At 47.3% G+C, this 118,712-nt stretch overlaps 7 protein-coding genes across 8 annotated transcripts; 3 read left to right on the plus strand and 4 right to left on the minus strand.

The window, feature by feature from the left end:
* Positions 1-22,851: 22,851 nt before the first annotated feature.
* LOC136459677 (regulatory protein viviparous-1-like) lies at positions 22,852-27,396 on the minus strand. Of its 2 annotated transcripts, none has more exons than XM_066459518.1 (6): positions 25,807-27,396; positions 25,498-25,590; positions 25,126-25,223; positions 23,832-23,878; positions 23,655-23,731; positions 22,852-23,386 (listed from the first exon to the last, which is right to left on the minus strand). In XM_066459518.1, exons 1-6 carry the CDS (start codon positions 27,355-27,357, stop codon positions 23,156-23,158), a joined length of 2,097 nt encoding a protein of 698 aa, XP_066315615.1. In that variant the 5' UTR covers positions 27,358-27,396; the 3' UTR covers positions 22,852-23,155. The 2 variants fall into 2 exon arrangements, with proteins under 2 accessions (XP_066315615.1, XP_066315614.1); XM_066459517.1 differs by having other exon boundaries at positions 25,126-25,226.
* Positions 27,397-32,061: 4,665 nt separating this feature from the next.
* On the minus strand, positions 32,062-45,807 carry LOC136457009 (mitochondrial import inner membrane translocase subunit PAM16 like 2-like). The gene is made up of 4 exons (XM_066457049.1): positions 45,569-45,807; positions 45,366-45,453; positions 32,727-32,857; positions 32,062-32,581 (listed from the first exon to the last, which is right to left on the minus strand). The coding sequence occupies exons 1-4, from the start codon at positions 45,569-45,571 to the stop codon at positions 32,462-32,464; spliced, it is 342 nt and encodes a 113-aa protein (XP_066313146.1). The 5' UTR covers positions 45,572-45,807; the 3' UTR covers positions 32,062-32,461.
* On the plus strand, positions 45,570-81,460 carry LOC136461262 (uncharacterized). Its single transcript, XM_066460629.1, has 6 exons — positions 45,570-45,731; positions 45,830-45,889; positions 80,104-80,352; positions 80,828-81,096; positions 81,185-81,257; positions 81,341-81,460. Exons 1-6 carry the CDS (start codon positions 45,570-45,572, stop codon positions 81,458-81,460), a joined length of 933 nt encoding a protein of 310 aa, XP_066316726.1.
* Positions 81,461-90,723: 9,263 nt separating this feature from the next.
* Positions 90,724-97,956, plus strand: LOC136457010 (protein BLISTER-like). Its single transcript, XM_066457050.1, has 13 exons — positions 90,724-91,057; positions 91,469-92,108; positions 92,212-92,762; positions 93,452-93,571; positions 94,118-94,183; positions 94,895-95,005; positions 95,615-95,691; positions 95,998-96,065; positions 96,249-96,365; positions 96,463-96,644; positions 96,769-96,837; positions 97,041-97,196; positions 97,554-97,956. The coding sequence occupies exons 1-13, from the start codon at positions 90,983-90,985 to the stop codon at positions 97,629-97,631; spliced, it is 2,310 nt and encodes a 769-aa protein (XP_066313147.1). The 5' UTR covers positions 90,724-90,982; the 3' UTR covers positions 97,632-97,956.
* Positions 97,957-98,170: 214 nt separating this feature from the next.
* On the minus strand, positions 98,171-109,049 carry LOC136457011 (protein arginine methyltransferase NDUFAF7 homolog, mitochondrial-like). The gene is made up of 13 exons (XM_066457051.1): positions 108,561-109,049; positions 108,366-108,477; positions 107,952-108,034; positions 107,803-107,868; positions 107,558-107,658; positions 107,252-107,370; positions 107,134-107,174; positions 106,590-106,678; positions 105,707-105,887; positions 105,494-105,610; positions 105,237-105,281; positions 98,689-98,820; positions 98,171-98,582 (listed from the first exon to the last, which is right to left on the minus strand). Exons 1-13 carry the CDS (start codon positions 108,897-108,899, stop codon positions 98,433-98,435), a joined length of 1,575 nt encoding a protein of 524 aa, XP_066313148.1. The 5' UTR covers positions 108,900-109,049; the 3' UTR covers positions 98,171-98,432.
* On the minus strand, positions 103,430-104,674 carry LOC136457309 (uncharacterized; the record flags this gene model as incomplete). Its single annotated transcript, XM_066457353.1, has 1 exon — positions 103,430-104,674. A coding segment is annotated over exon 1 (1,245 nt), but the record flags the coding sequence as incomplete, so codon positions are not given.
* On the plus strand, positions 108,957-110,377 carry LOC136457012 (uncharacterized). Its single transcript, XM_066457052.1, has one exon. The coding sequence runs from the start codon at positions 108,957-108,959 to the stop codon at positions 109,983-109,985; it is 1,029 nt and encodes a 342-aa protein (XP_066313149.1). The 3' UTR covers positions 109,986-110,377.
* The last annotated feature ends 8,335 nt before the right edge of the window (positions 110,378-118,712 follow it).

Here is a 118,712-nt window from a genome sequence, read left to right on the forward strand (position 1 = left end):
GCTGGTGGTTTTTTGTCCATGAAATTAAATTGCAGGTACCATGTAATGTTTACAAGTTGCATCTATTTTGTAATTAGACTACGTGTTTTAAAGAAAAATTAGATTGTGTTAGAATGGCAACTGTAGTGTAAATCTGATAATAAGGTGCTGAACTAGTTTTATCTAGTCAACTGTTGGATTCTGATCTAAGAAACTACATCATCTGATTTTCAAAAAGGTATACATGTTAGAACACCAAGAATATACATATTTGGCTTGTTGTCTCGGGCTCACCAAGATGCTGCCTTGGCACTCTAGCAGGTGCAGCTGCACCTCTGATCAAAAGCTTGGGCTGTTAGTATTTTTTTTGGAACAGTTGACATGCTTTTCTAAAATGTCTTGCATAATTGTTATCAATGTCATTGGATTTTCTATTAACTATTGGATAACTTAAGATTGCTTGTTGTTTTATTTATCTTAAAGGTCTTGTTTTAGATTTGGCTGGTTTCTAGGCGTAGTCTAATTAATATCCTATTTACTGCTCTTGTTGATCACTAATAAAATAGTCTGCTGATATAAAAAAAAAACTTGCATAGTCAAAATTGCAGATTTTGATCAATCTCCTCTATTGAGTACCATCACCACTTTTTTTTGTTAATTATCCAATTTATTAGACATGTTGATGACCAAACCAAACTAAATAAAAGATGAAGTATCATTTTCATCTTGGGGTTGCATATTTCCTGTCTTTGATTTGTCACTGGCTGAAGGAAGGACTGAAAGTGATAATCTCTATGACAGATGCCTCAAAATATCCAATTTGTATTTTTTTAACTATTGATGATTCCTCATGCATGAATAAGGTGTCGAGGTGTAACACTATTCAATTTTTGATATAGCTCAAGCACAACACTTTTGAGTCTCCACTCAACAGTGGTTGCTGGTTTCTTTTTTCTTCTGAATAACTAATCTGTATTTGTCGTCCCATCTTCGCATCTAAATTTGCAGCTTGTGTATCGTACCTTTGATGATGTCCCCATTTATAGAATCTCTGATTAGTAGTGCAATCAGATCAGTACCAGCATAAGCATCACCTGCTGTGCTTTCGTTGTCTACTCCTACGTCATGATTGTCATCATTAGCTGAACCTTCACTTATACCTTCCCTTTCATTAAACCCTTTAACAAGCAAAGGTTTCTAAACCTCAGATTGCATTCTGTACACCATGTATCGACATCTAGCACGTGGACACAACTATTTCTACTTTCGACGTGCCAGCAAATGTGATTTCAATAAATTTCTGGAATTTGTTTTGCCACTCAACTTAAGACCTACCAATGCGCATCCACTATCATCTTGAGACATTATTATGCTTCCAAATAAAGTTGGACAACCAAAGTGAAATAAATGACAGCTGGTTGTCCTAGTTTGCATGATGATCGGATCAAACAGACATACATAAGTACAATTCTTTGTGTATATATCAATTTTATTAATGACAATATTGCTTCCATCCACACTGGTAGTTCATCATCAGAGCATCAAAGCATATACCGGTGATGATTAGATGAAAAGTCACTTGTTTCTAGACAGCCCCCGCTGCATCACTTGCGTCGCCTCCTAAATGCAAATATCAATCGACTAGACTAGCAAAAGAAGCAAATATCAATTGCCGATTAAACTGTAGAGACATGATCAAAAGTATCAAACAGTTGATGACTTGAACTTGCTACGTACTAATAGTGCATGTCGACAAGAGCCACATTAGTGATGACGCTATGTTAGCTTCTCTTGCCGGAGAGCTTTTGTTGCGGATGATAGGCGTCGTGTGCGTTGGCATTTCCACGTTCCTTGCTAGGGCACCAACGTCAGGAGTTGGGGGGGCACAGCAGCGATAGAGGATCACATATGACATCGGTAGAAGCCCATGAAATATAGGTGTTTACGGCATATTACAATGACACTAGTATTTTATAGCAACCAAACCGATATGTGGCAATAGCAACATACTATTGTCCCCCTATAGATATTTAGTTACAAGTAAACAGCTACCTATTGCAATGATCGTGATAAATATTACAACCAACAAAAACTATGGCAATAGCAACCAACTATTACAACGTCTTAGAAATTTAGTTGCAATAAAGAGCTATCTATTGCAATGGTTCTGAGAAATATTACAACCAATAAAATTTGTGGCAATAACAACAAACTATTACATCACCTTAGAAATTTAGTTGCAATATACAGTCTACCTATTGCAATGGTCATGAGAAATATTACAACCCAACAACACTATGGCAATAATTTCAAGCAATAACAACACTGTTCTATTTGGTTACAAAAGCACCAGAAAGTTGCAACGCCAATCAATACTAATGCAACTAAATGTCATCATGGCAATATTATTAACCAATAGCAACACTTTTCAAAAAAGGGTTGTTATAGGTCTCACCTCTTACAACGCCGAACGTAAAAATTACAGTGAAGTATTTTTGTGGCAACACGGTCCCTCTATTACCACCTTTTTGGACAAATACTGCAAAATGCACCCCTATTACAACACAATTTGTGGTGATGCAAATGGCGTCAAGTGGCTATAGGGTCGAAATCTAGTAGTGTGGCCACCCGCTTGCCGGATCCGGCCGTTGCTAGCCAGATCCAGTCGCCTGCACCTAGATCCGCTGAACCCGCAACCCAATCCGCCGCCGCCGCGCCATGGGGGAGAGGGAGCCTTCCTCGCACCTAGAGAAGCCAGAGGGGAGCCATGACCCGCGCCTGGAGAAGCCGGAGGGGAGCCTTGCCCGTGCCTGGAGAAGCCGCACCGTCCAGCCACCAAGACCGATGCATCCTCCTAGAGAAACCGCTGCACCGCGTGAGGGGGGCCGCGACGCCCGTGCGCCCTTGCCTGCAAGATCGCGATGCCGACGTCCATGCGAGGCCGCGCAGGCCGCGCCACCCACGTCTGAGAGGGAGAGGGAGACTGTAACACCTCTGGTGTTACAAGCTCACTAAGCACTAAAATTATGACCTGAGAAAAAGATCTATAAGTATGGTGAGTTAGTTTAATCCAATGTGATAATGAGAATTCTAACAAAAATATAATACGACTTGTATATAGTACTTAAATAAATTGGAAGTGTAAGTTTAATAGGTTAAAACGCAACTCTTGTTTTGGTGAATAAAAGTTGTTCAATAGTATATCTGAATAGATCAAAGATCGAATTTCGTTAAGACGACAAACGTTTGAATTTATGTTTAAAAGTATCATTCTTGGCGAGTTATATTGAACTAACTAGTTAAGTAGTTCTTAGATATTTTGTTTCTACAAGTTAATATGACCTCTGGACTAGTGTAGGAAATGCCTAGTGGTTGAACTTAATTAGGTTTAGGCATATTAAAAATTTCAGCGAAAGCGCTAGTAGATGTTAGTTCAAACCAAAACCTTCAATTTTCTAAGTTTAGAAAGGTAGTAGACAATACCATTTTGGTAATTAAATTCTAGCTAAAATACCTAAACACTAGCTTCATGTAATTGTACAGTTGATTGCGTCAAGGTGAGTACTTGAGTATGGTATAGGTTGTAGTCACGATGGGGGTCACGTTATGCTCATAAAAAATTGCCCAAATTCCGTAGAACGCGCTGTAACCATGTCGTTAGCACTCCGTTCGTGGACTGGGGTTTAGGGCGACGAACTCATCTTGGCATGCTTGTGTCCTTTCCCCTAGTCATTCGTTGGTCACGCCAATTGCTTCGCTGGATAGCTGGTGGTGTGAACCTTAGGTTTGTATAGTCGGTTTAGCCTTAGTCGAGCTTTTAAACAGTTTTTTGTATGTTTTAAATAGCATGCACGTCACCGTTTTCTGTTTTCCGGCTTGTGTTCGCGGCCACCGCGCCTGCCGTGGCATTGGCCGGTCTCGGCCGACTGCGACCCGGCCGACTGCCGCTGCTTGCCTTTGCCGCGTGCCGCTGTTGCCTCGCTGCTGCATTGCTGAGCGCGCGCGCAGTCGCACTGAGCCATTGTGCCTGCGTCGTGTCGTGTCTCGTTGCGCCGTTGAAAGGATCAAGATGCCCAAGAGGGGGGGTGAATTGGGCTAATTCTAAATTTTCTTGCAATAATCAAATCATATGGATAGCCCAATTAACCCCTTGTGCCTAGAAAAGTGTTTATATTAAACTAATGCACAACAACCTCGCAACCTATGTTCCAAACTTACTCTAGCAAGCAATTCTATGAATGTAAAACAAGTATTGAATTGCTCAAAGTAAATACTCAAAGTAAGTGCTCAAAGTAAATAGAGAGAGAAAGAAACGCGGCGATATTTTGCCGAGGTATCGGAGAGTCGCCACTCCCCACTAGTCCTCGTTGGAGCACCCGCGCAAGGGTGTAGCTCCCCCTTGATCCGCGCAAGGATCAAGTGCTCTCTACGGGTTGATTCTTCGACACTCCGTCGCGGCGAATCACCCAAAACCGCTCACAACTTGAGTTGGGTCACCCACAAGCTCCGCCGGGTGATCACCAAGCTCCCAATCACCACCAAGCCGTCTAGGTGATGGCGATCACCAAGAGTAACAAGCACGAACTCTCACTTGACCACGCGAAGCCTAATGAGAAGGTGGATGCACACTTGTCTACTCTTGATTCACTAATGAGGTTTCACTCTTGGATTCTCAAATCACAAACACCTCACTAGGACCTTGCTCTTCTTGGCACTCACAAACGTGTTTCTCAGCTGTTGGAATGAGCAAAAGTGACTCCACTCACGAGTGGAGCAACTATTTATAAGGCAGCCTGAAAAACGAACCGTTATGAGCTTCTGCGGGGTGACCGGACGCTCCGATCGTTTTGACCGGACGCTCCGGTCAGTTCAAACCGCGCAACAGTTTTTACGTGATGACCGGACGCTGTCAGGGTCCGGTCAGTACCGACCGGATGCGTCCGGTCGCTCTTGGATGCTTACTGTAAACGACCGGACGCTGGATACTCAGGGTCCGGTCACCACTGACCGGACGCGTCCGGTCGCACTTTCTCAAGTCTGGACCCTTACTGGAGTCGACCGGACGCTGGTCCTCAGCGTCCGGTCACACGACCTTCCAGCATCCGGTCACTCCAGACTTGTTCTCCTCAGTCAAATAAACTGACCGGACCCTGCGGCCAGCGTCCGGTCGCACCGGAGCCAGCGTCCGGTCAGTATTTGACCCTCCATTCACTTCCAACTTTCGATCATATATGAATGATGTTTGCTCCAAAGGATCTTAGGCATTCATAGGAGCTACCTAGAGCTAGTTTTAACAAGTGTGCACCACACCTAACTCACTAGCCTCAACTAGGTCAAGCTACCCGTCCATACCCCCCTTCATAGTACGGCCAAAGGAAAAACAAAGTCCTAAACTACTCTAAGTGTCTCTCCAACTTCAATTGACACTTAGAACTAGTTATCCTTAACCTTGTCGTCGATCATTTGAAAACCAAAACGATTTCCATCGTAGGGGCATGACAACGTCAATAGCCCAATCGATCTCCATTACCATGACCTAACTTAATTGCCTCTGCAAAACACACGTTAGTCATAGTAATCTTGTATTGTCATTAATCACCGAAATCCACTTAGGGGCCTAGATGCTTTCAATCTCCCCCTTTTTGGTGATTGATGACAATACCACCTCGAGTATGTTAAAGAGTGAGGTTTTTGAAGGGCTTGGTTCATATAAGCTTTTGTCGATAAGAACAAAAGAGTTAGGCAAGCTTATATGACCCAAGCCAACACAGTGTACTCAAAGGATATGAATTAAGCATGAGTACAAGTAACAAAGCTCATTTGCTTCGAAGTATAAACGCGGAAGCAAAAGCAAATGAGCATAACACAAGTGATATGACATATAGATACTCCAAAGTAGAAATCACACATGTCAAATATCACAATTACGTAGATAGCACTATCACATATATATAATAGTATGCATGAAAGTAAACACACGAATGCATAAGTAATAGCGTATCACACAAATTAAACTCCAAATGTATATAATAAGCTAATACTATATAACTAGCTCCCCCTAAATGTAGCTCCCCCTGAGACTACATACTCGAACACCCTCTCCCCCTTTGGCGTCAAACACCAAAACCTAGGGCGGGGCTGCAGCGGATGAGCCGGGCGCTGAAGAACGTGGGGCAAGCTGGAACTGGGCACCATCATCATCTGACCCTGAGCTCTGAACATACTGACCCTCTGTGGCAGGAAGTGTCACTAAAGCGGTCTGGGTCTGAGCTGGGGCTGGGGCTACCTATGAAGCCGCAAGTATGTCTGTCGTAGGATCAGACGAGGTGACAGACGAGGGGAGCCTCTGAGTAGTCACTGCGACTGGAGCTGCTGTAGACGGACCGGCGGTATGCATATGAGGCGGAGTAGGCATGCCGGTCAACTCGCTGAAAGATGCTCCAAGACTCCTGGAGACTGACGTCTCAGACACGAATAGCGAGGAAGAATGCTCTAGTGTGAAGCCCGTCTGAAATGGAGTGAACTATGGGGCTACCACGGGTGAGGCTAACCACTGGGACACCTGTATAGGAGGTGAAGCAAACTGAGCTGGAGGCTGTCCCTAACTCTGGAGCCCACTGGGTTGTACTGCTGGAGTCGTCGAAGTGGTAGGAGGCTGTGCAAGCTGGGGTGAAGGCTGTGGCAGTGGGACCCCAATGGCTGTCACTACATGCTGCATGAATCCCATGAGCTGCTACTGCATAAGTAACTGCTGGTGCTGAAGGAGCTGCTGCTGCCGCTGGAACTCGTCCTGACGAGCCTAAAACTATGCGAAGTTGGCAGCTGTCTCCTGTGCCTGTCGTGTCTGATCCTACTGCATCCGCTCAAGAATAGCAATGAGAGCGGGGTCTGTCTGCGGAGCTGGTGGAGCAGAACTGGAGCTACCGGCCTCTGCATCGTGTCTGCGTGGCGGCATCTGAGGTATAGGCTGGTAGTCGTCGTCAGAGCTGTCACTGTACTTGCTCACCTCTTATTGTGCCTCTAGCTCCTCCTCCTCAGTGGCTGTAATCCCTCTGATGATCTCATCCTACTGAGCTACGGACTCTGGCACATCAGGACGATGGCTAGGCTGTCTAGGTGCTTGAGGAGTGGTGTGTCTGATCCTCTGTGACAGGTTGTAAGCTGGGAACTCTGTGGTGGCACCTGTATACTCATCCATCATACCAGGGGGCTTATCAAGCACTACTCTGCGGATAAGAAAAGTGATCCAGTGCGCATAAGGAAGCTACCTGCGACCCTTGAATCCCTCAGCTATAGTGTCCTCCATCTCTGAAAGAAGGAGGTCCCAGATATCAAATACTGTCTGCTACATCAGGGCATTAAGAAGCCAGAGCTGTAAGCGAGTCAGACCCTCTCTATATCCCAACCTGGGAAGCAGTGTCCTCCTGTTAATGGCCTCTAGCACTCTCGCTGTAGGAGTCAAGTCACTGGGGTTCCTCCTCGACCCCTCTCCAAAAGGCTCCTTGAAGCAATGTCGCACTAAATCTGTAGGAGGCACCAACCCTCCATGAGGACACCTAGGAGGCTCCTGCTGTCTATAACAGACCTCATGCATCTTGACAGGCTGCTCCTATAACCTCAGTATCTCTCTGACCCTGCCACTCGTCACTTTGTAGTCTTTGCCTCTGAAAGCAAAGTGAATAAACCTGTGATGTGGATCGATGAAGAGTGAGGCATAAAACTGACGAACCCAAGAAGGTACATATATCCCCGTCCGTCCAATCAAATCTGTCAGTCCTGGCAAATATGACAAGTATGGCCGAATGCTCTCTCTGGCTACTGCCACAATAGACTCTATCTGACAGACTCTCTGAGATCTGAACACTGCCCCACTGTTGAGATAAGCATTGTAGAAATCCTCCTACAGTGGCGTGTAGAAACCCTCAGCTGCTCTCTCATCCCTCCTTGGAGGAAACCAAACCTCAAACTCAACAAATCGTAGCTACTGAACCTGTCTGGCGGTGGCGGCCCTCAAGTCGAGGTGAACCACTGGAGGCGGACCCTGAGGTCTGGGCAGAGGATGTGAACCTCTGCGCTGTGTAACTGGCCTCGGTGGAACTGTAGCACTGGTACGACTCGAGCGACGTAGCTGAGGTGCCGGCTCAGTCTCCTGACCCTCCTGAGTCTCCTGGGCTGGCTAAGGCTCTGCTGGTGGGGGCTGCTGCTGTGCTGACAGACCCTCCTCAATGGCAACCCGTCGTCCTACAAACGTAGCAGTCCCAGCTGGACTACCGTGACGACGCTCAACATCCTCAATCGCAGCTCTTAGTGCTGGTGAAACCGGCTGATCTGCAATGACAACTCCGCTGCGGGCACCACCTCTCTTGGCACGCTCTGTAGCCTCTGCAACAGCTGCTGCTCTTGCTGTCTCTGCGTTAGGGTACTTCCACTTCTTGGATGTCACCTGCTTGGTTGACTTGCCCTTCGATCCGGCTGGCTGGCGAGGCGGGGGCCTCCGATCATCATCACCTGGGCCACCACCAACATTCTTGGTGCGGACCATCTGAACTGACAAGATGGTGAATTGACGCTGATGAGGATCAACAGACAAACTGAACCTCTCGAGGCTTGGCCTCGATCCTTACTCACGAGCTTGGCTCCGAGTTGACTGCCAACGGCCACAAGAACCACAACGGAACCGACTCGCTGCACGATAGAGTAGATGGATATACAAATAAATACAATATGTCTAATAGATGTGAAACCCTAATAGAGAAAGCAATGCAGATGCGAACTTGAATTGAATGGCTTTCTACCTGACGATCCGCGAACCGAGAAAAGATGAGATGTCGCGCGGGGAACTCGGAACCGGCTAGGGTTAGGTCAAGCAGCCTGAATGCAATGGGGAATCAATGACTGCAACTTGATCTAGGTCACAACAGATCGAGATTGAAAAATTTGGTCTTACCAATGATGTAGGAGGTAGGACTAGGGCACGACGATTCTTGATGACCCTGGAAGACCGGAGGCATGGTGGCACGCGGGGAGTCACGGCAGCGCGGCGAGCTCTGGTGGCGCGTAGCTGGCGAGGGGGCTGGGCGAGCGCGGGCAAGGGAGGTGCGGGCCGTGCTGGCGTGGGGGCGCGCGGGGAGGCTCGGGCGTAGTGGGACGGCGCGATGAGGCAGGAGCACGGTGGTGTGCTTGGCTGCGGTGGCAAGATGGCGGCGGCGCAGACTAGGGCTCGGAGGCAAGGTCGCGACGGGATCCAAAAAAAAAATTATGCGGTGGTACGGTTAAGTAGTCCCCCAAACGCGATAGAAAAGGAAACGGAAAAGAGTCCTGAAAACGCGCGAGATCCACTGACCGGACGCTCCGGTGGTAGCGACCGGACGCTACCACCCAGCGTCCGGTCGATTCCAGAGAGGTCCAAATCCTCTGGAATCGGGACCGGACACGTCCGGTGGTCCATGACCGGACGCAGGCAGGGTCCAGTCAGTACAGCATGGTCTTCCTTCGATCGACCGGACGCTGAACCCTTCCTGACCAGACGCACAGACGCAGCGTCCGGTCACTCTTTCACCAGTAGTTCACCTCCTGTGAACTGACCGGACGCTGGACAGCAGCATCCGGTGCAGCGTCCGGTGCACCTTTTCCAGCAAATCTTCAAACTTCCTTCGCGCTACCTGTTCCCAATCAAGTCCCAACTTGAATAAGATCCAAATAAACACCAATTGGGACTGATGTGAGTGACCTCTCTCAAACCCTCATATTTTTCAAAATATTTTGCCTTAGGCTATAATTCTTTTTAAGAAAATAGGCAACAAGAGGGCAAATGGAACAAAACGACAAAGACAACATTCATGCATATGTAATACTTGTAAGTAAATCTAGTTGCTTGTCAAGTTTGATCCAAGGTTAAGCTTCTTCACACGCTTTTCGGCGGTTATCTTAACCATGTTAGACAAGCCCTATGTGCATTGCCACAAATTAAACATGTTGTATATTACAATGAATGCAAGGGACAACACAAGCTCGATTTTAAGTGAAGTTACCAAAATCAAGTACATTGAGCCCATTCCGCAATCTATAAAATGTAGCCTCATCTAGCGGTTTTGTGAAGATATCCGCTAATTGATCTTCGGATCTTACACCTTCTAGTGATATATCATTTTTAGCCACATGATCTCTTAGAAAGTGATGGTGGATATCTATATGCTTTGGTGCGAGAGTGTTGAACCGGATTATTTGCAAGTTTTACCGCACTTTCATTGTCGTACAAAAGAGGTACTTTCTCTAGAACTACTCCATAGTCTAGCAGAGTTTGTTTTATGTATAATATTTGTGCGCAACAAGCACCCGCGGCAATGTATTCCGCTTCGGCGGTGGACAAAGCCACACTATTTTGTTTCTTGGAGGACCAAGACACAAGTGATCTACCAAGCAAATGGCACCCTCCGGATGTGCTTTTTCTTATCAACTTTGCATCTGGCATAATCCAAATCGGAATAGCCAATTAATTCAAATAAAGCTCCTTTGGGATACCAAAGACCAATGCTTGGTGTGTGCTTAAGATACCTAAGGATTCTTTTTATGGCAATTAAATGTTTTTCCTTAGGACTAGCTTGAAATCTAGCACACATACACACACTAAACATGATGTCGGGCCTAGATGCGGTTAAATATAACAAGCTACCAATCATAGAACGGTAGAGAGTTTGATCAACCGGGTTACCTCCCTCATCTAGATCGAGATGTCCATTTGTAGGCATTGGTGTCTTGATTGGCTTACATTCATCCATCTTGAATCTCTTGAGAAGATCTTTTGTGTATTTCTCTTGAGAGATGAAGATGCCTTCTTTCATTTGCTTGACTTAAAAACCAAGAAAGAATGTAAGCTCACCAATCATTGACATCTCGAACTCCTTCGACATCAATTCACCAAATTCTTTGCATGAGTCTTCATTTGATGATCCAAAGATGATATCATCAACATATACTTGACAAATGAAGATATGCCCATCAAGCTTCTTGGTGAATAGTGTGGTGTCAACCTTCCTAATGGTGAAGCCCTTCTCAATGAGGAAGTCCCGAAGGCGCTCATACCAAGCTCTTGGGGCTTGCTTAAGCCCATATAATGCCTTGGACAACCTATAAACATGATTAGGATATCTAGGGTCTTCAAACCCGGGAGGTTGATCAACATAGACTAGTTCATTTATAAAGCCATTTAAAAAAGCACTTTTTACATCCATTTGATATAGTTTCATTTCATGATGTGATGCATATGCAAGAAGGATACGGATGGCTTCTAATCTTGCAACCGGTGCAAAGGTCTCTCCAAAATCTAAACCTTCAACTTGAGAGAACCCCTTTGCAACTAGTCTTGCCTTGTTCCTCACAACAACACCTTGATCATCTTGCTTGTTGTGGAACACCCACTTCGTTCCAATGACTCTTGCACCTTTTGGTCGCTCTTCAAGATTCCAAACTTCATTGCGAGTGAAGTTGTTCAACTCTTCATGCATGGCATTGATCCAATCCGGATCTTTAAGAGCTTCTTCTACCTTGGTAGGCTCATAGCAAGAGACAAAAGAGTGATGAGCAATAAATGAAGTAAGTTTTTGAGATCGAGTCATTACACCCTTTGATGGACTCCCTATGATGAGATCTTGTGGATGATCTTGTAGGAGAGGTGTGTTTCTTCTATTGACCACTTGAGGAGGAGGTTGTGGAGCATCAACATCTTGTGCTTGTACCACCATTTGCTCATGAGAGATATGAGTATCTTCATTTTCCACCCTCCCATTTTTTCACCATCTTGTGATACATTTGATGAAGAAGGTTGGTTAATGACTTGTACATCATCTTCATCATCTTTTGGCTTGATGTCTCCCACCGGAATGTTCTTCATAGCCTCCCTCAATGGTTCATCACCTACATCATCAAGATTCTCATGTGCTCCTTGGGAGCCGTTAGATTCATCAAATTCCACATCATATGTTTCTTCAACCAAGCCGGTGGCATGATTAAATACTCTATATGCTTTGGACTTCAATGAGTAACCAACAAGAAAACCTATATCACAACGTCTTTGAAACTTCCCTAGGTGTTGCCGCTTCTTGTAGATGTAGCACTTGCAACCAAACACCCTAAAGAAGGAGACGTCCGGCTTCTTCCCATTGAGCAACTCATACGGTGTCTTGATAAGGAACTTTTGAAGAAATAGGCGGTTGGATGCATAACATGCGGTGTTGATTGCTTCCGCCCATAAAGCTTCGGGGGTGTTGTACTCATCTAGCATTGTCCTTGCAAGAGTGATCAAAGTCCGGTTCTTCCTCTCAACTACACCATTTTGTTGAGGAGTATAGGTTGCGGAGACTTCATGTTTGATTCCAACTTCATCACAATAAGCTTCTATATTTGTGTTGTCAAATTCTTTGCCATTGTCACTTCTTATCTTCTTGAGCTTCACTTCAAATTCATTTTGAGCTCTCTTGGCAAACTTCTTGAAACAAGATGCAACTTCGGATTTGTCATGAAGGAAGAACACCCATGTATACCTTGAATAGTCATCCACAATCAAAAGACAATAGAGATTTCCTCCCAAACTCTTGTATGTTGTTGGTCCAAATAAATCCATGTGTAGGAGTTCTAGCACTCTTGTGGTTGACATGAAAGCTTTGGTTGGATGAGTGTTTGCAACTTGCTTGCCGGCTTGACATGCACTACAAAGCTTGTCCTTCTCAAACTTCACATCCTTCAACCCTCTCACCAAATCATTCTTCATAAGCTTCTTGAGTGAGCTCATCCCAACATGAGCAAGTCTTCTATGCCATAGCCACCCAAGTGTTGTTTTGGTGAATAGGCAAGTCTTCAAGTTTGCATCTTCGGAGGTGAAGTCAACTAGATATAAATTGTTGTATCTAAATCCATTGAATATCACTTGTTTGTCATCTACTTTGGATACAACAACTTCCTTCTCGGTGAATAAGCATTAGAAGCCAAGATCACACAATTGCCCAACGGATAGCAAGTTGAAACTCAATGAGGCAACATAGAGCACATTGGAGATGGAATGATCATTTGATATTGCCACTTTGCCCAATCCTTTAACCTTGCCCTTTGAATTATCTCCAAATGTTATTTTCTCTTGTCCATCTACCTCTTCATCTAGTGAGGTGAACATACGAGGATCACCTGTCATATGTTGAGTGCAACCACTATCAATAACCTAATGACTTCCACCGGTCTTGTAGTTCACCTACACACAAGAGATTCAAGCTTTAGGGATCCAAACTTGTTGAGGGCCCTTCACCTTCTCAACAAGTGACTTAGCCACCCAAATCTTCTTAGGCCTACTCTTGTTGGGGGGTCCTAAGAACATGACTTTCATCTTTCCACTAGAATCTTTTCTAAGCATGTAGTGAGCATTGAAAACAAAGGGTCTAGCATGCTTAGGCAAGGGTTGTGGTGGTGGAGTTTGACACTCATGAGCAAAGTGGCCTTCTTGTCCACACTCAAAACATCTCTTTGGCTTTAGCTTTGGCTTTGATTGTTGGTGTTGAGCTTGAGCCTTCTTCTTCTCTACACTTGCCATATAACCAATGCCACTTCTATCCATCTTCATGATGGTATTCATGAGTAGCTCACTTTGGAGATGCTTGCCTCTAGCAAACTTGCTCAATCCCACCTTGAGATGCTCTTTCTCCATCTTGAGCTTCTTGTTCTCTTCCTTGAGAATATCATTGTTCTTCTCTTCCTTGAGTTTCTTGTTTTCTTCTTTGAGCTTCTCATTCTCAAGGATCAACTCTTTGTCATGATCAAGAGTTTCTAGCACAATGGTGTTGTGACTTTTCATCTCTTCAAGATCTTTCATGAGCTTTTCATGGTCACTCTTGAGCTTAACATACTCATCATAGTCATTGCACTCAACCACTTGCTTGCCTTTGCTACTAGATCCATGCTCAATGCTCTCATCAATTAAATCATCACATGAGGTAGCTATATCAATCTTAACAATATGGTTAGTAGCAACATGTGGCTCATTTGGTAAGAATTCTTGTGCAATAACAAGGGTATCATAATTGATCTTTAGAGTTGTATATTCATCTTTTAGCTTGTTGTGACTAATGATAAGCTCATTGTGCACCCACTCAAGTTTGTCATGTTTATCTTTAAGCTCTTTCTTAGAAGATTTGAGCTCCTTGAGTTTGGATGATATAGAATCATTTGTTTCTTTGAGCTCATCATTAGCCTTTTCTAATGTATCACACTTAGCTAAGAGTGAATCATTTTTAGCATCAAGTTTTTCATTTATAGCTCTACTCTTTCTAATGATCTTAGTGTATTTTCTTAATATTTTGATAAGATCATCATATGTGGGTGAATCATCATCGCTATCACTATCATCATCACTAGCTTGCTCATCATCACTACTATCATCACTCTTAGTTACCTTGCGTTCACCCTTGGCCATAAGGCATAGGTGTGTAGAGGATGATGGCGATGGTGGCGGTGAGGATGCAAGATCAATAGCAATAGCGGCCACCTTCTCATTGTCACTCTTATCATCGGATGATCCACTTGATGAATCAATGTCCGTGAGCCAATCACCGACAATATAGGCATTGCCACTCTTCTTCTTCTTGTAGAAGTCTCTCTTTTTGCCATCTCTCTTCTTGTATGGCTTGTTCTTTTTCTTTTCATCTTCATCACTTGAATCATCTTTCTTGCCCTTGTTCTTGAACTTGTCTTTCTTGGGCTTTGTGCATTGATGAGCTAGGTGGCCAAGTTCGCCACAATTGTAGCAATCCATCTTGGAGATTGGCTTTCTTCTTGAGCTAGTGAAGAACTTCTTCTTCTTGCCATCAAACTTGATGCCACTCTTGTTTAGCTTCTTTAGCATCTTGGCGGTCTTTTTCACCATGAGAGCAAGACTTTCTTCATCATCTTCATCACTTGAGCTCTCATACTCAAGTCTTGCCTTGCCCTTATCTTGGCTAGCTTTGAATGCCAAGTCCTTCTCTTTCTTCTTTGTAGAGGATGAGCCATCTTGTGGCGTGATGTGCATGTACATCTCATGAGCATTGATCTTTCCCAAGATTTATGTCGATGTAGCGGCAGAAAGATCACCTTGATGTAGCACGGTCACAATGTGCCCATATTTGTCAATGGGGAGGACACTCAAGATCTTTCTCACAACGTCGGATGGTGACATTTGAGTAAGTCCAAGTCCATTGACTTCCTCTACAAGAACATTTAAACGAGAATACATTTCATTAGCACTTTCTTTGGGAAGCATCTCAAAAGAATTTAGCTTTTTAATCACAAGATGATAGCGTTCCTCACGCTCACTCTTGGTTCCCTCATGGAGCGCACAAACATCCGACCATAGTGCATGGGCGTCTTTGTGGTTCCTTACACGATTGAACACATCTTTGCAAAGGCCTCTAAAGATGGTGTTGCGAGCCTTTGCATTCCATTTTTCATAGTTTACTTCATCGCCTTGAAGTTGTGCGGCATTCTTAGGTGTTGGGAACCCTTGAGAGGCGGCTCTAAGAATTCCAACATCTAGAGCTTCTAGGTAAGCCTCCATGCGAATTTTCCAATATGGAAAATCATCCCCCTCGAAGATAGGAGGAGGTCCATCCCCGTGAGACATCTTGCTCTAAGCGGTTAGGCTTAAAAACATGAGCACGAGGCTCTGATACCAATTGAAAGGATCAAGATGCCCAAGAGGGGGGGGGGGGGTGAATTGGGCTAATTCTAAATTTTCTTGCAATAATCAAATCCTACGGATAGCCCAATTAACCCCTTGTGCCTAGAAAAGTGTTTATATCAAACTAATGCACAACAACCTCGCAACCTATGTTCCAAACTTACTCTAGCAAGCAATTCTATGAATGTAAAACAAGTATTGAATTGCTCAAAGTAAATACTCAAAGTAAGTGCTCAAAGTAAATAGAGAGAGAAAGAAATGCGGCGATGTTTTGTCGAGGTATCGGAGAGTCGCCACTCCCCACTAGTCCTTGTTGGAGCACCCGCGCAAGGGTGTAGCTCCCCCTTGATCCGCGCAAGGATCAAGTGCTCTCTACGGGTTGATTCTTCGACACTCTGTCGCGGCGAATCACCCAAAACCGCTCACAACTTGAGTTGGGTCACCCACAAGCTCCGCCGGGTGATCACCAAGCTCCCAATCACCACCAAGCCATCTAGGTGATGGCGATCACCAAGAGTAACAAGCACGAACTCTCACTTGACCACGCGAAGCCTAATGAGAAGATGGATGCACACTTGTCTACTCTTGATTCACTAATAAGGTTTCACTCTTGGATTCTCAAATCACAAACACCTCACTAGGACCTTGCTCTTCTTGGCACTCACAAACGTGTTTCTCAGCTGTTGGAATGAGCAAAAGTGACTCCACTCACGAGTGGAGCAACTATTCATAAGGCAGCCTGAAAAACGAACCGTTATGAGCTTCTGCGGGGTGACCGGACGCTCCGATCGTTTTGACTGGATGCTCCGGTCAGTTCAAACCGCGCAACAGTTTTTACGTGATGACCGAACGCTGTCAGGGTCCGGTCAGTACCGACCAGACGCGTCTGGTCGCTCTTGGATGCTTACTGTAAACGACCGGACGCTGGATACTCAGGGTCCGGTCACCACTGACCGGACGCGTCCGGTCGCACTTTCTCAAGTCTAGACCCTTACTGGAGTCGACCGGACGCTGGTCCTCAGCGTCCGGTCACACGACCTTCCAGCGTCCGGTCACTCCAGACTTGTTCTCCTCAGTCAAATAAACTGACCGGACCCTGCGGCCAGCGTCCGGTCGCACCGGAGCCAGCGCCCGGTCAGTATTTGACCCTCCATTCACTTCCAACTTTCGATCATATGTGAATGATGTTTGCTCCAAAGGATCTTAGGCATTCATAGGAGCTACCTAGAGCTAGTTTTAACAAGTGTGCACCACACCTAACTCACTAGCCTCAACTAGGTCAAGCTACCCGTCCATACCCCCCTTCATAGTACGGCCAAAGGAAAAACAAAGTCCTAAACTACTATAAGTGTCTCTCCAACTTCAATTGACACTTAGAACTAGTTATCCTTAACCTTGTCGTCCATCCTTTGAAAACCAAAACGATTTCCATCGTAGGGGCATGACAACCTCAATAGCCCAATCGATCTCCATTACCATGACCTAACTTAATTGCCTCTGTAAAACACACATTAGTCATAGTAATCTTGTATTGTCATTAATCACCGAAATCCACTTAGGGGCCTAGATGCTTTCAGCCGTGCTCAGCCGATGCCATGTAAACATGCCACACTTATGCATGTCATGACACTGCACACTATGTGCGGCTGCTGCACGTTGAGTTGCTACGCCCGCGCTGTTGCTGTCTCGCGATGGCGCTCGTCTTGGCCGCACGCACCGTGTCCGATCAGTGAGTAAAGGCACCCACTGCTGGCCCCACCTCTGCGCGATGGGCTCAGTCACCATCCCTCGTCCCTCTTGACCTTTTCGACTGACCGCTACCAACGAGTCATGTCCCACGTGCGTCGTCGTCGATGGAAGCGATGAGCCGGCGCGGGGCCCAGCCACAACAGTCCCTGTTTCGCCGTGCACAGTGCGCTGTAGTTTAATTGCTTGCACCTACAAGTAGCCAGACTAGTCAGCTAGCTCCCTACTCCGAATTAGAGCCAATCTTGTGCCATTGACCGCCAATTTGGCGCTTCCCTCGCCATCGGCCTTGAGCGCCGCCGCGGCCGGAGATTTGGGGGTAAAGCCCAAACCCATAGGTAAAGGATCAATTGATGGCGCTTCTGAGCTTGTCTTGACCCCCTTGGGCTGGTGCTCATCTTCTTTTGGCCAGGGCGCTTGTCGACGGTGTGGTGACGCATCGTGTTTGCCTCAGAGCGACGCCACCATGCTCGCGCGCGCATGGCTAGGTCATCTTGGCCCTCCTCAGCCTCAACCGCCACCACAACGCGGACCGTGGTGAGCCCCTGCTGCTTCCCCACTGCCTCTACCTCTCCGTTAGTATCCTAGGTCGCCGGCGCGCTCGTGCCACCATGATGGGTGGCTCAGCAGCGCAGACTGAGCTTGTAGGAATTATTGTGATAAATGGGTAATAATGTTGGATCTAAAATTTTTATAGTAGATTCCTAACAATATTAGGTATTCACTGTAATTTTTATAGCCCCATAGGTATTCACCATAAATGAGCTCTAGTGCATAAATATATATTTAATCAATCAAATGTCAAAAATAATTGGGGCTTTGTAGAACAAAAACAATTCCGGGAACATGCCTTACTTGACGACGTGGATACATAGACTAGCGCGTTAGAGCTATCTCGTTAGCTTGGGAGGCGTGATCGGATTTCTAAGAATTTTGGCCATCGTTGATTATTTACATGTATGCATTTGTATCAATACATATCATAATAGGAACGGCGGTGGATCGATGGTATCAATTGGAGTAGCTGAAAAGATGGTGCCAGAGATCATGTCATGAAGATGGAATGCTAACTTTTGGTTATATTTTACCCAGGCAAGACCCGGTGCATAACCCCTATTATTCTGCACTTTAATTTATGCTTGTGCATTAAGTTTTAAGGAGTTGAATGAAACCCACTTGCATATATATCTTTATCCTATAAGTCTTACTAGTATGATAGGATCGTATAGATTGCTATGCTATAGGACTTCGGTAGAAATCGAGTGATTGTCTATCACTCGCGAGAGATAGGAAAGATATTATTATTGCTATTATATTATTATCACCTGGAAAATATATATGGATGATAATTGGAGACCGGACGGAATGATACTTTGGATTTGGACTTGGTTTGGCATTAGAGCGAGACTCAGATTGCATTTGTTCCGCCTATGTCGGTTAAGGACCGGCTGTTGCATTAGGTTCTAGGCAGGTCACAGACTTATTATCCTGAACACATACTTGTGTATGGACGCAGGAAGACTCATTGCTCTCTTGTCATGGGTTCCGGCTCTTTCCGGACCGACTGATTGGAGACAGAGATGGTAGAGGTCTAAGCACCGCACTGAGTCCGGGACTCAGGAGCATGGACTTGGAGTTCAAGTTTGGATGGGGACCTAGACCCCGTGATAAGAGGGTAGTGGGTTGGTTTTGCTTGTGCCTGGGGGTACAAGCGGGGCGTGTGTTTCAGGGTATCCAGCTAGGCATATTGATTCGCGAATCGCCAGGTGATCCGGTACGACTTGTCTACAATCTGGCACCATAGTAAGAACTGGAAGATGAAAGATGGTAAAATAATTCTGATTGCTTACCACCTGCTTGAAAGTAGCACAGGTGCTTACATAGAATGGTTAGATAATGAACTAATGATGACTGCTAATAAAATTGAATATAAGGACGCACGTTAGTAATGCTCCTGCAGATGCAATAAATCCACAAGCCAGATAGCCTTGCATACCCTTAGAGTCTTTTCTTTTCTCCTGACGGGTAAGTCTTGTTGAGTACAATTGAGTACTCAGGATTTTATTTCCCCCTGTTGCAGGTGACAGGCGGATGTTAGAGCTAACCCTTGTGTGTGGATTCCTTCTGGTGGGCTCAGTGAGAATTCCTTTACGCTGCGATCATAGTTTTTGGCCCCATTCGGCTGACAGAATTTTAGCTGAAACTGACTGAAAAACATTGTTCTGGCTGAATTGTTGTGAGAGAAAAATACTGTTCCGGCTGAAAAAAGAAGCCGAACAAGCCGAATATGGGGTAAGCCGAACGGGGCCTTTATTTATAACTCTCGCTAAATATTTTATAAATAGAAGTTTTATAATATGTTGTCATAGCATATATATATATATATATATATATATATATATATATATATATATATATATGTTTATATTCCACTGTTAAATTAAATTGTTCATAACTCTTATAACATGGTTATATTCTGCTGTTATAATCCGTAAGTATTATACTATGATGCTGCATGGAAAGTGATGTGAGGAATGATTTAAGAATGTTGTAAGCTTTATTCTCTCATTTGTGATCCTGATAGAAAAATATGGATTTTCGGGTTCTCCTTTAGGGTGTGCTCGACGGAACTGCGTAATTTAGTGTCTTCCCTTGAGTTCTTAGTGTCTAATGGAAGACAAGTACTCCTGGGAGGCATTAGATTAGGCGGTTCTGCCACAGAGACCACCGGCTCAGAGTGGGAGAGGGAGAGTGGGAGAGGGAGAGGAGCGGCTCGGAGAGGGAGAGGCGCGCGCTCGGGGAGGAGAGGGCGCCGCATCCTATCGGGCTTCGGGAGAGGGAGCTGGGAGAGGAGTGGGAGATGAGGGAGGAAACCCTAACTCGTGATTTTATACTTGGTCGCGCCTACGGGCCTGGTCTGGGCCGTCTGGGCCTCGGCCTTTTTTCCGAGACATGCCTTATAAGTGGCCCACCTCAAAAAATGGGGGTATTTTTTGAGGTGGGTCACTTATAAGGCACGCCTCGATTTTTAACTGCCTTCGTAAATCGATTTTGCGAGACGGTTGATTGTAACCGCATCGGTTAATAAAAAGCGACTGCCTCGCTTAATCCCAGGCATTAATCAAGGCGGTTGAAATTCCTGCCCGCCTCCGAGGCCCATTCCAAAACGCGTCGCAAAAGATTTTTTTGTAGTAGTGTTAATGTACTCTTATTTTTTAGAGGTCATTTTATGTCTTATTGTTCATCTTTTGTACCCGCCTTTGTTAGATACATCAGATGTGATACTCGTTTGAGTGTCTTTATCAAAAAGAAAACATACAACACGTTATTATCTCGAGGGATAAAACTTTATTGTTTTTCCCAATGGAAGAATAAATAGGTTGTGATTAAAAAAATGGCTCTCGGATTTGTGCGGGACCTTGCTAGGGGGGGTGTTTGGAACTGCTCCATGAACTCTACTCTACAAACTCCACCGTGGAGCAGCTCTATGAAAAACCTGGAGTTTGTGGAACACCCATGTTCTCACAACTCCACCTTTTTTTCCTAGAGCAAAGTTGCGTGGAGCTAAACCTGTTTGACTGAAAAACGTGAAGCGAAACTGAAAAACATGAAGTGGAACAGTCCGAAACACTCCCGTACTAGTAGGAAGCAATAGTTGTCTAGTGAGCGTACACATCCTTTGTTGGCGCGAGCACACTGCACGTCACCAGTCCCAGAGCGAGAGCAAGCTCACCGAACAGATCGCATCATCATTGCCTTACCCTTTACGAACACACATGACACATCATCACACATGACATACTTTTCTCTTGTTATTTAACATTTCTCAAAAGAAAAATGAGAAGCAAACAAACAGAAAAGTGAAAGAAACCCGAGCAAATTAAAGAACACACGGACCACGTATACTATTGGCCCATCACATTTATTGGCAGGTCGTCCAATGCCCGGAGAACTGATGGTCACAACAAAAACCATCATGGAAGAAATTAAAACACGGCAAACAACACACAAGCCCACCACAGATGAATATATAAAAATTCGTTCCATCAGTCTGCTGCTATCATCGATCCCAGGATCTATCAGCCGTCGTAATCGTAAGTCCAAGGTAGCTAGCTGATCGAGCGCGGCGGCACATGGCGGCCGGAGAGAGCTCCGTCGACCGTCGGCACAGGGGCTGCTGGTGCGGCAGCGGCACCAGTAGTAGTTTAACATTATCGTCCCCCGGCGAAACCGAGCGCGCCATCACGTCATGTTTCCACGCCAGCGCCCGCGCCGCACATGGCGACGAACGGACAGCCTGGCGCGCGCGGCTGCTGCGGGTATGCTATGGATGGATCCACTCCACCCGTCGGGCCCGATCGATCACCGCAACGGCGGCGGCGTCGCGAAAGCGTGCGCCGGCGTGAACAAATAGTCTCGGCCATGCCCCGTCGTGGCGTCGTCCATTGTCCTGTCCAGATGAGGAATCTAGGGGTGCATCAGGAATCAACCAGCAGGTTAGGTGTTGTGCGTGATGCGGATGCATGCAGCATGTGTGGTGTGGCCTTCCTTTTCTGTTCATTATATAATATATAAAAAAATTCAGAAAAGAAGAACCACTACCATGACAATATATATACACATGCAGCATGTTTGTCGTTTGTGTTTAATCTCCCTTATTACTACAACTGTATCTCGATTCATCAGCACATGTGGAATAGCCGGCGCGTGCATCAGTTCAGGTAACAGCGTTCGTCTTCTACGGGTTTTGTCTTCGTCCTCACGTCTTCTTTCTCCTCTATTCATCTTCCACCCCCCCCCCCCCCCCCCCCCTGCCCCGCCAGCCTCCTCCGCCTCTTCTTCCTCCTATATTCATGTTCCCTAACTACCCCTTTCCCTGCTAGCCTCCTCTAGCTCCTAGGCAGCCAGCAAGCACGCCAGCAACCTCACTGTCCTCGCCGACTCAACCCCGCCCTTCACTAACATTGTGCTCAGTCGCCCCCGAAGACAACCCATCCCACGTCCTCCACCGCCCGGCCGACGGCGCTGTCGCCGCGCCTCACCGCCCTCAAACTGCCCTCGCCGCCAGGCCAGCCACTGCCCCATACATCCCTCTAGGTTCGGAGGACATTGGAGATTTCTCTAAAACCTAACCCTAGGCCCGTCTACCCCACCGCCAACCGAGATTTCCCCAAAGCTCAAAACCTAACCCTAGACCGGTCTACCCTACCATCAACTGTCATGCATTGGTACAGTTAAGGCGCACGAGCGTTGGTACAGTTAAGGCGCACGCGTGTGTCAAATAAGAATTTGGCAACAACCATGCTTTGCTTTGTTAAAAATAACAAATTTAGAAAAGCCATGCATGCTTGCAAACCCAATATCATGATGCACGCATCCAGGTAATTACCGTACCAGCATGCAGGTTCAAGCTTTTGCTGCTATCTTGTTGTTAGCCGAATGGCACGACGACGACACCAATGACTGAGATCAGGTATGTCCATGCATGTACATGACTAGCTAATTAACGACGCCACGACACAGGTCCAACAAACCAAACCATGCACACAATTCAGCGTCACACAGCAGGTGCGGGTCTACTACTCGATTTAATATCATCACCTAGCACACTACATGCTTAATTAACACACGACGGGGGTGACCATCATCATCAGGTCAGCTGTTTCGAGCTAGCTAGCTAATAACTTTGAGATGGATCAATGGCTGAGTGAGCGAGAGAAGGCTGCTGTTCTTTCAGATGCTCACGGCCATCTGGCTCATGGCGGCGGTTCCCTGCTGCCGAGCCCGCTGCACGCCTTGCGGAGATCTCTCCTTGCATGCGCCACTGACCCCATCGACGCCGGCATCTTCAGGAACACTGGCTTTCTCTGGACCTGCTGGACACATCAGCTTATGCTTGCCCGCCGCGCTGGAACCACTGCCTTGCTCTTGCGCCGGCGGCCTTACCTTCACGCCCCGTATCAACTGTGGATACGTACAACAGAAACGGTTTCAGGGGTTATGAGTTGCTGCTGCGGAAACCCAAGTGCACAAGAAGATCAAAGATGCCAATGTACACTTGAGATTAATATCTACATACAAACAGTGGCATGCAAAACAATTGTGTTGAATTGCCGTGCAGCTTTCAAGGACATCGACCAAGACACTTAACCAATGCATAATTTACAGGCATATGTATATGGATCTAAAACGAACATATATAGCAAGGAAATAGACAGGAAGAGGACATTACATATTTTCCCGACTTGACATCGGAGTAGATCACTATGAAATCTCCCTCCTGAAGCTCATTGGAACGAACAAATTCTCCTGCAAGTTGAGAAAAACAGAAAAATGTTTAGATCAGACCATGACAAAGAAAAGATGTCAAAATCGGATGGATAGAAATCATAACGTAAGATCCTCTCACCTGTGTTCTCTAACAGATACATTCTGCTCTTGTTGTTGGGCCAAAACCTACGTGCATGCAATAAGGGGCTGATGAGGCACTGACATTGCACTAGCAACGTCGATACTCATATAAACAATAAATTTAATTTGCACTTTCAGAACAAAATATCACCAGATCATATACAAATACAAAAAAGAAAGCTACCTATTTTGCATAGAGCTTCCCGTATTGGAACAGTTTTTTTTTTCAAAACTCGGTAAGAGAATTGCTGAGGAACTTTGATGGCGTTTGGTTCGATGAAATGTAACGCAATCTGTTTATTTGGGGGACTGGATAGCGATGCAGACGTTTGGTTCAATTTTGTCCGTTATGCAATACCGCAATACCACGTGATCAGATATCGTCCTATTCATCGGTGATACCGCTCGTCTCCGACCCTTATTGCGCTGCCGCCGTCTCTCCCTATTACAGTTACACTGTGTTACCGTTACGACACCGAACTAATCAAAGTCAGCAATCATCAACGATCCCACCAACTAAACCCACGTGAGCTGATTTCATTTGCGATTACGTTACACGAGGATGAACCAAACACCACGTTTATTAGTAGGGGAAAACCAAATCAGAAAAACGAGCCACACAAAGACAAGAAAAGCACGAGACAAGAAAGAAGAAAAAAAGGGAGGAAGGAGGGAAATAGAACAAACACAACTACGGCTGCTGCTAAAGATTTGCAACCGGCTGCCAAAACTTGCAGCTTAAGGACGGCCACCTAAAGGAAGTAACAACTGCCTTGAAAATAACTCGAGCTAACAGCAAGTAGTTTTTTTTTTTTTTTTTGAGGGAAGCTACCACAAGTAGTTATTAGCAAGCTGGAGGAAGAGGCCATTTTCAGAACAAATATCACCTGATGGCGCTGAGCATACGTAGAATATTTTAGTGCTGAAACAACAGAGATTAATTAGCAAGTTGGAGAGAAGAGACATGTTTATTGCGTGCAGAATTCCGTGTAGACGAGTGCATGCCACTATTTGCTCGTGGGATTCTCATCAGTATATTCATATGACCCACTTGCCCAATTGGGAAAGAAAGGGACCGTGCCACAGTGATGCCGTACTCATGCCATTTACTATTTCTGGCCCAGTAGTGGTACTACCTTTATATCTCTCTGCCCCCAATAAACCAAGAAGAAGCAGTTTTCAATCAATCAAACAAAGGAAAGGGAGAAGAAACAGATTCGAGGGAAACAACCAACAAATGGATTTATCAATGCTCGGCTATCCCAAATAATCCCTAGCCTAATGACACTCACCTGTACCGCATGTTCCATACGCGCGATGTTCCAATGTCCTCCATGGGGATGGAGATGCCATCCCTCGTCGTGAGCTCTGGCAGGTGAACCTCCGCTTCCTTCTGAATAGTCCAAAGAAGACAAAGACGATTTTTAGGAGAGATGCCAAACAATAGCCAACGCGATTTGAAGAACAGATTCAACGCAAGCAGTTTGCAAGCTTTGATGCATAGATCTATGATCTATCCATGGCCGATTTTAGTTCAAGAACAGAAGTGCCCAAGTGGATGCGGCAGCCGGCAGGCATGAATGAACTGCGCATCTAGCTAGATTTATATGTGCAAGTGGGGGGCTAGATATGATGCAGATCATGAAGGGCGTCGTCTGTCTCACTTTGGGGAGCACGATGCGGCCGAGGCTCCCGACGTCGCTCTGCTTCAGCACCTTCTGCAGCAGGAACCGCAGGTTCTTGTCCGCCTTGACACCCTGCAATCCCACACACATGTTCATCAGATCCATGCGCGAACACCACAGGAACACGCATCGAATCCGAACGCGAGCATACGGCGCACGCACGTTTCATGCGTGCTCGATTGCTCGACGACAGCGATGTGCGTCTATCTATTATTACGAGCAAACAGAAGACAGATTGGTATAGATCTCGTGCTAGCTAGCGATGTACCGAGCTCTGCATGCATGCACCTGCCGCTTATCTGAAGCTGCTGCCAGGCGCTGGGGACTGTCGTCCTGCCGAGCACCAGACGCCGCCAGTGGCGCGGCCACCGCTTCCAGGGAGGGAGGCACCTGCTGCACCGGCGCCCTTGAGGAATTGGACTTGATGGAGAGCGGGTTCTGGACCTGCTGCTGGCTGCTCGGCGACCAGAATCCCCAGCCACCGGCTGAGGGCGTGACCGGCGTGGAGTGGGCCGACCGAGGGGACGGCTCCTGCGGGTGGACGGAGCCCTGGATCTGTCCCAGGTTCAGCTGCTGGTTGCGCTGCTGCTGCAGGCAGGACAGGCGCCGCTGTCTTGCCATGCGCTTCTTGCGGGCCTCCTTGGTCGCTGAGGCCTCCACGCCTGCCATGCGCTGGGGAGCCATGGTGGGGTGGCCACCGGCGGCGGCGGCGTACTGCCCGCCAAATCCGGGGGAGAACGGCTGCGGCATAGGGTAAGAGCCCGCGGAAGCCCCAGTTGGTGGGAACGGCACGTACTGCTGCGGCCAGGCCATGTTTGCGCCGTCGGCGCCGTGCATGTCGCCCACCGTCGGCGGGGAGAACGGCTGACTGACCACGCTGCTCGTGCTGGAGCTCTGGTGGAAAGGGTATTGTTGGCCTGCCGCGCTCGGGTACACCGCGTCGCTGCCGTACGCAGGCGGCGTGAACGGCTGCTGCTGGTAGGGCATCCAGGATGTGCCGCCGCCTGCGGCCATGTCCTGTCCGCCCGCGGGGAACTCGTATCCTGCGTTGGCGCCCGGGCTGGGGAGCTGGCCGTGCAGGCCCGCCGCCTCCTCCATCACGTCGCGAGGGCGCTTCCTCTGGAGGTGGTGGTTCTGCACCCAGGTGAGGATGAGCTTGAGCAGCTGCATGGTGCCCTGGCGCCCGCCGCCGAGCCGGGCGGCGGCGGCCTCGATGGTGGAGCGTCGTAGGCGGATCCCGCGGAGATCCTCGGCCGAGATGTTTTCACGGTTGCTCGTGAGCCACTCCATGAAGAACCGCGGCAGCTCCTCCCCCGCCGCCGACGCATCCATGCAGGCCTCCTCTCCGCCTGTGGTCCCTTCCGGAACGACTTTCTCTTCAGGTCTGCCGTCGCCCACCGGATGCGGTGGCGCGGACATGGCGTCCTCTAGCATCATGCTAACCTCTGGGAACGGCTCGGAGTCCCACGGCATGGAGAGCGACGCGAAGTCGAGGAGCTGGTCGATTTCATCGAGCGCTTCAACCCCTTCCCCGGCCGAAGCAGGCTCGGAGGGCTCGCCGGCGGCGCCATCGGCGCCGCCGCCGCCGCCGCCAGCTTCTCCTGTCGTGTTGGTGTAGGCGCTGGAGGAGTTGGACGAGGACGACGACGAGAAGGTGGCGCTGGATGGCGACGAGAGGCAAGGGAAGTCCGGGAGGGAAGGGAACGTGTCTTCAGCGAACATGAAGTCATCCGCCGCCTCCCCTCCGATCTCCTCCGCCGGGGCCTCCCCCATGTTGCCGCCGTGCTCCGGCGGGTTCTCTTGGGAGTGCGGTGGCGACGAGCCGGCGGAGGCGTCCATGCAGAGGGACACGACGACAAAAGAAGGAGAGAGACGGTGTCTGTGTCTGCCGCCGCCTCTCGGTGTAGGTGTGGAGGTGGGTGCGGTTACTGAGACGAACAGGGCAAGCAGGAGGTGGAGGGGGGAAGAAGAGAGAGGAGGGAACCGAGATGCGGCTGCGTGGCACACGTGGCGGCCTCCGGGGGCTGTGGGGAGCGCTCCACCGCCCACGCCAGCCTCTCCTCGGCCACCCTACTCCTCACCCCGGGCTCGCACCCAATACCTCTCTTGGAGACGTGGGGCCGGAGAGGAACGGGCCCACTTGTCATCGAGGTATCACAAACCGTTACGAGTGAGGTTTCTCTGTGCACGCTCTCGGTCTATGGCAGTGGGCCGAGCGATGCTGTCCCAGCTGTCAGTGTCCTGTGTTTTCAGCTCAGGTATCTGGGGCAAAGACTTCGCCGCGTTCTAATTTGACTGCTCCTGAAACGGAAACGAGAGCGCCCATGTCTGGCTCGTCAATGAGCGTGGGGCCCGCGAGCCAGTGCTTGGAAAAACCGTGTGCGCGTAGCTGTTTCGGCCCCGTAGGATGTCCGTGTCGCCGGCGCGCCGACTGAGGCCCGAGTGTTGGGACGATTTCTGACCGTTCGATGCAGACTCCACGTGATCCCACGGACGGAAGCTCCGGTGGGTACCGCAGCCTTGTCTACGACGGAGAGGAGTTTCTCTACGCGCACGCGTATAGCCTACACGGTGGGCGGTACTTCGGAGACTCGAGGTGGCCACGACGACGTGGAATCCTTCTATTGGTTGCAGCCTTCTCCCTTCGGTGTGTAGTATGAGAGGCATGGAGCCAGTTCATCGGCAGCCATTTTCCGGCTGCAATCTGCTGGGAACTTTGCGTGTGGATGGATCGAGGACTGGACTAGGAATTCCTTTGAAAACTCCTCGGGTTTTCTTAGCTCGGCTGACATAAATAATCTGCAGTCCTCCTCTTACTTCATCTTTGGCTCTTTGTACTTATGTTATTTTAGCATTTTCCCACCTGCAGAGGCTAATCGTAACTGTGCTGACAAAAAGATGACGGCCGTCTTAAATATGGCGTTGACTGAGGACCAGATTTTCGGGTTTACTATATCAAAATTAAAAAGATATTTTGGATGGTACTACTACATTTACTGTTGGTACAAAAAGTATTTAAAAGTTTCACCAATGCAAATGCTAGTGATGCAGCTTGTTTTATTCATCTGGTTGTAGATATTTAACTTCTTTCCATCTCTAATAAAAATGTATCACATTTTAGAGTTATTGATACACACATTTTTATTAGAGGGAGAATGAAATAGATCGAAATACAAATCTATCAGAATAACCTTGGCCAAGTTCACAAAGTGAACTATAATGAGGTGGAAGATTTGATAGGTACTACGTATATGATTGTGTATGGAGGAGGAGCAGTTTCTCTATGTAAACGTGAGAACCCCACAATTGGATACTTTGTGGACTTACACTAATCAGGATGATGTGTAACCCTAGTATTGGTATCAAGTTTCAACGTTGTAAGGTTGGTTTGCACGAGTGGCATGCAACATCAAGCTCTGGAAGATCTTCGATTTTTGTTCCACGACTTCCTCTCACGAAAGATAGACCAGTTTTATAAAAAGAATGTATTTCAGTAGTACAAAAATGATTTTAAAGACGCCCTAGTTCATTTCCAGAGGCGTTTTAGTTTGCATTGAACTGCAAATGCCATGGTGGTGTCATCCTAACAATCCATATTGGCATTATTCTTGACTGTGTCGAGGATCCTGGATCCTCTCCAACTACTAAACGTAATACTGTACAACTGAAGGTTCCAGTTCATAAGCTGCCTCAGGCCGGCCCAAGCGCGCTGTCTGGCCCAGCTACTGCGTCGTAGGACACGATTGTGAGGATAGGCACGAGACAATTGTAACAGAATTCAACTCTGCTAATCATTCATCAACTCCTCCTATCCTCCTGTCGCAAACCTCTTCTCATTTCCCGTCTCCAAGTTATCTTAATAGACTGGAATGGGATTCTCATGTATCTAAGGCCCTGTTTAGATCGAGTATCTTAGTTGGCTAATAATTCATTATCTGATTTGGTCTAGCTAGGCTCTGTTTGGATCCCTATAGATAATAGTTATTTGCTAATAGTTATCTCCGTTGGATCCACACGTGTGCAACTAATAAAATAGTTAATTGTTAACTGGATCTCTACATAATAATTACCTTACTGGTTGAACCAAGCAGTTGATAGTTATCTTAGTAGTATTTTTTATTAGCTGTGTATCTAAATACCCTCCAACTAATAGTTAGCTAGCTAATATTAAGAGGGTGTTTGGAACTGTTCTACTCCTGTTTTTGCAGCTTCGCTCTAGCTCTGCATTGCCAAACACTTCCAGCTCCGAAAACTGTATTCCAAGCAAAATGTGGAGCCACGTTTTTTCTGGAGCACTTTAAAGGCCACTTCAGGTCTTGGACTTATGTACTCACAGAGTTCAAGAAAATTGCCCGCATTTGCCACTCATTAATGAACAGCTCACTCTGACTCCTGTGCGCTCTCCTGCCGCTAGGGCCCGTGCATGCCCGCATGGTGCCCCTTGGCATCGCCCACTTCCGTGGCGCTGGATGCCCATAGCTCATCTAGTCATCTTAGCTTTTTATTAGATTATTTAAATAAGATAAGCATCTATAATCGGAAGCAACAAATGACATTGGTCCAAATGAGGAGCGTGCCGTTTTGATATATTAGAAAATGTGCAAAAGATGCCTTAATAATTATTTTGACTAAATTATTTGCAACTATAATATTTTGCATCATATTCAACTGTTAAAGAACAATCATCACACACACACACACACACACACACACACACACACACACACACACATATATATATATATATATATATATATATATATATATATATATATATATATATATATGTAGCCGGCTATAAAATAAGTTATTCTGTAGCCACCTCCATTTACGATAATTTTATATACTAATTTACGATAATGTCAATACGTATTTACGATAGTTGAATTTCTATAACACAGGGATATTTATCATAACGTTATAGTAAATCATTTAGTGATGAGTTACTATAATCTCGTAAATTAACATAGTAATTATCGTAACTCAAAATGTCTACAGAATAAGTTATTTTGTAGCTAGCTATAGTTCTCTCTCTCTCTTTATATATATATATATATATATATATATATATATATATATATATATATATATATATATATATATATATATATATATATATATACACACACACACACACACTTACAAATGTCAAAACATATGTCACACATCATCTAAAGGGCATATTAGGCCATTCAAGAAAAAACTTCTATTTTTGGAGGTGGAGCTAGGCTATGTGCCAATCAGTACCATCTGCTCCACAAACTCCACAGTGGAGCTGCTCTATGGTGGAGTTGGTGGAGCGAAACTAAAAAAGGGAGCGGAGCAGTCCTAAACACCCTCTAAATATGAACTATTAGCCAGCTAACTATTAGCAGATAATAAATCTAAACAGAGTCCTAGTAGGATAGTTGTTATTTAAAGATCCGGCTAACAATTAGCTAGTCTATTATCTATACCTGTTTAGATCCAAAAGAGATAATTATTAGCATATAACTATTGGCCCCGTTCGCTTCGCTGAAAAAACAAGCCGAAACACTATTCCGGTTAAAAAAACAAACTGAAAAAACGGATTATAAGAGAAGCGAACAGGACCAATTATCTATAGGGTGCTCGCAAATAAATACTATCTATATGGATCAAACAAGACCTAAGTATGAGCCGGAGCGCCGTAATTAAAATCCCACCTGGCGAGGAGTCCAGATACAGTCCATGACGGGAATGACTACTACAGTATATGTACGGCCTGTTCGGGAGGCCGTATCGTATCGTGGATTATTTACTGCTGGCTGGTTTGGTGTGAGAGAAAAACACTATTTCTGACTAGAAATTTACGATCGTTTACGAGCAAGCGAACAGGCTGTATATAAGTAACTTTATGTACCCGTGTTGTGTTGTGCAATGTCCCTCAAGAAGTTAATACAACAATCTCTTGTTTAGTGATCTTAACGTTACTCCAACCTCCAGGTGCCGTGCTTCGTGTAGAGACAAAACAAATAATCGCAAGACCAGTGATCCACTACCCTTGTAAGTTGTAACATATTTGGCGTTAACAAATAAAGATATTCGCGGAATTGAAACTATGGCTTCAAATTACGGACCAACAGCTTTGTGAAAGACGGAAATAAACTTTTTTTTTTTACAAAGACGGAAAGAAACTTAATTTTGCCAAACTATTGTTTCACATCAGAATCGAAAGATTGGATAATCTATTCTGTATTTCACAAGTGACTTCCACATGCGAAAATTGGTTCACATCAGAATCCAAAGATTGACGTAGCAAAACTGAAAATCGAAAAAATCCCCACAGTATGGCGATTATAAGCGAAAACAAACAATGCTCAGGATCTGAGTGAGAATGAGAATATATTCTCCGTGTTGCTTGGTTGACAAACTAATACTTTGAGGGTGAGGATAATCTCAGTGTTGCTTGGTTGAGAAACTGGTACTTTGATATCACGGAGGCCCCTCTGATCGCAATAGTTATCGTGGCAGGCACAGTGATTCGCACACAAAACAAACAAACAAACAAACAAACAAACTGTAGCACACAACAACCAGCAGCGTTGATCCTGCATAGCCTTTGATCGTAGCATGGAAAAGGTTGATCTGAAATAAGCAAATACTACCAACACAATGATTATTCCAGTGCAGCAAAGCCACCTCTCAACACAAAGGCAGGAATGGGACCTGCTGTCCAAAATAAAAATTATCCCATCACAGCCAACTAAAATACTATGAATTACAACCACAGTGACTGAGGCGTTGCCAATGAGAATCAGCCAAAATTTCGTATATATTTGTTAAACATTATTCTGGCATTACAGCCAATCAACCAGATGCGCCCAGCATATAACTCAAAACTGAACGATGATCTCTGGGCGCGCCGGCAAATCGATCAATTAGGCATACTGCTTCACACGGAAGCTAGGGCGTCTGCACAATCTCAGTTCAGTACATCGGGCTTTTGATATAAAGGTTCCAGGCATTCTTTCGCTCTATGAACCTTTGACTGGAGATAGAAGCTCCCATTCTTGGCATTCCTCTCAAACATTGTGTCATACTTCTGCAAAGCATTCAAACAGGGGAAACCTGATGTTAGTTCTGGCTCAGCCAATGGTTTCGTACAGAAGGTTCTAACATAATGGAGTTGGCAGAAGCTAAAAGCTGCATGGACATATTTTGTGCATCATAAAAACAGTGTCACACACCTGGACAATCTCTTCCCACGTAGATTTCTCACTGATACCGAGAATTTGCCTGGCTTCTTGCTCGGTCATGGCCTTGCTAGCCCGTCTAATACCATGTATAGCTTCTTGGGCAGCTCCAGTTTTGTTTGCATCTACAGGAAAAATCAGAAATGATTAATTGATTTTCAAAAGGAATATGGCACATGGATAATGTAGTCATTTTTCTTTTTCTTTTTTTTTGGAATGAAAGCCAACTCTTTATAGGTAAATAGCGGATTAAGTAAGTCAGGTAAGCCATTTAGTTCAGAAGCATTATAGTACCTTCATTCATCTTGCAACAACAATCTATAAGTTAGCATTTATTTATACAGCTATTGTCATACACATAACCTAATCAATTCAGTTAAAATCAGGTTCCGCATAGAAGTTCCAACACAGAATCCAAAACTACTTACAGAGTTATGACACTTTGCAGGAAAACAAGGGCTATGCTGCGCACTAATAATTTGATCGACACAAATGTGAACAGTATGAAATTGGCTTTTCTATGCATGTATACAAGAACTTCACATATCTTTCAATACTAGGAAAAGCCATCATGGTGATTTTCTAAAGTGAGACATGAATATATCCTACTGAACGAAACAGACATATTATGGAGCTAACCATCACTTATCAGTTCACAAATGCAGAATTGTTTGAAAGTACTTAATTTTCACATGTTTGATTGCAATTTAACAACAGAGCAGTGCAAGCAATGTGCCGACGTCCCTAATGTCGTGGACTCGTTTGTAGGCCGCCAGTATAGGCGTCGCCCCAAACAGGGCCTCAGCCCAGGCCATGGCTAATAGGCTCGGCTGCTGGCTGTTTACAAAAGGCAGGGAGGAGTTTTAGTAGATTGGTTTTATTAGTAGATTGGTTTAGTTATGGAAGTGCACCTGGACTATAAAGGGGCACCTTAGGAGATTGTAATAGGCATTGAAGAAGGAATAAACCTCCCTGTGCATCGGGGTGGGGTTTTACCCTTCGACGGAAGCTCCCACCGCCGAGGTTCCTCGCTACCCTCTGTGTTTCAATTCCCAGTCCAGCCTTCTCCTCCACTCTCCTCTCCGCTCACCTCACCGTCGGCGCCGTATCAATTTGGTATCAGAGACCTCCACGGACGGATCGCCTCCAATGGCCGGCGTCCCACCCGATCTTGCGGCCATGGATGCCAAGTTGGATCGTATTCTGGGCCAGCTCACCACCATGAACAACCGCCTCAACTCCCATGACGCCCGGCTCACGCGTGTGGAGACGGGGAAACCCGACGCCGGCAAGAGCAGTGGCGAGGACAACACCCGTGGCGGCGGGGATGCTCACCGCGATGACCGGGACGATCACGACGGCAGAGACTTCGATCGGGACCGCGCCTGGGCAGAGTTCCGCGATCGGGCTATTCGCGATCGCGAGCGATTCCTGGACTCGCGCGATCGTGTTGGTCATCGCGAGTCGGGTCGCTACGACCGTGACTACTACGCGCGCGGCCCCGACCGTGACTTCACGCGCGGCTACGACCGCGAGGACACGTGCGGCTTTGACCACGAGGACGTGCGCGGCTTCGACCGCGCGGACGCACGCGGCTATGACCGCGACTACGGGCGCGACCGCGGCACAGGTGCCTTTGACCGCGGCGACCGCTTCCGTGGTCATCCTGATGACCGCCGGGAACCCCATCGCCCACCTAAGATCCCGTTCCCCACCTTCAACGGCGAATCAGATCCTCTGACTTGGCTCAACAAGTGCAACTACTTTCGAGGGCATCGCGTTCCAGAGGATGAGAAGGTGTGGATGGCGTCTCTACACCTGGACAGCACTGCTGCAGAGTGGTATTACCAGATGGAGCGCGACTTCGGCATGGTCTCTTGGCCACGCTTCGTCGATTTCGTTAACCTCCGTTTCGAGCAGCCCATCCGCTCCAACTCCATCGGGGAGATCAAGGCCCTGTTTCGAACAAGCACGGTGGAGGAGTACTCGCGGCGCTTCCTCGCCTTGGTCTCTCACTGCGACCACCTCAGTACACGGACCATGATCGATCTGTACACCGGTGACCTGGGTCAGCCACTGGCCTCCGATGTGGAACTGCAGCAAGCTATGAGTCTGGCACGGGCGTACGAGCAGCGCCAAGTGGAGGTTTCCACTGTCAACAGTTCGGCGGCGCCCAAATCTTCTACTCGCCACGCCACTGCTTCATCCAGCGCCGTAGGCTCTGGTGCGGGTCTGCAGGACGGCAAGCCGGAAGGGCCACGCTCTCGCTTTCGCCGCCTGACGCAGGCCGAGATGCAAGAGAAGCGACAGAATGGGCAATGCTACTTCTGCCCAAAGCCTTATTCCAGGGATCACAAGTGCGCTACAAAGGGCGTCTTCCTCATGGAGCTTGCGGAAGGCGAGGGGGACCCGCTCGGCGACGACGTCACCGATCTGGAGGTATCCTTACACGCCCTCACTGGCCTCGGGTCTGCTACTTCCATGATGCTGCAGGTGGTGATCGGTGGCGTTCAACTCAAGGCCTTGGTTGACATGGGTTCCACGCACTCTTTCATTCACTCTGAGGTGGCTACTCGTTTGGGCCTGGTGGTAACCGAGCGCGCGGGGCTGTCAGTGATGGTGGCTAACGGCGATCGAGTGCACAGCCCCGGCGTGTGCCTCGCCACGGACGTCCTCATCCACAACTTGCGCTTCTCCATCGACTGCTTCGCCCTCGATTTAGGTGGGTTCGACCTCGTCCTTGGCGTCCAGTGGCTATGCAGCTTGGGGCCCATCGTCTGGGACTTCGACGCCCTTTTGATGGCCTTTTGGCTCAATGGTCGCGCCCATCATTGGAGCGGCTTGGGCAGTCGGGGCATGGTTGTCATTGCCGTTGCCAACCCCCGCACTACCCTGGAAGATCTGCTGCTATCCTACAAGGACGTCTTCGACGAGCCTCGTGGCTTACCCCCGGTCCGCTGCCACGACCACCGCATACACTTGTTGCCGGGCTCTCCTCCGGTGGCGGTGCGGCTGTACCGGTATCCACAGCTGCTCAAAGATGAAATTGAGCGCCAGTGCGACAATATGCTGGCCCAGGGGATCATCCGGGAGTTGACATCGTCCTTTTCCTCCCCGATGCTCCTGGTTCGCAAGCAGGACGACAGTTGGCGTTTTTGTGTCAACTACCGGGCGCTCAACGATTGCACTGTCAAGGACAAGTTTCCTATTCTGGTCATTGGCAAGCTTCTGGACGAGCTCAAAGGTGCCCGCTTCTTCACCAAGATTGATCTCCGCAGCGGGTATCATCAAGTGCGCATGCACCCAGAGGACGTCGCCAAGACCGCGTTCCGGACGCATCGTGGCCACTTCGAGTTCTTGGTCATGCCGTTCGGCTTGACCAATGCGCCAGCGACGTTTCAGGCCTTGATGAATGATGTGTTGAAGCCCTTCCTCCGGCGTTTCGTACTTGTTTTCTTTGATGATATACTAATCTTCAGTCCCACGTGGGCTGAACATTTACAACATGTACGAACTGTGCTGCAGCAACTCCGTGATCACCATCTCTTCGCCAAGCGCTCCAAGTGTTTCTTCGGTGAGCCGTCGGTCGCGTACCTTGGCCATATCATATCGGCTGATGGGGTCTCTATGGACAGCGACAAGGTGGCTGCGGTGGAGGCCTGGCCGCGTCCCCGTTCGGCACGGGCCTTTCGCGGTTTTCTGGGGCTTACCGGCTACTACCGCAAATTCATTGCCGGTTATGGTGGTGTGGTTGCGCCACTGACAGCCCTCCTCAAGCGGGAGGCCTTCTCTTGGACCGATGAGGCAGAGACGGCCTTTCTCCAGCTCAAGGCGGCGCTGGTGTCTACTCCGTTGCTGCAGCTTCCGGATTTCAGCAAGCATTTCATTGTTGACTGTGATGCTTCATGAGCTGGATTTGGCGCAGTGCTTCATCAGGAAGATGGCGCAGTGGCTTACTTCAGTCGAGCAGTGGCAGCTCATCATGCCAAGCTACCAGCATATGAGAGGGAGCTCATCGGCTTGGTCAAAGCCGTACGTCATTGGCGGCCATATTTATGGGATCGTTCCTTCATAGTCCGTACAGATCATTGGAGTCTCAAGTACATCCTCGATCAGCGCCTCACGACGATTCCGCAGCACACGTGGGTGACTAAGCTCTTTGGTTATGATCTCACAGTTGAGTACCGTGCAGGAAGCTTAACACCGTGGCGGATGCTCTGTCCCGCCGCGACTCCGACATGCCTGCTGTTCGTGCAGTTTCAGCCCCGACTTTCACCCTCTATGATGATCTGCGGGAGGAGCACTTGAGTGATCAATAGGCCCAGGAGTTGCGGGTGCAATTGGCAGCGGGTATAGCGGCAGATGGATGGACACTGGTGGACGACAAGCTGCTGTTCAGGGGGCGTCTTTTTGTCCCAGACGCCTCATTGCTTTGGCCGCGTCTGCTGCAGGAGGCGCATGGCAGCCATGAGGGCGCCCAGAAAACTCTGTCGGTTTCGGGCATCCTTCTTCAATGCTCATGCTCATCTGTTGGTCCGAGAATATGTCCGTGGCTGTGCTATTTGTCAATGGAACAAGGCATAGCATCTACATCCGGCTGGGTTGCTGCAGCATTTGCCCATTCCGGACCATGTGTGGAATGACATTGCCATGGATTTCGTTGAGGGATTTCCCCGGGTGGGCGGGAAGTCGGTAATCCTCACTGTGGTAGATCGCTTTTCCAAGATGGCTCATTTCATCGCCTTGAGTCATCCCTATTCAGCGAGTTCGGTGGCCCGTGCCTTCTTCGACAATATTGTGCGCCTTCACGGGATTCCCTGTTCCATCGTGAGTGACCGTGACACGATATTTACCAGCAGTTTTTGGGAAGAACACTTCAAATTGGCCAATGTCCGGTTACTCCGCAGCTCGGCGTTTCATCCACAAACTGATGAACAGTCTGAGGTGACTAACCGCATCATCGTGATGTACTTGCAGTGTTTAGCTGGTGATCGACCGCGTTCTTGGCTTCAGTGGTTACCATGGGCAGAGTTTTGTTACAATACTTCATTCCAGTCCGCTCTCCGTGCCACTCCCTTTGAAGTGGTCTATGGCAGGCCACCGCTGATGGATAAGTCTCATGTGTGGCTGGTCTTTGTGGGGCTATGATGCTCACATGGTCATGGTCCTTATGGCTGTTTTTCTGTTTTTTAGGACAGCATCTTAGACTAGAGGACAGCATCTTAGAGGACAGCATCTTAGACTAGAGGACAGCATCTTAGCTAGGACAGCATATTAGCATCTTAGACTAGCATCTTAGACTAGCATCTTGGCATATGCTTGGCTGGCTAACAGCCTATAAATATGTAACCCCAACCCCTTGGGTTGGTATGGCATTTGTGTGAGCTTGTGTGAGGAATAGACAAGAAAATTGCCCCAACTCCTAGTGTCATCCTCTCTCGATGAGAGTAAGAATTCTCCTACTACCAAGAGTGAGAATTCAGCGACTAACAAGTGGTATCGGAGCCGTAGTATCCTGTAGCCTGAGCATCTCCTGCTCATCCCCTTGCCCAGCCTCGCAACAGCCCCAGCTGAGAGTAGCAGCAGCTCCGGCCGCTCCTGTTCACTCCTCTCCCAGCTCGTCTGAAGCAGCCCTCTCCCCACGCAGCAGCCCCCCCCGGTAGCGCGTCATGTCCGCAGGGCAGTCTCAGCGCTCGGTCGCCTCGAGCACGCGGCGTCGGCAGGAGGCCGAACTTGCCGCGGCAGAGGAACGCGAGCGAGCGGCGGCAGAGACCGCTGCGGCGGCGGCAAGGGCGTCGAGGCTAGCAGCGGCGGAGCTGGCAGCAGCCAGAGCGGAGGCGGAAGCAGCGGCGGCGGCGAATGCAGCGCGTGCGGCGGCGGCGGAGGTCGAGGCTCTGCGCGGCAGCATCGGCAGCTCCATTTCCGCTGACGACACCGCCGACGCGGACCTCGAGCTGCTAGAGAGGGAGGCAGCGCGAGCGCGGGCGGCGCAGTGGACAGCCGCGCACGTCCACGAGCGTGGCGGCAGCCCAGACAGGCGCGGACGCGCTGGCGGCGCTCCTGGAGGAGGCGCGCACGGCGGTGGCGCTCCTGGGGCAGCCGCGCACGCCCACGAGCGCGGCGGCAGCCCAGACAGGCGTGGACGCGCCGGTGGAGCTCCTGGAGGAGGCGCGCACGGCGGCGGCGCTCCTGGAGGAGGCGCGCACGGCAACGGTGGCGGACGGGTCGATGGAGAGCGCGGCCTTCACAGGCAGCGTGGCTCTCTCTCCCCGGATCGGTACCGACGGGTCGATGGAGAGCGCGGCCTTCACAGGCAGCATGGCTCTCTCTCCCCGGATCGGTACCGTGGTTACCACGGGCTCCAGGCTGTTGTCAGGGACGTCGGTCCCGGCGGTGGGTGGCCCACCCTCACCAAGACCAACTACGTCGAGTGGGCTGCGGTGATGAGGGTAAAGCTCCAGGTGCGGCACATGTGGGAGGCAGTCCGGTACGGCGACGTCGACTACGACCTAGATCGACGGGCGCTGGATGCTCTCATCGCTGCAGTCCCGCCCGAGATGCAGTTCTCGCTTACCAGCAAGCGGACTGCCAAGGAGGCTTGGGACGCCATCGCTGCGGCACGCATCGGCAGCGACCGCGCCCGCAAGTCCACACTGCAGGCACTTCGCAAGGAGTGGGAGAACCTGGCCTTCAAGCCAGGTGAGGGCGTTGATGACTTTGCTCTCCGTCTCAACACTCTGTTGCAGAAGATGGTGCAGTTCGGCGACGACACCTACGGCGAGGAGAGAGCTGTCGAAAAGCTCTTCCGCTGCGTCCCCGAGAAGTACAAGCAGATGGCTCGCTCGATCGAGTCGCTGCTGGATCTCTCCACGATGTCGATCGAGGAGGCGATAGGTCGTCTCAAGGTCGTCGATAGTGATGAGCCACAGTCCCTCTCGGGGCCCATCACCACTGGCGGGAAGCTCCTTCTCACTCGGGAGCAGTGGCTTGCCAGCCAGGGTGACCGGAGGAAGGGGGAGCCTTCTTCCGCGACAGGCGGCCGCAAGCGTGGCAAGCCGCGCAAGGCGCGCAGAGACGCCCAGGCCGGGGCGCGAGGACGTGCCGAGGGTGATGCCCGCGGAGGCGCCCAGGGCGGCGCCGCCGGCAGGCACAAGCCGGCACGAGACGACACCTGCCGCAACTGCGGCCAGCTTGGCCATTGGGCCAAGGACTGTCGACAGCCACGACGCAGCCAGGCCCACGTCGCACAGGCGGAGGAGGAGGAGCCGGCTCTGTTCATGGCACATGCCAGCATCGAGCTACCTCCAGCGGCACCGGCCGCAGCGGCTCTCCTCCACCTCGACGAGCCAAAAGCACACGCCCTCCTCGGCGACAGCTCCGGCAACGACAAGACTGACGGGTGGTGCCTCGACACCGGCGCCACCCATCACATGACCGGTCGACGGGAGTTCTTCACCGAGCTTGACTCTAGCGTCCGAGGCTCCGTCAAGTTTGGGGATGCCTCCGGCGTGGAGATCAAGGGCGTCGGCTCCGTCATCTTCACCACCGTGTCTGGTGAGCACAGGCTGCTCACCGGAGTCTACTACATCCCCGCGTTGAGGAACTCCATCATCAGCTTGGGACAGCTGGATGAGAACGGTTCGCGCGTGGTGGTTGAGGATGGAGTCATGAGGATTTGGGATCGTCGTCGTCGCCTTCTTGCCAAGGTATCCAGAAGCGCAAATCGACTCTACGTTCTTAACGTGCAGGTGGCACAACCCCTCTGTCTCGCTGCTCGTCGGGACGACGAGGCGTGGCAGTGGCACGAGCGTTTCGGGCACCTTCACTTTGAGGCCCTGAAGCGGCTTAGTGCCACGGAGATGGTGCGAGGCCTGCCGTGCCTTGACCATGTGGAGCAGCTCTGCGACGTCTGCGTGTTGACGAAGCAGAGGCGACTCCCCTTTCCCCAGCGGGCGAGCTTTCGAGCCAAGGAGAGGCTCGAGCTCGTGCACGGGGACTTGTGTGGCCCGGTGACACCGGCCACACCGGGAGGACGACGCTACTTCCTGCTGCTCGTCGACGACCTCTCTCGCTACATGTGGGTGATGGTCCTCGGCAGCAAGGGAGAGGCTGCGGACGCCATTAGACGCGCGCAGGCTGCTGCGGAGGCGGAGTGCGGCCGCAAGCTGCGCGTGCTGCGCACCGACAACGGCGGCGAATTCACGGCGGCTGAATTCGCGTCGTACTGCGCTGACGAGGGCATTCAGCGCCACTACTCCGCGCCGTACAGCCCGCAGCAGAACGGCGTCGTCGAGCGGCGCAACCAGACGGTTGTGGGGATGGCTCGGGCCCTCCTCAAGCAGAGGGGGATGCCGGCTATCTTCTGGGGAGAGGCGGTGGTGACGGCCGTCTACATCCTCAACCGCTCGCCTACCAAGGCGCTCGACGGCAGGACGCCGTACGAGGCTTGGCATGGGCGCAAGCCGGCGGTCTCCCACTTGCGGGTCTTCGGCTGCCTCGCATTCGCCAAGGAGCTTGGCCACATCAGCAAGCTCGACGACAGGAGCACTCCGGGAGTGTTCATCGGCTACGCGGAGGGCTCGAAGGCCTACCGCATCCTCGACCCGAAGACACAGCGTGTGTGCACGGCGCGCGACGTTGTGTTCGACGAAGGGCGAGGATGGGCGTGGGACAAGGCAGTGGACGACGGCTCAGCTCCGACGTACGACGACTTCACTGTCGAGTACGTCCACTTCGAGGGAGCTGGGGGAGTAGGCAGTTCTTCTTCGGCGAGCGCGTCTACCCCAGTCTCCGAGCCTCCACCGACCCCGGCACCTGCTACTCCGACAGCACCACGCTCTCCAGCCAGGACCTCGGCTGCGATGAGCTCTTCGCCGGCTCCACCACAGCCGACAACGCCACGCACTCCAGCACCGACAGGCACCACTCCGGGCACGTCTACTCCACCACCAGCTCGTGTCGAGCACGGCCCGGTTGAGCTCGCTACTCCGCTCTCTCACGACGAGGAGCGCGTCGACGCGTACCACGACGGTGAGCCGTTGCGGTACCGTACGGTGGAGAACCTTCTCGGCGACCAGCCGGTGCCGGGACTGGTGCCTCACGACCTGGAGGACCTGGAGGCGCAGTTGCACCTTGCGTGTGACGACGGCGAGCCTCGGTCGTTCGCAGAGGCCGAGAGACACGCGGCATGGCGCGCCGCGATGCAGTTGGAGATGGATGCGGTTGAGAAGAACCGCACCTGGGAGCTTGCTGACCTTCCTCGTGGTCATCGCGCGATCACCCTTAAGTGGGTGTACAAGCTGAAGAGGGATGAAGCCGGTGCCATCGTCAAGCACAAGGCTCGCTTGGTGGCACGAGGTTTCGTGCAGCAGGAGGGGGTCGACTTCGACGACGCCTTTGCTCCCGTGGCACGGATGGAGTCCGTGCGACTCCTCCTTGCGCTAGCTGCCCAGGAGGGCTGGCGTGTTCACCACATGGACGTCAAGTCGGCGTTCCTTAACGGCGACTTGAAGGAGGAGGTCTACGTGCACCAGCCGCCGGGATTTGCGATCCCCGGCAAGGAGGGCAAGGTGCTCCGCCTGCGCAAGGCCCTCTATGGCTTGCGGCAGGCACCGAGGGCGTGGAATGCCAAGTTGGATTCCACGCTAAAGGGGATGGGCTTCGAGCAAAGCCCGCACGAGGCGGCCATCTACCGACGGGGCAATGGAGGAAATGCCCTGCTGGTGGGTGTCTACGTCGACGACTTGGTGATCACCGGCACCAAGGATGCGGAGGTGGCGGCATTCAAGGAAGAGATGAAGGCCACCTTCCAGATGAGTGACCTGGGGCCTCTCTCCTTCTACCTGGGAATCGAGGTGCACCAGGATGACTCCGGGATCACGCTTCGACAGACCGCCTACGCCAAGCGCGTCGTTGAGCTAGCTGGGCTCACCGACTGCAACCCAGCTCTCACTCCGATGGAGGAGAGGCTGAAGCTGAGCCGCGACAGCACGACGGAGGAGGTGGACGCTACGCAGTACCAGCGTCTTGTGGGGAGCCTTCGCTACCTCGCCCACACACGGCCGGACTTGGCATTCTCCGTCGGCTACGTTAGTCGGTTCATGCAGCGACCGACGACGGAGCACCAGCAAGCTGTGAAGAGGATCATCCGCTACGTTGCGGGGACTCTCGACCACGGCCTCTACTACCCGAGGTGCCCTGGGGCGGCACACTTCGTCGGGTACAGCGACAGCGACCACGCCGGCGACATCGACACCAGCAAGAGCACGAGCGGGATCCTCTTCTTCCTCGGCAAGTGCCTCGTTAGCTGGCAGTCGGTCAAGCAGCAGGTGGTGGCCCTGTCCAGCTGCGAGGCCGAGTACATAGCGGCCTCCACCGCTTCGACTCAGGCGCTCTGGCTCGCTCGACTGCTTGGTGATCTCCTCGGCAGAGACACTAGAGCGGTGGAGCTCAGGGTGGACAGCAAGTCCGCTCTGGCCCTGGCAAAGAACCCCGTGTTCCACGAACGCAGCAAGCACATCCGGGTGAGGTACCACTTCATCCGAGGCTGTTTGGAGGAAGGGAGCATCAAGGCGAGCTACATCAACACCAAGGACCAGCTTGCGGACCTGCTCACCAAGCCCCTTGGGAGGATCAAATTCCTTGAGCTCTGCTCCAGGACCGGGATGGTTCAACTCTCCCACAAGACGACGCACAAGACTTAGGGGGAGAATGATGGATAAGTCTCATGTGTGGCTGGTCTTTGTGGGGCTATGATGCTCACATGGTCATGGTCCTTATGGCTGTTTTTCTGTTTTTTAGGACAGCATCTTAGACTAGAGGACAGCATCTTAGAGGACAGCATCTTAGACTAGAGGACAGCATCTTAGCTAGGACAGCATATTAGCATCTTAGACTAGCATCTTAGACTAGCATCTTGGCATATGCTTGGCTGGCTAGCAGCCTATAAATATGTAACCCCAACCCCTTGGGTTGGTATGGCATTTGTGTGAGCTTGTGTGAGGAATAGACAAGAAAATTGCCCCAACTCCTAGTGTCATCCTCTCTCGATGAGAGTAAGAATTCTCCTACTACCAAGAGTGAGAATTCAGCGACTAACAACCGCCGCCTCTGGTGTCTTATATTCCTGGTTCGGCTAAGGTGGCTGCAGTGGATCGGCAGCTTCGTAATCGGGATGTCTTCTTGGCTGAGATCCACGACAGGCCGCAGTTGGCTCAGGATGTGATGAAAGATCATCAAGACCAGAAGTGTCGGTCAGTTGAGTTTGCGGTGGGCGATTGGGTCTGGTTGCGCCTCCATCACCGTACAGCTGTGGGCATTACTACTGCTACACCATCCAAGCTTGGGCCTTGCTTCTTTGGGCCGTATCAGGTGATTGAGCGCATTGGAGCGGTGGCATATCGTCTGCACCTCCCTCCTAAGGCACGCATTCATGACGTCTTCCATGTTGCTCTCTTGGAGAAATTTGTGGGGGAGCCGTCCACTGCTTTGGTTCCATTGCCTTCGATCCTCCATGGTCGGGTGGTTCCTACTCCGGCTGCTGTAATCCGCACTCGCCTCAACCGCGGCCGCTGGCAGGTTTTGGTTCATTGGGACGGCCGTGCTCCTGCTGATGCTACTTGGGAGGCTGTAGAAGATTTCAAGGATCGCTATCCTGAGTTTCAGCTCGCGGACGAGCTGTTTGTCCAAGAGGAGGGAAGTGTTGTGGACTCGTTTGTGGGCCGCCAGTATAGGCGTCGCCCCAAACAGGGCCTCAGCCCAGGCCGTGGCTAATAGGCTCGGCTGCTGGCTGTTTAGAAAAGGCAGGGAGGAGTTTTAGTAGATTGGTTTTATTAGTAGATTGGTTTAGTTATGGAAGTGCACCTGGACTATAAAGGGGCACCTTAGGAGACTGTAATAGGCATCGAAGAAGGAATAAACCTCCCTGTGCATCGGGGTGGGGTTTTACCCTTCGACGGTGGCGTCTGGCGCTTCAGCCGCCGTCACCGGAGAAGCTCCCACCGCCGAGGTTCTTCGCTACCCTCTGTGTTCCAATTCCCAGTCCAGCCTTCTCCTCCACTCTCCTCTCCGCTCACCTCACCGCCGGCGCGGTATCACTAATCTAAGGACCAACACAAATGCACAATGGCTGGGTAGTGGCCACTCCAAACTGTGACAGCCTGACAGCCCGCATTCCATGGACCAACGCCTCAATATATATTTTTTTATCGATTATATGCTTCAGAATGTACATGGAAAAATTGACAGATAGCAATAAGAAAAAGAACAAATTTTAGAATCTCTAATTTGTATTTTGATAAACAAAGCTGCTCCAAGTGATATCCCAAAACCTTAGGACGAAGACTGATTACTCAGGTGTCCTACCTCACATGACACATCACAGAACTGGAACAGGCAGAGGACACTATTAGGGTCACAAGAACTCAAAAATTCGTTTTTTTTTTTTGAGATTGTGAGCCAGGCACCCCCCCCAAACAAAGAATTGCAGGTAACTCGTAACCACTGACAATTACACCACAAATCACTAATACCTCAGGCAGAGACACGCCATGGTTTCACGATTCAAGCGACCGCACAGTCAAAGCAGCCCGGGAATTCCATTTTTTTTTAACAACAGGAGGAGAGAGCACTCACTGACGATGGCCTGGCGGTAGGCCTGGAGCATGGCCCTGCCCACCACGGTTCCGCCCATGACGATCAGATTCGCCAGGAGCCTGCCCGCCTGTGTGTAAAACCAGAATCGTCAGACGCGGGACAGATAATGATATAACCTCTAAAGGCGAAGCGGCTCGCGAACAAAACTCTTGCGGAGTCGAATCGACAAAAAATCAGCGCACCATGGCGATGTGTCCTCCTTCCCCTCCTGCGACGGCGGCGGCGAAGAAGAGGGGAACCCAGAGACTAGGGGCTGGCCTGGCCGAGAGGGAGGAGGAGGAGGAGGCCTCACTCGTGGGGTACGGCGGCGAATCGGGAGAACGGAGGGGACGGTCACGGGCTCTGGTTCGCGCAGGGAAGTGGTGGCGGCTGCTGCGTTGGTGGTGGTGTTCGGCTTTGGCTTGAGCAGTTGACCGTGAGGCGTGCGGCTTTCGGCTTTTCAGGCGCTCATCTTGGGCGGCACGAAAGACGAGAGTGAGACGGAGCGGGACGCGCATGCACTGGTAAGTTGGGCTAATCCACAGGCCCACCCCGACTAGGCCCAACACGTCACGAGTGCACATTTTTTTTCTTTATTTATTTTTATTTAGTACTCGCTCCATATACCACATTAGAGCTACTTCAACGGACAGTTTTTGGCTTAGCATCCATATTTAGCTGGAGGCTCAAGTAGATGCCTTGTTGAAGTTGCTCTAAGATGTTTTGGGTTTCTAGATGCACGATTTTACTATGCACTTAAATATACATTGTATCTAGATATATATAGTAAAAGAATATATCTAAAAAGATAAAAATATCTTATAATTTGAAATGGAGAGATTACAAACTAAGGTTGTACGATGTATAGGTTCATTTGAGAGAAAAAAGTTTGCACAAACTACATCAGCTTATTCTTTTGAGAGATGGAGTCATACATTTCAGCAACTTATATTACACAATTGTCCCTGGACAAAGCTTAAATAAACTAGAGAGGTCAAGATTAACACTCATACTACATAAAGTTCCACATATACTTCTGCTTCTCATTCAATTCACAAAGAATGCCTAGACTTTAGCGGCTAATAGCATGGCAATTGCATACCTAAAACCCAAAGTGTGTCTTTTGGATGAAGGAAGCTTTATTCCAGAATGAAATAATATTATGACCTCTACACATTACTAGAGATTAGATAGAAATTAGCTACTCCTAAGGCTATAGTGTACATGAGCGGAGGGATAGGGGTGCAGGGGCCTCCCCGCCCCTCCCCACCCCCTCCCCACACACACCAATATTATAAGGTGTTTCATTGCATATACCCTAAATCACTAGAGGTTAGATAGAAATTAGCTAAGTTTATTAATATTAATAAAAAATAGCTAAGTATATTAACATCACTTGTTGATCTAGCAAAGGTGAAAGTCCCGATTTGATCGTATGCCCCCAACAAAAGTTGCTGGATGCAAAGGACACTTAAGTTGCGTATGAACTAGAACACAACATTTTTTCTATAATTTACACCTAAAAACATAAGAGGGAGAACATAGAGTGGAGATCTCACAAAAGTCATTTAGCAAAAGGTCGCAAGGACATACTCAAGGACAAGCACAAGCAAAATACAATTTAACTCAAGGTTCATGCACCATGCATAGCCCCTATGTCCTAGATGTTGAGGAAGCCACGAGACTTAGGTTTCTTATAGCCTTATCTTCTTCTTGAGCTATTCACAAAGATCAAGCTTGAGGATTCTTATTCAATCAAATCAGATGATACAAACTTTTAGGAACACTCCATAAGTTGGTTGCTTCAATGGCTGACGCATAGTTGTCTAGGATTCAACAAATCATTTAGCAATAAAACACAAATAGAAACGAAGATGGATGCCACCATATCTTAAAGGTTAGAAGTGAAGTTTTTGCCTTCAATCCTTGCCCTCACTCTATCTCAAAATCAATTCCCACCGAAGAGAAACTCTGGAGAGTAGAGAAGGAGGAGTAAATGCACAACAGAGATTTTGCCTTGAATTGGATCCAGGGTATATAAGAGAAAGATAGAAGGGCAAGTGGGGTATGTATGCTGCCCCTTAACATCTATTACATTGCATTTTGTCACACACACTCCAGCTTATAGCCAGATAGTATGTAAAATTTCATTTTTCCCACAAATTGAGGTCCTCTACTCGAACAGTCTAGGTCCCCAAAAAATTCCCAGCATGTAGACCACGAGGTAGCCAAACCTCAAGCCGCTTACAACTAGTAAAAAAGTGTGTGCTATGAAGAACAAGTGTCTTGTATAGGTAGGTAATAATCTTTTGAGCCTTTTGAGACACATGAAAAGATGTCAACTTGAATCTTGATAGTACAACTTTCCTACAACTCGTTTTTTCAAAATGTATTGAACTAAACTCTACATGGTAAGCTGTCACACCGCAAAATTTCCGATTTTGGGTTGTGCATAGAAAACACTAAATAAATGAATTATTTTCATATTTGGATAAAATTTACCAAGTTTAGTTTGAGCTAGCGCAAATTTAGTTATAGGAAAAATATGAATTTTTAAAGTTTTCTAATTTTGATGGGCTTTTGGATGATGTGATGTTTGCTTGTTGCTTCTTTATGTGTTGAGAGTGAGCAAAGTGTTTCAAATGCGTTAGTATGTCAACTTTCCTTCTATGGCACGCCTTTATCTTTTTCTATAATCAAATTCTTTGTTTCTTGGCTTAAGTTTTTGTTGGGAGTTGTCTAAAATCTTTTCTTTGTAACACAAATCACTCCTTTTAGTTATCTATCCATTAATCAATCTCTACAAACTTCTCGGGAATTTTTCTAGCTTTTTCTGGAACTTGTTCCTACTTGTCTGTGAGCATAATTTAATTTTTATATACTCCAAATTATCTTATCATGGGTTCCAAATACTTTATTTGGGTTCCTCATTTTCCATAATGTATCTAGGAATTTTCCCAAATTTTTAGAGCTTTCAGAGTATTTTTCGCAGCTTAAATAATAATTTTAGACTTTTCTAAAATTATTTTATCCATGAAATTAATTAATTCCGAAAATAATAAATCTCTCATTTTTTTTCCAACGCTCAAAGCCCATGTGCAATAATCCTAATAAATCTCAAAGGCCCATGCATTTATTTACTAAAGGGCTTTAATGATTATTTAGGTCCATTAGTAAATGTGGAGGGTGCAACATCAATTAATACCATATTGCTAGTTGATGTAGATGTGGAGAGTTTTTCTCCCTATAAATATGTACCAACCCCTTGGATAAAGCACATCAAAACTACCGTAAAGGGAGCCTCTAGTTTGGAAAATCCCTCATGCAGTAAATTAGATTTTTCTCCTCCTCTTGTCGTCGTCGCCACGCTGCCCACCCCGACCATCTTCTCCTTCATGCAACAAGTCGAGCCCACCCCTACGCAGCTGTTGTTGCCATGCCCGTGTGGTGGCTGTACAGGAGGCCAAAGGAGGAAGACAAGGTAATTACAAAATTACCACCAGTTCGTAATATTGTCGTCGTATATTCGTTTTAAGTTCGTTTCGAGTCGTTCCATGTGGGGGATATGACCCCCGATATCCATAAGACAAGACATGGGCTGCACCATCAGAGGTGGCCCATCCTACAAGATCAAGACGTGCACGACACTGGTCGATGTGCACCATAAGATATTGTATAGTACCAACCCTACCCTTCTAGAGTATATAAGGAGAGGCAGGGGTCCCCTAGTGGACATCCCCATACGGATCCTAGGCCTAGCCTAAGGCATCTACATACATATCATACAACATACCAAAGACACAGAATGTAGGGTATTACGTCGATCAGACAGTCTGAACCTATCTAAATCGTTGTCTCTGCGCCTTGTGTCACCATCTGGTTCCTATCACGCGCATCTCCACCGATCAATCTACCTTTGTAGGATACCCCTCGGAGGACTGCCGAGCAGCTTTTATCGACATTCCAATTGCGTTACATTCGTATTGATGTGATCTACATGCTAGTGTCGTCGTTTTTCATGTCAAGTGACTTTTGTATATATGATTAAATATTAATTTGATTAATATGCATGCAACTTGTTTTTATAAATAAAAGCAACATAATTATATACAATGCTCTTTTGCAAATAAGTTTTAACATGACTAGTTGCTAACATAAATATGTTTCTAAATTATAATTTGTTTATTCTAAACACACATATTAAATTTGATTAGATGTTCTCACATGACAGTTTGTATTTGCAAGTTAAAGTTGAATTGGCATAAATGATATCAAAATATTTAGAAATAAAAAATGATTAGCTTCCACTCAGTTTTTAAGTATAAATATGATTTGTTTAATCTAAATTAATGCTACTCACATAGTTTTTCCAAATTAACATAAATCAAGCTTATAGTCTTCTCTTTTCTTTTATAATATAAAATCCTGTAGTCGTTTCTTTACAACCGTAGTTCCGATTAGCGTGCTTTTCATATGTGTGCGTTCATAGCAATGTGTAGAACATCTTTAAAACCTTTTTACTTGTCATTTCATATGTTTGGTGTACTGTTCTAATTTAGTTCTATTGTTTGCTTCATGTATGATTGTATGGATGCTTGTGTGGTGCTTTATGATTATGTCCAGTCGATGAGAAGTACGTTGGTAAAATAGAAGAAGTTGGTGATCCAGAAGAAGTCTTTTGGAGGTTACAATTTAGTAGAAGAAGGATCTGAGTTTTAAGGCAAGTATAGCATGGGATCTTCCTTGTTGTCCTATACACCTTTAATTATTTAATTCATATTGCATGTGTCTACCTTGACTACCACTAAGGATTTCCTAGTATTTTGTTATCCTGTACCTTGATTTCTATGGGGTATTACATTGGGTAGTATTATGCTAGTGCTCAATTGAAGACCATGATCTTGTAACTTGACTAATAGTATATGCAATAAACATTAAAAGATGTTTTTTAGCAACATGGAACTAGGGGCTGGAGCATTGGGCTATTTTATGGTGCTCTAGATTTCTCTTCCTAAGGACTTACTTGTAAGCAAACATCCGAGACTTAAAGTACAGCTGTGAGGGCTACATGGCTCTGGCTTTAGCTCAGTATGAGGATCTTTTCTAGCTTGTTAGTGGTTACCTTTATGGCGCAAGAGGGGCTCTGATAGGTATGATCTCGGCCTACCAAGAGGGTGCACTTTGGTTTCTTGGTATTTTGTTAGTCACTCCTTGGAGGGGAGTTCATGCTTATTGATGGGGAAACCTAGCGGCCCTAACTTGTTAGACGAACCTTTGAAAGGCTTCATAGTGAACCCTGCCAACCTTCCTTGGTAGTGGGTCAAGAGGTTGGCCGCCTTGGGCAAAAGGGTAAACTACGACTCACAGTGAAAGTGTATAACTTCTGCAGAGTGTAAAACTAGTATATCAGCCATGCTCACGGTCATGAGCGGCCTTGGAACCCTTACAAAATAGATGATGAACATGAATGATATTGATGATAAAGATGCTCACTAATTATTACTTTTTATGCTATTCATTATTCTTGTTTACATGATCATGTGTTTATATGGGCTTGTGATAAACTTGTTGTTACTCCTATGGTAAAATTGTGACCATTAAAAGCTAATCGTAGTTAAACTAGTGTTAGCCTTTTGAGCCTCATGAACCCCATGTTATATTTGTTGAGTATGACATGTACTTATGTTTGCTTTGTTTTTCAATTATTTGGATAAAAATCCAAGATGGGTATCAGATTGCTAGAGTTTGGAGGAATTAGGCTTGTGATCAACCAGTCAGTTGTCCCTGTGGAAGTGGAGTCTTCACCTGAAGATCAGAGTTGTCTTTCCACTGTCTATACTCTGAGGTTATATTCCTTATACTAATATGCTATGTATTTAAGCATTGTCTATTGATATTACCTTTATTTGTAGCTATATATGAGATTTGACTTCCTAGGCTCACATATGGTGTGTATCTGGCTTTGTCCTTAAAACCGGGTGCTACATGAGCTTGATGTCGTCATTCCATTCAACAACAAATGGGAGTACGATAATCGATATCTTTCAACCTACACTTTTCTTGACTTAAACCATTGATTCTTTTATCCTTGACATTAGTTCAACAAAAACCCGTGGGCCTAGATTCACTTTCAATCTCTACTTTTTGGTGATAAATGACAACATAATCAAAGGTCACAATAAAATGGGTAAGAAATTTAGGTTTTGCATCTAACGATATAGTTTGCTCCCCCACTAAAAGAGTTTATTTCAATCAAACTACCTAACAAACTCCATCATTGCATATATTTAGAGAAAAGTGCGAGTTCCCCCGATATCATTGCATCTGTGGGTGCAACAAGTGTGAACTATGAAATATGTGACGTGAATGACATGATATATCATTTCAATACATAACATTAAGTCCTTGCATCAATTAAAGGCTATCCCTATCATCACAACACACCAAATGGATCACCAAATTGAGTATAATACATCATCCTTACATGTCCACAAGACCAATAAAAGATTTGAAATGATAGATAGCGGTACTCCTAGAATAGCTGGTTGGACAAAACATCTGTAGAAAGCCAAATACTTTGCCTACCTTAAAAGACAACAAACAACAAAAATAAGACACCTCACGCCCGATGGTATCACTGTGACAGAACCGCCCAAAAAAACATGCTTCCGGAGGCACTCGTCTTCCACTAGACAGTAAGCATCTCAAAAGGGAGCTACACCGGGCAGTTCTGTCAAGCACACCCCATGGGAGAACTCGAATCAATCCATATTTTACCTCCAGAATCTAATAATGAGTATGAGCTTACAATACTTAGTCCATTTCATACAACAAGAGTTCTTGGAAATTATTTATTACAATACCAGAGTTCAGAGTGCGATAATTAAGCAACGGAATAAAAATAAACATCTAGCGGAAACGATACAAGGATCCTTCTGTGCCCACCAGAAGAATCCTCCACACAAGACCTACTCCTCAAGCCGCACCTACAACAGGGGTAAAATAAACCCTGAGTACACAATGTACACGTAAGACTTACCCGACTAGTGGGAATAATTTCCTAACTCTCAAGGATATGATAGGCAATATGGGTTTGTTGTTTTCTTTTTGTTTATGGAAAGCATTACTAATAGTTCATCCTTACAGTCAAGTTTTATTAGCAGTCATGATTACTTCATTAGCTAACCATTCTAGGTAAGCACATGTTCTACTATCAAGCATGGGTTGAGCAATCAGAACCATTTTACCATCTTTCATCTTCCAGTTCTTACTACGATGATAGACCATAACCAAGTCGTACCATCTCATGGAAACAGCGATTTGCGAACCAATGTATCCCAGCTGGGTACCCCAAAACACAAGCCCCATTTGTACCCCAGGCACAAACAAGACCAACCTATTCCACTTCTATCATGGGTTCTAGGTCCCCTCCAAACTTGGACTCCAAGCCCTCACACTTGAGATCCGATCTCAGTATGGTGCTTAAACCTCCACTTCTCCCCGCCTCCAATTAGTTGGTCTAGAAAGAGCCGGAACCCATGACAAGAGCGTAACAAGCCTTCCCGCTCTCATAAGCAAGTATGTGCTCATGATAATAATTCTATGACCTGACTACCATCCATAGCAACGGATGGTCCTTAATCGACACGAACAGGGAAAATAGTGTAACCAAGCTAAGCCCTATTGGCCGTGGGACACAACCTATTACACCCACCAATACCCATACCATATCCCTGCCCTGTCTCTTTTTCCTTTTATCATTTTATCATGAGAGTAATTATAATAATCATCTATTGTGAGTAACGATAGGTTACTCACGCTACCAAAAACCTAAGTATAGCAGCTACTCGAACCTGCACTAGTAAGACTCTTAGGACAGATATATTTATGCAGGTGGTTTTCATAAAATTCTAGTAACGTAAATGCACATCGTATATATATATTCAGTGATTATAAAAAAAATAAGGGTTATACACCAGGGCTTGCCTTAGGTAGGCGGATTGTCAGCTATGCTAGTCGTCAGTGGCTATGGGGCTTCCTCCTATATGAGGACCTCCTCCTCGTACTCCTTGATCACCTCCTTGTACTCCTGCTCTCCGGCGATCATAAACTCCACCAACTCGTTCTCTACATGCATGCAATGATGATGCAACACTTAGTATTTTAGCAACAGCAACTCCTAAAATAAGAATACACATGCTAAGCTACTAAGCTATCTCTAATGACTAAGATACTAAGCTAATCATTATCTCTGCCAAATAGATTTCAAGCTCACCCTACAAGTGCTTAACTTTTATAAACCAATATCATGCCATTTTTCCTTTAGCCTTAATGGCTATTTAGCTACCTATTAAGTAGTCTATTCTAAGGCTATAAAAATTACGGTGAGCACATAATAATACAATGAAGCTACTATAAAAATTTCAGAGTTTTTGCTATCACCAATCTACCACAAGAATTCCTACAATTATTAATCAAAATAATACTAAGCATCTCAACTATTTTAATGCTCCTTAGCATCCACACAGATATATATGAACTAACTATACTCACAGGTAGACGATATTTTTAGGAACCCAACAAAATTAGTTTCACAATTTTTGGACATCAATATCATTTTTATATTAATTATCAAAGTTCAGCTTAGAAATAAAAATGAAAAGCAATTTCTATTTTCCACAAAAAAGATAACCAAATCTGGCCCAACGCAGCCGACACGAGGCACTGGCCCATGCGCGGATGTGGCCCATGGCGAGGAGCCCACGTGCGCACTGACATATTAGCAAAAGCACCCCTAGACTCTGAACAAAACAACCCGCAGTCCATGTTACTATTCCTAGAGATAGCACCTATGCAAAAAGATCCTTGCACTCTCTCCTCTTTACAATGGCATGGTCCCTAGCCTCTCCTGCGCACTTCGGCTCAGCGAGCGGTGGCACTGGCGATAGCGCCAGCCACCTAGGACCCATGCTAACCTATCTAAGAGGCCGAATCTCACCAAGGGGTCGACACGAGGCGATGGGCGGCGGTTACACGAGCCAGGACATCGTAGAAGGACCTCTCCATGATGGCGGGCATCCAGTGGCAATGGTGACAACATTCTAGTGAGCTGCAGCAACAACAAGGTAGTAGGCGTAATGGGTGAGGAACGATAACTCACCAATGACCTAACTAAGGTGCTGTCTCAACCGAAGATGACCCGAGCGAGGCTAGCCACGTGCGCGCTGCGAGGTGAACAATAGAGCACAAAGGCATGACCCCATCAGTGGTGAGGAGGTGGCACTAGAGCTGTGACTAGCGCATGCATGGCGCAGAGGGGCTCGAGGCGGAGCTATTGGTGTAGCCAATTCAACGTGAGACTAAGTGGGGAGGACTAGCCATGGCGCGGGTGGTGATGGGTCTTAACGGTGTGGTGGCGGGGCGAAGCTCCAAAATTGAGGCTTGGCTGAGCCACAATCAAAGCAGGGTGGGGACGGCTGGAGAGGGGACATGAGGGTGGAGCGGTGGGCGCAACGAATTAATGGAAGGCGTCCTCTCGTGTCTAGGCACTCTGGCGCGGCTGCAGAGAGGCGAACAGGGGAGAAGCGAGCGGATGGGAGGTGGTGGGGACTCGGTTAGAGGCTTGGCATGTGCGTGCTTGGCGGGATGAGATTGCACAACTGAGGTGGCCTAAGGCCATGCGCTCGCTGCCGACGTGGCCCGCGTGCCATAGTGCCATAAATGGCAAGGCGACGACAACACGGCCTCATGCACGTAGCGTCAAGGCGGGCTAGCGGCGCAACATAGCAACAGGCGCACAACACGGCGATGCGATGGTAGCAGCAATGACGTCGATGTGGCATGGGCGTTGAGGTAGTAGTAGCACCAGCATCAGCCGTGGTGGTAGGGGTGGTTGGGTGCAGAGCGGACTGACGGCCTAGCGGTGCGGCCAGAGCAGCCAAGTCGCGACAAGGCCATGGCGGCCATGGCCAGCTGGTGCGCAGCTATGTGCATGCGCATGGCACAACTGCATAGCGACATGGGTCAGCCACACATGGTGACCACGCGCACAGCGCTAGACAGTACAAAGCTATGACGTGCCCAAATTTTAAAGCACTGATCATGACCAAACCGTTGCTCCTAAACCTACACCGGCTTCACTACACTCATGATGGCATATGGAACTACTAAATTGAATCAAAGCACTACACCACTCCTTTACCCAATCTCTCCAAATAAATTGCTAAACATAGTAGCATCTAGCTATCCACAAGCTTAGAAATTTTCTAAGCGTTTGAGCTAATCTCAATTTCATATTGCATTTCTAAGCTACTGAAAATATTACTTAGCAATATTCTTTTTCAATACCAAGTATTTCATTGTCATCTACAAAGTTTGTAATTCAAACTTTATTTATGCGTCACATATATGTTCTATAGCATTGTTGTTCAATAAAAATTAGTTTACACCCCTACTTGTTAATTGTACGAATCGTGGAGCAACTTTCGTTTCACATTTTTGTTGATCGTTATAGTTGCAATGCATTATCTACTCACTTCACCATATGCATTAACACACAAGTATGATGCTCATGACATGTTTTAGTAAATGATTTAGGATGTAACACTGAGATTGTTACAACTCTCCCCCCTTAAACAAAATATCGTCCTGAGATTTCGTGTGAGTGCCTAGTGTAGGAAAAAGGGTAAGAGTGAGCTTTTAACATAACTATTACCTCGGCACACCGAGGAGAAGATGGGGATAATGCTTCAAAATATAACTCTCCTGCTCCCAAGTTGCTTCGCTCGTTGAATGATTTTGCCACTGGACTTTATAAAATTTCACCACTTTGTTCCTAGTGACTCTCTCTTTTTCATCCAAAATTTTGATAGGATGCTCAATATAAGAAAGATCAGGTTGGGGAGTGAGTCCTTCAATTTCCACCACTTCCTTAGGAACCCATAAACACTTCTTTAATTAGGAAACATGAAATACATTATGTACTGCTGACAAAATATTTGGAAATTGGAGGCGATAAGCAACCGAACCACATCGCTCCAAAATCTTATAAGGTCCAACATAACGAGGAACTAACTTTCCACGGACTCCGAACCGATGCACACCTCTCATCGGGGATACCTTTAGTTACACATGGTCACCAACTTCAAACTGCAAGGACCTTCTTCGCTTGTCCGCATAAGTTTTCTGATGATTCTAAGCTGCCTTCAAATGACTCTGAATATGAGACGAATGGTTAGACAAATATGAGATGAAGTGAATGTTGCGCTAGCCTTCTAGAAATACAAGCCACCTACCACAAATCTAGTTTCTATAAACTCTATGCACACAAAGGCTATGTCACAATACTAAGTTAGTGAGCTCTCAAAGACTAACTAAAAAGCCTCACTAACCACTAGACCCGACACAAGCTAGCTCTCAAAACTAATTACACTAAAGAGCTTAGCTACACTAAGAATGTAAATACACTAGACGGGATGTGATGTTTATATCGCCGTATAGAGGAATGAGCCAATCACAAGATGGAGCCAATCAATCACAATGAATACCAAGAAAAACTCGGGACAATGATGACAATGATTTTTTACCGAGGTTCACTTGCTTGCCGACAAGCTGAAAGGTCCTAATATGGCTAGAGGGGGGGTGAATATCCTATTTAAAAATCTACAAACCAACTAGAGCAATTTGATTAGTATGATAAATAACGAAATACAAACTTGCTCTAGCTCTACAAGGGTTGCAAGCCACCTATCCAACAATTCTAGTCACTATAATCACTAGGCATATAATTTGCTAAATCACTACTCACTAAGAGCTCTCACACTTGCTACACTAACGAGCTCCACTAGATGAACTTAAGCTACAAAGTAAGCTCTTAATTCTAGCTACACTAAAGAGCTTGCTACAACTATTTTGCAAGAATGTAAATGAGTGAGTAGGGTGATTATACCGCCGTGTAGAGGAGTGAACCAATCACAAGATGAATACCAATTCAATCGCCGGGAGAATACCAAAGGGCAAGAGCAACCGATTTTTCTCCCGAGGTTCACGTGCTTACCGGCACGCTAGTCCTCGTTGTGTCGACCAACACTTGGTGGTTCGGCAGCTAAGAGGTGTTGCACGAACCTCATACACACAATTGAACACTGCAAGAACCTACCCATAAGTGAGATAACTCAATGACACGAGCAATCCACTAGAGTTACCTTTTGGCTCTCCACCGGGAAAGGTATAAGACCCCTTACAATCACCGGAGCTAGCCACAAATAATCACCAACTCATGCCGAAGCTCCTCTGCTGCTCCAAGCCATCTAGGTGGCGGAAACCACAAGAGTAACAAGAAATCCGCAGCCACAACGATCCCAAAGTGCCACTAGATACAATCACTCAAGCAAATGTAGTTGGAATCACTCAATCTCACTTTGAATTAGCAATCAAGCAAGTGAGATGAGTGGGCGGGAGTATGCACATCTCATAAGGATGTCAAAGATGTCAAATGGCTAGGAGAGTGAGCCCCAAATAGGCCAAACCCTTTAAATAGACACCCCCAACGAAATAGAGCCATTATGCTCAAAGGGGTGCCTCTGCGTGGCAATCGGATGTGCTGGTCGGTGAGACCAGACGCAACCTCCACAATGTCCGATCGCTAGATCGTCGCCACATGTCATCATGATTCAACCACGTCCGCTTGATCCCAACGATCAAGAACTGAGCCCCAGTGGTTAAGTTGTGATCGGACTCATAGAAGAAACGACTGGACTCTGGATCACTTAGCATCAGATCAAGTCTAGAGAGCATCTAGAGCTAGTTTTCTCTGACCAGACGCATTAGGTCAACGGCGATCTGACGCGCCCTAGCGTCCAGTCAAGACTCTTCTCTTCTACGTGCATTAGCAAGGATGACGCCATCATACATCATGCCTGACTTGATGCGCCTCCTGTGCATCTGATTGCGTCATCACGCCACTAGCCAACAAGTGACCGGACACGTCGGTCGAGCCAGGGCAGCGTCCGGTCAATCCTCCTCTCTCTCGGCCAAAACAACAGTGCGCGCTATAATTGACCAGACTCAGCTGCCAGCGTCCGGTCAGGACGTGACCAACGTCCTATCACTATAACACCCTAGGTGTTAAGCTTGCATCTTGCACTTGCATTGCATGAACATAAGCATAATTCATTCATTCATGTGCATGAGCATATGAAATTGTATTTTATTTACTCTATGTTTATCCCATGCAATGCTTAAGTTATCATGTTTTGCTTTATGACCATGCTTGGTAATGCAAGTGAATGTTGTTTGATCACGTAAATAACTTAGAACCACTCAGGATAAAAAATCAAGTAGAATTTATATTCATGTGTTTGCTGAAATCTGCTTATCTGTGTTGGTCTGCTAGAAAATGCCTTTTCCATGATGCTTGTTTGACTCTAGTTATTCAGTGGTTTAGAGTTCTTGCATGGAGTTGGACTTTAAATAAAAGTTGGAGTTCAGATTGAGTAGAGCAAACTTTGTTTAAGGATTGAGACCTAGTTTAGTTTCTATCATGGTGAAACAGCAGCCCAAAGACTGAACCTGTTGTTGTTTTAGGTTCCTGAATTTTGGCTAAGTCTTAAACAAACTTCTTCAGTTTTCAGTTTCCATGTAGCCCCATTTGGAGACCTATACATTGCGAACCGAGCTGATCCAAACCATGATCCTTTAAGATTTGTTGTAGTACTCATGTAGCACTACTGCAAGGAACAATTGGTTTATCAAATAATCAATGGGGTTAGGAGTTATGGAGGGTGAAAGTTTGGAGTTCAGTCGTATTTTTGGGTGGTATTTGTCAGTCCCTTTGCTGATTTGAATTGGCTGGAGGGGGGATGAAGTGGCCGATAGGCCCATGCTATGCCGTGCCACGTGGAGGCCGTATGCCAATGCCATCCCCACTCATCGCCTCAATTCCCTGCGTGGAGAAGCCGAATCACGTCCCACTGCTCTCTCTCACGTCTGTTCCATCTCCCTCTCTGCCTACATGCTGAAGAGCAGACTGTCGCCGCTGACCCACACGCCCTAGCCAAATCCACAATGGTCACCCGCACCCATGGCTCCACCATGGAACCCGCTACCTCTCCAACCTAGTTGGCTATTGTTCGAACGAAGGTGAGGGCCTATGGGCCAATGCCATAGCCGAGCTTGCCGCTGCCAGAGACGGTGAGCTCATCGCTATAGACCACCGCCGCCGCCGTACCTATAGCGCCACCATCACCCACTCCTTCTACCACCGCATGCATAGAAGTTGAAAATCGTTCACTAACTGTTAGTGCAGAAAATGACCAACACGTAAATATTTATAGTTTTGTTATACGTTGTCATCGGAGGTGGCCTAGCACTCAATGACACAGGGTTTATACTGGTTCAGGCAATGTGCCCTACATCCAGTTTGAGTCGGTCGGTGACTTTATTCCTGAGCCCAGGTGCTCGAAGTTTGCTGTGGGGTTAAAAATAGAAGGGAGAAAGATGGGAGGTACAAGAGGTCCGGTCGAACTCTGGTCTGAAGGGCCGAGAGTGATGGGAACTCCACTATGTGCTAAGTGTTTGAGCATGTGCTCGGGGTTTGAACCTAGTGGTTCTCCTATTGTGTGTGTTGTTCGAGTTGTTGTGGACAGATCGATCTACCTGTTGGGAGAGAGCGCATCCCCTTTTCTAGATGAAGGGGATGGCCTTACAAGTGAGAGAGGGAGAGTATACCTATGCCAAGTCTTGTTGCCCACACCGTCGAGTACAAGATGATTGTAGGTGCCCATAACACTGTTAATGTCAAATGCATGTGGGAGGTTGCGTCGTCTTCTTCTAGTATGGCAGACGTCGGTGCCCGCCATACTATTGATGCTAAGAGGCATGCAGGGGGTTTTACCATGTTCGCCTGGTATGGTAAATGGTGGCGCCCACAACACTATTGATGCTCAGAGGTATGTGGGGGGAGCCATACCGTGTTTGTCTGGAATGGGAGTTGATGGTGCCCACAACACTATAGGGAAAATGTCAGCGCCTACAACACTGCTTGGGTCCTAACATGTCAGGAAGGTTGCAGTTCACCCTTTTGACATGCCTTGTTGGTATTGTCCTGCAGGTGTACAGGGTACGGTCCTTGGTATTATGGTTGACTTGAATGCCCTGCCTTACTTTCTCTGTCTGTTTCCTAGTCCTCACCGAGCGGGCATCCTCGGTCTGTTGGTCCCAGTCAGCTCTGATTACACTAGTCAGAGAAGAGTTGTAAGCAGGGGTTTAGCGCATCCTCGGTCGGAGATGCGGGTCAGAGTTAGAAGTGGTGTTTGGCTAGGCCTTCTAGTCGGAGAGGCCGTCCGAAGGTGGGCTAGAGTAAAAAAGCAAGCGTTGTTCCTCCTTAGTGAGGCCTTCCGGTCAGAGAGGCGGGCCAGAGTCAGAAGCGGGCACCATTCCTCCTCGACTAGGCCTTCTGGTCGGAGATTGGATTGCCCTTCTGGCCTGTCATTTAGGTTTTTGGGCCGGCCCAAGAGTTGCATGTCGTTCGCAACATTGTCTGCTGGGACGAGCCTTTGTTGGGAACTGGTCCATGAGGGACCCTAGGTTTATGAACCCAACAGGAGCCCCCGAGCCCCCAGGCGATTGGGTTAGAATCATCTAGAGATTTTTGTCTTCATGGTGGGTGCGCGTGAGTGCACCCACGAGTGTAGCGCCTGAGCCCCCAGGCGATTTAGGTAGAATCGTCTAGGGTTTTTTTCGTGTTTGCTAGTGGGGGAAGTTTGTGTTTCGTCAGTAGGTGCGCGCGAGCGCACCCACGGGTGTAGCCCTGGAGCCCTTGGGCGATTTAGGCGGAATCGCCTAGGGGGTTTTGCCAGCGAGCAGTTTAGGGATTGAGGTAGTTTTTAGGGATCGGGTAAGACGGAGCTCATGGATCTTGGTTTGGATGTTTTAGGGATCGGGCGAGATGGAGCTTGTGGATCCCAGCGTCAGGCGCAACCAAGCTAGTTTTAGGGATTGGGTGAGATGGAGCTCACGGATCTTGGCGTCGGGCGCACACGTCGGGAACAACTGAGTTAGTTTAGGGATCAGGCAAGATGGAGCTCACGGATCCTAGCGTCGGGCGCATGCGTCGGGCATAGCCAAGGCAGTTTAGGGATCGGGCGAGATGGAGCTCGTGGATCCTGGCGTCGGGCGCACGCGTCGGGCGTACCGTAGGTAGTTTAGGGATCAGGTGAGATGGAGCTCGTGGATCCTAGCGTCGGGCGCACATGTTGGCCATAGCCAAGGCAGTTTAGGGATCGAGCGAGATAGAGCTCGCAGATCCTAGCGTCGGGCGCACATGTTGGGTGCAGCCGAGGTAGTTTAGGGATCGGGTGAGATGGAGCTCATGGATCGTAGCATTGGGCGCACACATCGAGCGCGGCTAAGGCAGTTTAGGGATCGGGCGAGATGGATCTCATGGATCCTAGCATCGGGTGCACGCGTCGGGCGCATGTGTCGGGCATAGCAGAGGCAGTTTAGGGATCGAGCAAGATAGAGCTCGCGGATCCTGGCGTCGGGCGCAACTGAGGCAGTTTAGGGACCAGGTGAGATGGAGCTCACAAATCCTAGCATTGGGCACACATGTCGGGCGCATCCAAGGCAGTTTTTAGGTGTCTTGATCCCTTGAGCCCTATTGGGTTTGGTAGGGGTCGGTTGAGTTTTGTGCATTACCCCTTCCATGGTTTCTCGCAACTGGAGGGGCTAAGCTAATGTCGCTTGCCTCGATGGCTTGAGTGACGCGCTTGGTGAGCTCGCTAATGGGTATGATTGAGTGAAATCCGGGTTTGTCGTTCATGACGGGGTTGGCATAGCCCTCATGTGACATTCTACTGCTCCTTAACCTGCAACCCGGTAGATGCCTAGGTCGTTCCGTAGACCGACCTAGGTGGCCCGCTGGCCTCCCCTCGATGGAGATTCTATGGGTTTGGCAGAGGTTAGGATCGAACAAGAAGGTTGAGATGCCCCTGTCTGCTTTGGGGTAGAGTGGGCGAGGGCCGCTTGGGCTCATCTATGTTTTCTCCCCTGGCTCTATTTGATGTGAGGCAGCCTCGAGCCCTTTGTGGGCTGGCCTTTGAATCCCGATCGGTCGTTGCTCATGTTGAATGAGGCAACTGCCTCTTCACGACGCAACACAGAGCGTTGTGATGCATTTAACTACATATGCGATGCCTTGGATGTATGGAATGAATGAATGCATGTATAGATGAATAAATGATTATATAAAGAAATAGTGGGGGTTGGTAATGTTACCTTGATGACTCGAGTGACAGGGTTTGAAGAGCTCCAATTGGAAATGTCTGATCGGGATCCACGCTCGTCATTCGTGACAGAGTCGGCATGGCCCACATGGGGCATCCCTTTGCTCCTTACCTATCTCTCAGCATTTTCCTGAGCCGTTTGATCGACTTAGGAAGTCCGTTGGTCTCTCCTGGCGGAGATCCCATCGTTTGGGTCCTTCTAAGTCCCACCTAGGAAGGCGGAGGGCCGCCTACGCACAGTGGCGCCTTGTTTCTTGTGCCCGGTGTGCGGTAGTGGTGGGCCATACCTAGGCCACATCATGTCTGACCAGGCACCGTGTCATTAGGCAGGGCACGTCCCATCGATTAGGGCATGTCCCATCGATTAGGGCATGTCCCATCGTATCCCATCCGCATTAAATGGGGGAAGGAAGAGGGGTTTTCACCCCTGTCATTTTGCCTTTCCCCAATCGCTGTGCTTTTCCCAACTGTTGTGCCTCTTTCTTTAAGTAGGAGAAGGGAGAGGGCTTTCGCCCTGTTCCTTGGCCTATTCCTCACCTGCCATCTCTTCTCTGTCTTCCTTCTCGCTAGGAGCATCTGAGTGTCGTGGTGGTTCCTAGGAGAGAAAAGGGGAGAGCGAGGGAGAGTAGAAAACTCATAGATCCATTCATGAACCTGGAGCAAAATGTTGAGCTGGAGGTCATCCATCATGAGGGAGTCGGTGCTGGCTACCTTTGTCGAGAAGGGGTTTTTACCACCAAAGGAGGTGGCGCACAGGAGGGCTCCTGGGAGAGAGGATTTCCTGCAACCTCGGGCCAGTGAGGTTGTTTCCTTCCTCGCCTTTTATGAGCGCGGGTTAGGATACCCCATGCACTAGTTCCTGCGTGGGCTCCTCAATGAGTGGGGTTTGGAGATGTAGCACCTCAATCCAACTGGGGTGTTGCATATCGCTGGCTTCGTCACCGTTTGCGAGGCCTTCCTTGGGATGGAGCCGCACACGGACTTCTTTCGGCGGATGTTTTCTAGCGAGCTTTGTCGGAGGGGATGCCGCTCATGATTGCGCTAGTGGGGGGTTTCATGCTATAGAAGAAACCGAGCGCGTTGGGCTCATACCCCATGTACACCCCCCTATGATTCCAATCGGGGGTGGCACAGGGAATGGTTCTACATCAGGAACCCGGCGAAGGTGCCGTTCCTGCCTTTCACTAGTGAGAGGTCGGAGAGGTAGGAAAGCTAGTCATGGGGCCCTGCTAGCCGGTAGAAGAAGAAGGTGGAGATTGTCGAGGTAGAGCTCCACACCCACTTCCATTGTTGGGTTGCTCCGCTGGCGGAGAGGACGCAACCGATGTAGAAGTATGGTGGCCCGATAGACCCTGACCGTGCGTTGTCGGAGGAGCTATCGAACAACGAGGTCTAGAGTCATGTTGATTGGGTGCTGCAGTTGAAGCCCAAAGAGACCCTCGATGGAAAGCCTGGACCTCTCAACGCCATGATGGTGTCCAAACTAGTATGCTCCCCTCTCTTTACTCTATGTTCTTTTCCCCTTTGCTCTCCTATTTTTTTATTTTGAGTCGCCTGTTTTATAGGGACTTGGAGTTTACAAGTCTCGGCCGCACCTTCCGAAGGGGTCAGAGGGCACAGCCTGGCAGGCCACCTAGAAGGAGGTAGTGGTTGAAAGGGAGAAGGAGAAGGAGATAGCCCAGTGTGTGCGGGCCATGAAAAATAGGAGAGACGTCGAATTAGAGCTCGAGTCGGAGGACCCCACAGAGGTGGGAGATGACATGATCTTCTCTGAGGAGCGGGAAGGCTGGGAGGTCAATGTGACCTCGGTGGAGCATTGCTATCCTATGGCCACACACGTTGGCGGTGAGCAGGAGGTAGAGAGGCACGGCGATGTTCCTGCACCGAGGAAGCATGCCGCGAGCATGGACGCCATTGGCGAATGAGTGACGAAGTGGATGCAGTCATCGTTCCCTTCTAAGGCATTGCTGGCCTTGTCCCCACCTGCTCTAGGCACGGCGGAGCAAGCCAGGCGGTTAGAGGAGTAGGCTCACACCCATGCATCATTGGGGCTAGTGCCAGCGTGCGACCCATAATGGGAGGATGCCCCACCAGCTGCCTTGGTTAGCGTGCCTTGAGCCAAAGGTCATGGTGACTCGTGGGCTAAGCAGGAGTCGGTTGGGTCGACTCCCCCCTAGTTGAAGTGAGGGGGCATGGGTCGCGACCCAAGAGCGGTCCTTGCCCGATGGGCCCATTGACATCGGGTTGGGGCTTCAGAGTTGTACCGCTTACATCCCAGTATGCCTTTCTTTGTTTCTTTTTTATCTAGCCGTTGAGTTTTCTGGAGTCCGACTGACCTGTACTTTTTCGACAGCGGGCATATGCTAACGGGGCGGAGCATCGCCCCAACTCCCATGTGGGAGGATTGGAGGCCCACTTATAGGGTGTTGTGGTGAGCGGCAAGGAGAGCAGGGTGGTGGCGGTGGGCCCTTCCTTTCTGGGGGTGGCGCCCCTCGGGTCGATCGCTAGTACGGTGGCAGCGGCAGTGTCGGCGTTGGTGGCGATCTTAGTGGTGACGGCGAAGGCCACATTAGAGGTAACCCTTGCAGCCCCTCCACCGTCTATGGCAGAAGAGGAGAGGGAGACCGGGCTCCCTACCTCGCTAGGCCAAGGGCCGCATGGCTCACCCTCCCAATCAGAGCCAAAGGTGCCGGGAGATGCGACAAGGCTAGAACCGGAACATCTACTAGTGGCCCATGAAGTTGAGGTGGTGGAGATCCCATCTGACGGCGAAGCAGGTGATGAGGTGGAGCTACCGGCGCCATCGCGGGAGTTGGTGATGGTCGAATCATCGGCTGGGCCTTCCAGCGAGTTTGGGGTGAGCCATAATCTGGTGTGGCCCTACCCTAGTGACCCGAGGAAGGCTTGGTTCATCCTCCATGACGACGAGGAGGTGGCCCTCTAGCACTTCCTCAAGGAGAGCGGAGTGTCTATGGAGTCTGATCTTGCCCAAACCAGGGCGAGGCTTGAGGAGGTCTTGGAGTGGGTCAAGTCCTTCCATCAAACGGTTACGGTTGACCTGCCCACATCACAGACGTAAGTCCTCTATGATTTGTCCTTGATTCCTTAGTTCCGTGTTGGTTGCTTCAGTGGGTTAGCTCCTTGCTTTGCATGGCTTGGAGGGGATGTCGTGCCGCAAGTCCCTTTTCCTCTAGGAGGAGCATGCCCAGATGGCCAAGCTCGAGCGTGAGCTAGAGTCCACCCGTTGTGAGTCTCAAGACTAGGCGACAGAGGTGAATGAGGCATGGGCGGTGAAGCTACTCATGGCAGGGCGGGCGACCGTCGTCGAGTGAGGGCTTGAGGCGGCAAAGGCCCGCCAGGCGGAGACCGAGGCGGCGCTACAGAAGTCCCTGGCGAACACTAAGGCGGTGCTCCAAAGATCCCTGGAGACCCTAGAGATGGAGCGGAATGCCCTAGAGTCAGAGCGAAAGGCCCGGTAAGAGGTAGACCAGCAAGTGCTCACATTTTGGGGCCGGGTGATTGGAACAGAGGAGGCAAATGCCCGGCTGTGCGAGTAGGTGACTCGGCAGAAGGAGGGACTCTCCATCCTTGAGAATGCCCGCCTTGGTACATACCTTTTCTACTTTTTGGCGTGTTGGTTTCTTCCTTTAGCTTGTTTTTGAGCTTGTCATCCTTCTTCTAGAGCTGGGTGGAAAGGTGGAGTTGTTGGAGCAGGACCTGGAGATGGCCAAGGCGATGATTGGCTGGAATGCTAAGGCACTGGCCAAGTCCCTTGAAGAGCGACATGCTCTTGAGGGGGAATTTGACTAGATATGCAATATTGCCTAGCTCGTCATCTTGGAGGTCTTCGAGTCGGCTCCAAGTACCAGTGCGCCCACCATTCGGCTGGTGGAGGTTTTGAATGAGGTTTGGGTCCGCATCACCGATGGGCTATTCTATGGGACGTTAGGGGTGTTGACCTTAGTGGTGACGTACCACTCAGACCTAGACTTCACCACCATCTGTAGCGGGTATGCCGATGGCTGGAGCGAGGAGGACTTCTAGTTGCTCGGGGAGAGCTTGCTGCCACACGAAAGTTGGTGGCCGAGCAAGTCTCCGTGCAGTGGGTGATGGATGCTCACCATGTAGACATGGCCGCTAGCATGCGTGAGGATGATGTCACCTAGCCTATGGATGGCATGGAGCCTAGGTTGAAAGTGGGCATCGCCCCGCCTCTGACCGAGCCAAATGTTGCCCAGTTAGAGGACGAGCAGCCCCTACCCTCACCAGTCGAGCTGGTAGCCGATGCCGCCAAGGAGCTATAGTAGAAGTTTTTAGAGTAGAAATACTTTTAGCAAATGTAAAAGATAATGTCGTGGGGGAGCCCCTGTGTAAAGTGTTTTTTGTGATGGAACTACTTCATTTAGGGAAGCTTGTCCCGTTCGTTCCTTATTTTTAACTTAGCATAACTTTGTTTTTTATTCTTTTTTGTACCTGCCCGTTCACACCGTAGGCTACAACCTTAATAGCCTGGGCGTGGCCCGCGATGCTCAGCTGCTCCTAACCATAGGTAGAGGCGGGGTGTGATCGGTCAGAATATTTAGAGCAAAGTTACGTAAGGTAATTAAAGGAATGAACTACCCTTTTGTTTGGGGGAAAATGTATTTATCATATGATAGTAAAAAGAGGGGTGACAATGCACCCCCATGGAGCCCCCGAGCGACCCGGGCCGAAAGTGTTCGGGTCGGGGTGCTTTATAGGAGAAAACGTTAAGTAAAAAATGGTAAGACTAAATTTTAGGGGAAGAAACGACGTAGATGTTCGCTATTCCAAGTGTTGGTGAGAACGTTGCCATTGTCATCCTTTAGTCAGTAGGCGCCCAGTCGGATCACCTCGGTCACCATATAGGGACCTTCAGTTGTCTGGATCCTTGCCCGCTACGCCCCCTTTCTTGGCCGCTGCCTCTTTGCCTTTTCCTTCCTTCGGCCCGCCGGCCTATCGTAGAAGGCGCTTGATGAGCTCACAGTCCTTGTAGAGGTGTTTGATATGGTAGGTGTGGTTGGTGCATGGGCTCTCCATGGGCTCGTTGAAGTGGTCCGATAGGCCCTACTAGGGCTACTTGCCCGTGTGATCAGTCGCGATGACCAATGCGGAGTTGGCCGGTCGGCGATGATCTTTCTTGTCCTTTTTGCCCCTCTGCGTGGAGGGGCCCTCGTCCTAATTCTCGCGCTTGGCCTTGCCTTTGTCCTGGCCTCTATTGAAGTGTCGTGGGAACGACACTCTCTAGATGCGTTGGTCAAAGGCCCATGGTCCTAGGCCATCCGAGCTGGGACTCCGGTCGTTCATGTAACAGAACCGACCAAATCATAAGAACGTAAGTACAAAAACAATCACCGAAGTGATCAAATTCCTGTACTTAAGCTCCCATAATCCTGGTAGTCTAGAAATCATGAAGGATTTCAACCAACTCTCGACATACAAACCAAGACCGTAGTGATTCAACACAACACATCATTCATTACAATATTTCACAAGTAGCATTCGGATTACATCCATCAGAGTTCAAATAAAAATATTACAAACCAAGTTCAAGTTCGCGGAAGCAACATAGTTTAGTACATAACTTCATAGTTTCAAATACATTGCCAGATCAGAGTCATGTCCCACAAAAGCATCATTAGGTACGAGAATTACGAGAGACCGTGCCCAACGGTCTAGTCTTCATCCCTAGCCGGGAGAAGGTAGTACTTGCAGCAACCAAAGTAGAACTGGTCATCTGCAACAGGTGGGAGATAAACCCTGAGTACGAGAAGCTACTTAGCTAGACTTACCCGTCAAAACCAGAAATAAAAGACACCAAGGGTCATGCAAGGCTTATGAGGTGGGCTAGCTTGACACAGTTGCATAAAAGAGCTTATGAATATAGGAACCAATTTAAACTTAGCATCAAGCTTATCATCATTTACCTGTCCACTAGATTAGCACCTGTACTAGAGCACTCACTTATTAGGAGCAAACAATATTAACCATAGCAGGTATAATAAGGTTGTCATCATCATATCACCATTTCTGAACCATTAGGTTATTTAGTGTATCTACTTTGGAGATAAGCCCGTCAAGTTCTCACTAACCGGGCGAGACGGCGACTCAAATCGAATTACAACTCAGCTGAGGGGGTATTCCTAACTCTCACCCTGGCATACTTAGCAAGGGTAGCCGTGGGTCACCTTTGGAACAACTTAGGAACCAAATTCGTGGGTTCGATCAGTGCCAGTACTCTCAGGGATTACCCTTCTGCCAGGATGATTAGGACTTTTAAATCACCTGCCCTTAGACTCACGCCTATGGCTCCCTTCCGAGGCACACTTTATACTTATCGACTCCCAGCCTGAGGTGAGCTACTCGGCTTCGTGGTCGGTCTCCAGACCTGGCCAACTAAGAGAGAGGCATGCGTTCAACATGAACAGGAAAGGCTCCAAGAATTAGTCCTTAAGCAACACAGATGGAGTCACTACAAACCGGCAAGCCTCCGTCCGGTCTTCATTTCAAATTAAGACTGGTTCTTTTCCACGATAGCAAATATAGCCAACCGTGCCATATGTATCTTCCTATATCTCACAGGTGATAGGAAATCACCTGACTTCTATCGTGTTTAAGCAGGGCTAAGCACTACACGAGCCTGAGCTACATAGGATTCAGGGTATCAATATCTGGATAAGGATTGGATAACCAATGCAGCAAGTGTTTGCATCCAACACCTAAACTTAATGCAACAATATATATATGTAACAATAATACTGTAACTACATTTCAGAAATTAGGAGGCTTAATATGCTCCGGGGCTTGCCTTTCACAAAGTTGCACGGACGGTGATCCAGGCACTCAACGGTGACCTCGTCTGGCACTTCTCCTGAAGGTTGCACCTCCTGAACTTCCGGTGTTGGCTGCTGCTGCTCGCTCGGTTCCTCGAATTCCAGCAAGGTCACTCCCTCCGGTACACCTATTGCATACCGATGCACAAGATAAATATCATGGGTGCATAAGGAATGACATGATGCTCATGACAAATGAATCACAGTAAATGTTTAACAGAAACATCACTGGACACTCGTTTACCGATTTAAAATAGCTCTATTCAAATCACTTTAAAACATGTATCTAACTTAACTTGAAGAACAAGATCAACTTACCTAACTTGCATAACCTAAGATAAAGATGCTCATCTTTAGTTAAAGGCCTAACACCTAGGAACATTACCACAAATTTAGAAATAGTTAAGGCATACTTAAATCAACAGTTAAAGTTTCATATGCACACGGTTAGTTCCTTAATTCAATCATAACCAGAGTTCTATAACTTCAAATAACTTACAAGAGGACATTCTAGAAAGCTTATGAAATTCTCTACAATTCATTTGTAAACATCAAAGCATGATTCTTACGTTAACCAAATCGAATTCCAGTAAACCTAGAATCTGTCCAGAAATAACAGGGTTACTAACTTAATTATTTAATGATGATGTAAAAACATAATTGGACCAAACCAAGTTTACCAACTTGTTGCACATACCAGAGGAACATCAGAAAGTATAGTGCCCACTTCTAAATAAATTATTTAATGCCCTTTTCTAATTTATTTGGTTAATTAGGTGATTAAAGCAATATATAGTAAAACTATTCAGAAAAATCTATAAAAATTATAGTAACTATCTCATGCTTCACATAGACTATCATAAAAATTTCAAAGCCATTGGACAAGCAAAACTTGTTGTATCCAAAATAACAGGTGGCATGCCTATTTTTAGCATAATTAGGAAACCCTATTGAAAAGTGTCAAGCAATAGATTTCTCATTTTTCCTAGCATCATTCTAGCATAAGAACAACACTCACCAAATTTTACCCTTACTGGATCTATAGAAAAATTATGAAAATTCACACAAGATCCATCCATGCAAACAAGAGAATTTTCTATCTCCTACATACAGTGTCCAAAATATATGAAAATTTAACTACAAGCTATTCATGATATGAGCAATACACCATAAAAATTTCATGCCATTTGGAGCTACATAGAAAAAGATATAATTATCCCTATTTCCTTCATGATTTAAAGAAATAATTAGCAACTCCCTTTTCATAATAGAACATGGCATAAATCATATTTTTAATATAAACTAGACAATATCATGAACTCAACAAAATTGGAACCACATCATTTGAAGCTACCAACTAGGAGATACATATTTTTGAATCTATACACAAATCTGTGAAAAGAATAAAACCAAAAATGAATTTGAATCCTAACTCTACTGCTGGGCCGGCCTGAACAGATCCGGCGGCCCAAACACGACATGGCCCATGCTAGTTCCCGCCTAAGAACAACGGCTGACGCACGGGTCCCACGCAATAGAGAGACAGGCAGGGGAGGAGGAACGGACGGTGGCGTAGTTCGTCGCCGGTGACCTCTCCGGTGAGTCCAGCGGTACTACGATGTTCTCCTCGCTCGTGCGCATCTAGCGGTGCCCTCAATCGAAGCTATTGCTACGGCTATTGGCAATGGCGACGGCCATGGCGGCGCACGGCCATGGCATGGCCGGCTCCGGCGAGGCTACGGCGTCTCGGCCCTAATGGGTGACTCTACGAGCTTCAGTAGCGTTCATAGCACCTAGCGCAAGGAAGAGGAAATAGGGGAAGGTTGCGGTGACCATTGGCCGCGGGGAGTGCCAACTCCGGCGAGGTCCCGCCATGGCAGCGGTGAAAGAAATGGCGATTTCGCCCTTACCAAGGCTCAAATGGACCGATTGAAAGGTGGAGGTGGTAGAGGAGATCAAGGCGAAGCTGTTGACGAACTGGGCAACACGTTTTTGCAATGGCGAGCACGCACGACGACGGCGACACTCGGTCAGAAATGGGGAAGCTGCTATGGCTCGGCGCTGCGCGTGGTGGAGGCGAGAGAGAAGCAAATGGAGCAGGCGAGTGCGTCGGGCAAGCGCGCGGGGTGCTCAAGTCGCGGCAGCAGCGCCAGGATGCCCGTGGCGCATGGCAGTGCGAGCAGAAGTCCAGCGACGGGTGGTGAACATGCGGCGTTCGTTGTCTGATGACTGTCAGTCACTATAGCACTCAACCAGACAACAGAAACCGACTGATAGCGCGACTTCAACGTCTTAATATGGCTAAACCGTTGATCCATTACAAAAATAGTGTACATGAAAATTGTAGGTCTACCATCCATCTACAATTTCCTTTCAAGGACCATCATCTAATTCGCCATGGATCAGAAGTTATATCAAGCCAAAGGTTGCTCAATCAAACTGAAAATGCAGTTAGGACTTAGAATATTTTTCAGTGTTGAATCCACCATCAATAATGACTTGTGGGCCATGTTTGACCATGTTCCACACATTTTCATGAGTTGGTCATAAAACAACTTTTGTTCCTTGATAAATTAGCTACAACTTTGGTAAAGGGTGCACAGCCATGCAAGGTCTCTAAGTTGGTCTTTTGAATCAGTCAAACAGTGGCACTCTAAGGGTCAATTCAAGTCAAACCTCTCCTAAAGGGCAATTTGGTCATTTTGGTCCACATGAACAATGTCCAAACAATTACCCTAAGTGTAGTTAAGGTGTATTAGACCATAATCAACCACTTTACACAAGTGCTATACCAATTTCTAATGATCACATGTGATGAAGCCACAAAACAAGCCATTCACTCAAATGTTGCAATTTCATGTTTCACATGTTTCATGACTTTGTTGTTATTTTGTACTTGTCATATTACTACCATGTTGCCATGTTTCAAGGTATGAGAAACTCATGTTGCATTCACATGTTGCACTACTACCATTCACAAGCAATTCAAGTATGAAACAAACAGAATTGCGAATGTTGCATATGTATATTTCAGTGACAATGGCATGATGTGATAGATGATGCACATGTTTATGAAATGAAATGCAATTTTGTGAAAGCCAAACACCTAAGGTGTTACAGTTCGGCCGACGATCACGCCTGGGGTGCATTTCACCACTCCTCGTGATGGTCTGGCCAGGGTCTGTGTCACCTGTCATCACTGTCGCTCGATGGACATCATCAGCATGCTGAGATCGATGCCGGTTGCTGATGATGCTGTGAGCATCCTGGTTTGGCCTGAGCCACTCGTGTACAGGCGGTTAGTGTGGAGTGGGCACCAGGTCAGGCCGAGGCATAGATGTGTCCTCCTATGCCGCGCTCGGTGGTTGTAGCGATGATCGAGTGGAGCAATTCATTTGGTGCGTCCCCACTCCCCTGGTGGGGAGAGAGGCCGTGAATCGATGTCATGATACAGAGCTCTCCGCCTGTTGAATGACGATGGTTTCCACCAATGCCCGGAGGTTCCGGTGGATCGCCTGTTCCTAGGGGTCGTTTGGCTCGAGAAGGCTGTGTAGAAGCATTGCCGCAGCGGCGATGTTCTGGCCAGCCCGAGAGAACTATGGGGGGTTGTTCCCCCCATCCATGATGTTGCGCTGGACTTGGCGGGCGCAACCCTAGGCACCGCTTGCCGGGTCATTTATATGGGGTGCAGCGTGGTACATCGAGCGCGTCGGCGCATGTGGCAGCTGGTTCTACCGCCATTGTCGTAGCCCCTCACCATGCTTTTGTGTGAGCGCGAGGGCCCCCGCATGAGGGTCCGGAGGGGTGTGAGTCTACAAGGACTCCACTACCACCGACGGCTGTCCTAGAGCGTCCGCCATAGCACACTCCCAGGATGGATGGTGGCTAGGTGCCACATCACCAATGCTAGAGCCATCGCTCTCAACATCATCATCCATGAGATTGAGGAAACAGGTGGAAGCATAGCTCGCCATTCCCATGAATTCGGATGTGAGAGGGAGCGGCGCCAGCATACTTTGGAGCCCTCAAGCACATGCATCCATGGGGGACGTGAGGCCATAGGGGAACCGGTCTTACTGTGGTCGTGGTGCGGACAATGCAGTCCCTCCAGATAATCGGCGGTAGATAGTAAATAGCGAGTAAATAATAGCATGTACATTACTCACGGCGGGGTTTGAGTAGAGTGTTTGCTCAGATTGAAGCGCGGACACCTCATCATTGAAGTCATCGTGTGTCCTAGAGCCGATGGGGGCACCCCTCCGACGGGCGCCAGAACAAGTGTCTCCTCATGGAGGTGTAGTACACTGAGCCAGTCGACGATGAAGTCTAGTCTTCCTAAGAGGAAGGCCTAGGATGGCTTGAAGATGGGTGGAACCCATATTCCAATAGGTGGGAGTGCGGGAAACTCCAGCGAGCCAAAGCGAGTCGCATCGCTTGTGCCTGCCATGGCAAAGGTGGCGGAAAAGTGGGTCATCCAATGACCAAAAAGTATGAATGTACAGCATCTTCCCCATGGACGACGCCAACTGTCGGTGCAAAAAATGACCAACACGTAAATATTTGTAGTTTTGTTGTATGTTGTGATTGGAGGTGGCCTAGCACTCAATGACACAGGGTTTATACTGGTTCAAGCAACATGCCCTACGTCTAGTTTGAGTCGGTCAGTGACTTTATTCCTGAGCCTAGGTGCTCGAAGTTTGATGTGGGGTTATAAACGAAAGGGAGAAAGATGGGAGGTATAGGAGGTCCGATTGGACTCCGGTCTAAACGGCCGAGAGTGACGGGAGCTCCGCTATGTGCTAAGTGTTTGAGCGTGTGCTCAGGGTTTGAACCTAGTGGTTCTCCTATTGTGTGTGTTGTTCGAGTTGTTGTGGATAGATCGATCTACCTATTGGGAGAGAGCGCGTCCCCTTTTATAGATGAAGGGGATGACCTTACAAGTGAGAGAGGGAGAGTATACGTATGCCAAGGCTTGTTGCCCATGCCATCGGATACAAGATGATTGTAGGCGCCCATAACACTGTTAATGTCAGATGCATGTGGGAGGTTGCGTCGTCTTCTTTTGGTATGCAGACGTCGGTGCCCGCCATACTGTTGATGCTGAGAGGCATGCAGGGGGTTTTACTATGTTCACCTGGTACGGTAAATGCCAGCACCCACAACACTATTGATGCCTAGAGGTATGTGGGGGAGCCATACCGTGTTTGTCTAGAATGGGAGTTTATGGCGCCCACAACACTATAGGGAAAATGTCAGCGCCCACAACACTGCTTGGGTCCTGACATGTCAGGAAGGTTGTAGTTCACCCTTCTGACATGCCTTGTTGGTATTGTCCTACAGGTGTATAGGGTATGGTTCTTGGTATTACGATTGACTTGAATGCCCTGCCTTACTTTCTCTGTCCGTTTCCTAGTCCTCACCGAGCTGGCATCCCCGGTCGGTTGGTCCCAATCGACTCTGATTATGCCAGTCGGAGAAGAGCTGTAAGCAGGGGTTCAGCGCATCCCCGGTCAGAGACGTGGGTCGGAGTCAGAAGTGGTGTTTGGCCAGGCCTTCCGATCAGAGAGGCCATCTGGAGGTGGGCTAGAGTCAGAAAGCAAGTGTTGTTCCTCCTTAGTGAGGCCTTTCGGTCGGAGAGGCGGGCTAGAGTCAGAAGCGGGCACCGTTCCTCCTTGGCTAGGCCTTCTAATCGGAGATTGGATTGCCCTTCTGGCCTATCGTTTAGGTTTTTGGGCCGGCCCATGAGTTGCACATTGTTCGCAATGTTGTCTACTGGGCCGAGCCTTTGTTGAGAAGCCAATCCATGAGAGACCCTGGGTTTATGAACCCAACACTAACCTATCCTGATAGATGCATCTCGGTGAGAGGAGTCCGTTGGTGGTGGTCCCATCGCCAGAAAGTTCGCTGCTGGCGAGCTACGGCCGGTCAAAGCACCGCCCCTGCTTCTGTGCCTATGATGGGTGGGGCCGAGTTGACCTTGGGTCCCAGTAGTCAGCTCCATTGGGTGCATTACACTGGGTGCATCTAGCAGCTTCTAAGGATTGTTGGTTTTCATTTTATATTTTCCAGAATTTGTGATGAACTTGTAAAATCCATATCTTGAGCTAGGAGAGTCCGGTTTGAGTGAAACCAATTTTGTTGGTTTCATATTGGAGTGTTCTATCTGATAAAAATATAAAACTTGTTGTGTGCTACAGTTTTGGATGCTGTTTAAATTATAATTTTTAATGCTATGAAATCTTGTTAAATGCTTAACTTGAGTTAGAAGTATCCAAAAATCATGGTTCCAGTTTTCTTATCTTTGTTTTGACATTCTATAGCTAAGAAAAATAATGAGCCTGATGTTTACATGTCGTTACTTTGCTGTTTTGATTTAACTTGGTTAAATGCTAGTTTTCTTGTGAATTTGATTATGGCATGTTTTATGTAGCTTGTGTGCATGAGTTAATTTTCGCAGCTTTCTTGTGATAGGGTGAATTTAAGAAAAATATGAAATCTGTCGTTTGATACTTGTCACTAAGATGAACTTATTTAAGTTGTTATAAGCCTATTTTGCTTGGCATTTTTTTAGAGGGTGCCATAATGGTTAAAAAGGCATGAAATTTGTACTATTGAATGCACTCTTAAGCTATTGTATTTTTTTACAGAATTTACTGTGCACTAGAAATACTAGTTCTCTATTTCACCTTGTCACCTAAGGAAATTAATAAAGGCATATAAATAATTTATTTGGGCTTAACCATTATACTTTCTAGCATGTTTGTGATGTATATAATTTGTTGGTACATTTGGTTGTGCCTAGATTTGATTGGTTGTATGCAGCTAGCTAATTATTGCTCTATAATTCACTTGTATCTAGTTCTCTTGACTTGTTTTCTTTATGTGAGCTTGATGCTTGTTAATTAGATGCTTAGGCTAATTAAGGTAAGTTGTTAGCTGCAGGTTTTAGGCTTCTTACTGTTGATGAACACCTGTACCTTTGGTTGCTAGAACATGGTGAGTGTTACTTTGTTTTCTAGAGAAGAGACATGCACCTACTCAGTCAAATTAACTAAGAAGATAATCACCACTTGCCACCATGCTAAACATGTTTATATTAATCAGCTTGCTGCTTGTTTATCATGTCATAATCAGCCCATGTTTGCATCATATCATACCTGCACTTCATCTTCTGTGCATTCCTATTATTTATTATGCACATGTGCATGCATATAGGATCGCCGGAGGGAGTAACACTGCTGGAGTTCGAACTCGAAGGAGAGGAGACCCACAGGAGATCCCACAACAGGAGGTTCCCAAAGGAGAAGGATAGGTCTAGGAGGAGCTGCCTGAGTGCCCTGACCACAAACCCTCTGCCTACCTAAAAGTCAAGCCTCGGAGCATTCTAAGTCTCCCATGTTTTATAAATACTAACCTGAGTTCTTTATGTTTGATAAATTAGGTTATAGGAGTTGTTTGAAAACACTTGATGCATATAATCTCCTTGTCCAGAAATATACCTTGAACCCTATGTAGGTCCAGGATCAAATATATGCTTAGCCATGCTTAGTTCGGTAGAAGTCAGGTGATTTCCTATCACCTGCGGGCTTTAGGTGGGTACTTGGTCATAGTTGGCTATATTTGCTATCGTAGAAATAACCATTTGATATTTATATAAATTGAGTCCGGATGGAGTCTATGTTGTAGGTTGACTTATGCGATTTCGTTTGAGCTGATTAAGGACCACATCGTTGTTGGTCCATAATCATTTTGAACACAACCTCTCACTTAGCTGGCTGGATAACTCGTTCTGACCGTGAAGCCAAGTAGCTCAACTCAGGCGGGGAAGTCGAGCTATTAGGGCACACATTGGAGGAAGTAAGGATGTGTAGGGACATGGATATGACCAAGGGCAGGCTGGGCCTGATCGTCCTGGCAACCAGTTGGTCCTTGATTGTGCGATGCTATACGAACCCGCAAAATGAGACCTGAGTTGTCCCAAAGGTGACCCGACATGACCTCGACGGGGGAAGTGTGGGTTTGTGTTAGGATTTCGTCCAGCTGGTTGCAATCGATTTGAATCGCCGTATCTCCCGGATAGTGAGAAACTTGACTGAGCTTCCTTCTATTGTAGTAAGTTAATGAAAGTGAAATGGTTATGATGATGATATAATAAATGGCTATGGTTACTAATGTGATGCTATATAATTATATACAACATGTTTGGCATAGGTTAGTTGCCAATCTAGAGTTAAATAGCTATAATTAACTTGATGTCCGAATTATAAAATGTGTAGCTCAACTAGTGGCTTTCTTTTTATGCAAAATGATGTCAAGCTAAATCCACTTATAAAGCCTTGCATACTCCTTGGTGTTACTTTATTTTTGGTTTATGATGGGTAAGTCTAGCTGCGTACATTCCAGTACTCAGGGTTTATTCCCACCTGTTGTAGATGGTGTGGTATATCATGGCTACTGCGAGAACTATTTCTCTCCCACCATGGATGAGGAATGAGGCCGACGGGCAAGGCCTTTCTAGTAGCTTCTCTATGTGCCATTGTTGGAAACAATCATGAAACTAGAATGTATCGGAACCGTGTGTGTGATGGTTTCAAAACTATGTTTCTTCCGCTACTAAATTCGAACATGGTATCTCTACTATAATTGAAAACTTAAGACTCATCACGGAGGCTTCAACGCTCCCGTCCCTATAAAAGAAAACAAACGCCGTCCGTATCAACGAAAAAACAAAAACAAAAATGCCTCGATCGCCCTGCTCGGCTGCGCCTGACGCCTGACCGCCCACCGCATCCGTGCCTCTTCTTCCCCGTGTCCGCTCCCCGCCGCAGTTGCACTCCCGCCTCCCTCCATGGGCACGGCGAGGCGGACCAGGACACAGCGTCCCGGTAACCAGAAATCAGCCCTGGCCATTTTTCCTCTTCTCCTAACTTTTGTTTCTCCCAATCCCAAATTGCCAAACCCTAGCGAACGAGTGGCGACCGACTTAGGCGAGGCGATGGTGTGCTTGGAAGGCGTTGACCAGACTCTGGAGTGCCAAGTGTGTAGGATCTTGGGCTGGGCGGCTACCGGACAACCGTGTGGAGGGAGGGCTACCGGTGGTTATGCCTAGCGCCTGCGGCCGAGCGAGGAGCGACGAGCGCAGGCTGCAACGGATCTCCGACCAGGGCTTGCCGGCAGCGGCGTAGCACGCCTGTGCACCATCTGCCAAGCACGGGTGGCTCAAGGACGACGATCGTGCACAGTGAGCAGGCAAGTATCAGTTAATATAGTTTCTGATTTTGCTGGAAATAGCTGCCATGGCTATGTTTTTCCTTGATAAGAGTCTAAGTGTTTTTACCTATAGTAATAGAAAATGATATAACCATGAGGTGCCTAATCTCTGGTGAACATTCGATATTTCTCAATAGGTTGATGAAGTTCAACTGCACATGGTGCTACGAGGACTTTCATAAAATAGGAAAAAGGCAAAGGGGAAAACGGTTCACAACTATCTCTAATCTGAAGTGTTCTTATATAATATACATTGCAATTATTTCTCTGTCAGCATTGGGAAGCTGAAACATTTGGGGACTGTAACTGATTACTGCTGGATTTCCTCACAACAGCTTATGGGATTATTCCGCTTCAAAATTGTACCCCAGCATAATTAATACTACTAAGCACTATATCCTGCAAAAAGCTGATTGAATTGCTGCTGCGGTGGTGCAAATTGAATTCAGACACTACCTATGCACTCATGATACAACGGTTTGATTAACTGAAGCTAGGTTTACATCCTGTTGCTTGGCTTGGCTGCAGGAGTTCTACATCAGAGTTGATAATATAAAGCTAAGAGTTGACAATATAAAGCTAAGTTGACACTACCTATTTCATATTTCATTTGTTAGCATAGCCGAGACGTAGTAGATGAACGATATTAAATGTAGCACATCCATATTGTAAGTTTTTTTTCGTGGATGCACTTGGCTAGAATTTCTTTGGAGAAGCTTTTTTCCTGACTCTTTCGTTTTATGTGTTCATGTGCCTTTTCAACAATAAAGTAGTCTTGCAGGCAAAAGCAAGAACCGAAAGAAAAAATATACAACAAAATATGCTTGCTCTCCTTCATGTTTGCAATTTGAAGAGCAAAATTGTATATTTATAATACTTATGTCCTTTTGTTTAAATTGTTGAAGCAATCCAGTGCAAGAGCATTGAGCTTTCCATCTTAACAAAAGAGGCATGTTTACTTAATATTAAGCAATAATGGGATGAGAAAATACTTCAAACTGTGGAGGTCCCTTATTTTCCAGGTTTTTAAGTATGTCGCATCACTCCTTGAACTGGTAGAGTCAGAATTGGCGAGCTGAGTTATACTAATGCTACCAAGCTGTTTTCTTATCCTGCCTCCAAAGTTGAAGCTGAAGCCATCTAAATGGGGTTCAACACTACCTTACTCACTGGTCAGCAAATTTGAAACCTGTTCTTTTCAGTTTTTAACTCCTGTTTTTTTCTCCCCTTTTGAATGCTCTTTGTATACAAGATTGTAGGGACTCCCAGAAACAATGCTTGAAAACTGAGATGGTTTTACATCACTGTTAATATTGGTGTAATAGTTGGCGGCAGTATTTCTATCAAAACAAAGCTTCGGACTGTGCTGGCGGTGACGAGAAGCAGGAAGCAGCAGCAGGCGGCGGATATGAAGAGGGAGACGAGGAGGAGGCATGGCCAGCGGCAAGCTTTGGCCAGTACAGGACGCGGGTGGAGCTGCCCGAGAACTTGGACATGGATAAGATCGGCGCGGAGGTGAGGGACGGCGTGCTCTACATCACCATACCCAAGCTGAAAGCAGGGGGCAAGGTCGTCAACATCCAGGTGCAGTGAAGTGAAGTCACGAGCTCTGCCTCTGAATTCTAAAATGGGACGGATCAGAGTTCAGGACGGACGATGAGCACCTGCTGCATGGTTTCTCAGCTTCTGGATGGGCTGGATGGGACGAGAGCGACAGCGATCTACCACTCCTACAATCCTACTCTTGCTCTTCTTTCTTTTTTTGTTTTTGCCACATGCGCACAGCAATACACGGGGCCTCTGACCTCCTTTCACTAACAAAAAGAACCTACTTAATAGATGGGCTGAATGTTAGTGGGTTAAAAAATAATAATGTTGAGTCCTTTTCCCCATGACTTGATATTTTCAATACCGATCCTCTGTGTTTTCCTGTTGTTTGATATTTGCAAACATGGATTACAAAATTAAAGATTGTAACAACGTAAGTTATGTTATGTGTACTACTGTACAAAATTAATTTATTTTGTTTAGCACTTATATTCTCTATGTTTGTTTTTAGATTCTACTACCATATTATCAAAGCGGACTGTACATTTTATTCATAATGGACATGCAAAACAAAACCGTGCACATTATGGACCCCCTTCAAGATGGTCCATGTTTCAAGGGTTATGATCAAACAATGGCTTATATACCTACGTTCCACACAATGGCTAGAATGTTCAGTCTCGCCATGGGGCTATCAAATTCTAAGTGGAACGACAATATTTATGACTGGAAGAAAGAATACCCTACATGTGTAACAAAGGTTACACATAATAAATACTGGTAACCAGTTGTAATATATTTCACCTGTTATATCACAAAAAAATTTATTTCATTTATTTACATCAAATAAACAACTGATCTTGTCCAGGAAACTGGGAGGCTTTCTTATATATAATTTCATGAAGTTCTGGGACGGCGAAAGATTGCCACCGATCAACAATGTAAGCATATATAGTCTCTAGCTATATATTGTACACTACATAGAAAAACAGTAACTTATTGTTAATCTATATACCATGCACAGCTCTCAACTTCACTGAGGATAGAATTCTTGGCAGACGTTTTGACGGGTCGTGCAAATGAATGTTCCGACAACATCCCTGAATATCTTCAAGAGATGATTAAGGAGTTAGGCAAAATGTAACTTAGATGGTCATAATATTAGAAAATTATACGTAGACTCAAGTACAATTGTTTTTACATTAGACTATGCAAAAATAATTTTATTATTTTAAGAGACATTCTCAAGAAAAATCCGTAGCGTTAGTACGGGCATTATACTAGTTATAATAACTATCTTTGCACTCTAATGTATGTTGAATTACTTGTGAACTTTATGTAACATATGGCATGTTGATGTTGAATCATGTATGATCTTGGTTTGTATGTGGCTAAAATTTGAGATCCTTGGTGATACTTGACAGACTACCGGGTTTATATGGGCTCAAGTATGAAAGTGCGACTGTCTCAGCAGTTGCCATTGTACTTGTGCTCTTATAAATTGGATGGTTCTGTTACAGTCATTGATGTCTCCTTTTTCTTTTTCTAAGTCCACAACAACTTCGCCCTTGCTTCCAACTTGCTAACCACAAAGTGTAGAACTTGTGTGCACGTGTGTTAGCATTTTTTAAAGCATTTTGCAAGGGTCAAAGTTAGCACACTAGGTTCCTAAATGCATATGCAAGAGTCATGTCACCTAGTGGCACTTGATAAACCATTTAGTCAAAGATTTCCCCTATTTATAGTACGGATATCGATCCTAAGTCACTCACACCCTCTATGGTGTCTTGAGTGCAAAACAAAAACATATCTTATATCTTTGCCTTGATCTTCTCGATTTTTGGTTTTTCTCTTTCTTCTTTTCCAAGTTGAGCTTGATCATCTTTATTTCATGTCCACCTCCATCACCATGGACCTCATCTTGCTCAAACACTTGGATAGGACCACCTTTTCTAATTCACACACTTAGATCAAAGGTTAGTCCTAGGTTTCATCAATTATCCAAAACCAAACTAGGGCTTTCACAAGCTAGTCCTCATTGTGGCGATTCACTCACTTAGAGGTTCATGCACTAATTGGCATCACACGCCAAACCCACAATCGAGTGTCGCACAACCAACACAAGATGAGGATCACATAAGCCACGCGCAATCCACTAGAGTTGCCTTTGGCGCTCCATCGAGGAAGGCACAAGAACCCCTCGCAATCACAATGATCAGAGCCGAAGACAATCACCTTCCTCTGCTCAATGATCCACCAATCACTGGGTCATCTAAGTGTCGGCAAACACCAAGAGTAACAAGATCTCCACTAGCCCAAATCGCCCAACTAGTGCCACAAGATGCTAGAACACTAGCAATGCACTAGAGGCTCTCCAATCTCACTCAAGATGATGAAATCAAGTGTGCAAGTGAGTGGAGTGGTGTGCTCAGCTCTCAAAGGGTGTATGTAGCTGTTAGAGGTGCTAAGAGAGTGGCCAAGGCTAGCCATAAGCTCTATTTATAAGCCCATAAGCAAATAGAGCTGTTACCCCATTGCAGCAGCTTTCTACGAGGGCATTGGACACGGCGGTGCCTGGCACCAAACATGGATATGCCCCTCCAACAGACACTTTCCAATGGCTAGAAACTAGCCATTAGGGCACCGGACAGGGTGGCGGTGACCACCTGGCCATCTACCCGAGAAACCCCACTCTCCAAAATTTTATGGCGGTGCACCACCCACATGGTGGCGGTGCCCGCAGTGGTGCCTAGCAGCCCTTCCCCTGCTCTCTAGATAAAAGAGGTAGTGCCACCACCCCACAAGTGACGGTGACCAGGCAGTGCACCGCCCTCTCCATGGCGGTGAACACCGGACGCACTGGTGCCCGCGCCTGCACTGTTGCTCTCGGCCAAGGTCAGGTGGGCACCACCCTTGGGGTGGTGGTGCCACCAGATAGGGTGGTGATGCCCTAGGGCAACTTGCTACCCTCGGCCTCCCAACCGGTCACCGCCATAGGGGTGGCGGTGCACCGGACAAGGGGTGGTGGTGCCCCCGTGGCAGCACCCCTAGCCGAGTTTCGCCTCCTTATCTTCACCTTTTTCACCACCTTTGCAAATGCTCTAACACTCCAAGTGTTTCACCATCACGTGCAAGTGTGTTAGCATTTTCATAATCATTTTTAAAGGTTAATCACTTCTCACCAATTGTGCACTAGGCCTAAAATGCAAATGCATGTTTTCCAACACCTAGTGGCACTAGATGACTGAGTTGTCCGATAAGAGCTCCTCTCTTAATAGTACAACCATCTATCCTAAATGTGATCACACTCTCTATAATGTCTTTATCACCAAAACAAAATGGCCCTATGGATATCACCTTTGCCTTGAGCCTATTTTGTTTTTCTCTTTCTTCTTTTCTAAGTACCAGAGCTTGATCATCATCACATGTCCACACCACCACCATGGACTTCATTTTATGTGGCCATATCCATCCATGAGCGCCACCTAGCTCCTTCACTTGGGTTGGACCATCCTATCTAGTCACACACTGAGATGCAAGGATTAGTCCAAATATGTTTTATTAATTATCCAAAACCAAATAGGGCTTTCATGGGTCCACAAAAGTAGGAGGGGAACTACCATAGTTTTGTCCAATAGGAGATGTCAGGAGCTCAAGCTTGGCTTCAATGGCCTTTTGCCTTTCTTCAATTTTATTTAGCTTTTGTTGCATGAACTCATTATGATTGTGCATGGCTTTAGCAATGTAAGAGCACACATTGAATATGGCCTTAAGAAAGGGAGAGAATGTAAAAAATGAACCGCCACATTCATGGCAAGAAGTGGAGAAGGAAGACCTTGGAGGTGGTGAAGGATCCCTAAAAGTGGTAGCTGGTTGTGGAAGGTCCTTCATGAGCTGCAACATATAATGATTATGCTTGAATGCCTTGTAGAAAGTGCATGTCGAAGCATGCTCAATCATCCTCTTGATATAGGGAACATAACCACAGCTTCTAGTTGGTGTATATGAGCAAATCCAAATCTCTTGCCAAATGAAATCCACCACACTAAAACATTTCTTCTTCATATCTGACATCCACACAAGCAAATTCCTTGACATATCACGAATTAAGGAAGAATCTCCAAATTTAGGATCCACTTTCATGCAAAAAAGTAAGTTGAGGTACTTGTAATATGGAATCAACCCATGTGTAGTCCAAACCTCAACATTACCATATTGCTCATCATACATAAAAGCAATCTGCTCATCCCCCATCACATCATAAGAGTGCAACCTTGTCTTCTGAAGATCTTGAAGATCAAATCCAAAGAGTGAAGCAAAGGATGTCCTTGAGCAAGAGAGATGATGACCTTCTGTCATCCAATAGAAAATGGATTATGTCCCTTCATGATCCTCGTCAACATAGAGAGTGGCATAAAATTGAGCCACAACCTCCTCATTCCAATCACCATGGTACTCTATGATGGAGTATAGATTCCTTCTCTAGCACATGGTCAAAAACACCGTCCCTCTTATCATGCATATGCTGCCAATGAACCAATTTCATTGGAACAATAGGACAACTCTTGGCTTTAATCACAGAGATATACCAGTCACACTAAAAGAGATTCCAAAACCGATGATCCATAACCACATCTTGCTTTTTATTGATGTAGGGATTTTCATACCAGTTGTCCCTAGCCATAGTACTCTTAGTCCCCGATGCATAATCCACCGGACTTATCCCAGAGCCATGGCCTCTAAATGCCCGCTTTGGGGTGGTGATACGGGGAAAGGTAACCTCAATTGCTTCATCCTCTTCTTCCATGTCCTCATCACCTCCTTCATCGGCCTCTCATGTGCTACGATGTGCAGGCCACCCTGCGACATGCTTGCCAATCCTCTTGGGAAATGTGCTAGCCCATGAAATCCCATGCGCATGGGGTGGACTCATGGTGAGTACCATGGTTGCGAGAGTGAGAGATCGGGACCTTGGTGATGGTACAATGAGAATGCTTGCAAGATTCCACATCCCACTCCTTATTTTCTTCTTGTTTGGAAGACGTCGACTGGATCTCTAGTGTTGCAACTTGCTTGTACCTCTCATCATGCCCCATCTGACAAATAAAAATAGCATAGAGGCACACTATATTAGGGTATAAGACAAGGTTGGATCTCAAGCAATAACATGCTATATCTCCACAACTATCCAAACAAACTTAAATCTACTCTATAAGCAGCTTCTAGGGCCCATACAGACATGATTCACTAATGGAAAATTGCTATAAACCTTATAGATCCAGATATCAGAAAGATATATTTGAAAGATACCTTGAAGGGTTGAACCGAACTTCCCACGCACTCCGGAGAAAGTGGAGCGGCACGGTAGGTCCAAGAGCAGAGGAAGCCCACTTGCATGGAGGGGAACTCAATTTTGCTAGGGGAATCACAAGATCGCCGGAGGAGAAGGGGAGAAGGTGAAGAGCGGCGGCGGCGGCGGTGGAAAAATGTGAAGGGGGTAAAAGATAAGGAAATGAAGGTGTTTTTATACACAGATGAGAAGCTATAGGTACTCGTTGTATCCAGCCTGGAGTTGGAAAAGATTCATTTTCAACAATACAAAAGTACCAATTAAGAGATGGGCTACAATGTACGCCAACATAAGAAAATATCCAATCATTTCGTAGCAATACAACTGCTATGTTCTTTATTTGTTCTTATTGATTTACTAGGCAAATAAATGTGAAGAGCAATATACCAGTATCATTTTCACATGAGAAGGCGTAAATGTTGGATTTGATGACAAAAGAAAAAGAATAATTCGACAACTCAAAAGGAAATTGGAGAGAATACAAAAATATGTCCTAGTCACTTTGTGTTCAAATAAGTTTTAGTCACTTTGGTTGTTTATAGAAATTTTATGTTGTAGCCACTCCAATTTGTATAGAAAGTTGGACACAAGAGTTGATAAAAAACATACAATGCAATAGTGCTATTTCTAGCCTATTGACTACATATGTCTATAAATGTACTACATTTTAGACATTGATATTGTCCCCAATAGGTAACTTTCCATTGACATCCATACTATAACAATATTTAAACTTCTTACATTACAAAGATATTTTTCACCAAAAGAAAATGATAATGTCTGGCTTGTAGTCTTGCGAGACCACACCAACCGCGTTTGTGGTGTGGCCGGTACCGTGTACCTAAGGGAACTAGGCCAATGACGGTTTGGTTAGAAGACGACGGGGAGCGATCCGAGAGAGGCCATCTTGGAGAGCCACTTGTGCGTGGGGAAGGGCCGGGGGCTATCCATAGAGTTACCCTGCGGGTAGCTTGCCCTTGAGAGGGGCTCCACCGAGGACTAGGGAAAGTTTGTGCGCTTCTTATCGCCTTAGTAAAAATATCGGAGTCGTCGACGAGAGTTTGCATCTCTATCTCAATTAAGCTTCCACATTTATATTGTGTATTTGAGTTGTGTGATTTATGTTCCTAACTTAGTTGATAGGATTGGAACTTAGGTTGCATAATTCTTTTGTAGAAGAGATAGCAACACACCTAGCAAAACTTCAGTTGCATATTTAGATAGATTATTTCTTGCATAGGTTTTGACTAGGAGAAAAATAGATGCCATAATTAGAAGTAGTTTTTAATTAACCCCCTCTTAGAGGTCACCACGTCACGGTCCCCGCACCTCGCGTCCTCGTCCTCCTCATCATCATCGCCGCCGCCGTCGTCCTTCGCAGAGCCGTAGGCGTCATCAAAGAACCGCTCCTCCTCGAAGTCCTAGGAAGAACTCTGATCAAAAGAGTTGTAGTCGTTGGAGCCCTCGTCGCTAGAGGGCCAGCTTTGCTAGAACTCGTCCTCGTTAGTTTAGGAGTCGTTGTCAGAAAGTTTGAAGAAGTCGTCTGACATTGTGGATGTTGGAAGAAGGAGATGAAGAAAGAAGATGGGTGGTATCAAAGGGCAAGTGGCATGAAGAATATGTAGTGGCTTTTGCCTACAAAAGTAATGGTGATGAAAGGGCATTGGTAGTCGTGACAGTACTGAACAACCACAAAGACTGCTGATCGCCGGTCCACCACTGGCCGTTTAGGGCATGCGGCCATAATGGATATCACAGATAGCTCTACGTAAAATTCGATAGAGATACAAACCCTAAAGATCATCACTAGATCCAACGGCTACCGGGCGGTGATAGAATTTTTCACCGGCAATTTAATTGGTATCCACGCCCTGCCGTCCTTCCAACCGACGGTGAAACAATTTCACCGCCGGTTATTACATAACTAGCGGTGATAATGGTGTTGCCATAGCTCATTCTATAGTAGTGTTCGCTTTGCTCCTCTCATCTTCTCAAATGTTGAGCACTTGATCAACTTGTGGGCAACACCATCTCTACCATGGATGTCTCCTTGCTCAACTCTTGGTGTGGACTTCACCTAGCTTAATCAACACTTAGCAAAAAGTTAGTCCTAAGTTGTCTCAATTACGAAAAACCGAACACGGAGCTTTCACCAAGAGTCTTTCGTAATCCTTGGAAACAACCTTAACCAAGAACTCTCGGTCAAATCATCTCTGGCGAGCCCGACAAAGAGTCTCGGCCAAGTCAACAGGGACAGATGATCTTACCATGTGTCCGGTCTTACCACTAGCCTCTATATAGCCCCTCTAGTGCCTGTTAGCTTGGCTGACCAAGTCAGTTTGACCTGTACCTATATAGCCCAACATGGCACGTAGCTAGCTTTGCCTATATTATAGTGTCTCATAATGTAATACCAGTGACATAGTATATTGAAGTATTTTTACATATGAATTTAGTGGTGTCGAATTTGTGTGATTAACAAATGTTAAAAACGTTAAATCTTAAGGTTCATTTAGAACGCATGAATTTCACAGAAAATATAGAGAGATTTTAAAGAAACCAGTTAATTTTCTCATAGAAAAAACACCAAAAAATGTGCATTTCAAAGGTAGCCTTAAGGTTGCGTGCACCTTATATTAGTAAAATGCCAAAGGTCCTCTAGCCTAACTGGTTAGATGGCTTCGGCGGCACCCTTAGGTCCTGAGTTCGATTGTCCACGGAGACTAATTTCAAGTTTGAGGGTAAAAAAATCTTCTTATCCGTCCCACACCAAAGTACATGACAGACCATCCCATCTTACGAGGATGTAGGTGCCGCTGTATATATGGATGGAGTCGGGATTCGGAAATTTTTTGGAGCTGCATGAGAAGAAAATTGAAAGAAAGAAGTACAATGCCATAAATCTTGTCGAAGAAAAATTACAGAGGAAGAGGATGGAGCCACGTGGTACGGAGCTGCTCCGATGGATTGGATCACCCCAAGAGCAGCAAACGAGAACGAAACTGGCGCACGTGCATGCTTACCACGAGGCACCAGCGACTGACCGTGACGACGCAACAGCAGAGCAGGTAGGAGCTCAAGATGATTCGGACCGACGTGCCACTAAAAAGTTCAAACATATCTAAATATCATGATACTTTATTTTTTTCTTCTCCCAAACCATTCCGTCTACTTTCGCGAATAATGGTGTCAATCTGCGGTTCGAAAAATCTAAAATGCACTTAGGGATTTTCTTTTCTTTTCTTTTTTTCTTACTTATTTTATTTTCTTTCTCTCCTCTATCCGATCGGGAACAGCTTGCACGGGTCACGACTCTGCGTGCCTCTATGCCCGTGCGTCCGCCGCCACCCTGCACGTCGGAGAGGAGGCCGTGCGGCACCCCATCAGCCTAGGCTGCCATGTCAAGCGCGGCGCGGCGGCTAGCACGCCCCGCCCCCACGATCTCCGGGCGCCAAGGCCGCATGCGCCCTGCCCGCCATGGCCGTCACCCACGAGACCTCCAGTGCCGCCATGGCCGCATGACCACGTGCTCCCCGAGCCGCGTGCGCCCCTGCGCACGCCGCGCCGCCGCACCTATGGCCCCTGCAAGCGCCGCGCCGCCGGCCACGAGCTCCTTGCCCACCTGAGCTCGCTGGACCCAGGCCAGGCCTACGCTCACCAATGCCGCCTTGCGCCAAGGACGCGTCGTCCCGACCCTGTGCGCCTCACCCCGCGAGCTCCGGCCACCTTGGTCGCGTGCACCCCTGCCCGCCAAGGCCGCACGCGCCTAGGCTAGTTCGACGCGTCCGCGACTCTGCACGAGCCCCTCCCCTCTCCTCACCTCACTGCATGTTGATGCACGGACAGCCCGAAGACGAAGGCGCTGAACACCGGGTGCATGCCGATGGCGTCGGTCATCGCGCCTGTGAGCAGCGCGCAGGCCACGATGGCGCCGGGGGAGGCCAGCAGACGCGGTCGGGACACGCCGACGCTAGGCACCGCGCAACTCGGCACGTCCGTCTCTATTGCTAGCCAGCGCCCCTTGTTTTCGGGCATGTCCGCCGCCGCCGCCGCCACCCAGATCGTGTACGTGTACTACGGCCCCGCCTTGGCGCCGGTCCTAACGCACGCCAGCAAGACGACCCAGATGTCCGCCCGCACGTGCACGGACATGACAATGAGGCACCGCTCGTTGCCCTCCACGACCAGGAGGTGGTGCGGTGGCTCGAACACGGCAGCGCGGATGTGGAAGAGCTTCCCATAAGACGGGATTGCGTGCACGGACCAGGCATGGTCAGCGGCGAGATCCCCCCGACGACCGCGACGGCACGCGACGAGCTCCCCCAGCCACCGCAATCGACGCGCGGCGCGAGCTCCCCCAGCCACCGCGTCCACTCTCACCAGCGTCGCGCGCCTCGCCACCGCCACCCGCGACCCCGCCATGGCCTTCTCCGTCGTCCACCGCATGGCCGCTGCGAGCACCCCGCCACGCCTCCGCTCCTACGGCCCGACCCTCTTTGCCTACTACGTGCCAAAGACGTCGACAACTTGGTCCCACCAGTCAGAGAGAGAAAGAAAGAAGAAGATAAAAGTACGAGAGAAGGGTATTTTGAACACTTTCACTGGCTGAGCCTATATGTCAGAGCGTGCAAATAACAGAAATTATACGAAAGGTGGACAGAACAGTGTGGAAGACAAAAAAAAAAGTGTCATAGCACCTCGATGTGTGCGTAACTTTTTAATGACATACATGCGTGCAGTATCTTTCACCACGGCGCACATGGAAAAAGGCTCGGAACTCAGGCCCTGTTTGGTTTTCATAAGTCAGGTGATTGAAAACCAGTGACTTATAAGTCATGCCTGTTTGGTTGTAGATGACTTTTAAGCCCATGCCTATTAAGTGAAAGGTGTGGGTCCCACACGGAAAAAGGTGGCTTATAAGTTTTAAGCAGAGATGAACCAGCTTATTTCTTATAGGCGGAGGTGATTTATATATTGATGGTGTTTGATAAAATCAGTCACTTATTTTACTTTTTAACTTAAGCAGGTGACTTATTTGGAACATGCCCTCAAACCGGTCCGACTCCACGCCGACGCACCGAAAAACAGCAGAAGTGGCGAGGCGAAGGCCCAAACGTCGGGGGTGAGCGGGATTTGGAAGCTGCGCAACGCGCATCCCAAATCCCCCAATCCCGACGCCCACCCGACCCCGTCGCCAGATCTCGCGCCCCCTCCCCGGGGCTCGATCGGATCAGCGGCGGCCGGCGATTCGGGGACGGGGAGATCTCGCCAAAGCTTGGGCCGGGCCTGGGCTGGGCTGGTGGGAACCGGGGAGCCATGGCGTCGGCGCAGGCGCCGTCCTACGCCGCCGCGCCGTCGCGCAAGGACCATCTCGAGGCCGGGAAGAAGCGGGTAGGTCCGTTGTTGCCTGTTGCTTGCGAGAAATGTAGTCCTTGTGTACCTGCAGTCGCTGATTGGGCAATATGTTATGAACGGTGTAGACAAATTAGGGGCATCCTGTCGATTAGCGCGATGACTGGCGTGCCATTCAATCGATCTTGCACAGGGTAGAGAAGCCAAATGCTATCAAACTTGTCTCAGGTCGTTTTGCGTGTGGTAGACAAGCCAAACGGTAACAATTTTTTGTCTCGGTTGTTTTGCTTGCCGTGCAGATTTCAAATGCATGAAATTTGACGTTACTTCAGGCCCAGTTTTCAACTTTTTGAAATTTAGCTGTTTAGATCTCGCTTGAACGCCGATATGGCAATTTTTTTCACTAGACATTAGCTCTGGAATAACAATGTTCTGTTTTCTCTGATCCAGCTCGAGCAGTTCCGCAAGAAGAAAGCGGCAAAGAAGGCCACTGCAGCTAGCGCGGAGCAGGCAAAAGCGCCTGCTCCTGATGTAGTGGAGAACCCTCCTCCAATTGCCAATACTGGTAGCTTGGGAGATGGGCCGGTGTCTGATGTAGAGCCAAACCAAGCGAGCACGTCTTCGGTGCCATCGGTTGTATATGAGAATGGCCCAGCGAGTGCTTCCAGAGGTGCAGAATTCCCAAAGGGTCCTGTCACTGTAAATACTTCTGTTGGTGTTAGTAATGTTAGACCCCAGCAAGATGCTGTTAGTGATGGAGGAAGTAAGTTCTATGGGAACTTAAGCTTCTCCGATCTTGTTAATGGTCATCATGAGAATTGGAGAGGTGACGAAGCCCGTAAAAGGGACGAGCACAGCCCTGACAAGGATGTGCAATCAACATCTAAATTAAGTGCTTTTGGGAACAACAGCAGTTTAACTTTACCTTCTACTGACAACGTGCCAAGTCGGGGAAGAAATTCTTTATCAAGTCAAGTACATGATACCGAGCAATCTAGTTCATATTCATCCAGCACCCTTTTTGGAAAGTCTGAAAATGCCTACACTCAGGATTACTCCACAAACAATGATATCTTTGGTCGGTTGAGAGGTAAATTTGAGGCCTTATATTCATATACGCTGAAACTACAATATACGATATTTAATAACTTGAGCCTGCGGCTCTTCTGCTCTTCTTTTTTTTTCCTATGTAGCTACCTCCAAAGGCTCTTCTCAAGTGGAGCAATCTGTGTATGCCAGCACTCAGGATTATGGCAATGCCTTCAATAGTTCAAGGATTGCTGATACTGTAGATCATGATACAAATGTTGGAATAACTCGGACATCTGCAGATTCCACACCTGTTAATTTTGAAAGACAGGATCCTTTTCTGTCATCTGGTTATCCAACTACATACACTCGATCAAGGCCATCGTTTCTTGATTCGATTGGAGTACAAAGAGCCCCTCCAACAACTCAAGCCTCATATAGGGAGCCTGCAAAGGCTAATCAACTATCCTGCAATTCGAATTATCAGAGTTCATTTTTGCAGCAATCAAATCAACAATCCACTGGAAGTAATGCTGCAGATATTTCTTTTGCATCAGAAAGTCAGAAATATAGTCATGAAAAGGGGTCATATGGCAGCTCCAACCCTCCTGATTTCTCACTTCCCAAAGAAGAAAGAAGTATACAGCATGGTAATCAAACATTCCAAAACTTCACAACTCATGGGAAAGATGATGATTTTGCAGCATTAGAGCAGGTGATGAACGTTTGAACTAGGCCCGATTTGTTACATATATTTTCTTGAGGATATGATATTATTATACTGACTAGAGCTGTCATAGCATATAATAGTCATAATACAAAGAATCAAACTGTTTCTTTGTATTTTCTGATTTTAGATTTTATGCTACTAACATGAAACGCTAACTGTTGGCCTAGTTGTTGTTTAATACTCCCTCTGTGCCAAATTATAAGTCGTTTTGACTTTTTTGGTTCATGTGTTTTGCTATATATTTAGACATATTATTATATCTAGATGCATAGCAAAATGGATGTACCAAAAAAGTCAAAGTGACTTATAATTTGGAACGGAGGGAGTAGTAAACTAAAATATCTGAAAAAGGAACATATCTCCAATATCTATTCTGTGGCTTCACTTAATGAGTGATACTGTACAACTTATAACTAGTCACTTCTTTCTGTGTTACTGTTATTATGTGCCTCATAATTGTTTCCATACTTGTAAATGGCACTATTATGTGTTCTTTGTTGTCAAGATTAATTAGTTACCTTTACCTTGGATATGTCTATTTTGACTTATCTAAACATATCTCTGAAGTCTTTATCATTAGGAAGTTAGTAAGTTGTGCTGAAAAGATTGCATATATAATTTTTTATTTAGGCCCATCGGCATACTACTAATAGCTTCTCTGGTTTGGATGCCAGCTCATTGAAGATTTGACAAAAGAGAAGTTTTCCTTACAACGTACTGTTCAGAAATCTCAAGAGCTAGCAGAAACTTTGGCCACAGATAACTCTGCATTAACTGATAAGTTCAACCAACAGGTCTGTGCAGATTTCCCTGATGGTTATCAGAATAGTTTTAAACTGGATTTGTATCATGAAATTTGTCACTGATGACCCATAGAATGATATAAATTCCAACATTGGGAATGCCTCCCCCTACCTCTATCTTACTTTAAACAAAAAAAAAAAATCTGGTTGTGCTGTTATTTATTTGGTGCTAAACTCACTGGTATAGCTGTCAGAAAAAGTGATTGCCTGCCGAGTTCCTCATTTATTGCTGGATTCGACTTCTTGGGTAGTATATATTCGCAGAATCCTAGCAGTTAAACTTAGTAGTAATAACAGTGCTATAAGGGCAGCTAGAACTGAAGCCACAGGTGCTAAGTTTGATCGTATTAAGCAACCCCAAGACTTCAACCAATCAGTTATCTCTAATGCTTTATCAGTACTCATCTATATGTTTATATATATTACAGCTTGCTTTAATAAGGATGAAATAAATATTGATTACACATGTGCTTGTATCTGGTATTAACCAAAATTAGTATACTGTATGATCCTTATTTCACAATTTTTAAATATCAGGCACATATAATCAGCCAGTTGACATCTGACATGGAGAGATTGCAGGAAGAAATTCAAGCTCAACTGGTCAGACCTACTCTTCCTTTTCTAGTATTTAAATTTGTGGAAAATGTATTCTCAATATTAGAACTAAGTAACTGCATTGCTTGTTATGTCAATATTGATATGGATTGCTTGGGGAAATCGGGGTAAAGCTCTGAGGACTAGGATAAAGTCTAGATCACTCTTGTTGGCACCATGCTTGATCTTGGTCATCAGGAGATTCTAATAACTGTCTATCTCTTTGCTTAATCCCCCTAGCACTAGATACTATTTTATAAGAAGAATGAGGTTAACATGGCTATTGGACTCAATCTAATCTAACTTTGCCTTCAAAGTCAACCACTCAAACAAAAGTAACACAAACTAGTTGTACCTACCATCTGTCTGGTTTTCAGTTATCAAACATCCAGGGATTTCTTGGATTGTTATCTTGTACATGGTATGCAAAATGTGTTTGTCTTTTGGTGGTTGACATGGTCATGAACTGGAGTATGCTGAAAAGATTGTACTCATTTTAAATCCACATCAACTGATTGCTATGAGCCTATAAAACAATTGTCACTAGGTCAGCTGTGTTATGTTTGATTTTTCAGTGACCTCTCTGTTAGTTAGGCATAACGTTTGTGATTAGCACTATATATCAGTATTTGCTGTTTAATTTTTGTCATCTCTGTGGTACAACATCTGTCTTCATATACTGTTAGAATCCTTATATTAACCCTATTTATACAACAGCTGGCGCTGGAGTCTGTCAGGACCGAGTATGCTAATGCACAACTAGAATGCAATGCTGCAGATGAGAGGGCAAAAGTACTTGCAGCTGAAGTCATTCTACTAGAAGATAAGGTGCTTTATTATCTTCTTGCTTATTTTGTACCGTTATGAATCTTCTTGAAATTGCCTGACAGCATGGCAGACTCTTTAGAGAATGTTATTTATGCAAAGTGTGTAAACCTTTGTCATATCGGAAGAAATCCGAATAACAAGGAGCAGCCTGTTCAGTGTTCACATGCAGTACAGGAACTAAACCTATAATTTGTAATATTTGGGAAATGAACTGTATAGGTATGACCATATAGGCGGGGTTCATCGTATCTTATTGTAATGCACGGCTTGATACTAAATGTTTTGTTGCTGAAATCTTAAGGATGTTGAACTCTCTTTTCTACAGCAATATCGGGTGCATTGTATTTCTTCGAGTTCTTCTTAATGCAATGATACACAGATTTTTGCATATACGAGAAAAAAAATATCTTGTTCCACATCCACTCTGTATGATATTGGCACAATCATGTTTATTTGCCTATCTGGTCTTAATTTCATTGGATAGTTTTACTCTAGCATTTACCCTGCATTTTTAGTGAAACTTGAAAATTATGCAAACTTAAACATTTTCAGCCAAGCCCAACTTAAGCATTGGCTCGTGGAAGTTTGATTTTTATTTTAATCTTGTAGGCTTTGAGACTGAGGTCAAGTGAGCTAAAACTTGAAAAGGAAATCGAAGGTTTACATTCTGAGATTTCTTCTTACAGGTGAAATTGTGTACTGATTTTACTAAGCCCCATGCTGCAATTGTATGACTGCCAAGATATTTGTGTTTGATGATATGTGAAATGGATCCTAACGAAGTATAACGATTGATTGAAATCCACATTTTTATCCACATTGGCATTTTTAGAGGTGCTATGCAAACAAACATGTCATATTCACCTTAAAAAATACATGCCAGAATACCGTCAAAAAAAAAACATGCCAGAAACTACTGGACACATGAATTGAACTTCCAGGTATTGTAATAGATATTTTTTTTACTATTTTTTCCTATTAATCATCTGCAGGCGCAAAGTTTCTAGTCTAGAAAAGGAGTGCCAGCATCTCCAATCTACTGTTGAAGCTCTTCAAGAAGGTACATCTTCTCATTGCGATCTAAATTGTTTGAGCCCTCTTCTTTCTCAGCTGATATCTGAAATTTTCCTCCAGTCAATCCTAGAGTATTTGTTTACATCTTGCATACACATTGGTGTGTGCTTGTTTTAGCCTCGTGCGCTGATATGCCTATTTTTTGTTTCTCTTCTCTCTGTTTGGACAGAAAAGAAGCTCCTATACTCTAAATTGAGGAACATTCCTGTGAATGAGAGGGCAACAACTACTGTAGAGAAACCTTCAGTTCATAAAAGGGATGCATCTACTGCAACAGAGGATTTTGGTGTGAATACTAAGATCTCTTTATTTCTTTATCTATATCAATGAATATCAACTATATTTTTATGGCTGAGCTCTAATGGGTTTATTACTTTATTCAGATACTGGGGAGCTCAGCTCTTCAGAAACGCTGACCAGCACTGTTGACACATTGGAACATGCTGGAACTTCTGTTAGGCGTTCCAACATTATGTCTGATTTTCCTTCCTTAGAAGAGGTCTCATCTAGCATTCCGGATGATCAGCTTAGAATGATAGACAACATCAATTCTTTGATGTCAGAGGTAATCTCTTCTATTTTCATAAATGTGGAGCTATCCTTATACCAACCAGAATTTCTCAAACAACCTACTTGATTTTTGGTGTAAAAGCTATTGTGGTTATGATATAGTTTTTTCATATTTGCAGTTAGCAGTGGAGAGAGAAGAGCTGCTGCGAGCACTGAGAATTGAGTCATCCAACTGCTCCAAGCTGAAGGTATTGTCTGCCTCTTACTCTCTTATGCAGCATCTAGTAATGTAGGTGAGATGCTTGTTTCATGACATAGTTAAGGCCTGGGTCCTGCTGTATCAAGCTTCTATCTATTGGAAAACATGTTTGCTGATCAACATGTGAAGGAAGACTTGTGTTACTTCTGTAATTGTGCATCTACTAATGCTATTTACTCTTATATCCTGCAGGAGTTGAATAAGGACCTAACACAAAAGCTGGAGATTCAGACACAGAGGCTTGAACTATTGACTTCTCAAAGGATGGCTAACGAGAATGCCCTGGCAAAACCAATTGACACACGCTCCATCAATGATGCAGCAATTTATGCAGATGAAGGAGATGAGGTAAGTGTTCTTCACCAAGTAATTTGATGGTTGATCCTAGCACATAATCCTTGATGGAAAATTCCGTGCTGTCGCGTTGTGTCCCCAGAGTATGGTTCCAGTGTTCTTTTTTGTAGCTTGAATAAGATTTAGAGCTAAGAAGACTGAACTTTACATATGCACATTAAGTTCATATCACCCTGAAAACTACTCCCTCCATTTCAAATTATAAGCCGTTTTGGTTTTTCTAGGTATCTAGACATAGCCTAAATCTAGGTGCATAGCAAAAGCTATGTAGTATCTAGAAAAGCCAGGACGACTTATAATTGAAACAGAGGCGGTATCTTTGTAGACGTTTGACACTGGAATATGACTCAGGTTGTTGAACGGGTGCTTGGCTGGATAATGAAGCTCTTCCCAGGAGGGCCAAAACGGCGAACCAGCAAACTTTTGTAATGAAAATAGAGCTCCTAGTATACCAGATGTTTCTTTCATTCAAGGCTTGTTTAGATGAAAGGGGTTGCTCTAGGAGCACCAAGTATTTAGTTCACATTTGAACTAAATTTTAAGGAATCTGTTCCAAATCCCCAATATCCAAACATGCCTTTATATAACTTTTTTTGTTTGCCCGGTTTTGCTGATAGCATGGTGAGAAGCTGTAAATTGGAGCCATTAGATGTAACCATTCTTTCTTTTTGACAGAAGATAATGTAATTCCCTGGAGTATGGGTCTGCAGCTTGTATTGGCAAGGAAAAGTATAGTCGCAAAGAATAGACCCTTCTGTATCCACTGAACATTTTCTTTCATCATACGAGCTGAATACGCATCCGGTAATTGTTTACCATTCATTTGGTTTGACGTGTACTCGTGTTCACGTTAAGCTGGGTCAGCTCGTATCTCGACGCTGGTAGACAGGCAGTACAGTACTGGTGTTAAAGTACATAGTGTGAGAGATGTGGCATTGATACACGCGTTTCACGCTGCATACCACGATATTGTTCAGTCTTCTGCCTTTTATTACTATGCAGTTGTGTAACATAACATCAAAACCCTTGTATTAAAAAAAAACTCGTGCCTTTCCTGACCACTCAATAAATTTTGCAAAATTGCAACCCCTTCTGGTAGTACTGTTCCATGAAGCTTCACAAAGGCTGCAACTGTAAACTCAGGCTACTCAAATTGACAGCGGTGGTTCCAGTGTGGTAGATGTTTTGTCCTGACTCCTCACAGCGAACAGATGCAGCAGCAAAAGGAGATTACTTCCTGTTGTGGGTAGGAACGTTGTGTGTAGGGACGCTGAGATAGAACTTTGTGTTCTTGAAATCGTCGAGAAGCGGATTATACCCGTCTTTGGTCCTTGTCTTCAGCGGCAGGCCAAACTCCTCCATGAAGGCTGCAGTATCAAGCTGAATTTGCGGAATTTGCACGATGGCCGACACATCAGTTAGTCCAATACGCACAGGCAGCCTGCAGAGCAACGCCGGCATGCATGCAGAGAGGGTGAGAACTTACTATGATCGTCCTCCTCTTCTTCACGGGTTTGAATGCGCCAGGATTCTTCTGCTCCTTTGAGAAGCCAGAGCAGTTATGGTCTATCTGCTCCAATAGCCGGAAATCGGTTGGGAAGAAGATGTCCGCGTCACCCTGCCGAGTAAATACAAACAAGTGATGCGACACTAGTTTGATACAGGTCGAAACAACAGAGCAGTTATGGTCAATTGGCTCCAGATGCGAGAAAGCTGTTCGGAAGTAAATAACCGCATCACCTTGGCATGCAACCAGATTTGTTGGCTCATATACAGCACCTTAAGAGCAAGTATACTAAAGAGCTGCAAGTGGGCTACATGCTTAGGTGGAGGAGAGAGAGGAGAAGCGGGCTGCAAGTTTATAGCCGGCTTAGACACAATAACCAAAAACCTTAGAGAGATAAGTGAGCCGTGATCAACAGTGAAGAGCTAACTACTATATGGATTGGCTGCAAAGATCCATACAACCAACAAAAGGCTATATTATTAGCCTTGCTCTAAAAGCGAGTATAATAAAGGGGGCTGTCAACGAGCTTTATGATGAGGTGGAGATAGAAGAAAAGTGAGCTGTAGGTTTACAGCTAGCTCATGCATGAGCTCTAAAAAAACACTGAATATTAATTGATGAAGCATGTCCCAGTAGCGTAGCCAACTACTATATAGATGGGTTGATAGATGAACTATAAATGTATATGTATAGCCAGCGATTGGTTGTATTCTTAACTATGCTCTAACATGGTAAAATGGTAAGGCATAGTAGTATATTTGCTAAGAGTTTTTAATGTGCCCCAGCCCCATCTGATGGTTTATTCTTTATTTGCTGCTGCTTGGTTTGTTATGTCGCACTGCATAATCCAGCTAAATTTTTTTACTGGTTCTAGTAGATTTCACTGTTATAACCCAGAAAGCTATCCTCCCAGCTGACTACTCCCTCCTTCCTGCAGTATTTGTTTATGATAGAATTGTGATTCTTTACTATTGGGCTAACCCTAGAAGGGTAGCTATATGGGAGTCATACATGGGCCATATATGGGCCTTAATACACACATACTCCAACACCCCTCCCGCAGTCTGAACTACCGGCGCAGCGGAGTTGCAGACTGGACATGAAAAGAAGAACACACACGAGCCCCCCCACAGACGCAACTAGCCACTGGTGATGTTGAGGCTGGAGCGAAACTCGGAGAATGTGGAGGACGGGAGGCCCTTGGTGAAGATGTCGGCAAACTGGGAGGTGGTCGGGACGTGGAGGACCCGAACATCGCCGATGGCGACCCGATCGCGGACAAAGTGAAGGTCGATCTCCACATGCTTGGTCCGCCGGTGCTGAACAGGGTTGGTGGAGAGGTACACCGCACTGACGTTGTCGCAGTAAACAAGCGTGCTCCGGGAGAGGGGACTGTGGAGCTCGGCAAGAAGCTGGCGGAGCCAGGAGGCCTCCGCCACAGCGTTAGCGACAGCGCGGTACTCCGCCTCGGCACTGGAACGGGAGACCACCGGCTGGCGCTTGGACGACCAGGACACCAGGTTGCCGCCCAGAAAGACAGCATAGCCGGAAGTGGAGCGGCGAGTGTCTGGACACCCAGCCCAGTCGGCGTCAGTGTAGACGACGAGGTCGGTGAAGTGAGACCGGTGGAGTAGCAGGCCGTAGTCGACAGTGCCTCGGAGGTAGCGGAGGAGGCGCTTGAGAGCAGTGAGGTGGGGCTCTCGGGGATCATGCATGTGGAGGCATATCTGCTGAACTGCATAGGTGATGTCTGGCCTGGTGAAGGTGAGGTACTTAAGTGCTCCTGCAAGGCTCCGGTACGCAGTGGGGTCTGGCACTGGGTTGCCCGCTGCCTCTGACAGCTTGGCCTGAGTGTCAACTGGAGTGGAGCAGGGCTTACAGTCAGTCATCCCAGCTCGCTCCAGGATATCAAGAGTGTACTGTCGCTGGTGAAGGAGACTGATGGGACTTGGCTGAACTGTGACCCCGAGGAAGTGATGGAGCACACCAAGATCCTTCATAGCGAACTCCTGTTGAAGAGAGGTGATGATACGCCGGAGGAGTGGCGGACTGGAGGCTGTGAGCACAATGTCATCAACATAGAGCAGCAGATAGGCAGTCTCAGCGCCGTGGTGATAGATAAACAGAGAAGTATCTGACTTTGCCTCCACGAATCCCAATGTCAGCAGGTAAGCAGCAAACCGAGAGTACCAAGCCCGAGGGGCCTGCTTGAGGCCGTAGAGGGACTTGTTGAGCCGGCAGACCATATCAGGACGAGAAGAGTCAACGAAGCCCGCAGGCTGGCTGCAGTAGACTGTCTCAGTCAGAGTACCGTGCAGAAAGGCATTCTTGACGTCCAACTGGTGCACGGGCCAGGAGCGAGAGAGAGCCAGTGAGAGAACCGTGCGGACGGTAGCCGGCTTCACCACTGGACTGAACGTCTCATCGTAGTCGACGCCAGGGCGCTGAGTGAAACCCCGGAGAACCCAGCGAGCCTTGTACCGATCAAGGGAACCATCAGCCCGCCGCTTGTGTGTCCAGATCCACTTGCCGGTAACAACGTTGGAGCCAGGCGGACGGGGCACCAGATCCCATGTCTGGTTGGCGAGGAGTGCCACGTACTCCTCCATCGCGCGACGCCAGTGAGGATCCGACAAGGCGGCGCGAACGGAAGAGGGTACAGGAGAGACCTGCGGCTCGCCTGGCATCGCTGCGAGAGCCAGGGGCCGTAGGGTACCAGCCGCGTGTCGCGTCACCATAGGGTGAACATGACACGGGTGTCGGTGCAGGAGAGGCGGGTGGTACACCGACTGCGCGACACGGGCAGCCAGGGGCGGAGGTGGCGGCGTAGGTGTCGACGGCGGAGAAGAGGCCACCGGTGGTGACCGAGGCGGCGACGGTGGTGGCGGGGCCGGCTCCAGATGCAGCGGAGCCGGCCGCACTCGGCGGTGGTAGACACGCACCGGCTGTGCGAAACGCGCAGCAGGTGCTGAAGCCGAGGTCTCCGGACCCGCGCAGGGCGTAGGGCCAGGAGCAGCACCGGAGTCCGACGCCGCCGGACCCGCGCTGGGCGCAGGGAAGACGGACTCGTCAAACACCACGTGGCGAGAGATGAGGATCCGACGAGAGGTGAGGTCAAAGCAACGATACCCCTTGTGATCCGGAGAGTACCCGAGGAAGACACACTGAGTCGAACGGGGAGCCAGCTTGTGGGGAGCAGTGGCAGTGGTGTTAGGGTAACACGCACACCCGAAGACACGAAGGTGATCGTAACGAGGGGGGGGTACCGAAGAGAGCGTGGTGTGGAGTGGGAGCTGGGCAGGCAACGGAAGGTAGGCGGTTAAGGAGGTAGGTGGAGGTGTGCAGACTCTCAGCCCATAAGTGAGCAGGAAGCGAAGCCTGGAACAGAAGGGTGCGCATGGTGTCATTCGTGGTGCGAATCATGCGCTCAGCCTTACCGTTCTGGGAGGAGGTATAGGGACATGACATGCGTAACTGCACACCGTGAGAGAGGAAGAAAGCACGAGAGTTGGAGTTATCGAACTCACGCCCATTGTCACACTGAACGGCCTTGATGGTGAGGCCGAACTGAGTAGACACCCAGGCGAAAAAGTGGAGAAGCGTGGGGAATGCATCAGACTTAGCACGCAAGGGAAAAGTCCAAGAATAATGAGAGAAATCATCAAGCACGACAAGATAGTATTTATAGCCAGAAATGCTCATAACAGGAGACGTCCATAGGCCGCAATGTACAAGATCAAAAATATGGGTCGCATGGGAAGAGGAGGTAGGGAAAGGAAGACGAACATGACGGCCCAGTTGGCATGCCTGACACAAGTGCTCATCGTGAGCCCGAGTACATGGTATGTCGGAACTACGACTAAGCTGGGTCAAAGCATTACGGCCAGGATGCCCAAGACGCCGGTGCCATGTAGTGGATGAAGTGGTGGCGGCAAAAGCAGCTGACGAAGCGGAGGGCGAAGCGGAAGAAGCAGACGCAGGAAACCGAAGGGTGTAAAGGGGCCCCGTGCTGTCACATCGGAGAAGAGGACGCCGGGAAGCCAAATCCTTCACAGTAAGACCAGAGGAGTCAAATTCAACAGAACAGGAATTGTCAGCTGTAAAACGACGAATAGAAAGGAGGTTGTGAACCATAGAGGGAGCAACAAGGACATCAGGAAGACGAAAAGAGCCATGAGTGTGAGCGGCACCCACGGAAGTGATAAGAAGACACGAACCATTGGCGACCATGATGGACGAAGGGTGGGAGGAAGGAGGATGAACAGAAGAGAGTATACCAGGGTTGGGGGTGGTGTGGAAGGTAGCACCCGAGTCGGCGATCCAGTCTGGGCCGACTGGAGGAGTCAGGGTCATGGTGCCGAAAGAGCGGGCCAAAGCCGTCGGGTCCCAACCGACAGGCCCTGGTGAGGTCCATGTAGGTGGAGCCCACGGCGACGAGAACGGGGCGACTGGGACGGCGCCGGTGAGCATGGCCGCCGGTGGACCAGGCTCGCCCCCGGGAGCCCGGAAGGGCCACATGGAGATGCGCCCTGACCAAGGGTTGTTGAAGGAGGGCCAGGGTGTGCCTCGTGGAGGCGTCGGAGTACTCCCACGGCCAGGGCCCGCACCACGCCCCCCCCCCCCCCCGCGTCGACGACGGCCGCCACGCCCCCCCCCCCCCACCCCCGCTCGGCCCGGGAGGAGGACCAAGAAGGGACGACGCTGGCGGAGCGGAAGGACGTGGCGGAGGAGTGGCGGCAAGAGCAGTCGAGGAAGACGAGGACCCCGGCGCGGGTAGTGACCCAGGCGTGATGCCCTGAGTGAGCTCCTCCATGACAAGGTCGTCACGGACCTGAAGGAAGGTGGGAAAGGGCCGCTGCCGGGTGATCCAAGTGCGGAGGTGGCTGTATCGCTCGTTGAGGCCGCGAAGGACGTTGAGGACCAAGATCCGGTCCTCCACGGCCCAGCCAAGGTCACCGAGGGAGTCTGCCATGGTCTTCATCTTCCGGCAGTACTCGCCAACGGAGAGGTCGCCCTGGACGAAGGTGCGGAAGCTTGCGTCGAGACGCAGGGCTCGGGCTTCGGCGTTGCCCAGGAACTGGCCCTCGAGCGCCAGCCAGGCCCGGCGGGCGGTGCTCTCATGGGTGCTGCGGACGAGGTCGTGAAGGTCGAGGGAGATGGTCCCCAGGATCCACGAGAGGACGATGCTGTCGAGACGCAGCCATGAAGGGGTCCGAGCCGCAGGCGGGGCGTCGGTGAGGACGTGGTCGTCTAGGGCGTAGCGGCGGAGGATGAGAAGGACCAAGTCCCGCCAGCGGGCGTAGGAGGGCGACTCAGGGTCGAGGACGACAGGAACCAGGCTCCGGATGTTCTGGACACCACCGGCTTGGTAGTGCAGCTGCGCGACGAGTGGATCAGCCGAGTTGGGCCAGAGAACCACTGTAGGGGACGGACGTGAAGCAGACGAGGTGGCAGTGGTGTCGTGGTACACCGGATGGACGAGGAGCTGCTCCGCCTCGGCGATCTGACGGGCCAGAACATCGGCCGCATCGCGCTCCCGCTCCCAGGCTTGGGCCGCCGCGCGCAGGCGTGCCTGGCCCTCCGCGGCAGCGGCCCGGGCGGTGACGAGAGCCGCTGCGAGGGCGGAGTCCGGTGGAGGCGCTGCGTGAAACGGCAGAGGAGGCGGGGCGGGAAATGGAGAGCCACCCGCGCCTGGCCCCTGGAATTCCGCGCGCGCGCGTGCGTCGTCGTCGTGGAGGCCCGCAGCCGCGCGAGCAGCCGCGCCGCCCGCATCCGCGCCGGGGAGGCCCGCATCCGCGCCGCCCGCGTCCGCGCCCGGAAGGCCCACGGCGGCGAGAAGAGAAGCGGCGGCGGCGGCTGGGTCTCCGGGGCGCGCGCGGCTCGCGATTTGCGCCCAGGTGGAAGGGAGAGGGGGGAAGCAGTGGAAGTAGGAGGGAGGGGGAGGAGGTGGTGGGCCACCGGCCATGGCGGCAGCGGCTGCCGGCGGCGGCTGCCTGCCTGGCGGCTGGGAGAGGGAGGAAAGAGGGAAACCTAATCTGATACCATGATAGAATTGTGATTCCTTACTATTGGGCTAACCCTAGAAGGGTAGCTATATGGGAGTCATACATGGGCCATATATGGGCCTTAATACACACATACTCCAACAGTTTATGATCTTGGGAGAAAACTATCCACAATACTTGTCCATTGACGATATCAAGGGTGCGCTTATTGTAGTATTTCCACTATCTACCACTAATTAAATGATCCGGTAGAAAAGGCATGGTTGTACATAATATTAACATTTATGGGTGGTCATTTCACATTGTTTTCTTTTTTCATGAAACTAGTACTTCCTTAGTCTGCGCATGGTGAGCTGTGGACAAGTATTGCAAAGCAAGGGCACACAAATATGAAAAAGTAAGTGCTTTTGAAAAGCCATCCCAACGGTGGTCTTGGACAGCTAAGGTTGATAGATTGACTGACTATGGCATGTGGACACATGATCAAATACGCGAATAAAAGAAAAATGGCTATATGTGTACCTGAGCATCAAGGTAGTTGCGATGATCTGATGTCTTCCCATCCTTCTACAAGGGCAAAACAAGCTAAGTGAGATGATCAGAAGCAAAGCTCATGATCCTCAATTGTGAATAAATTGGTAACTGTATGGCACGCAACAAAACTCGCAATCATTCTTACGGTAAGTAGCCATTGCAGCCTAGTTGGAGAAATGAAGTAGTTATTATAAAAACTAGAGCTTTGCATGCTTGATAAAGTTGCAGTCTATCAGGACACTCACCTTTGATGAAACCAATGGAGCCCTGTCACCAGGTATGCTAACATCTGGAAGATAGCTGAAATCTGAAGCAATAAGGGACATACTTGGTAAAGCTTGATGTAGAGTATCCATTAGTTTCTGCGAAAGGAATTAAAGATCAAAAATAATTTTCTAAGTCCCAGAACATCCATAAAGATCTAACCTCGCAAAGCTAGAGTTTTTGGAAAGGCATACCAAGCAGCCAGTCGGCAACCAAGCTCTACGAGGCTTTGGGAATACTTTTGATAGAACTCCTTTTGCAGCAAATGCTAGTTTTTCACTGACAGAAGCTTTGTCTTCATTCATGCCAATAATATCAACACAGCGGGAAATTAATGGGTCTTGTTGTGGCTTATAGACTTCAGAGGCTTGTGAACTTTCTTCAGAAAAAAAGGCATGCAGAACAGATATACATGTGAAATTAAGGATAAGTAGCTATATAATTTTCTAAAATAGTAGAAAAGACTTCGATCATTAATAATACCAAGTTACAGATATACATGCAGTATTTTAGTTAAAAAATAGCCCTAAGCACAGCGATGGCAGATATGTTCTACAAAGGGAAAAAGAGGCAACCGTTCAATGATACTATAAGTAAACAGTGAACATATCACAAAGTCTGAGCATAAAAGAAGCATGTCATGAGGACACTGTATAACAGCACACAACCTTCCATCTCAAAGAACTTCCCCTGGTGTTTTCTATCAAGAATGAAACATATTTTGCAATCACCATGCACAATCATCAACCATAGGCCAGTAGCAATGGAGTGACGGTTAAATGGTTTGATAAAAGGATCCTGCCAAATACGTGTATTGCGTATGTGTAGTATATGATATGCCTGCTTCTTCCATAACATTTACTCAAGTCTAGAATTTTCCAATGTCCTCAGTTGAAAACCCACATAAACAATAAACATAAGAGCAAACATACGGCCTGTTTACTGGTTGGTTTCTGGGCTGATAAGCTCGGCTGGTGCTGGTTTGTTGTGAGAGGAAAACACTGTTGTCTGGCTGATAAGCCCTGGCTGAAACCAACAAGCGAACAGAGGTTCTGATGAAACATAAAAGTGACAAACCTGCCATTTACTTTTTCAATCCACACTTCCATCCATGGAGAGACCTGATCTGGTGAATAGACAAGGTCATGTGGTAGATTGTCAAGTACCTGACATTCCATGCAAAGATAGTTACTGTTGTAGGCACCACTGTGGACCTTCCTTTAAATGCAATGTTTACTTTGTAACATCATGACCAAAAAGGGATAACAAGGAGGTTTTGTTTGCTATTATTTTTACAGATAGCAGTTTCGTATTGTTTGTGATCAGAATATTACTACAAAACTAAATTTGACATTTGTAGAAGTTCATACATGGAGTGAAATGCCACACTTGCACTTCTACAGAGCAGATAAATTCTGAAGCAAGTACATGTGTTTCTTTGCAGCATAGTATTTTGTATGCCACAGCATGCGAGACTTTTATGCTTCTAGATAAAATGACTAAACTGGACACATACTTCAGTTCATAATGGGTGAAGGTGACATGATGATGTCATTGTGCTTCTTTGGTTCACACATAAAACACAAGAACAAACTGAGAAGAAAGTCCCAGCAGAACATACCTCAAGCATTAGCACCCAACATGGAAGAGGATCCTTGCGGCCTGCAAATAGAAAAGGAAGACTTATATCCAATCATGTAAAGGTAGGTTGCCCTACACAGCCGTGGAGAATAGCTTACCCCATCCAGGTCTGTTAATTGCATCCCGGTGCTCCACCGTAAACTTTGACAAATGGCTTTGCACTTCACCAACAGTTTCCAATTGCTTCTCAGCAAGAGAGGAGCTAATCTCTACTGAGCTAGCAAACGAAGATAAAGGCAAGGTCAAAGCATAAAGAGCATATGGCACAAAATGCTAGAATGGCAAAAGCATGGCAGCACAAAGAGCAACAACTGCCAGCAATATCTATCTTTATATGGCATGCTTGAACCCTATTATTCTGAATTTCTGATATTGAAGCAAGAAATGAAGATACATATGCTTACATGTATTTCATATCATTGTAGACTTTTGGTGGTGCATTCAGAATCATGTAATCAAGTATACACTTTGCGCATGTTCCAGAGCCACCACCAATCTCATATATCTGATCAGTACAAGATTCCGATTCATAAGCAAAATGGATGAAACATACTCCTTGATATTCGTGAGATCAAAGAAAAGTAAATCTGGAGGTTCATATGTGGATTGAGGAGCAGAATGATGTGACAAGATATCTTGAGATCACAACCTTCAATGGGACTGAAAGATTTGCTGTACGCAGAATCGATGCTGCTATTGCATAGGCATACCATGGCTGCACCGTAGAGGGAAAAGGGTGCATCAGTGACCAAACTGAAAGAACCTCATTCTCTTCAACCGCTAAAGCAGAGAAGGTACCTTAAAGAGCTCCACGGGAGTAAACCAAGCGATATCATGCTTCTTATACAGTTTATCAAGGTGCTGTATATACGCACTCCTCCCTACATGGTATTGAAGCAAATGAATTTTAGGCCAAAGTTAAAAGAGCACGCTTCTCACATATTCACCAAATGCCCAACACATTAACACACAGCACGACACAGAACCAGCATCAGACAATCGGCAAAAAGAGTTTGCCATCCAGGAACAAGCACACGTCCCGAATGTCACACGCACACATGCTATTCGTTGGAATGCCAACACGACGAACAAACAAAGAACAAGTACTCTCTCATCCCCGCAATGCCGGAACACACACCAAACCTGCCCATGGAGGAGGCAATGCGATAAAACTTAGGAAATGTGCAAGGCGTAAGAGATTTAGGAGACCACCCTCGAGCTGGTTGAAGCGGATACTGGCGTCAAGAACCCCCACCGGCCCCGCCCGCTTGGAGAAGTAGCCATGGTTGGGGTCGTACAGCGCTGACCTCACGAAGTCCCGCGCCTGCGAAGCCCCCCATGTCGTTGACAACCGCCGCAGAGAGATCTCTCTGTGACCGGGAAAAGAAATGAAGGCTCAGCCCTTACCAGAACCGGCTTGTTGGCAGCGAGAATCCCCGATGAGAACAGCGCCGCCGTGACCCACCGCACGCGCAGTGCTCCACGTCGTAGAGCGGGGACATGCGCCGAGAACGCCGGCGCCATAGTCGAGGCGGCGGCGGCGGCGCGGCGCGAGTCTGTGTTCCTTCCCGAAACAGGTGCGGTTCGGTGCGTGCATTCGAGTCCGATCCGAAACAAGTGTGCAGAGGAACAGACGGAGCTCTTTATGCGGGTCCGTACCCGACCCGAAACGGAACTGCCGCACGCCCAATCCGATGTATATAATGGAGCGGAGCCCCGGTGCGGCGGCGTCGAGTCGGCTGCCATTCCCCACGCGCACGCCGCCAAGTCGAGGGGGCCGGAGGAGACAGAGGAGAGGGAGCGATGCCTCGCGGCAAGGCTGGTCGGACAAGCGCCACCGCCACCCCCACCCCCCACGCGCGCCTCGCGAAGTTCGCGAAGCGCAAGGAGACGCTGAGGAACAAGGCCGGGGAGCTCCTGACGCGCTGCAACGTCGACGTCGCGGTGGTCTGCACGGGCCCCGGCGGCGTGGGCAACCTGGACTGCTGGCCGTCCAAGGCGGCGGTCGACGCGGTGGTGAGGCGGTACAACGCGCTCCAGCCGGCGGAGCGCGCCAGGCTCAAGGAGGACCTCGCCGACCACGTCGCGAGCGAGGTCGCCAAGGAGCGCGAGAAGCTGACCAGGACGCGGGAGTCCGGCTTGGCCAATGCGTTCGGGGCGTATGACGGCTCCCTCGAGGGCATGTCCGAGGAGAAGCTCAGGGAGCTGCTCGCCTCGATCGAGGCCGCCCTGGTGGCAGCGCGGGGCAGGGTCCTGAAGCTGCGAGCGCAGCCCGGCGGCGCGGCCGATCGCGCCACGTTCTCGCCGGGCCTCGTGCACGACCACGAGGCCGCCGAGGAGGACTCCGCGTCCGCGACGAATAATGTGGTGCCGCCGCCGACAGAGCCGCCGCGGGGCGAAGCCGACGCGGGTGGCGGCGGGCTTGGACCGCCGCCTTCTGGTGAAGACCCCAACCCGTCCAATGCCGTGCCCGTCGACGCGGGCGAGGAGGAGGTCGTGGCGGAGAACATCGTGACGGGCGAGGATCCCGGCGACGAGGTGCAGATACTGCGGCCGCCAGGCGACGTCGACGCCGACGATGCGGAGTGGATGCGGAGGCTTGTAGACGATCTCAAGAAGAAGCCCCAGCCGCACAACCCTGCCGCGAACGCCGCCGGGATCGAGTACATCAACGTGGGCAATTCCTGGATGGAGCGCGACGCCTATGATTTCATCCGGTTCGACCTCGGGACGCCTCCGCCGTGCGTCGCGCCCAGCTATCGGAACGACGACGACGGCGAGCCGCTGAAGCTCTGGTCATGGGACAACACCATGCCACCCCCTCCAAAGTAACACCATGCTACGCTTTGACTTCGCTGGGCTCAGAAATCCGAATCGCCACCGTCACCGTGTCGTCCCCAAGGAAAACTCCTTTTGTGGATAAGCAATTCGCCATTGCTGTGTATGTTTAGGTTGGATATTGTAGATCAATGATGGCATGTAGATTAGTTGAAGAGATGATCAATCGGTTATCGGTCCTAGGTCGTGGCCAAGAATTTAGCTCGCTTGGTAGCATCAGTTTGGTAGTCTTGCTCTGGTAGGACCGTAAAAGAGTAGCATAGCAACCATGTGAATCTAACAGTGATATCCGTCGAATCTGTAACCTCAAAGCCAAAGCAGCTGTTCTACAATGAAACCAGTTTACCAGAGATGATCATGTCGAGTTCATGTCATCTCTTCCTTTTTGTCTCGTGCCTTCGTCACTGGTACAGTTGTATGATTGGGATATCCAGGTGAAGAAGACCAACAGTACTCTGACACCTTTTGCTAAAGCTATGTGTACAGTGACGGGTGATTTCTAACACTTCTTTGTCCTGTTCGTTTGATCGTTTCGGTGGCTTATAAGCTGACTGATGTTGTTTTATTGTTTAAGAAAAATCCTGTATCGTGGCTGATAAGCATGGCTGATACGATCAAGCGAACAAGATGCTTAATTTGATAATATAATCTGTATAGGTTGAACAATGAGAAATATTCTCGTGTATTGATTGAAACAAAGATAAAGAGACTGCAATGATAGAGTTTTACAGGATCATGTAGCCATAGATCTAGCATGTATTCGGATACGATAAGAGGGTCTATCCCAGATTGTAATACCGTCAAAAGTATTTTAAGAAAGTAGAGAGTCAGTTTATTGGCTCTTCAAAGGCTTATGCCAGTACTTTGATCAAAAAATTGTTTAATGAGAAATACACTGGTGACGGTATCAGAGAGCACATACTGAAGATGAGCAAGCTTCGAAGCTGAAATCAATAGATTTGGGGCGAGTTCATGATTCATTTGGTTTTGCTTCCTTATCCAAAGAATATGAAATTTTTGTTGTGAACTACAACATGCAGCCCGATAAATGGGATATAGAGAAACTCATCGCAATGTGTTCAAGAAGAGGAGAGGCTGAAAAACTCACAGGGTGACTCTACTAACCTTGTGAAGGACAACAAAAAGAAGAATTTCAATAAGATGCCAAACGAAGCGCAGGAATTTTAGAAATAGTTTACACAGACATCTATGGTCATTTTTCCTGTGAAGAGTGTGGATGGTTATGATTCATTTATAACATGCAAAGATAATTATTCTCGTTTTGGCTATATTTATCCAATTAAGGAAAGATCGGAAGCATTGGATAAATTTAAGATATTTAAGGTTGAAGTAGAAAATCAGCACAACTTAAAGATTAAGATAGTAAGATCCGACCGTGGGGGAGAGTTCTACGGTCGACACACCACATATGGACCTTTTGTAAGGTTCTTATAGGAAAATGACATAGTTACCTAGTATTCTACACCGGACGAGCCTCAGCAGAATAGAGTAGCTGAAAGCTGCAACTAAAAGGTTTGTTGTGGAAGAAAAAGAACGTATGGGATACCGCCTGAAAAAATCCATTTACGGATTAAAACAAGCTTCAAGACAGTGGTATTTGAAGTTTGATAGTATAATAAGAAAGTTTGGGTTTCAAAAATATATAGAGGATAATTACGTTTATGCAAAGTTTAAGAATGGGAAATACATTTTCCTAGTCTTGTATGTGGATGACATCTTGCTCGCTAGCAGTGATGTTAATCTACTACTAAAAATAAAGAAGTTAAAAATAAAGAAATTCTTGTTCTCGAAGTTTAATATGAAGGATCTCGGTGAAGCTTCATTCGTCCTAGGAATAGAGATTCACCGAGATAGAGAAAATAGGGTTTTAGAATTATCACAAAAGGCATACTTAGAAAAAGTTCTAAAGAAATATAGTATGCAAAATTGTAAGTCTTCACTTGCTCCCATAGTGAAGGGCGATAGATATGAGAAATTTCAATGTCCTAGGAACCAATATGAGATCGATCAAATGAAAGCGGTTCCATATAATTCAGCTGTCGGAAGTTTACAGTATGCTCGAGTGTGTACTCGCCCTGACTTAGCATTTGTTACCGGACTACTTGGCAGATATCAGAGTAATCCAGGAATAGAACACTAAAAATTAGTAAAGAAAGTTTTGCGTTACCTGCAAGGTACGAAGGGTCTCATGCTAACGTACAGACGATCTGATTTTCTGCACATAGAGGGGTATACAGATTTTGATTATGCGGGAGATAACATAAAGTCCACGTTACGATACATATTTACTCTCACAGGAGGAGCTATATCATGGAAAAGCTCAAAGCAAGCCGTCACTACATCGTCTACAATGTATACCAAGTTTGTAGCATGTTATGAGGCCACATGACAGGTGAATTGGCTGAAGAAATTCATGCCCAGATTGAAAGTGGTAGACAACATACATAAAACACTCAAGTTATACTACGATAATAATCCAGCAGTATATTATGCTCACAACATTAATTCAAGTGGTGCTGCCAAACACATTGACATAAAGTATTATGTTGTGAAAAGACAAAGTCCGGGATTATATAATTAGTCTTGAGCATATAAGAACAGAAAAGATGCTCACAGATTCGCTTACAAAAGGCTTACCACCCAACGTGTTCAGAGAACACTTAGCCGGCATGGGTTTAAGGGAAAGCCTATGATTTCTGGATAATAAGGGTCTAGTTGAGAATCTGTTTCAAAGCATAGAGGTACATTGTAGCTGTTTAATCTAATAGCAACTGACCGTGACGATAAAGCACGCTCTATGCACTGATCTATGATGGAATAGGAACAAGATAAAGTAAGTAAATTAAGTTTAAGTCATAAGGTGAGATCAAGGGGGAGAATGTTAGATTGATCTCTTTCAATTGGCCCAACAGTTGGGCCCTTGGATCCACACCCTGATCGAGGACGTCCAACTGCTCCATGGTTGGTGGGCCCCTGTCGCACAGCGCTATAAAAAAGCCCAATTGGCTGGAAGATATCAATCTACCACGCAAATCTAATATGCTTATAAAATTTCTGGGCAATTGCTCAATGACATTGACAATGTGGTCTAGCATTGTGAAAAGATAAAATTCCTTTGAATCTATCACTGTGAAATTAGTGTTCAGTAGGAAAAACCAAAGGAACCAAGGAGCTTAAGTTCTTGATTTTGTTTTCTGGATTACAGATAACCAAATGAGTATAGCCACCGGAGTACCGGACAACTAGGATTAGACTTATTTTTCTTTTTATCTGATTGATTGATGAGTTATAATTTTTATTCAAATGACTAGCTAAAGCGCGCGTATTCAACTGTTTTTCAATTGAGAGAAAAATATTATATGGCAGCCACACGCATTAAACGAATACATCTAAAAACAGAATCTATATGGCACGTAGTAATATACTGCATTAATAACCGAATATCTCCAAGTACCTCTACCATATCATGGTATAAAAATTAATCCACAGAAGATCTATTAACCAAGGTACATCTTTTTATAATATATAAAGGTTATATTATGTATCCCTACAATCTACGTGTATACCCACCAAACTTTCCAAATCCATCCCGTGGGTCCTGCTATAAACTTGTACTTTTCTCTCCTGTTTCTTCACTCCATGGTACCATGGTTCCGTATCCTCTGAGGCTTCTTTTGCACTACACACAAAGCCCATATTTAGCTCCGACCTAAAATCTTAAAAAGTGCTACAGTAGCCATCACATTGAATGTTTACGGCCCGTACATGGAGTATTAAATATAGACAAAAAAAAATTAATTGCACAGTTTGGTGGGAAATTGCGAGACGAACGTTTTGAGCCTAATTAGTCCATGTTTGAACACTAATTGACAAATAAAAACGAAAGTGCTACAGTAGCCCAAAATTCCAACTTCCTAAAACTAAACACGCACAAATTTATTATCCATGGCTACATAAAACATCGTGGCTCTATCTAAAGACTTGGTAGTAGATATATATTACTAAGACTAGGAGCAGAAGCTCTACCTATGCGGCACTAGTACGTCGAGCGGTTAGGGTGTGACTTGTTGGAGGATTTGGTAATGCTGTATGCTGTCAGTGCGTGCGGATTTGAATGGTTGACGGCGACCGAGTGAGTCCGCTGTCCGCCAACGTGCTGAAAGAGTCGCCTGTCTGCCACGCAGCCTGTTTGTCGGATTGTATTTGGCTTATAAGTCATGACTTATCAATTAATGAATATTTTTTTTCTCTTACACTAAACCAGTCAACGATACTTTTAGTCATAGTTTATAAGTTAAACCAGTCCAAACAGAACAGGGCGATGATCCATAAACAATCACAGTATCACCCGCCACGTAATTTGGTTAAAAAAATGCATCATGTACGCATAAATACCACTTCTCATTTGAAACGCTGTATTGGAAGTGCACGTGTGCAACACTTGTGCACACAAAAAAACAAATGCACTGCACTGTGGCCCCATAAGATGGTTGTGGCAGAGAGGACACCAGGAGCAGGAGGGAGGAACGGAGAAGGTCCCGCACGCGGCACGCACATATGCGGTCTCTTCCGTAAGATTTCATCCATATTTATGTAAATAATAATGCCTTTTTAATCTTCGACATATAGAACTGAGGTGATGGTAATCCATTCTTACCTCTTGACAATTACCCTGCAGTGAAATGTGTACTTACCTCTAGTGACGGGACACTGGAGGGACTAGTATGGTCTGCAGTCTGCTCTAGCTCTAGAAATCTTTACATAAAATGGTCTGTTCGGCTGGTATTAAAATCGGTTGATAAGTCAGCTGAAGTTGTTTTATTGTGAGAAAAAAATATTGTAGATTCTAGCTGATAAGCCGGCTGATAAGTTCTAGCGAACAGGCCCGAAACTTGTTGAGAACTCAGAGAATGACAGAGGAAGTGTCTGTGACTGTGATAACAAGTCTCGATCCAGGACTGTCTCCTCTTTCGTATGTTGGATTGCTTGCCGCCATTGCCGATTCTCTCATTATATAGTGTGTTTTGTCAACAAAATGGAAATGGGACCCGGTCTCTTGACAAAAGAGAGGACATTTTCTCCCTCTAGGGGGACTCAATTGCCAAAGTGCTAAGCACAACTCCATTAAATATCTCGTTTAGGAGGGCGCTAGTAGGTGAGAGGTTGAGCGAGTGGTTGGATTTGGTCGCTTTGGTAGTGCCTGTTACGCTGAATGATAACAAGGATAAGTTCTTGTGGCAATTAAGGAAAAATGGCAGTTTCTCAACACAGGCGATGTATAGGGAAAGCATGAAATCCGTAAGGACGGGTGGAAAAGATCCGTTCTGGAAAGCAAAATTGCCCCTGTAAATAAAAATCTTCCTTTGGTACCTAAAGAGGGGGGGGGGGTTACTGACAAAAGATAATTTGCTCAAGAGGGGATGGAAAGGGAAGGATAGCTGTAGCCTCCGTAGTCTCAAAGAGACAGTTCAACATCTCTTCTTTGACTGTCGTGTGGCAAGATTCTTGTGGAATACTTTATTTATCACTTTCAATATTCAACCACCAAAAAATAATGTTCACTTGTTTGGTTCATGGCTTAGGAGTTTCTCTCCTAAATTGAGAAATCAAATTTTAGTGGGGTTAGCAGCGATGTGCTGGGCGTTGTGGTTGAATAGAAATGATATGGTGTTCAACAAGAAAAATACTAACTCCTTTTTACAGCTTTAGGGGGATGTACTGGATCCAGGAACGGTCGCAGCTATCTAAAGAGGAAGAGAGAATGTCTATAAAGTTTGGATGCAAGAAGTTGGAAATGATGGTTCAGAAGTTCGGTGTGGAAGCAACGCAAGAGTTTAGAGAACTAACTTCTTTTGGCTGTATCCTGAGTGCTGTGTCTGGACACTACAAGTGTTGCATGTTTAGCTACAGTTTAGAGTTGGGGTTTAGCTGTTTAGTTGTTTAGCAGTTTTTGGTTTGGCTGCATCCTATGTGCTATGTTTAGACATTGTAAGTGTCGTTTGGTTAGCAGTAGTCTGGAGTTGGGTTTGATCTGCTTAGCAGTTGTCAGGTTCATAAACCCGGGGTCTCCAATGAATCCGCTTTCCTGCAAAACCCGACCCAGCAGGCGGCGCAACGACAGCACGCGCCTAGGCCGGGTCAGATATATAATGACAGGCCGAGACAACGATCCGGTCCCCGATCAGAAGGCCTAGCCAAGGTGGGACCGCAGTCTGACTTCGACCCCCTTCTCCGACCGAGGATACGTCGGACCTCTGCTCGTTGCTCTTTCCCGACCAAAACGGTCGGGACCGACTGGGAACGACTGACCGGGGATGCCCGCTCGGTGTGGGCCCGGGGAGCAGGCGGAGCAGATAAGGAAAGACGCTCAAGTCAACCGCAATACCGGGGGCAGTACCCTGCGCATCTGTAGGACGGTGCGATCGGGGCATGTCAGGTGAACACGGTAGAACCTGCCAGACGCGTTAGAGTATAAACATTATTGTGGGCGCCGTCGTTTGCCGTACCAGGCGAACATGGTAGAGCCTGTCAGATGTGTCTAAACATAAACAGTATTGTGGCGTCGACGGCCATCCCGTACCCGATGGTGTGGGCAAGAAGACTAGTCAGCACACATATACACTCTCTCTCTTTTTCTCTGACTTGTAAGGCCATCCCCTTCAACTATAAAAAGGGATGCGCTCTCTCCTAAAAGCCCATCTGAAGACTGATCGACTCGACAGATCAATAGCTCTAGGACTCGACAGCTACACAGTCTACACGCTCTCAACAACTGATAAGCTCAGACACACAGAGCATACGTTCCAATACTTAACGCACGTTTGAGCATCCGTCACTCTCTTTCACTCGGTTCAGAGTCCGACCGGGCCTCTAACCCCCTTTTCTCATTCCTTACTCGTTTGTAACCCCACAGCAAACTTCGAGCACCTGGGCTCAAGAATAAAGTCATCGACCGACCTCAACTGGACGTAGGGCATGTTGCCTAAATCAGTATAAATCATGTGTCATTGAGTGCTAGATCACATCCGATCATAACGTACGGTAAAACTATAAATATTTACTTGTCGGTCATTTTTATACCGACAGCAGTCTTTGGTCTTTAGACCATGATTTTGTATTGGTTCAGTTTGGTTGTACCTGAATGTGGAAGACCGGAATACATTTGTTCCTTAATTAAAAAATCTCTTACGTTCGCCTATTTGTGGTGTTGTGGTTGAATCCTAATCCTGTTGTGCTCCGCTGTTAGCGCGAGTGCCTGACCGCGTCAAACAGCTTTTAGAAATCCCCTGCAGACCCAGTACCGAAAATAATAGCACCATTAAATTTTAGAATAATTTTTTTTTAAAAATATAAACATCCATCGATTACTATAACGTGAATAAGTTTCATCACAAATATGGTAGCTAAGCTACACTTAGTTCACAGAAAGACGACCTTCCTAATAACTATTTTGGTACCTATATGGATTAAAATGAAAAGAAAAATTACTTTATAAAGTTATAGATACCATCACGAGATCCAATTTTCGTGTACATTTTATCATCAGACGAGTTTTTACGGACAACAATTAGCTTCTAAAACTATGCTGACCTTGGAGTACACATGATAGCTCGCTGAATCATAGTAAGTCGAGAAGCAAAAAAAAAAAAAAAAAAAAAAAAAAAAAAAAAAAAAAAAAAAACGCCACATGGCATGCGATAAGTCACCATTAGTGCGTGTAGCTGGGGATGAAAATGGACAAAATCGCAGAGAACGATGTTTTCTTCATATTATATTCTAATTCATTTTCTTTTGTCGAATTCGTAGCGGAGCGGATGTTAAATAGTTTCAGTTGTGAATATAGATTACTCAGTTGGATCGATGTCAGAGCAAAAGTGGACTTGAATAATTAGATAAGACATATTTACGTGTGGTTTTTTATTGTGGTGGTTGCCATGTTGTTGCTTCCACCATATGGCTGGTTTTTTAGTGTATTTTTATTGTACGATGGTTCTTTATTAATATATGCCCGACAATTTTCGTGCACGTAGCTTTTCGAAAAAAGGTGACGCATGTCTTTTTATGATGAGCATTAACCGGAGTCATAAAGCAGCAGCAAAACAAGAACTTGTTTTAGTCCTAGCCACCATATCTCATAATTTAGAAGAGCCAAGATAACTAGACACACATGTTTGAAGGTGGCTACAAAATAATACTTGTAGGGGGAGGGGGGGGTAGTTGGATTTAGAGCAAAGCTAATAATACATTCTACTGCTGGCTGTATGGATCTTTGCAGTCCATCTCTTAGCGTACTCATATAGTAGTTACCTCTTCACTATTAATACATGATTTATTTGTCTCTCTCACAAGGTTTCTTAGTTTCTATGTATATAAGCTGGCTGTGAACTTATAGCTGGCTTATCTCATCTCTCCTCTACTCTCTCCTCCACATCAACATACAACCCACCTACAACTCTTCACTGTACTTGCTCTTAAAACTTGAACATGCAGACTCTTTAAAGTAGTTGACTATTCTATATAGGCCTTGGATAATCCATATTCATTTGATTTTACCAATTCTATATCCTACTTGCTTCTGCATACAAATCGATTTTGGATTAACTGTATCCACACATTTCTCCATGATTATAATTCACACATTTCTCCATTTTTAAAATTCAAATTCAAATAGGAGAATTATTAATGTCAGTTGCATCCCTA

Source organism: Miscanthus floridulus, chromosome 6 (assembly GCF_019320115.1).
Source record: "Miscanthus floridulus cultivar M001 chromosome 6, ASM1932011v1, whole genome shotgun sequence".
Taxonomy (NCBI): Eukaryota; Viridiplantae; Streptophyta; class Magnoliopsida; order Poales; family Poaceae; genus Miscanthus; species Miscanthus floridulus.

Bases quoted from the DNA above. Each gene is read 5' to 3' on its own strand.
- LOC136459677 (XM_066459517.1), bottom strand. From the start codon at position 27,357: ATGGACGCCTCCGCCGGCTCGTCGCCACCGCACTCCCAAGAGAACCCG. The intron at 23,879-25,125 runs GTGAGTGTCATT...GCATGCACGTAG, and splicing joins GTATGGAACATGCGGTACAG to GTTTTGGCCCAACAACAAGA. The intron at 23,732-23,831 runs GTGAGAGGATCT...CTCAACTTGCAG, and splicing joins GTATCTGTTAGAGAACACAG to GAGAATTTGTTCGTTCCAAT.
- LOC136461262 (XM_066460629.1), top strand. From the start codon at position 45,570: ATGGCGATGTGTCCTCCTTCCCCTCCTGCGACGGCGGCGGCGAAGAAG. The intron at 45,732-45,829 runs GTTCGCGCAGGG...TCGGCTTTTCAG, and splicing joins GGGGACGGTCACGGGCTCTG to GCGCTCATCTTGGGCGGCAC. The intron at 45,890-80,103 runs GTAAGTTGGGCT...AGTTGGCGGCAG, and splicing joins AGCGGGACGCGCATGCACTG to TATTTCTATCAAAACAAAGC.
- LOC136457009 (XM_066457049.1), bottom strand. The intron at 32,858-45,365 runs GTGAGTGCTCTC...TTTTTCCTGTAG, and splicing joins CTACCGCCAGGCCATCGTCA to ATGCAAACAAAACTGGAGCT. The intron at 32,582-32,726 runs GTGTGTGACACT...AATGCTTTGCAG, and splicing joins CGTGGGAAGAGATTGTCCAG to AAGTATGACACAATGTTTGA.
- LOC136457010 (XM_066457050.1), top strand. From the start codon at position 90,983: ATGGCGTCGGCGCAGGCGCCGTCCTACGCCGCCGCGCCGTCGCGCAAG. The intron at 92,109-92,211 runs GTAAATTTGAGG...TTTCCTATGTAG, and splicing joins TATCTTTGGTCGGTTGAGAG to CTACCTCCAAAGGCTCTTCT. The intron at 97,197-97,553 runs GTAAGTGTTCTT...AATATGACTCAG, and splicing joins ATGCAGATGAAGGAGATGAG to GTTGTTGAACGGGTGCTTGG.
- LOC136457011 (XM_066457051.1), bottom strand. From the start codon at position 108,899: ATGGCAGCCGACTCGACGCCGCCGCACCGGGGCTCCGCTCCATTATAT. The intron at 107,175-107,251 runs GTAAGCTATTCT...TTCTATTTGCAG, and splicing joins AATTAACAGACCTGGATGGG to GCCGCAAGGATCCTCTTCCA. The intron at 105,888-106,589 runs GTTTGTCACTTT...TTCTGAAGAAAG, and splicing joins ATTGAAAAAGTAAATGGCAG to TTCACAAGCCTCTGAAGTCT.
- LOC136457012 (XM_066457052.1), top strand. From the start codon at position 108,957: ATGCCTCGCGGCAAGGCTGGTCGGACAAGCGCCACCGCCACCCCCACC.